Here is a 144,179-nt window from a genome sequence, read left to right as displayed (position 1 = left end):
TCTTGTATGCGCCCGTTTGTGCGACATCTCGTCACTCATCTTTACCCCTTAACATGGACACCAGATAGGAAAGGACACAAACATTGCTCATGGAAAGGTAGTGCCTCTTATCGCAACGACAGAGGAAATCGCGAACATAGACAAAAAAAGTTAACAGCAGTAAATTCTTATGCGAGAAACCGCAGCGTGCTAATAATTTAACAATCTTAATCTAATAATGCAACGATTATTGTTCCCCGAAGAAAGGTTCATATATTTGCCTATTCTACTATGTACATCACTTAAACTACTATTATTCCACGAACTTTTTTGTGTGAGAGATGTGGTGGAATCCTATGGACTAGCGCCAATCCCTTGTTAGACTCCCCCTCCTCTGACGTGCATTAGGATTTGCAGGTCTAATTTCAATCTCCTGGTTCTCCTGTTGTCCTTGATTTCGCTCTCTCCAATTACGGTCGCTTTGCCGTTCGTCATTCCTCCTGTCCCAGATTGCTTGTCTAGATTTACCCTGTCCCTGACGTTCTGGTTTCCGTGTCTCTGGTTTCCATAACCTTGAATAGCGTAACCTTGATTTCCGTAACCTTGGTTTCCTAACTTACCAGTGCGATTATGCGATCTGTTGTCGTCTTCCCTTGCTGGCCCGTGGTATTTGTTATTTTGCGCCTTCTTCCTGTCCTTTGCGTCTTGTTTATCGAAGACTACTTCGAGTTCGCGCATTACACTCTTGATTGCATCTATGTCAGATCCACACCTCCCGACAAGTGTCTGTTGATACCTAACTGGCAATTTGGAAAAGCAAAATTTAATGATTTCTCCGTTGCTATATGGACTATGTAAAAACTGATTCTTCTTGAGTAAATCATCAAAAAATTTGGTTGCGCTCCTATGACCGGACACTTCCAGTTCAGGACAAAATATTATTTCCGCTTTAATCCTATCTTGCGTTTCCTTTGACCAGTAGGTCCGCAGGAATGCACAACAAATTCCTGATAAGTCCGACACGTCGCTGCCATGCCCCGCATCTTTTCCGCGGCTTGGCCTTCGATGCGCCACACATGAATTCTAATTTTGCCTGAGTTGGCCATGACGACGGTAATGAATTTGTAAACTGCATCACCCAGCTTTTCGGATGCATCGACCCCCCATTATCTTTGAACTTCTGGAGTTTTAGTATCGACAGGAAGTGATTGTGATCAAAATCCTGTCCAATCCTCGCACTTCTGTTGTCACTCGTTTCCGATACTTGCACGTCTGCTGAGTGTCCTGATCTATCTTGCTGATAACTGTGATTTGCTACCTCTGTATCACAGTGGACGTGGCATTCAGCATTCACTCTTCTAAGTGGGCTGCAATTATTGGAGCTATTACTCTCTGTTTCTGCGTGTGTATTGTTAGTTCCGCACTCTGTCACTGGGCTAGAGCACGGCGGGCTTTTCCTCGGAGACACAATTCCGTGAACTCCATCATTGGTATCCGAACGCGCAGTGCTCGTGTGCCCGTTTCGCTCTAGTTTTGCTATCCGACTCTCTACTTCTTTCATTCGTTTCGTGATGTTCGTAACCACAATATTACCTTGAGTCTTTAAGACCGCTAGGGATTTTGAGTGTGCTTGTGTCGCACGTCGCAAGCGCCCTGCGAGTTGAGAAGTTACTTTTGCGATTTTCATTGCCCCTGTTGCTGCCGTTTTGGCTAGGCCTGCTGCTTTTTGTGCTACCATTGACATTTGTTTTGCTTCTCCACATTCTTTCTTTATTGTAAGTAATTCCCCACGAATTTCCCCTATACGCGAAATTATTGCCTCAGTGTCCTTCTTACGCTGTTCGTCAGCTTCTTCCTTCTCCCTCTTACGTTGTTTCTCATCTTCTTCCTTCTCCTTCTTACGTTGTTTCTCCTCTTCTTCCTTCTCCTTCTTACGTTGTTCGTCAGCTTCTTCCTTCTCCCTCTTACGTTGTTTCTCATCTTCTTCCTTCTCCTTCTTGCGTTGTTTCTCCTCTTCTTCCTTCTCCTTCTTGCGTTGTTTCTCCCCTTCTTCCTTCTCCTTCTTGCGTTGTTCGTCAGCTTCTTCTTTCATTGATCGTAGGACGCTCAGTATTGGGTTTACGTCATCTTTTTGATCCTCTTCAAACGTGGGAGATGTAACTCTGGACACCTGTTCGCTAGAGCTCTGACGTGACCGAACTAGCCCCTGTCTGCTCTCGTTCGTTTGATTATAAACTTCTGCTACCGTCTCGACCTGTTTGCCTGTCTCTGTTTCATCCTCTACTTCACTATCATAATCACGGCCGCAACGCTGCTCCGAGATCGCGTCCAAATCACCTTTCTCATCAAAGACCCTGGCGTCCTGTCCTGCTAAAAATGTGCCCATCTCATCTCCGAACCTATTCCCGTCAGTAAACTGCCCCTTATCCATTATGCTATCCTCTTTTGTTTTACCTTCGCTCGATAATAGTCGTGCCTTACTTCTCGTTATCATTCATGAAAAACAAATTTATCTAAAATGCACAATAAAATTAATCTACTCCATATATTTTTACACATAGACATAAAATTTCAACAACGCCTCTCCAACGCTGTAATTATACACACGATTTGTTGTGGTACAGAACCGCACACAAACCCGGCAAAGTGTGATGTGATACGGAGACACCATCAAAGGAAAACAAAAACAATGAACAAAAGAATATATACACTGAAAACAAAAACAGTAATCATGCGCTGCTACTTGAAACTAAATGCGGAACTACCAGAAAAAAACTTGGGTATTAATCAATAAAAAAAATTAAGCAAAAAAAATTCTGAGTGTCCCTACTACTAATAATACTTGCTTATCAGAAGATTCCAGGAAAGATCCGAGGCTAAGGGTCGCCATTTTATGCGAGGTGCCGGGGCTAGCAGTGTATTTAACACTCAATTCTTTTAGAATCTACATATGTACATGATGCTCTAAGCCCCCCCCCTATTCTAACTCCGACTTTTGCTGTTGCACAAGGATTAAAAAAATACACGAACTGACTCTAATCAACCCTGCCAGTGGAGTAGAAGAGAGTTTGGCACCTGCAATAATTTAATTTGATAAATAAGTTAAATAAACGAAGGTTTCATTAACATAGTGAGGAATGATGGGGTTGCTCTACCGATTAACAGAATGAAAGTTCTGTCCAAAATAACAATATGATTTATTAAGACTAAACACAAAATAATAAACAAAAACACATGAAACATTTACAATACACCAAATTGGCTCAAATTGGATACTCAAACAAACGCTGTGAATGTGAAGTTGTCCCTAAACTAGATTGTGAGGATTATGACGAAGTGGTATGTGCAGCCAATTCCTTGCAACTCAAATCTTAGAGAAAACACATAGCCAACCCAACATTAATTGCTGCTACCCAAGACAGAACAAAGTTAGAAAAAAGACGAACAGGTGCGCTCTGCTGAGCTCTGATTATCACCTAGGAAAATCCCTATCTGCCGGTGCTGCGGACATACATTACCAAACTGTCTTCTTGACTGCCAGGACACGATCTGGCGTACCAGAGCCGTTGGCTGGTTGCTTCGACGTCCTCGACCGAAAGGCGAGAGCTGACTGCCCACAAGAGCACCCGTACAAAACCGAACACAGAACATTCCGCCCCCACGACAGTGGCCGTGGTTAAACGTTCCAATCAGCAACTCGAAAACCGGCGGAAAATTCCACCCCATTGCCAGAACGCTACCATTCCACCAATGGAGATTCTTGGCGCCAATTTCTGCGCCGATCTTGCTACGTCACGGAGCTATGCCCTGAGCAAGCCAATCACAGTTACTATTTTGCAGAAAGCACGGGAATTTTCCCGCCACAGCTGCCTGGGTACACAAGTCATTCCCACGCCTCGCTGGTAGCCCGCCAGAAAGTGTTTTCGCTAAGTTTCTGCGAAGTAACGGAACCTCTAGCCCAGCCGCTACTTCAGGCCCTGCGGGCGTGCCTCTTGACAACGTCGGCGTCTGCAAAGCGTTCACTCGACTTCCTCACACCCGTCGGCTTAAAGCTTTCCAGATGAGCAGAGCCCGCCTGTCACCGGACCACCAGGGTGACGAGAGACGCTGCGTGGGAAGTCCGCGTGTGAAGGAATAGCAACTTTCCACCGCATGCAATTAGAGAGGAGAATCGTAAGATAGAAATATGAGAGGGGGCTCATGCCACCTCTCAAACTCATCTACATCTTAATGTCTCAGTTTCTGATCTAATTCCCACAACATCGCCTTATTTTATTCGACTGTATTCCATTTCTCTTGGTTTCCTTTTGTTAATGAACATCTTATGATTCTTCTCAAGAGAGTAACCCTTCCGTTCAACTGCTCTTCCAATTTCTTCGTGGTCTGTGTAAGAAGTACAGTGTCATTGTACAAATTCGAAGTTTTTATTTCTTCCCCGTGAACTTTAACTCCTTTTCCAAATTTCACTTTGATTCGCTTTACTGTTTGCTCAATGCACAGATTACATATCATCAGTGATAGGGCACAAACCTGTCTCTCTTCCTTCTCAAATACTGCTTCCCTTTCATGTCTTTCGACTCATGTAGCTGCAGTCTGTTTTCTGTAAACGTTGTAAATAACATTTTGCTTCCTGAATTTTATCACAGGTACCATTAAATTTGAAAGACTGAAGTCCACTCAACATAGTGAAAAGCTTTGTCCAAATCTACAAATGTTATACAAGTCATTCTTTTCCTTCTTTCCAACCCATCTTCTAAAATAAGACGTAAGATCAGTATTCTCTGGAACCTAAGCTGACGCTCCCCACAGTCAATTTCAGCAAGTTTCAACATCGTTCTGTAAACAATTCTTGTCACTATTTTGCAACCACCTTCTAAAACAGAGGTGACTAATTATTAATTTATGGTTACTACTTATTTATCTGATGTTGAGTCTTAGTCTGTTATCTTCAGTCTAAAACAGACAATATGCTGCAGGCAGAGCTGCAAGTATATCAAGTAGCAGTGTCCGTATTTATAGCGCACTGGAAATTTGTTGGCGTATTTCAGTATTATGTTGTTTTTTGAAAGGTAAACAAAATAGGTACAAGAAAAGAGTAAACGGTAGACAGAGAGAGAGGAAGTTATCATTTGTTTAAGAGAAAGTCTACCTCTCTAACTTGCTTCAAGCTATCACTGCCTGATATGCCGAGGCATTCTTCAGGGATCAACGTAACTTTGCCGTTGCCAAGCACCTACATCCTCCATTGGTCTTGCGAGGGTGTACAGATTGCAAGATCCCTTGATATGTGGGCAGAAGATTTTGACTGTCCTGGAAATTTTATATATTTGGACTTAGAACAAGCTCAAGAACTCTGCATAAAATTGACGTAAAGCGGATCCGATCTTTTATCCTACTATTACACGGGAGTCACATGCTGTTTTGGACAATTGCCAGGGACTGCGCTGGTCAAAATAAACGTAAACTACGTAAGGAGCCAATGCTTAAGAGTACTTTCTGCGACACCTAATTGAGATGCCATTTTTACCTACGGTGTATGTGTTTACGTCTCCATCAGTTGCTTTTTAACGCGGTTTTTTAGCTGCCTTTTAATTCCGCGGACGCCTGTGTGAATATCCTCCATACGGGAGTCTGTGAGACAGTCAGGCGATGGTATGCATGTACGATACTCTTGCGTGAATGACTTTTCAGTCACGAAATCAGAAATTTCAGCTTCCCTTTTTCTGTTTGTAGTCCGGTATACAAACAATATGAAAGGACATTCATCAGAACTTTTCTTTGTCATTTTCCAGATGGGACAGGTCAACTCTGCGAATATCCTCGAGTTTGCAGAACTCTTCCACCTCCGCTGATCGATGCGATCCCGGGTTTTCATCCATAAATACACTGTTGAAAAGACGCACTTAGTGTCGCACTAACACTGACCGGTGAATGTACCGTGTTCAAACACTTGGAGATCAATACAACAATGCAACATTACGCCTCCGCACACCATAACACCCGAACCATCAAGACAATCATGTTAGAAAGTGATCCTAGGTGCATTACGTTTTCCCACCTCTCGCCATATGATGGTACGTCCAGAATCACATCTGGGGCTGTACACATATGAGAAAATCTCATATGGAACCGCCGAAAATCGAGCCGCCGATTAGCGGGTGTCAACGGAACACAGTCTACTGGACCTAGGGACTACCCCATGCAGTTGCCGAGCCCTTGTGGTGATGGACGGTTACGAATCAAATGACGTGCCTGCAGTCCTGCTAAATGTGGTTGTAATTATACCCGTTGTTTAACGTGGGTCAATCTTGTCTGCTGCGCAGTATAACGGCCATGTGCTGTTGTTGACTTCTATCGATAACTTACCCACCTTCAGGCAGCAGCGCCTGTGGTTTTGAAATCCTCCTCATGCTCAAGAAACAATGCTATTAGCAATACCAAACTCGAAGGGTACACCCGTCATGCTTTGTCTCTCTTCTAGTTTCCCGATGAGTCTTCCCCGCTTGAAGTCATCCAGATGTTTCTCTGGCCATACTGTAATGAAGATCACCGCCACAGAGCACAGTAACTGCTCAGTTATCGACACAGACCGTCTTCTCCCTTTCCTTCAACGTCCTCGTGCTGCGGGGCCAACCCCATTTGGCGTTACAGTCACGATGACGTCACATCGTGTGACGTGTAATGTCTGTGCACGACAGGGAAGCCTCTGGCCAAATGCTCCTGCGGTTTTATTCATCTCCACCGAGTTGTTAATATACACATATCAAAAAAAGTTTTGCATCACATCAGTTACAAGAGTTCCGGAACCTGTACAGAAAAATGGAATAGATATCAAAATAAATATTATCTCCGCCCTTTTAATTTTTCAAGAAAACCACACATCACATGTTGTAACATCGTACAGCGAGAACTCCAGAAGTCGTGTTCCAGATTACTGTACACACCGGTACCTTTAATACCCAGTAGAACGTCCTCTTGCACTGTTGTCATGGCATAGTATCCACAAGATCGGGTTGACGGAGGAGATAGAGAAGATCCAAAGAAGAGCGGCGCGTTTCGTCACAGGGTTATTTGGTAACCGTGATAGCGTTACGGAGATGTTTAACAAACTCAAGTGGCAGACTCTGCAAGAGAGGCGCTCTGCATCGCGGTGTAGCTTGCTCGCCAGGTTTCGAGAGGGTGCGTTTCTGGATGAGGTATCGAATATATTGCTTCCCCCTACTTATACCTCCCGAGGAGATCACGAATGTAAAATTAGAGAGATTAGAGCGCGCACAGAGGCTTTCAGACAGTCGTTCTTCCCGCGAACCATACGCGACTGGAACAGGAAAGGGAGATAATGACAGTGGCACGTAAAGTGCCCTCCGCCACACACCGTTGGGTGGCTTGCGGAGTATAAATGTAGATGTAGATGTAGATGAAGTTCATCAAGGCACTGTTGGTCCAGATTGTCCCACTCCTCAACGGCGATTCCGCGTGGATCCCTCAGAGTGGTAGGTGAGTTATGTCGTCCATAAACTACCCTTTCCGATCCATCCCAGGCATGTTCGATAGGGTTCATGTTTGGTGACCATCTTTGCCGCTCTAGTCGAGCGATGTCGTTATCCTGAAGGAAGTCATTCACAAGTTGTGCACGATGGGGGCGCTAATAGTCGTCCATGAAGACGAATATCTCGCCAATAAGCTGCCGATATGGTTGCACTATCGGTCGGAGGATGGCATTTACATATCGCATAGTCGTTAAGGCGCCTTCATGACCACCAGCGCCGTACGTCGGACCCACATAATGCCTCCCCAAAACAGCAGTGAACCTCCACCTTGCTGCACTCGCTGGACAGTGTGTTTAAGGCGTTCAGCCTGACTTGGTTGCCTCGAAACCCGTCTCCGACGATTGTCTGGTTGAAGGCACATGCGACACTCGTCGGTGAAGAGCGGTCCATTCGGCATGTTGTTGGGCCCAAATGTACTGCACTGCATGGTGTCATGGTTGCAAAGATGGAACTGTCAATGGGCGTTGGGAGTGATGTTGCACATCATGACTCCTATCGCGCACAGTTTGAGTTGTAACACGGCGTCCTGTGGGTGCACGAAAAGCAACAATCAGCATGGTGGCGTTGCTGTCAGGCTTCCTCCGAGCCATAATCCTTAGGTAGCGGTCATCCACTACGGTAGCAGCTCTTTTGGGGTGGGGGCTGAGCGAGGCATGTCATCGACATTTCCTGTCTCTGTATCTCCTATATGTCTGAACAACATCCCTTGTGTTCACTCCGACACACCTGGACACTTCCCTTGTTGAGAGCCCTTCCTGGCACGAAGTATCAATGCGATCGAACCGTGGTACTGACCGTCTAGGTATAGTTGAACTACAGACAACACGAGCCGTGTACCTCCTTCCTCATGGAATGTCTGGAACTGATCGGCTGTCTGAACCCCTATGTCTAATAGGCGCTGCTCATGCATCTTGTTTACACCTATGGTCGGGTTTACTGACATCTCTGAACAGTCAAAGGGACTGTGTCTGTGATAGAATACCTACAGTCAACGTCTAGCTTCAGGAATTCTGGGAGCCGGGGTGATTCAAAACCTTCTTTGATGTGTATATTATGGTACTTTATCTACGCCACCTTAAAAATTTGCAGAGCAGTATACATGACTATCTTGGCTGACACAAGACTCCAGCGACCACTAGCAGTGAAGAGACAGCAATGCTCGCCGGTCCTCATTGGTGGCACCAGCGCTGCACTTTTTCTCTGGAGCGCCGCCCTCCCGCGCACACGGCGGCCACCCCACTCGGCGGCTCAGGCACGTAATCGGACGTCCCATCCTCCGCGACTCATCTCCGCCACGGCCCATTGTTCAGTTTCCCAATACGCTGCGTCCGCTCTCCTCGTTTTGCCTCGCTTGCAGTCTGCGCAACGCAGCCACTGTCGGAATTAACCGCTGTGGATTCTCGAGCGCCGCTCCAGGTACTAGATAGCCGAGTCACGCAGTATTTCTCCGTTACGCTTGTCTCTCGCGGCTTCGTTATCGATCGAACGGATTGGCTACCTAAAACACGATACTTCCGGTACTAAGCCATTAATTTTGTAGATGAAAGTGATACACTAATGTATTTATGCTTCCTCTTTAGCACACAAAGGAGCCTTAGAGAAAAAACTTGTCATGTGCATATTGTAAGAGATGTGTATAGTAAGTGCGTATAATAACAATAATAATAATAAATGTAGTACTGGGGTCTAGCGGTTCTGGCGCTGCAGTCCGGAACCGCGGGACTGCTACGGTCGCAGGTTCGAATCCTGCCTCGGGCATGGGTGTGTGTGATGTCCTTAGGTTAGTTAGGTTCAAGTAGTTCTTAAGTTCTAGGGGACTTATGACCTAAGATGTTGAGTCCCGTAGTGCTCAGAGCCATTTGAACCATTTTTTGTAGTACTAGGTATTGCTGTATCTACGTACGTATTGGGATATGTTTGTACACACAGAGTGTTATACAAACGTGTAAATTCTTACAGTCGGCTGTATCGCTGAAAACTAGAGGAAAAGTTCCCATTAAAATATATCGCGAAATCAACACTTCTTGAGGTATGGACCGGTTTGACCCCTCATTTCCATTCGCCTGTGACGTAGAAACTCTTCGTAACTGTACCGTGTGAACATGTTTTGTCTGTGTTGCGGCGGCACGGAGTCACGGCCTCTCCCGAAGCGGGGTATCTACACTACTGCCCATTAAAATTGCTACACCACGAAGATGACGTGCTACAGACGCGAAATTTAACCGACAGGAAGAAGATGCTGTGATATGGAAATCATTAGCTTTTCAGAGCATTCACACAAGGTTGGCGCCAGTGGCGACACCTACAACGTGCTGGCATTTGGAAAGTTTCCAAGCGATTTCTCATACACAAACAGCGGTTGACCGGCGTTGCCTGGTGAAACGTTGTTGTGATGCCTCGTGTAAGGAGGACAAATGCGTACCATCACGTTTCCTGCTTTGATAAAGATCGGATTGCAGCCTATCGCGATTGCAGTTTATCGTATCGCGACATTGATGCTCGCGTTGGTCCAGATCCAATGACTGTTAGCAGAATATGGAATCGGTGGGTTCAGGATGGTAATACGGAACGCTGTGCTGGATCCCAACAGCCTCATATCACTATCAGTCGAGATGACAGGCATCTTATCTGCATGGCTGTAACGGATCGTGCAGCGACGTGTAGATTCCTGAGTCAACAGATGGGGACGCTTGCAAGACAACAACCATCTTCACGAACAGTTCGACGACGTTTGCAGGAGCATGGACTATCAGCTAGGAGACCATGGCTGCGGTTACACCTGACACTGCATCACTGACAGGAGCGCCTGCGATCGTGTACTCAACGACGAATCTGGGTGCACGAATGGCAAAACGTCATTTTTTCGGATGAATCCAGGTTCTGTTTACAGCATCATGATGGTCACACCCATGTTTGGTAACATCGCGGTGACGTACATTGGAAGCGTGTATTCGTCATCGCTATAGTGGCGTATCACCCGGCGTGATGGTATGGGGTGCCAGTGGTTACACGTCTCGGTCACCTCTTGTTCGCACTGACGGCACTTTGAACAGTGGACGTTACATTTAAGATGTGTGACGACCCGTGGCTCTACCCTTCATTCCATCCCAGCGATACCCTACTTTTCAGCAGGATAATACACGACCGCATGTTGCAGGTCCTATACTGGCCTATCTGGATACAGAAATTGTTAGACTGCTGCCCTGGCCAGCGCATTCTCGGGTACTCTCACCAATTGAAAACGTCTGGTCAATGGTGGCCGAGCAACTGGCTCGTCACAATACGCCAGTCACTACTCTTGATGAACTGTGGTACTGTGTTGAAGCTGCATGGGCAGGTGTACCTGTTTACGCCATCCAAGCTTTGTTTGACTCAATGCCCAGGCGTATCAAGGCCGTTCTTACGGCCAGAGGTGGTTGTTCTGGGTACTGATTTCTCAGGATCTATGCACCAAAATTGCGTGAAAATGTAATCACATGTCAGTTCTAGTACAATATAGTTGTCCAATGAATAACCGTTTATCATCTGCGTTGCCGACCTCTGTGGCCGTGCGGCTCTAGGCGCTTCAGTCTGGATCCCCGTGACCGCTACGGTCGCAGGTTCGAATCCTGCCTCGGGCATGGATGTGTGTGATGTCCTTAGGCTAGTTAGGTTTAAGTAGTTCTCAGTTCTAGGGTCTTGATGACCACAGATGTTAAGTCTCATAGCGCTCCGAGCCATTTGAACCATCATCTGCATTTCTTCTTGGTGTAGCAATTTTAATGGCCAGTAGTGTACATCTATATCTACATCCATACTCCGCAAGCCACCTGACGGTGTGAGGCGTAGGGTACCTTGAGTACCTCTAACGGTTCTTCCTTCTATTCGAGTCTCGTATTGTTCGTGGAAAGAAAGACTGTCGGTATGCCTCTGTGTGAGCTCTAATCTCTCTGCTTTTCTCCTCATGGTCTCTTCGCGAGATATACGTAGCAGGGAGCAATATACTGCTTCACTTCTCGGTGAAGGTATGTTCTCGAAACTTCAACAAAAGCCCTTACCGAGCTTCTGAGCGTCTCTCTTGCAGAGTTTTCCACTGGAATTTGTCTATCATCTCCGAAACGTTTTCGCGATTTCTAAATAATCGTGTAACGAAGCGCACTGCTCTCCGTTGGGTTTTCTCTGTCTCTTCTATCAACCCTATCTGGTACGGATCCCACACCGGTGAGCAGTATTCTAGCAGTGGGCGAACAAGTGTAGTGTATCCAACTTCTTTTGTTTTCGGAATGCATTTCCTTAGGATTCTTCCAATAAATGTCAGTCTGGCATCTGCTTTACCGACGATTAATTTTATATGGTCCTTCCATTTTAAATCAATGCCAATGCCTACTCCCAGATAATTTATGGAATTAACTGCTTCCAGTTTGCTGACATGCTATATTGTAGCTTAATGATAAAGGCTCTTTCTCTCTATGTAATCGCAGCACTTTACACTTGTCTACATTGAGATTCAATTGCCATTCCCTGCACCATGCGTCTATTCGTTTCAAATCCTCCCGCATTTCAGTAAAATTTTCCATTGTTACAACCTCTCGATATACTACAGCATCATCCGCAAAAAACTTCAGTGAACTTCCAATGTTTTCCACAAGGTCATTAGCAACGGTCCTACAACACTCCCCTGCGGCACACCTGAAATAAATCTTACTTCAGAAAAATTCTCTCCATTGAAAATGACATGCTGCGTTATGTTATCTAGGAACTCTTCAATCCAATCACACAATTGGTCTGATAGTCCATATGCTCTTACTTTGTTCATTAAACGGCTGTGGGCAACTATATCAAACGCCTTGCGGAAGTCAAGAAACATATATACAGGTGTCTAAAATTAAAGCAAGGAATCACTAACTGTACTGTATCTAATTCAAGATTTTTTTTGGTCATCAGTCTACTGACTGGTTTGATGCGGCCCGCCACGAATTTCTTTCCTGTGCTAACCTCTTCATCTCCGAGTAGCACTTGCAACCTGTCCTCAATTGTTTGCTTGACGTATTCTAATCTCTGTCTTCCTCTACAGTTTTTGCCCTCTACAGCTCCCTCTAGTACCATGAAAGTCAATCCCTCATGTCTTAGCAGATGTCATATCATCCTGTCCCTTCTCCATACCAGTGTTTTCCACATATTCCTTTCCTCTCCGATTCTGCGTAGAACCTCCTCATTCCTTACCTTATTAGTCCACCTAATTTTCAACATTCGTCTATACCACCACATCTCAACTGCTTCGATTTTCTTCTGTTCCGGTTTTCCCACAATCCACGTTTCACTACCATACAATGCTGTACTCCAGACGTACATCCTCAGAAAATTCTTCCTCAAATTAAGGCCGGTATTTGATATTGGTAGACTTCTCTTGGCCAGAAATGCCTCTTTTGCCATAGCGAGTATCCTTTTGATGTCCTCCACGCTCCGTCCGTCATTGGTTATTTTACTGCCTAGGTAACAGAATTCCTTAACTTCATTGACTTCGTGACCATCAATCCTGATGTTAAGTTTCTCGCTGTTCTCATTTCTACTACTTCTCATTACCTTCGTCTTTCTCCGATTTACTCTCAAACCATACTGTGTACTCATTAGACTGTTCATTCCGTTCACCAGATCATTTAATTCATCTTCACTTTCACTCAGGATAGCAATGTCATGAGCGAATCGTATCATTGATATCCTTTCACCTTGTGTTTTAATTCCACTCCTGAACCTTTCTTTTATTTCCATCATTGCTTCCTCGATGTACAAATTGAAGAGTAGGGGCAAAAGGCTACAGCCTTGTCTTACATCCTTCTTAATACGAGCACTTCGTTCTTGATCGTCCACTCTTATTATTCCCTCTTGGTTGTTGTACATATTGTATATGACCCGTCTCTCCCCATACCTTACCCCTACTTTTTTCAGAATCTCGAACAGCTTGCACAATTTTTTATTGTCGAACGCTTTTTCCAGGTCGACAAATCCTATGAAAGTGTCTTGATTTTTCTTTAGCCTTGCTTCCATTATTAGCCGTAACGTCAGAAATGCCTCTCTCGTCCCTTTACTTTTCCTATAGCCAAACTGATCTTCACCTAGCGCATTCTCAATATTATTTTCCATTCTTCTGTATATTATTCTTGTAAGCAGCTTCGATTCATGAGCTGTTTAGCTGATTGTGCGATAATTCTCGCACTTGGCAGCTCTTGCCGTCTTCGGAATTGTGTGGATGATGTTTTTCCGAAAGTCAGATGGTATATCGCCTGACTCATATATTTTACACACCAACGTGAATAGTCGTTTTGTTGCCACTTCCCCCAATGATTTTAGAAATTCTGATGGAATGTTATCTATCCCTTCCGCCTTATTTGACCGTAAGTCCTCCAAAGCTCTTTTAAATTCCGATTCTAATACTGGATCCCCTATCTCTTCTAAATCGACTCCTGTTTCTTCCTCTATCATATCAGACAAATCTTCACCCTCATAGAGGCTTTCAATGTATTCTTTCCACCTATCTGCTCTCTCCTCTGCAGTTAACAGTGGAATTCCCGTTGCACTCTTAATGTTACCACCGTTGCTTTTAATGTCACCAAAGAAAGGTTGTTTTGACTTTCCTGTATGCTGAGTCTGTCCTTCCGACAATCATATTTTTTTCGATGTCTTCACATTTTTCCTGCAGCCATTTCGTCTTAGCTTCCCTGCACTTCCTATTTATTTCATTCTTCAGCGACTTGTATTTCTGTATTCCTCATTTTCCCGGAACATGTTTGTGCTTCCTCCTTTCATCAATCAACTGAAGTGTTTCTTCTGTTACCCATGGTTTCTTCGCAGTTACCTTCTTTGTACCTATGTTTTCCTTCCCAACTTCTGTGATGGCCCTTTTTAGAGATGTCCATTCCTCTTCAACTGTGCTGCCTACTGCGATATTCGGTGGTCTAGCGGTTCTAGGCGCTCAGTCCGGAACCGCGCGACTGCTGCGGTCGCAGGTTCGAATCCTGCCTCGGGCATGGCTGTGTGTGATGTCCTTAGGTTAGTTAGGTTTAAGTAGTTCTAAGTTCTAGGGGACATATGACCACAGATGTTGAGTCCCATAGTGTTCAGAGCCATTTGAACCATTTTTTACTGCGCTATTCCTTATTGCTGTATCTATAGCGTCAGAGAACTTCAAACGTATCTCGTCATTCCTTAGTACTTCCGTATCCCACTTCTTTGCGTATTGATTCTTCCTGACTAACGTCTTGAAATTCAGCCTACTCCTCATCACTACTATATTGTGATCTGAGTCTAAATCTGCTCCTGGGTACGCCTTACAATCAAGTATCTGATTTCGGTATTTCTGTCTGACCGTGATGTAATCTAGTTGAAATCTTCCCGTATCTCCCGCCCTTTTCCAAGTATACCTCCTCCTCTTGTGATTCTTGAACAGGGTATTCGCTATTACTAGCTGAAACTTGTTACAGAACTCAATTAGTCTTGCTCCTCTTTCATTCCTTGTCCCAAGCCCATATTCTACTGTAACCTTTTCTTCTACTCCTTCCCCTACAACTGCATTCCAGTCGCCCATGACTATTAGGTTTTCGTCCCCTTTACATACTGCATTACCCTTTCAATATACTCATACACTTTCTCTATCTCTTCATCTTCAGCTTGCGACGTCGGCATGTATACCTGAACTATCGTTGTCGGAGTTGGTCTGATGTCGATTCTGATTAGAACAACCCGGTCACTGAACTGTTCATAGTAACACACCCTCTGCACTACCTTCCTATTCATAACGAATGCTACACCTGTTATAACATTTTCTGCTGCTGTTGATATTACCCGATACTCATCTGACCAGAAATCCTTGTCTTTCTTCCACTTCACTTCCCTGACCCCTACTATATTCAAGATATAATCACACAAACTGTCAGAAGATATCCGTACGATCGTGTCCTGCACGGAAGATGGCATTCCGGTCAACGGGCAAGCGCGCCAATGATGTCGTAAGGGCACCTGTCAAACGGGATAGTGTTTTCTGGGTGCGCAATCGCTTTGTACGCTGTCACAGACGGTGCAGTATGGCACACAGAACTCGTATACCTGACTCTCTGAGGTGAAGGGTCACAGGAAGAATGAAAGGAGGGCAGCCGCTGATTTCTGTGGCCAGATGGCTTGATGTGAATCGTTCTGTTGTTTCTCGGATGTGGCGACAGTTTATAAGAGACCGAAGCTGTATCACGAAGACCGGGACAGGGCCGACCACGTGTGTCATCAGGAGAAAGAACTGTTATTTCGAGGATACCACGGTACCTGCCTCAGTACAGCACGTCCATTGGACATGCTGTACCGAGACAGACGGTGTACAGATGTCTTCGACAGAGTGGCATTTATTGTCGTAGACTAGCTGAATATGTACCTCTGGCGCCTCTCCACAGAGGACAACGTCTAGAATGGAGACTTCAATATGCCATCTGGACAGTCGAAGAGTGGGCTAATGTTATTTTCAGAGATGAGACGCGATTTGTTCTGGAAAGTTATTCTCGACATCTGGATGAAACGTGGAATACAGTATCGGGATCCAAGCATTGTGGAAAGAGACCGTTATCGACAAGGACCCTTAATGGTATGGGCAGGAATTATGTTGACATCTCGAACACCTCTTCGTGAAATCGGGACGGTTTAACTGCAGTCAGGTATCGTGACGAGATACTCGAAGCTCATGTGCGGTTGCTGCGAGGTGCTGTCGGTCCAAACTTCGTATTGACGATGCTCGACCTCATAGAGAACGGGCAGTTAATTTTTTCTAGGAAACGGAAGATATTGTACGCATGACGTGCCCTGCTCGCTCATGGAGCATGTCTAGGATGCACTAGGAAGACCTGTTGCATAACGTCAGCATCCAACAAGCACTGCCGGCTGGTGTGGCCGAGCGGTTCTAGGCGCTTCAGTCTGGAGCCGCGCGACCGTACGGTCGCAGGTTCGAATCCTGCCTCGGGCATGGATGTGAGTGATGTCCTTAGGTTAGTTAGGTTTAAGTAGTTCTAAGTTCTAGGGGACTGATGACCTCAGATGTTAAGTCCCATAGTGCTCAGAGCCTTTTGAACCATTTTTGAACGAACAAGCACTCTCCAAGCCTTTCGAGGATCTCTGCAGTAACAATGGACGTTATTGCCTTAACATGAGATTGATGGCATCACATACAGCTTGCCTCGTCGTTATTAGGCCTCTATTGCTTCCAGAGATAGTCACATTCCATACTGAGCCCATTAACGGGTGGCTTCAATGTACACTACTGGCCAGTAAAATTGCTACACCAAGAAGAAATGCAGAAGATAAACGGGTATTCATTGGACAAATATATAATACTAGAACTTACATGTGATTACATTTTCACGCAATTTTGGTGCATAGATCCTGAGAAATCAGTACCCAGAACAACCACCTCTGGCCGTAATAACGGCCTTGTTACGCCTGGGCATGTAGTCAAAAGAACTTGGATGGCGTAAACAGGTACAGCTGCCCATGCAGCTTCAAAACGATACCAGGGTTCATCAAGATTAGTGACTGGCGTATTGTGACGAACCAGTTGCTCAGCCACCATTGACCAGACGTTTTCAATTGGTGAGAGATCTGGAGAATGTGCTGGCCAGGGCAGCAGTCGAACAATTTCTGTATACAGAAGGGCCCGTACAGGACCTGCAACATGCGGTCGTGCATTATCCTGATGAAGCGTAGGGTGTCGCAGGGATCGAATGAAGGGTACAGCCACGGGTCGTAAAACATCTGAAATGTAACATCCAATGTTCAAAGTGCCGGCGCTGACAACAAGAGGTGACCGACATGTGTAACCAATGGCGCCCCATTCCGTCACGCCGTGTGATACGCCAGTATGGCGATGACGAATACACGCTCCAATGTGCGTTCATCACGATGTCGCCAAACACGGATGCGACCATCATGATACTGTAAACAGAACCTGGATTCATCCGAAAAAATGACGTTTTGCCATTCGTGCACCCAGATTCGTCGCTGAGTACACCATTGCTGGCGCTCCTGTCTGTGATGCAGCGTCAAGGGTAACCGTAGCCATGGTCTCCGAGCTGATAGTCCATGCTGCTGCAAACGTCGTCGAACTGTTCGTGCAGATGGTTGTTGTCTTGAAAACGTCCCCATCCGTTGACTCAGAAATCTAGACGACGCTGCACGATCCGTTACAGCCATGCAGATAAGATGCCTGTCATCTCGACTGCTAGTGATACGAGGCCGTTGGGATCCAGCATGGCGTTGCGTATGACTCTCCTGAACCCACCGATTCCATATTCTGCTAACAGTCAACCAACGCGAGCAGCAAAGTTGCTATACTGTAAACCGCGATCACGACAGGCTACAATACGATCTTTATCAAAGCCGGAAACGTGATGGTACGCATTTGTCCTCCTTACACGAGGCATCACAACAACGTTTCACCAGGCAACGCCGGTCAACTGCTGTTTGTGTATGAGAAATCGGTGGAAAACTTTCCTTATGTCAGCACGTTGTAGGTGACGCCACCGGCGCCAGCCTTGAGTAAATGCTCTGAAAATCTAATCATTTGCATATCACACCATCTTCTTCCTGTCGGTTAAATTTCGCGCCTGTAGCACGTCATCTTCATGGTGTAGCAATTTTAATGGCCAGTAGTGTATGTGCAAATTCGTTAATTTGGAATAAAAACGGAAAAAAAATTTGTGGGCCGTTATGTATGTTGCAGTTGTTTACGTTCTGAATTCCATAAGTTGTTCCTACTTTACTGTCAATTGTTTATATCGTTTTGTGGCAAAATAAACGCATCATTCCAAAATTTATTCTAGTTTCTTTAAAATTGGACACCAGTGTAATTATTGGAACTTTTCTTCTAGTTTTGTCCAAACTGTCTCTTGTAACAATATGTATTACTTTTTTTCAAAAACCGTGTATTCTATATGCATAGATGATCACACGCTCCTGTAACGTATAGATTCCCCGTCGTAAGTAAACCACAGGCGTTCTCTTTCTACTAGGTTAATGGACACCATAAAACGAAAACTTATCCTTTGTCAGACACAAGGAAGAATCAGTTACACATGATGGTTGTACTTAAACTTCCGCTGTTTGAGCAAGTGCAGACGGAAAGCTATTTACCATGTTTACTTTTCCTTTACGGGAATCATGTTCAGACTGTGTGCTGAAGGATTTACGTTGTTAGTAGTGTTAGTGTCATGATTTGCCGTTAGGCGCCGGTCTTGATACTCGGACGCAGGGTTGACACTCGAACATCACAGTTGCAGGCAGTCAACATCGGTCTGTACAAGGTGAGTAGGGCTTTACTCGTAAGGTCGTTTTATCAATACAACAGCAACAGTGCTGCTGATCTTCGTGAGCAACGAAGCATTAAAGGGATGCGGAGGGGTCTTCTTGCCGCACGGAGGTTGAAGAACGCGATTCAGAAGTTCGAAGTAACTGGCGATTTGCGAATTGCTCCTGGGAGAGGCCGACGGCCAGTTGCGCCACAAACTGTTGTGAAAGTTACTGTTGCCAAGGCGCAGAATGCTGGACGCAATGCGCGATTTTCCAGCTCTGCAGAGGCTTTATCACGACAGTTGAACATTGTATGGCCCACCGTTCGAAAAGCGCTGCGAGGAATTAGTGTCACACGGTATCTCTAGTGCGGTTCCTGACTGTCGTGGATGCAAGTTGACGTCACACAGAGCAAAGTTCGTAGCCTCCAGCGTAAACACCGTACGCGGTGAACAAATGCTACGCATGCGGAAAGTAAAATGTGTTTCCTTCTGTGATTTATTCGTTACTTCTCTTCTGCGTGTCCTTACACCTAACAGTTTACACAGCGTATCATTGTTCTACAATCACGCGTCTTTCATGGAGGCCCTCTCAGGAAGCGAAGGTTTAATTTTATTCACACTTTATATTGAGACGGAACTTCCACCCACGATAATACACTCCTGGAAATCGAAATAAGAACACCATGAATTCATTGTCCCAGGAAGGGGAAACTTTATTGACACATTCCTGGGGTCAGATACATCACATGATCACACTCACAGAACCACAGGCACATAGACACAGGCAACAGAGCATGCACAATGTCGGCACTAGCACAGTGTATATCCACCTTTCGCAGCAATGCAGGCTGCTATTCTCCCATGGAGACGATCGTAGAGATGCTGGATGTAGTCCTGTGGAACGGCTTGCCATGCCATTTCCACCTGGCGCCTCAGTTGGACCAGCGTTCGTGCTGGACGTGCAGACCGCGTGAGACGACGCTTCATCCAGTCCCAAACATGCTCAATGGGGGACAAATCCGGAGATCTTGCTGGCCAGGGTAGTTGACTTACACCTTCTAGAGCACGTTGGGTGGCACGGGATACATGCGGACGTGCATTGTCCTGTTGGAACAGCAAGTTCCCTTGCCGGTCTAGGAATGGTAGAACGATGGGTTCGATGACGGTTTGGATGTGCCGTGCACTATTCAGTGTCCCCTCGACGATCACCAGTGGTGTACGGCCAGTGTAGGAGATCGCTCCCCACACCATGATGCCGGGTGTTGGCCCTGTGTGCCTCGGTCGTATGCAGTCCTGATTGTGGCGCTCACCTGCACGGCGCCAAACACGCATACGACCATCATTGGCACCAAGGCAGAAGCGACTCTCATCGCTGAAGACGACACGTCTCCATTCGTCCCTCCATTCACACCTGTCGCGACACCACTGGAGGCGGGCTGCACGATGTTGGGGCGTGAGCGGAAGACGGCCTAACGGTGTGCGGGACCGTAGCCCAGCTTCATGGAGACGGTTGCGAATGGTCCTCGCCGATACCCCAGGAGCAACAGTGTCCCTAATTTGCTGGGAAGTGGCGGTGCGGTCCCCTACGGCACTGCGTAGGATCCTACGGTCTTGGCGTGCATCCGTGCGTCGCTGCGGTCCGGTCCCAGGTCGACGGGCACGTGCACCTTCCGCCGACCACTGGCGACAACATCGATGTGCTGTGGAGACCTCACGCCCCACGTGTTGAGCAATTCGGCGGTACGTCCACCCGGCCTCCCGCATGCCCACTATACGCCCTCGCTCAAAGTCCGTCAGCTCCTCATACGGTTCACGTCCACGCTGTCGCGGCATGCTACCAGTGTTAAAGACTGCGATGGAGCTCCGTATGCCACGGCAAACTGGCTGACACTGACGGCGGCGGTGCACAAATGCTGCGCAGCTAGCGCCATTCGACGGCCAACACCGCGGTTCCTGGTGTGTCCGCTGTGCCGTGCGTGTGATCATTGCTTGTACAGCCCTCTCGCAGTGTCCGGAGCAAGTATGGTGGGTCTGACACACCGGTGTCAATGTGTTCTTTTTTCCATTTCCAGGAGTGTATATGACGCTCCGTGCTCCTCTTCAATATAACGTGATTTAGGATGAAAAGCAGGTTACCAGGTAATTTCTTTCAGAGTCGTAAGATAAGACTAACCAAACAATACTCGCGGTCGAATATACTATAGATTTCGCAATACACCACCAAGCTGGAGACGGTATCAAGCATGGCTCGAACAATCATGTGACATCGATATCCACGACGAAAATGCTAGGAATAGACAAAAACTACGAATGATCCACAACATCATGCTTTCGTTAGGCATAAAATAGGATAATTTTGTGAAACACAGGAACTAACAAATTAAATTCTGTCACTGTACTAACTCCGATTAGATTCGAATAAATATGTAATAAAAGTTTCGGTACAAAATGTGTGCATGTATAAACATCTATGGTAACTTTTAATTAAACCCAACAGTCAAAGCCGAAAACATAGTCCATCAACAATATCTCATTCGGATATTAGAATTTGGATTGATTTACCTGGAGAGTTATAATAGTGAATATTCAGATCCCTATTCAAACTCTAGAATAACGTGTACGAAATTTACCAACACTTATTCAGTTTTTAATACAAGATACCGAGAGAGATGGCGTAGTGATTAGCACACTCGAATCGCATCCACGAAGACGACGGTTCACATCCTAGTCCGTTCATCTAGATTTAGGTTTACCGTGATCTCCCTAAAACGCTTTAGGCCAGTGCCGGGATTTTCTCTATAGAAAGGCACGGTGGATTTTCTTCCCCATCCTTTCGTGTTCGCAGCTTGATATTTGGTTACTTCCGATATGCTGTGTTGCCCCAGTCGCACAAAGCGTACGTTTGTTGTCACGCGAATCCTCATTGGTCAGCCAGTTTTCCCAACACAGATGTCGTCGCTTTATAACTAAACCACCTGTGTTCCAGCATTGTGGAGGGTATCTGTGAAATCCTTTATAGATTCCAAAAGTTCACCGATATAGCATCCCCCACACGTGATTATTTACCTACACGATCGCTGGCGCCTTTCATAACCTGGCGTTCCTGAAACAGAGTTATTCTCTTATTTCTTCTTCATCGATGAATTTTCTGTGCCTCAAACCACGTTGTTAACCTTGATTCACACATAATTTTGCGGCGAATGCTGAAAATAACTCGTAAATAGTTATCATGGCTTATCCGACAGCTCAATCTCTCAGTGTAGGTAGTGAGAGAGTTACGCTGAGTATAGATATATCTCAGTGTGAGTTAGTTTCGTGAAAAACTTGTATCCCAATCTACCGTTTGGGGTTTTGTGAACTTCTACTCGCAGGAAAGGAATCGTGTCATCACCCTCTATCTTTGCCGTTGACTGCATGTTTCGAAGTAAGCTTTCCGAGCGCAAGAGAAGTTTGTGTAACTACGCTTAGCCATACAGCAACTTGATGGATGAGTCGTTCACGTATCTCAGAGAACTGCGGCGTTACAGCTGAGCGGAATTTTAGGCTAATGAGGTCACAGCGTAGAGATAACGAATGAGTGAATTTATACTGAACCAGTACACCTACCGCCATGATAAAGTGAAAATAGCTGACAAGTAAGGAACTTTTTGACTTTTGTCTACGAGCATCAACCGTTGTTTTCAACAAGTCACACCTCCTCAGTAGTAGCTGCCACGCCACTCCCCGTCCCACTACCTATCTCTGGCATTATCTCTCTCTCTCTCTCTCTCTCTCTCTCTCTCTCTCTCACACACACACACACACACACATGAACAAACATTCCCTATTTCCATCTCTCTCTCTCTCGCTCGATCTCTCTCCCTCTCCCCCTCCTTACCCCCCCCCCACCACCCCTCACACACCATACATTCAAGAGCCTTTAATGTGGGGTACAGCACTTTGAACATTATACACACATCAAAAAATTTGTGCATCACTCCGGTTCCCAGAACTCCTGAAGACAGACGTTGACTATAGGTATTCTATCAGAGACACCTTCCCTTTGACTGTTCAGAGGCGTCAGTAAACCCGCTCAAAGATGTAAGCAACCACACGTGAGCAGCGCCTCTTAGGCAGAGGGGGCCCGACAGCCGATCAGTTCCAGTCACACCTCAAGGAAGGAGGTACACGGCTCGTGTTGTCTGTAGTTCAACAATGCCTAGACGGTCAATACCGCGGTTCGACCGGGTCCGCATTGTTACTTTGTGCCAGGAAGGGCTCTCAAGAAGGGAAGTGTCAAGGAGTCTCGGAGTGAACCAAAACGATGTTGCTCGGGCAAGGAGCACATAAAGAGAGACAGGAACTGTGGATGACATGTCTCGCTCAGGCCCCACATGGGCTACTTCTGGAGTGGATGGCCGCTAGTAAGGATTATGGCTCGGAGGAACCCTGACAGTAACGCCACCATGTTGAATGATGCTTTTCGTGCAGCAATAGGACGTCGTGTTACGACTCAAACTGTGCACAATCGGCTGCATGTTGCGTAACTTCACTCCCGACGCCAACGGCGAGGTCCAACTTTGCAACTACGACACCATGCAGCGCTATACAGATGGACCCAACAACATGCCGAATTTACCGCTGAGGATTGGCATCACGTTCTCTTCACCGATGAGTGTCGCATATGCCTCCAACCAGATAATCGTCGGACATGTGTTTGGAGGTAACCGGGTCAGCTGAACGCCTTAAACAAAGTGTACAATGATTGCAGCACTGTTGAGGTTGCAAGCTGTTTTGGGAAGGCATTATGTGGGGCCGACGTACGCCGCTGGTGCTCATGAAAGGCACCGTAACGGCTGTACGATACATGAATGCCATTTTGCGACCGATAGTACACCATATACGCAGCATTCATCTTCATGGACGACCATTGGCGCCTCCATCGTGCACATCTTGTGAATGACTTCCTTCAGGATAACGACATCGCTCAACTAGAGTGGCCAGCATGTTCTCCAGACATGAATCCTATCGAACCAACCACTCTGAGGAATCTACAGCGTGGGACAAACTGGACCAACAGTGCCTTGATGAACTTCTGGATAGTATGCCACGACGAATACAGGTATGCATCAATGCAAGAGGACGTGCACACACACATTGTAATGTTTCACTGGTTGCTTATAGACAATGAATGAATCATGTTTCAAGGTTTGATTCTCAGGTACCACGCTGTAATGAATTTCGATAATGGTTTGAGGACATTGACCAGTGGTAGACGAAGTCTGGAGATGATATGAGGAACGTATAATCCTACGGTCAGCGAACAACTAAGTGGTATGGCCATTGCACGTTTCTGTTGCTGACAGACGAACGAAGTTAACTTAAATGTCCTCTTCTTCTCATCAAATACAATGCGGCGAGTCTGTCCTACCACCGCGGTGGGAAGCACGGTTTGAAGCACTCATTACAGAATTTTTGGCATTTCACTGGTAATAAAAATTTTCGTTACACTATTTGTTTAATACACCAGGAGTGCAGGTATACACGCGTGTTCCCCAGTATAGCAATATCCTGTGCTAGCACCATATCTTCTTCATTCACGGTTCTGTCTCTTTCTTAACGTTTGCTGCACATTGGATTAAGAAATCAGAGTACGGGATTTTTCGTAGTATACAGGGTGTTACAAAAAGGTACGGCCAAACTTTCAGGAAACATTCCTCACACACAAATAAAGAAAATATTTCATGTGGACATGTCTCCGGAAACGCTTAATTTCCATGTTAGAGCTCATTTTAGTTTCGTCAGTATGTACTGTACTTCCTCGATTCACCGCCAGTTAGCCCAATTGAAGGAAGGTAATATTGACTTCGGTGCTTATGTTGACATGCGACTCATTGCTTAACAGTACTAGCATGAAAAACATCAGTACGTAGCATCAACAGTTTAGTGTTCATCACGAACGTGGTTTTGCAGTCAGTGCAATGTTTACAAATGCGGAGTTGGCAGATGCCCATTTGATGTATGGATAAGCACGGGGCAATAGCCGTGGCGCGGTACGTTTGTATCAAGACAGATTACCAGAACTAAGGTGTCCCGACAGGAAGACGTTCGAAGCAATTGATCGGCGTCTTAGGGAACACGGAACATTCCAGCCTATGACTCGCGACTGGGGAAGACCTAGAACGACGAGGACACCTGCAATGGACGAGGCAATTCTTCGTGCAGTTGACGATAACCCTAATGTCAGCGTCAGAGAAGTTGTTGCTGTACAAGGTAACGTTGACCACGTCACAGTATGGAGAGTGCTACGGGAGAGCCAGTTGTTTCCGTACCATGTACAGCGTGTGCAGGCGCTATCAGCAGCTGATTGGCCTCCACGGGTACACTTCTGCGAATGGTTCATCCAACAATGTGTCAATCCTCATTTCATTGCAAATGTTCTCTTTACGGATGAGGCTTCATTCCAACGTGATCAAATTGTAAATTTTCACAATTAGCATGTGTGGGCTGACGAGAATCCACACGCAATTGAGCAATCACGTCATCAACACAGATTTTCTGTGAACGTTTGGGCAGGCATTGTTGGTGATGTCTTGATTGGGCCCCATGTTCTTCCACCTGCGCTCAATGGAGCACGTTATCATGATTACATACGGGATACTCTACCTGTGCTGCTAGAACATGTGCCTTTACTAGTACGACACAACATGTGATTCATGTATGATGGAGCTCCTGCACATTTCAGTCGAAGTGTTCGTACGCTTCTCAACAACAGATTCGGTGACCGATGGATTGGTACAGGCGGACCAATTCCATGGCCTCCACGCTCTCCTGACCTCAACCCTCTTGACTTTCGTTTATGGGGGCATTTGAAAGCTCTTGTCTACGCAACCCCGGTACCAAATGTAGAGACGGCTGTGATACAATACGCCATTCTCCAGGGCTGCATCAGCGCATCAGGGATTCCATGCGACGGAGGGTGGATGCATGTATCCTCGCTAACGGAGGACATTTTGAACATTGCCTGTAACAAAGTGTTTGAAGTCACGCTGGTACATTCTGTTGCTGTGTGTTTCCATTCCATGATTAATTTGATTTGAAGAGAAGTAATAAAATGAGCTCTAACATGGAAAGTAAGCGTTTCCAGACACATGTCCACGTAACATATTTTCTTTCTTTGTGTGTGAGGAATGTTTCCTGAAAGTTTGGCCGTACCGTTTAGTAACACCCTGTAGATTGCCCATAGTAATTGCTTCTTTCGCTGACTTGTCAGCTATTTTATTGGCATCAAGTCCTGGCCTTTTACCAATATAGAAATAACTTTGCATTTCCTCTCCTATAATTACTCTGAGGGCGGTATTGTCTTATACACAGGGGGCGTTAAGGCTTTATTTGGGGTGGCTTTTCGCTGTCTGAAGTGCTGCTTGAGAGCCTGTTAGTAGAATAGTCTTCTGATCAGCGTTTTGCGAAAATTATTTCACTGCTGTCAAAACTTCTGCTATATCTTCCGTCAAAGTCGATGATTCTGAGGAAAAACTACATCAACTTGCGTCTACGGAGGCGGAACTTCCGTGCACGCAGCCAGTACTCGTGGAGTCTTCTCAACCGCTGTGGAAACCATATCATTAATTCCTAAGAGAGACTAGAGGACACCCGGCGTAGGTACCCTGCAAATCTCGACCACACCATAGACTTTTCTATGTATATACATAAATAAATTACACCTATCCATAGACTAGATTTAGGTGTATTGTGTCTGTGTCAGATTATCCCAAAATTAAAATAGTTTACATCTCCTCATGCAAGGTTTTCTTGAAGTTTCCCTTGGTTGAAATATTTAGCTGAAAAGCACTTGACACTCTAGTGTAAAATTACTGAAACAGTCCGCACTATGTCTAGGGTATACATATACACTTGTTCAGAAGAAAACTGAACACTTTGAACAACTAGAGATAGGACGTTAATATTGACAGGACGTGGCACATTAGTATGTTCTGTAGAAGCGGTTAGAATCTGAAGAATTGTGTCTGACCGAAGCTTCAAGATCAACATCGAAATCGTTTTGCAACACCAACCACTGGTAAAATGTGCATGCTGCTCACGGTGTCGCTATGAAACGAAGATAATGGATCATTGTTGTAAGTAGGCTGTTTAGGTTTTTATGTTGGTAACGCCACATAGTGTTCTGTATGAAAATCGCTGACTGTGCTGTGAGCAGTCTGTGACTGGTTGGACTCATTGTTGGAATATTCTCTTGTCTAGTGTTGGGCAGTTGGATGTGAACAGCGTAGCGTTGGGCAGTTTGAGGTGAGCTGCCAGCAGTGGTGGATGTGGGGAGAATGATGCCAGAGTTTGGAGAGGTTACTACGAGAGGACGATCTGGACGTTTGTCCGTCAGAAAAAGGAACATTGTTATATGATTTTTGAACACTATTAAGGTAAATACATCGTTTTTTCTCTGTCAAAATCTTTCATTTACTCAGCTGTTTCTGTATCAAATAACGTAGAAGTTTAGCAGCAAAAAGGAGAGGATACCTCGCTGACGTATGCGCGAACCGTACCGTCAAATAAAGAGGGCGCATAAATGGCATGAGAAAATGTGATCCTTCAATTCGGGATATTGCTGCTCGTCCACGACCACATGTTTCGGCAGTGCAAGTAGTATGTGTAGAATGGATCACAGAAGTTCTCAGAACACGACGAGATGGGTCAGGTCGCACCACCCAGAGCACTCCCTGGGAAGATCGACACATCATCCTAACGGCATTAGAGGGCAGATCTGCGTCTACTTCGGCTCAAGCGCAACAGTGGAACAGTGGAACACTTTGTACATTATCAGCGATTTATTACGGCATCTGTTACGTGCGCGTCGTGTACTTCTACCATTGACGAATGTTCAGAAACATGTTAGATAGCAATGGTGTGTGGAAGGACATCACTGTGGACGGGAATGGGATCAGACTAAACCAGGTTCTGTTTGTTTGAAAATGATAGCCGCATATGGCTCGCAGTAGACAGGGGGAGCGTCATCACAGTGACAGCTTTCTTACAAGACATACAGCGCCGACTCGAGGCCTTATGGTGTGGGGTGGTGTTGGGTACAACCACAAATCGCAGTGATGCGTGTCCGGGGCACTGTGACGATTGTGATCTACATGAATGAAATGTGGCGACCTGTGGCCATACCCTTTTTGCAGAACACCGCTGACGCCATTTTTCAGCAAGCCATTGCACGACCAAACACTGCTGTACGAACACGCGCCTTCTTGGTGTCACAGGATGTCAGCCTTTTGCCCTGGCACGCCAGATCACCAGACTTGTCGCCAATCGAAAATATGAGGGCAATAGTGAAACGACGGGTGCAGTGCCGCGACCCAAAGCCAATCACCACAGATTAGCCTTGGAACCAGGTGACTGCGGCATGGATGGCTGTACCACTGTAGGTCTTTCGTGCCTTATACGTTTCGATGCCACCAAGCTTGAACCAAGCCATCAGGGCCCATGGCTATCCCTGTGACTGCTAGGCAACAGGACACATGCTGAAACCACGTGAATGAAATGCTAATCACGATAAAGGATGACAGCCAAAAACAGTTGCAGGATAAAAATTTATGACCAAGATTTCCGTACATATAAATATACCTTCATCAGAAGTAAAAATCCTGAACAGGAAAACACTTTCATTAGAAAAGCCTTAGCATCGGAAGTGATTTTTTTTTCGTTTATTGTAATTTTAATCACCTCATACAGGCGGGCTGGCAGCAGCATATTACGCTGCTCTTCAGCCTTAAGTGGAACAATAACATGACATATAGGTGATACAGACAATACAGTAAAAACGGCGGGCAAAAAAAGGAGATACAAAAAACAATAAACAGGAAGCCGGTCACGCTGGACGCGAAAAAACAGTAACACTTGGTGACACGGCGCACAGAACGGAAGACGGCGACGGCACACGTGAACAGTGTTGGCATGACGGTGACAGAACACTAAACACAAATCGAGGCACACACACGATACACAGATGGCGATGATCTCCGGTAAGGAAGTGAGAAACACAAAAGCTTAAGTAATAGTGAAATTACCAGAGTAATACAGGCATAAAATCTTTAGTTACTTACTAAAATTACTTCATGCAATGGTGATTAATAAAGCAATTGTGCCAAAGGCGTTGTCAATAATTAAGACATCTTCTCCATTTGTGCAACATGACTACAGGCACAGGGTCAAAGCGAACAGTTTGGCACCATTACTTCGCCTATGAAATATCGAGACAAGAGTGTGAAAGCACTAGGGCAGATGGTTTCGCCGAGAGAGGGCACCTGTATGTGCCAGACACTCGCGCATATTAAAATCCATGAACACATACATAAGCGCATCAAAAATTATTAAAAGTTGTATTAATTCAAACTTTCTGTCTTAATAAATAAAACATATCCGACCATTTAAAAACATTTAGGTAAAATATAAAATATAGAAACAATTTACCTTTGTCCTAGTGCCAAACAGATAAAGGTTGCGCTATGGAACATCTAACGAGAGAGGGCACTAGTGTAATGCGCGAGAATCTCGCGTAAAGTAGGCGGTGAAACACATACTAGCGAAAACAACCAAAATGTTATAATAAAACGAAACCATCTGTCGTTGTGAATAAAAACATACTAGTCAATTAACCACACATACACATCGAAAATCACAAACAACAAACATCAAAAATAGATACGTAAAATCCCAACAAGACAGGAAAAGCGCATTTCACCAGCATCAACAAGCAAGAAAACTAACTTCTAGTCAGCCAGATTATATTATATTAAGGCTAGGAGGGGTTTGAAACTGTCTAAAAAAATTTTGTTTCTAAGCTGCACCTGTTCATTAAGAACAAAACCATCTTTTAGAGACAGATGCTAGAAAATCTCTAATTCTTCGAGCAAGTCCAGTTTGTAACCTTTATTATCTTCATGAAGCAACTCTACGTCGCCCAGTTCACGTGGCGTATGCTGTAAGAGCCATAGATGTTCGGCAAACGTGGAATTATGTACGTTTTCCCCATTTTCACCTAACATGTGTTCTTTATACCTAACCTTAATGGTTCTACCTGTCTGTCCAATGTAATAGTTTGGGCAGTCGTTACAAGTAATTTTGTATACACCGGCATTAGTGCCGAGTTCTTCCCGTGCTCCAATGGTATGAATTACTCTTTGTTTCGAGCTATTATTTACGGAAAATGCAACTCTGTAACCGTATTGTTTCTGTAAAAGTCTTCTTATCTTATATGAAACGTTCCCCAAAAATGGAATAGAAATAAAGTTATTACCCTCGTTCTTTTTCGCCCTGTTATCTCCTACAGTTGAACATTTTACAGCTGTTTTTTTTTTCTTAACAATTTGGTCAATTAATTTAGAATCGTATCCATTGTTAGTAGCCATTGACTTTAATAAAGATATTTCTTTTTCGAAACAATTCTATGCTAAAGGTGTGCTCACAGCACGATGAACTGCAGACTGAAAGAAGGCGAATTTGTGAGTTTGAGGATGACAAGAATCTACTGGAATAATATTATCAGAAAAAGTTTCTTTACGAAAAATGTCGAAGCTAATGGTGTTACCCGGTAACTTAAGTTTCAAGTCGAGAAATGGAGTTCTCTCTCATTGTTTTGTATCTCTTTTGTGAATTTCATTTTCTCTCGTGAAAACTGTTGAAAACTTGAAACAGTTGTTGTAGATCTTGGTCACTCCCTTGAAATATTATGAGTATATCATGGCATTTTTATCCTGCAACTGAAAACTTGAAACAGTTGTTGTAGATCTTGGTCACTCCCTTGAAATATTATGAGTATATCATGGCATTTTTATCCTGCAACTGAAAACTTGAAACAGTTGTTGTAGATCTTGGTCACTCCCTTGAAATATTATGAGTATATCATGGCATTTTTATCCTGCAACTGTTTTTGGCTGTCATCCTTTATCGTGAAGAATTTCAACAGTTGCTGTTGCAGCCATGTTTAAAATCTTGAAATGCTAATCATTTCTGCAGAATATACTAATGTGCTTGTCCTGTGAATGTGATCGGGTTATCTCTAGTCGTTCAACTCATTCTTTTCTTCTGAATAAGAGCGTATATATTCTTCGGGGTAATTTTTATCCGTACTTCACCAGGCACAGCTCTGAAATTGTTCCCTGTGCGAACGAAAGCAAATATCACCGATCCGGATAATGATGGAAGCAAATTTATTTTATTTCCACCACTGACCTCTGAACGTTTGATCATTTTAGCAATGACCATCTTCAGATCCGTTTTATAACTTGTCCTAATATAATGGAAGCTGTCAGTTCAGTCGATTAATGGAATACGATCGACTCATTCGGTTACACACAGTCGCATTAATGCGACCACCGCCTGTGGTCGGTGCAATAACCACTCACAGACGGCAGGAGTCAGCACTAGTACTGGAGAGTGTATAAAGCATGTCATGGGGTCGTGGAGAAACAGTGCAGTTGTGGTCGTAATGCGGATACTGAGCGATTTACCTCAATTCCTAAAGGGCACGATCATTGGCTTTTGAGCCAAGGGTGGAACCAATTCCAAACTAGCTAAGTTGGTAAACAGTTCGCGTGCTGCCGTGTTTGCAATATCCAGTGCATGGCAAAAGCCGGCAGCTGTGGCCGATCGGTTCTAGGCACTTCAGTCCTGCACCACGTAGCTGCTACGGTCGCAGGTTCGAATCCCGCCTCAGGCATGGATGTGTGTGATGTCCTCAGGTTAGTAAGGTTTACGTAGTTCTAAGTCTAGGGGACTGATGACCTCGGATGTTAAGTCCCATAGTGCTCAGAGCCATTTGAACCATTTGAAGCATGGCAAAATGGCGCCATCCAAAACTGGCGCCGAGGCAACTGTGGCGCACCGTAGGTCATATATGACAAGGGCTGCGATGTGTACGGCCAAACAGACTTTTACAGATGGACGAAGTCACCAACAGTGTTTCCTCAACGACCATTCAGCGAAGGTTGCTGTGTGTGGTTCTACGCCGCCTGGTTCATGCACCCATGCTCACTGCTGTTCATCGGCGACAAACGCTGGAAATAGGGAGCCAGTACGGCAGCCCGACGTCCACTGAGTGGCGACAGGTGGCCTTTTTAAATGAATCACTTCTTTGCTCCACTGGTCGGATGAATGGTGGCATGTACAGTGCGGAACACCTGAAAGCAAACAACCGGCACCATTCTTCGGAAATGTCCATGCTTGAGAGCATTCCCTGGGTGATCTTGCCCTGCTGGAAGGCACGATGGATCGACACAAGTATGCATTCATCCTTGGGGACCATGTCCGCCACTAAGTGCAGTTTGTTCCTCCTCAGCACAATGGCATCTTTGAGCAGGATGATGCAACGTATCACACAGCCCACAGTCTACGTGCGTGGTTCAAAGTGAACCATGGTAAGTTTACCATACTCTCATAACCCCTATACTCTCCGGATTCAAACCCAATCGCGAATCTGTGGGACCACCTCGACCGGGCTGTTCACGTGATGGACCCTTAACCGAGAAACTGGCGCCGCTGGAGATGGCACAGGAGTCGGCATGTCTCCACACCCCCGCCGGCACCTTCCAGATTCTCACTGACTCATACCGCACATCTCGCGCCAGTCCTCGTTGCAAAAGGGAGTTATTCAGGCTTTTGATAGATGGTCACTTATTTATTCATTCATTTGAGGGAAACCCGTCTGTAGGAGAACCCGACTGAAAGCGGCCGACTCATTCACATGTAGCTTTACGTATCGGCTGCATTATTCTTTCGATCTTTTTGACAAATTACAATATAGCAACAAAAATTACCTGGAGGCACTAGGAGCAGCAACAGTACACTCTCTTTCGGGGTTTGTAGAGGTACTGCAGCCGAAATCCAGCAAGACATGGGTTAATACGGCTGTTAGCCTCGTAAGAAAATAGCTGAGCGGATTGCTTTTCACTGAAAGAAACTGTCATATCTGTGCTTTGTCTGTTGCTGCGATTAGGAGCTGGGGATCCCCAAATCATGGCCTGCGTCTGTATAGGAGTGGGAACGGAAGAATAGTGAACGTCTTGCAGAAAGTGTAATGGGGCTCACAAGTGTGCAAGAAAAAATCCCTGTGACTACTGGAGTCAAAGGGCACATTTTTCCACTGTCCGTATTCGTTACACTTAACCAAGATACCAATGCCATTTAGGCTCCAAGGTTTCACCAAATTACACTCATGCTCATAAATTAAGCATAATTGTAGAATGTGGTGCCACACAACATGTCACTACACAAAATTGGCGCTAATAGCATAGGCACATAAAGAACACATACGACACACATCTTTAAGTTCATATTATTGGTGACAAGTTGAAGAAACCGTCCCGAAACACATGTGCTACAAAACGCCACTGTTTCCTGCGCATCTATCCTGACATCAGTATGAGATAGGATACCGTGCACACGTACACAAGCCGCACAACGGGTTGGCATACTCTGGATCAGGTGGTCGAGAAGCTGCTGCAGTATAGCCTCCCATTCTTGCACCAGTGCCTGTCGGAGCTCCTGAAGTGTCCTAGGGTGTGAAGACGTGCAGCGATACGTCGACCGAGAGCATCCCAGACGTGCTAGATGGTGTTTAGGTCTGGATAACTGGCAGGCCACTCCATTCACCTGATATATTCTGTTTCAAAGTACTCCTCCACGATGGCCGCTTGGTGGGGCCGTGCCTTATCATCCATCAGGAGAAAGGTGGGGCCCACTGCACCCCTGAAAAGGAGGACATACTGGTGTAAAATGACGTCCCGATACACTTTACCTGTTACAGTTCCTCTGTCAAAGATATCCAGGGGTGTACATGCACCAGCCATAATCCCACCCCACACCAACAAACAACGACCTGCATACAGTTACTTTTAAGGACGTTAAGGGGTTGTTATCCGGTGCCTGGTTCACGCCAGATGAAAATCCGGCGAGAATGACTGTTCAGACTACACCTGGATTCGTCTGTGAACATAACCTGGGACCACTGTTCCAATGACCATGTACTGTGTTCTTGACACCAGAGTTCTCGGGCTCTGCTGTGACCAGGGGTCAGTGGAATGCACCTTGCAGGTCTCCGAGCGAATAAACCATGTCTGTTCAGTCGTCTGTACACTATGAGTCTGGAGACAACTGTTCTAGTGGCTGCGGTAAGGTCCCGAGCAATGCTACCTGCAGTACTGCGTGGCCATATGCGGGCACAGATGGTGAGATATCGGTCTTCTTGTGGTGTTGTACAGTGTGGACGTCCCGTACTGTAGCGCCTGGACACGTTTCCTGTCTGCTGGAATCGTTGCTATAATTTTGAGATCACACTTTGTGGCACACGGAGGGCCCGTGATACGACCTGCCGTGCTTGACCAGCCTCCAGTCGCCCTAGCATTCTGCCCCTCATAGCGTCTTCAATATGTGTTCTTTGAACCCTTTTCAACACACAGTCACTAGTAGCACGTCTGAAAACGTCTGCACACTTAGTTTCGGCACCGTAGTCCGACATGCACCAACACACCATGTGGACTGCTGCCAGCGCCACCGTGCGACGACCGCAGGTCAAATGCACAGCGCTGTCATACTCCGAGGTGATTTAAACCCGCAAAACCGCCCACCAGAGCGTTGTTTGACCATGTATCAGCATTATCGTTAATTGATGAGCATGAGTGTACAAGAACAACTGAGTGTATTTTTGGGTAGGTTGTACACCTCAGCTAGTGCTTATTTAAAAATGTCATATCTAACAGCCAAGAGCTGTTAAAAATAGTTTTTCATTATAATCAGTTTCAGCCTTACATCATCAGATGTAATACGTTTAAAACAGCTTCCATGGCGATACAAAACCTGTGGCGCCAAGTAGCATAAAATCTGTAATAAGTTATCATCTTTGTGTAGTAAATTATATTACATTGTGAATAGTGGTAAATTTTATTATTTACAGTGTAATATACAGGATCCTTTTCCTCAATGGAGACTATTTACAGGAACGATGGCTGAGAAGATAAGGAGCGAAAGAGATCGTATGGATATCTGGCTGGAATTGTGTGCTGTCTACACTGCAAGGTATTTATTACATCATCACTTCAATCACAACTTTCTCTTCCGAATGCGAAAATATTTTGTTGACACCCACCTACATAGGGAGGAATGATCATCATAGTAAAATAAGAGAAATCAGAGCTCGAACGGAAAGATTTAGTTGTTAGTTGTTCGTTTTTCCCACGCGCCATTCGAGAGTGGAAGGGTAGAGAAGTAATATGAAAATGTTTCGATGAACCCTCTACCAGGCACTTAAGTGTGAATTGCAGAGTAACTATGTAGATGTAGATGTAGATAATTGGTGTACAATAAAATGCAGTACACCATATGATTGGTGAGGCCGCAGTTCAACGAGCTGTTCGAAGTGGCCTCCACTTGTGCCTTGAAGCACGTCACAGTTCCGCTTGACGCACGACGTCTAACGAGCCATCCTGCAACCGAACGGCATCACAGGTTGCGTGAGCGTTGTTTTAATGTCTTTACGTGTGAGACTGGCTCTACACACATGGCCTCTGGCAGATGGCCGCACAAGCACAAATCTAATAGGGTGGACCACGCGGCTGGATCATCTCATCCGATCTGTCAATGCAGTTACATGTTGTCGACATGACTCTGTGTTACGAAGTGGGTTGAAGCACAGGTACCTGGAGGGGCCACGTTACCCTTCGTAAAACCTAAGGCACATCTTCCAGCAGGGGAGGTCTCGTACCTCGACTGCGAGGCGTTGTGGGGAGGGATGATTGATACGACAATGCGTTCGCCAATAATTCCTGCGCACACATTGTGGCTGAAACAGTGCTGACGTGCGTTGCCACCTTTTCCGTAGCACACAGATGAAAGTTGTGAAGTCTAACGGTACCACCTCTCGTGAAGGTAGCCTTACAGTACTGCTCAAAAGTATTATGTAGAAGGCAGTTACATAAAGATAAATGTGAAACAGAAAAAAACAGTCATTGAATGATAGTGAAGTATGCAATTATAATCCATTCAGTGCAAAAAGACGTTAGTATCAACAAAGCCATCTTACCCCAAGGCAGAAATAACAATTCTTCCGACTACTGAGTAATTTGTAGTGTAAGTATGTAAAAATAAAGCAAATCTATTTTGAAGGCTGAAGAACAAATCAGTGTTTCGTTGCACATCCATGAGCTTTGATCACAGCAGCACCTCAAAGTGGCGCTGAATCCACAAGGTTTTGCTATCGGTCTAGTGGGAGTTTTGACCATTCGCTCAATACGACAGCAGCAAACTGATTCTTGTTCGAGTAGTTTCTACCACGAACACGTCCATCTAATTCATCCCAGAGGTGCAATTAGATTCGGATCCGGGCTGTGGCTGGCGACTTCAAATGTTTGATTTGTCCAGCTGTAATAACCAGTTATGTGACACATTATTTCTCCCATGCGGAACCATATTCTTTTTCTAAAATTTCATTGTAGAGGAAACAATCCATTTTGTATTCCACTTGGACTAGAGGACCAATCCCAAGTTTAGAGGAACATCAACACACCACGACGCTGCCACCACTGTGCTTTATGATCGGTACCTGGTAGTTTCTTTGGTTCTTTGGTCAACGTACATATAAGACACAAACGGAAGAAAATACATTAAATTTTCTTTCATCACTCCATAAAACGTTAGACTAACGTATATTATTCCTTGTTTCATATACTTTTTTTGAATTTATGAATGGTTTACATCACAATCGTCTACGAAACTTTCTGGCAGATTAAAACTGTGTGTCAGACCGAGACTCGAACTCGGGACCTTTGCCTTTCGCGGGCTAATTTACCAAGTTGCCCGTGAAAGGCAAAGGTCCCGAGTTCGAGTCTCGGTCCGGCACACAGTTTTAATCTGCCAGAAAGTTTCATATCAGCGCACACTCCGCTGCAGAGTGAAAATCTCATTCTGGAAACAATCGTCTACCATTCAAAACACCTAATTCTAGGCAAAGATGTACTATAGAGAGATGTTGGTTCAATCCATGATGCTACTCCAGGTAATCCCTAATTTGTCAAGACAATTTCCTTGAATCATCAGCCGACTGGTTGTAAATGATTCTGTTTTCGCTCCTTGTTATTTTTCGAATATGACATGATCTTGGCTTATTGGCTGCTGTTTCTTTCTGTTTTTGCCGTCTACCCCACACTCCTATTAGTTGTTCTGATTTCCCATAGTCTCGAGCAACGCTACACTGCAACTTTCCATTCCGCAAAGCATGAAGAACAGCTTCTCATACATCAAGGGTATTCTTTGTGTTTTGACATGCTTCTGGTTATCTCTACAAATAATCAAATAATTAAATACTGTCTAAATTCCTGACTGACAACAGTTAATGACTACCATAACATCAAAGCAAATTACAAATACGTTTAAGCTAAAGGAAAAAATACTTAAATTGCCATATGAAAGTGGTGCGACTCAGTTATGTGCGTTGCTCTGTTGTGACTGCATACAAACATGACAGAAAACATAACAGCACAGCTACCAAATGCTTTTGAGCTCTACTGTATTTGTGAAAAGGATGGAAGACAAAAATCTAAGCAAAATATAGGGCTTTTTGACGAACCAGCGACAAAAGCGTCGCCTTGAAGGCAGGTCCATTGGTAATAAGACCAGCACACATTGTAAGTGATACAGAAAGTGCCAATTGAGATGGAGAATGTTCCACATAGTCGTTTGGTTTACCCCATGCTGACGGACCATCTGCCTGGTGCTGATACTTTGTCCATATTACACAGTGTTCAACACCTGTTCTTGAGCACACCGACCTTCCTTGGATATCCATTCTGGAAAACATGCCTGGCTTAAACAAACGACCGGACACCATTGGAAACAATTTATGGTACAGTTGCTTTTGGTGGAGATGCTTTTCTCAGTACAGTAGTGATGTCACTTGCTCGTTATAGGAGTCCAGTCCCAGATTCCTACAGTCCTCAGCAGAGAGCCAGCGGGACACGGTGGTGAGTACCTAGTTACGATCTGGAGCACCAAGAAAACATTATTGACAATAACACATTTATTAGTCAGTAATACAGGACTGTCTTCCGAACGCCAAACCATGGATGGGCCGGTCCAGCAGTGCCACGTCAGCAGCAGAATGCCAGCATGGGCTAAACTCGCAGTACCGCCAGGCCAGTGAAGCGTCTGGTGGTGGCTGTTACATCAGAGGATGGCCATCGAGCCGTGGGCTCCAGCTCTACGAACCGATCTCCAAAGTACTGTCGTTGATGTCGAAGATTTTCACTCAGTTCATCGCAGGTCCACTTGAAGTAGTCACTGGCTTGCAGGTGGCGGCTCTCAGCCCCTTTTTAAGAGACAAGAGCCAGCAGCATCAGTATCTGTCACAAGAACGAGATGAGCAGCAGCAGTGCCTGCTCTCTCGAAGGCAGATGATGGGCATCTTCCACGTTATGCATGTCAAACCTCTAGCAGGTCTGCAGGGTATTCCCGGCCTCCACACCCCATCAGTGTTGCCTGAGAAGATGGCAGCACAGGCAGCGGCAGCCTCCTTCCAGCCCAACTTGTGGTTACGTGGTCGGTCGAAAACAGCTAGGTGTGCCAAAGGTCGACTTCCATAACCTCTGCTCTCACTGTATAGCTACAACTGACACGAGGACTGTGTCAGTCACTGGGCAGTCGGAAATCAGCACTCAGCAACTCAGGAGGGTGGGGTGCTAATGTTGGCGCTTCCAGTGCGCTTTGCGGCGGTGTGAACGGCTATGACATTATGTGTCCTTCTTTTCCGTCGCTGCTAGCTCTCCTAGTGATTTCAGTCTTTCGCAACTTTGCCTTTTAGAGGCTCTTTTCTCCTTGCTTGGCACTAGAATATTTAAACCTTGTACGTAGCCTTCCTTACAAAACCATCCCTCTGCTTCCATAATGTCATTATGTTAGGCTTATAGACTTGCAGGTTTGGTCATTCCCTCCCCCCCTACTGGCCCCAACTCGCTCCGCATTTCCATCTATCAGGCAGTCTAATGGTCATCGACACAGACGGTTCGGCCTCAGGAACTGCCAAGATTGAATTTTTAGTGTCTGTCAGGACTGCTTTCCTGGGCCATAACACAGTTGTCATTTGGCTGTCCCTATGTAAAGACCATGTCGATCTGCTCCTGGTTCATACAGCGAGTTACCACTTCTGTCAGCTGCACTGCCCCACACTCGTCTGCACCAGTCTTAATCGGCATTAGCAGTGAAGTCGATGCTCCCCAGTACCGATGTGTGAGGACGCTGCCTTCATGGGTAACGATACTGACCTCTTACGTTTGTAGCTACACCAGTAGTATAGACAGAACATAACCACTTTCCTCGTGTTCCTCATGTATGCCTTTAATCACTGAGCTGTACACTGTCAAATATCTTACATCTCTACTTCCACATTGGTGTACCCCACTCAAGAAGGTTTCTCGCCTTATGCGAATAAGACGTTTTCGGCTCCTCATCCTCACAGACATCGTTTGCTTCAGTTTTTTTTCCGTTTAGTAAACCTTCCTGTACTTTACTACATGACACCAGTGAGATATGATGCATTTGCTATTTGGAACCATACACAGTTGTCATTTGGCTAATGATCGCTTGAAGAATAAACTGACTGTAATAAAGAAATATCTATAGTAGCTGCTGGCGGGTAACTGTAACGTTTTTTTAAATAAAATGTGCCCCTAGGAACTCTTTACCTCATGATTTGGGTGCTAATGATCTCAGCTTTCTTACGGCTTAAACCCGTACGAAACAACGTCAACGCAGACTAGCAGCATAACAATAAAAGGATTTGGTCCACATATTAAGCCAGTGTGTAGTTTTAGTCGTATTAGTATACTGTGGGCTTTCGGCAGGATGGTTAGTGGGTGAGGATTTCCATCTGCCTGTACGAAACCGCTGCGCTAGCGGGCTCTGAATTCTGCAGTCGTCTGATTTTCCCGCCCTAAGTCGACGACGGACGATCGGGTTTATAAAAGCATAAACCAGCTTTCGCATTAGTCTGGTAAAACGCCACTCGCAACCGCTTTCTGTCTCCAACCCTCGGAGCAGCTGTACGCAGATACACAGACGTCATCCGCAGTTCTCCGCCGCCCCCGCCAGCGCGCGCTCCTCGCTTCACCTCAAGAGGCCACCGGGCAGCCCAGACAGAGCGGAGTTGGCGCTGAGAGCTCCGCTAAATGTCCGCGCCGGCTGATTCACCGTGCAGTCGCGAGCAGCAGCAGCCAGCCAGCCCGCCCACGGTATTTCTTCCGTCCCGCCGCGCCGCGCCGCGCAGACAACACTCGAGAGGGAAGCGCCGCGCCACGCCGCGCCGAAAGCCCGAGGCGGGAGAGGAAAAAGAAATAAGCAGCAGGAAACAACGGCTGAGACGTATTTCATATTTCCATCAGCGGCCGTAGCCGGCGGCGCATCGCCCCGGGATCCCATTTCGCCCGAGTCTCGGAAACTTTACAGCATCCTGCCGCTCCGGAATGAGAGAGGAAGTGACGCACAATGCGTCTGCGAGGCGGCAGTCAGCGGACGCACAAATGGAGACTCGGCAGGTGTCTGGTGGCCGTCTTTCAGCTGCAGCGGCGGGGACGAAACGAGGAAGCAACAGAGGCGCACACTCACCTACTTACAGCTCTTCGAAACACTACCCTGCCAGACGTAACACATTTCTTAAACTACTGAACCAATTTCTCTTCAACTTCATTAACCCATAATCAATAACGTTAATCGCTTTGGCTGCAAAGGTCAGTTTGAAACGACCCCTTTGAAAAATTATATAAGACTGTGCTTAACCTGACACACAATATTTTTAGCGCTACGCAATCTGACTTTCAAAAATCCCTACAAAGGAATGGCCCTGACCAACATTAACCTATACCTTTCACAAATCACTTACCTCACAAAAATCTTCATTACTCGAACTACTGCAATACAGCGAGCGCCACTACTGACAGCTAAATAACAGATTCAAACTACGGAAGGCACTAATTACTGATAGGCATAGTTAGCAAATGAAAGATTTTAATAGAGAACAAGCAACGAATTTACCTTAATAATCATAATATATATAGCAGTTCATGACAAATTTCAAAACTCCGCCATCTCTCTCTAATGAAAGATTTTAATAGAGAACAAGCAATGAATTTACCTTAATAGTCATAATATATATAGCAGTTCATGACAAATTTCAAAACTCCGCCATCTCTCTCCCCACATCCACCACTGCTGGCGGCTCACCTCCAACTGCGCAACGCTACGCGCTGTTAACATCCAGCTGCCCAACACTACAATGGCACACAACAATGCAAACTAGCCACAGACTGCACACAGCACAGCCAGTGATTTTCATACAGAGCGCCACGTGGCGTTACCAATAATAAAACCTAAACAGCCTACTTACAAGTTACATATCGGATTGCAGTGGTCGGAAAAGAAAAATTGATGAATAGACAAAACTACCTCTTCTGGTAAATATTGTTGAAGTTTGTTCGTTGAGAATTATCCCAAGTGCTCGATCATCGGACCAATATTGTTACCTCCTACTGACGGCTGCTCAGGGAAGTTACATAAGGGGTTCCAGTCGCCGAAGTGGCGTCAACTAAAAAGGACTTGCAATACGGCGGCCGAACTTCCCCGCATAGGGCCTCCCGGCCAACAGTGCGATACGATCATTTCATTTCATTTCAATGGTTAGAAAATGAACTTTACAAAGAGAGAAAGATGTTTCTTCTGGTGAACATTTTGGAAGCTGTTTTTCTCAGGAGTAGGCCATGGTTCGATCTTCGGACCAGTATTGTTATCCGATGTCAGTGCCATCTACCCTGCTGCTTTCAGTTGTGCACGTATTCTTCATCACCACCACCATCACTCTTTTGACGTTTATTGCTGGCTAAAGTGAGTTCCAACACTTCTCTGTACACTACAGTCTTCAGCTGTTTCCACCCATCTTGCTTCTAAACGTTTACTGAAGGCATCCGCCCTTCTGACATTACGTCGTTGCTTCCGTCTTTCTTTCATCTTAGAATCAACCAAAGAATTTCCTTGGTCCATCTGCCATCCATCGTCTGGCTACATACCTGCATTCCATTTTTACTACAGGCATAATCATGTTGGCAGACGCTTGTTAAGCAACATTTTAAATTTATTTACGGTTCAGTTTTCTTTAGATCGTGAAACAGTTTTAACACACTTTTCGTATAGATGTCCTATAATCGGTAACCGATAGATAGTAGCAGCTCTGTGCCTTATTTCTCTGTAAGGTACCACTGTAGCTAGATAGCTCACTTCTGAATGCGAATGAGAGGAGCAAGCGAGGAAACTGGAGCAGTTCGGAGGTGACAGCTGACGTTTTTGAGATATTTAATGAGATAATTTCATTTACCTGCCATGGAGCTTAATAAATTTCAGTCGAGAAATATTCACACACTTCGTTTGCTAGAATTTCGTGTGCTGAACTGGTGATGATTTGCGAACATCATCTGGTATTTATTGTTCACATCTACATCTGTATGAACGCCTACTTCTACATAGCTACTTGCAGTTCACAATTAAGTGCCTGGCAGAGGATTCATCGGAAGACCTTCAGACAATTTCGTTATCGTTCCATTCTCGAAAGGCACGTTGGAAAATCTAGCACTTCACATATTGTAATGATCATTTTCTCTATGCAGTTTGTCACCAATAAAATATTTTGCATTGGAGGAGAAAATTTGTCAGATTGTGTTATAAAATCGATTATTTGGTCATAAATATTAACACAACAAGACATAGCCCTCGTATGCCGGTCCGTGAGAAACAGCGTGTGGTAATCGAGTTTTGAATTCCAAGAATTCGTCGACTCTCGCTCAGTAAGACAATGGCAGATCACACATGAGAGCTGCAACATCTGCAACAATACAACACCTTGGGTTCTCTGTCATCGCTCTTCCTCTATAAAATCACGATTTGGCTTTCTCCGATTTTCATCTGTTTCCGAAACTTAAAAAACATCTTTGAGGACTTGACAATTATTGTGATGAATCGGTGATAGCAAAGGCGAGGTTGTTTCTCATTCAACGATGTAAAACGTTATATGGTGGCGATATCAACAAGCAGATTTCTCGTTAAAAAAAAAAATGTTTTCGTTGCCAGGGTCACCATGTTGAGAAATAAATATGTAGGCATGAAGAATAAAGATGTAGAATGCTAGTAACGTTTGTTTTATTTAAAAAGATTTGACGGTTATCGTAATAAACAATTGGAAGGCATTACTTTTCAGCACGCCCTCGTAAAATTTATGAGACTGGAGATAGACCATCAGACATTTGGAGAAAAACCATCCTCACATTCCTGAAGATATTGAAGCCAGATAAGTGTGAGAAATAACGGACAGTCAGCTAATGCGTCCAAATGGTTGACAAGAATAATGCACAGAAGAGCGGAAAAAATGGAGAATCTTTGAGGATCAGTGTGGTTTTGGGAAAGGTAAAGGAACCAGACAGTCAGTTGTGATGTTGCATTTGATAAAAGAAACAAGACCGAAGAAAAAGAAATCACGTTCATAGAATTTATCAATCTGAAAATAGCTATCGACAATATAAAATGGTGGAAGATATTCGAAATTGTAATAAAAATAGTACTGAGCTATAGGGAAAGTCGCGTAATATGCAGTATGTGCTAAAACCACGAAGGAATTGTATAAATGGAAGAAAACAAAGTTCTCTGATAGTAATGTGTGTAAGAGAAGCAAGTAGTTCTTAGTCCTTGTTGTTCAAATTATACATCAGCGATAATAGAATTAAAAGAAAGGTACAGTAGTAAGATTAAAATTTAGAGTGAAAGAATATCAACGATAAGATTCGCCGTGATATTGGTGTAGCTGAAAGTGAGTTACAGCCTGTATTGTATGGAATGAAGTCTAATGGCAAGAGAATATGGATCTAAAGTAAACCAAAGAAAGTTGAAAGTAATGAGGAGTTGTAAAAAATAGTCTTACGATAAATTTAACATCGAACTGGGGACCGCGAGCTAAGGAATTCTGCCACCTTTGAATCAAAATTAAATATAACGGATGAAGCAAGTAGAAGGCAAAGAGGGTATTCATGGCCAAAAGATGTCTGACAGTGTGAAGAATCTGTCTTTATCTGAGGAATAAATTTCTAAGTACCTAGCTTGTGCTTGTATGTGATGTAGATACTTAATATATATAATGTCATCTCTCTTGGACGCCTATGTGCTACAGTTTTGTAAGGCCTGCGTTTTATAGGCAACTATTAATATCACCATTGTTTACCTTGATGTTGTAAACTGTATGTATCATAAGATCCGATGATGGCGGCTCTAGTTTCGACGAAACCGGTTGTCCATTCAGGCTGACTGAATCGCAGTGGTAAAACTCAAACATGACGCAAGGAATGACTTTACTGATCACATCAAGCGTATCGGAATATATCGAGGACTGATTACTGCAGGTAAATATGGCGTTTCAGGTTGCACATGAAACAAAATTTCGCGCTCTACTCTGCAGTGCAGTAATCGCACCTGGATAACTGATGATGGATAAATTTCGAAAAACGCCACACGACCAGTAAAGCCATTCCTTGAGTGGTGTTTGACAGTTACCATAGCAATCCAGTCAGCCTCAGTGCAGAACTGCAACTTGTTTTAATTTGAATTTTGACATAATGTAACAAATGACAAAAGATATATTTCTTTTGTGTGATAAAATAACAAACTGACAATTTTCGGATTTTTTCTTTACTTGTTTAATGGAAACCTAGCGTCTTATCGAATTTCATGACATAGGTTTTGATGAGTGAGTTTGCGAGTATCAAAATAAGTGACATAAATGCTTTGGCTTACAGGGAGAGGTACCCAGCGGTGGCATCGAATTTTTGAAACAATCTATACGGCGATATAGGTTAACGTCCAAGGAATCATACCCTGCAGCCTTTCTCCCTGGTTGGCCCTCGTTTGAGGATAATGTAAGAAAAAATATTTCGTAATTTCGCGTATTTCTCTACCGGTTTAAAAATTTTGAGAATTTATAGAATGGTTGTATAGTGTAATGGTGTAGGTACTGACCTCACATGTAGAATGTTAGCAGTTCGAATTCCATCTGGTATGCTTAATTTTTGGTTTTTATTTTTATATTGTTGTCAACATGACTTTGATCAGTATTTTTTTCAGTTACTTGGCACAAATGATGTTTTTTCTTATCCACTTGTCACGTCATACCAGTCTTAGTATGAAATACTGTACATCATTTGCTCCCGTTTTTCTTCCTACGAGCCTTTCTCCACATGGTATACTTGTTCATGTGATTTTGTTTATTGTTATGTATTAACATTATTCAGCTGCTTCCATTCTGTCATCTGACATTTTCGTCCATGTTATTGCATTCAATATATTTATTTCTCATTTTTCTTATATACCATTTTACTTACAATTCTTGCTTTCGTTTAAATCGTCATCCATATTGCTTTGTCCATAGTGTAATAAGCATTTAGGTTTTAAATATTTGTAAGACGATTGTCATCCAAAGAGAGGTACATCTTGTAACAAAATGTACATTCTGGACACCATTGCACGTCATATAAATAGATTATTGGTCTTTTGTTTTTCTAACAGACAGATCGACGTATTCAAATGCTTAAACATTACCACAGATAAATAATAATAATGAGATTCCCATGTAGAAAGATTCCAAGTGGCAGAAGAACGATAGGAAGAATAAATAAGAGCACCCAAGGAAGCTAAAATGTTAATTAAAATGATGTGACAAATGAACAGAAGAAATTACATTTAAAGCATTTAATTGAATAATAATTTTTAACAACGTCATTTCGATAAAGATTTAAAAATAAGAAAAATTTCAAGCTACCTGACGAAATCCGAACCAACAAGTTTCTACATGCAAAGTCAGTACCTTTCCCACTACGCTACGCAAACTGTTAGTTTGATATTACCATTTTTAAAGGCATAACATCACACGAAATTTCAAAATATTTATCGTCCATTACTTGCAAAACGGGGCCCACCAGGGCAAATGGTTGCAGTGAGTGATTTCTTGGACCTATACCACCTCAGAGACTGTTTCAAAAAGTCGATTCCGCCGCTGGAAACCCCTCATTTTTAGAATATTCAATATTTACACCACCAAGGGAACACAGACCTCAGTATGTTACCTAAATATCAACTTCATACTTCATACTTGCCTAAGAAAAATGGTTTTTGGCATTCGGATGGACATACAAACGGACAACGAAGTGATCCTATGAAGGTTTCGTTTTTATGGAGTGAGGTTCGGAAACCTAAAAAAGTGGGTCGAAAAGCAGATTATTAGCTTTTGTAGCAGCCCTTTTTTTGTTTTCGCTTTTTCGTCTAATAGGTGAAAGTTTAATTTTATTTTTTACACATTGACTGTCATTGAAGGGTTTTACTTTTATTTAATATTGTCCCCTCTAAGTATCAGTTTCATTACTTTTAAAACCCAACGTTAAACGTGGGTCACTACACGTATAGTCTTCCAACTCTGAGAGAAAAAATCTTTGGTAGCTTTGCTACCAATGTTTACAGACGACGATACTATAACCTTTCGTTCAATTGTCTTAGCTACGAATCGCTAGTTTGTACTTGGCATAGATCACGTAATCTTAACGTTTATTAATCTAAGTTAAATTAATGCCCAAAACTTGTATTATGTTTCAAATTAACAACGTCAGTTTATTGACAAGAATTATTAATAAATAGGTTCACTCATACGATCTCATTCAAATAAGTTGTTTAATTAGATGTCTAAGTAGGATTCCCGCTAGCATCAGAGATGTTAGATAATATCCTGTCACTTTTGATAAATAAGTTATTTCTATTTAATATCCGCAAACTGTCATTAACTATGATCACTAGTTGCGTGAAGTTAAAGTTTCCCACCATCACAATTCAAAGTCAGAGTCCGGTTAAAATTGTCAATTCAGTAAAGCGTTTAAATATTCACACGAATGGACATTAAAGCCAAAGAGATTACTATTCGCCTTCCCGTTTATCTAATCTGATAAATGTCCAAATTAAAGTCTAGAATTGACAATCCTCAAAAACAATCTCGTCACGATTTGTTCTTGATCCCCGTTTAATAAAGTCCCAATTGTTGCTCTCTAAAGCTGTCCGTCTTAAACAACTTCCGAACTAGAACAGGCTAGAGACTGGAGTATCGTAATTACAACGTATGGCTATTTATATATCTTTGGTGTCCCAAACCTACGTTCTATGACTATAATATTGATTTTCTTACGTATTGGAATAACTAATATTTTAATATTTTCTACTGTTTTTCAATCTCCCAATGTTTTTAAAATTTCTAATTAAATATTCTTTTTCTTTTCTTCTGCTTTCTACACTAGATATTTCCCTATATTTGTTTTTTATTTATTTTTCGTAATTACTACTTGTGGAGGGACTTGGGTCATTTTGTGAAGAGCTAAAAAGTTAAGCAAATCCCAGTGTTACATTGTTGATTTTCTTTATTTAAATTTACGACTTGTCACCTGAATATGTTTTTTTATATTTCATTTTATCTCTTTCTAATATCGTGTTATAATTTCATGTATTGACTCGTTCCATGACCATGGAGACTTCTCCTTAATTTGGTCTCACGGAACAATAAATAAATAAATAAATAAGGACATGGGAGCTAAATTGGAAGCTATTTTTGTTTCTTCAACACCGAATGCGCTGTAGGTGTTACACTTTCCAAACTCAAATATAAAATTTTTCTACCAAGAATCCATATGTGTGGTGTAGTTTCTTTAGCTTTAAGAACGATCGTAATTGGCTTGCGCGATCTCTAATATTAAGTCGTTAAAATTAATAGGGGAAATCCTACCAATGTGGTCACATAGTGTTATTTAAGTGTGATGATCAAATTCGGCATAATTTGGGGGTACACTCAGTATTTAACGTAACACGTAACGTAAAGGCAAACAGGCTGTTGATGATATGACTACAGAATATCACCTGAAGCACCCTTTTCAGCAAGTGGAGCATCATCCGACGTTTGGCGATAGGCAGCCGTGCGGGGCCAGGTAGGGCGAGCGGCGCATCCGCCGGCGTGTACTGCCGCCGCCGCCACCGCAGCCGTCCATTACACGGCCAGACCGCAGCACAGCGCCGTGTTAACCGGGCGTATGTGTTCGCTCCACGTATTACGGCTCTCAGCGCGACTCAGATGGAAGCCGGGAATGGACATCAAATGTTTACGGCCGCGTCACGGCGGCCGCGCTTCGGCGGATAGCGCGAGTAGCGTATACATCGCCACAGGCAGCGGCCGGTGAGTTATCAGCCATTACAGGGCGGTCCGTGCTACCGGAACGCGTCGATGGACCTTCACCCGTGCTTCCCAAATCTCTGTTTACTGCGTCGCCCTAGTCGGCTCAGGATTAGTATTAATGTGTCTCTTTCAGGCGTTATAAACGAGTGTCACGGAAAGACCTCTCCGCACCTTTCAGCTTTTACTATCATTCCAATTTTTGTGATATAAATACACTGAAAACGCAACTCCAAGAAAGATCGCATGCGGCAAACTTCAACAGTGTACATGTTTCGATACGAAAATGATTATCTTTCAGAGGATACGCACTAACAAGGGAACCTCCCCATCGCACCCCCCCTCAGGTTTAGTTATAAGTTGGCACAGTGGATAGGCCTTGAAAAACTGAACACAGATCAATCGAGAAAACAGGAAGAAGTTGTGTGGAACTATGAAAAAAATTAGTAAAATATACAAACTGAGTAGTCCATGCTAAGATAGGCAACATCAAGGACAATGGGAGTCAAGGAGGACTGTGGTCCCGTGGTTAGCGAGAACAGCTACGGAACGAGAGGTCGTAGGTTCAAGTCCTCTCTCGAGTGAAAAGTTTAATTTTTTATTTTCAGTTCATGTGACAAACTCTTATGGTTTCATCACTTTTTGGGAGTGATTATCACACCCACAAGGAAACCTAAATCGGGCAAGGTAGAAGAATCTTTTTACCCATTCGCTAAGTGTACAAGTTAGGTGGGTCGACAACATATTCCTGTCATGTGACGCACATACCGTCACCAGTGTCGTATAGAATATATCAGACGTGTTTTCCTGTGGAGGAATCGGTTGACCTATGACCTTGCGATCAAATGTTCTCGGTTCCCATTGGAGAGGCACGTCCTTTCGTCTACTAATTGCACGGTTTTGCGGTGCGGTCGCAAAACACAGACACCAAATTTATTACAGTGAACAGAGACGTCAATGAACGAACGGACAGATCATAACTTTGCGAAAATAAAGAAAGTAAAATCTTCAGTCAAGGGAAGACTCGAACGAAGGACCTCTTGTTTCGCAACTACTTACGCTAACCACGAGACCACGGCACTCCTTGATGTTGTCTATCTCGCGCATGGACTACTCAGTTAGTATATTTTATTAATTTTTTTCATAGTTCCACACAACTTCTTCCTGTTTTATCGATTGATCTGTGTTCAGTTTTTCAAGGCCTATCCACTGTGCCAACTTATAAATAAATCTGAAGGGGGTGCGATGGGGAGATTCCCTTGTAAGAAAAATTTTTCTGTCCGATCTCACTAAAAATACTAAGAGGTTCTGGTGTTACGTAAAATCAGTAAGGCTATCGAAATAATCTGTTCAGTGACTCAAGGACCATACTGGCACAGAAAGGGAAGATGATACAGAGAAGGCTGAATTACTGGATTTGGTCTTTCGTAATTGTTTCATCGCGTACGATATTAATATGGTCCCTCCTTTCGATCGTGGCAGAAACATCGAACTTCAGATACTGAGGTAAGTGACGGCGGAATAGGATAGGAACTACAGGACCATAAGATTCTGCAGATATTATAGGAGAAAGAACTTGCTCGCCTTCTAACAGAGGTTTATCGTAGATCGCGTGAACGGAGGGGACCTAGCGACTGGAAAAGAAACCAGGTCATTCCCGTTCTCACGAAGGACAAAGGCACATAATTATAGGGTTGTGTTGCTGACGTCAATCTGTTGAAGAGTTATGAAAAATGTATTACGCTCACATATTGGGACATTTATGTAGAACGAACATCTCCCTATTAAAAATCAACATGCATTCCTATGTCAAACTCAGCTCACTCTCTCCCTCCATGAGATCCAAAGTGCTGTAGATATCAGGTCTCGGGTTGCTGCCATGTTCCTTGACTTCAGGGTGGCATTTAACATCGTTTTGCAACGATGTTTAGGGGAAAGTTACGAACTTCGCTACAGTCGCAGGTTCGAATCCTGCCTCAGGTATGGATGTGTGTGATGTCGATGTTAAGTCCAATAGTGCTCAGAGACATTTGAACGATTTTTGTTACGAGCTTACAGTCTATCATACCAGATTTGTGAGTAGATTCGATACTACCTTCCAGAGACTACTCAACACGTTGCTCCTAAAGGAACAAGGTCTATAGATGCAAAAGCAGTTTCAGGAGTACCTGAGGGAAGTGTGATATAGTACTGTTTACCATTTTTTATACAGGGTGTAAATTTAAGTTGAGAAACCAGGATAGTTCGAATAATAAGTTTCATATGAAAAAATATGTAGAATCCAAAGCTGATTATTTTCGAGGGAGACATCTGCTGGTGCTAAAACTTGCCCGCCACCCCAGCCCCGGCGGGGCAGGAAGCCACTTTAAAATTGGGTCAACATTTCTAAAACTGTAATTCCTCTCTCTCTCAAACCCCACCCTATGGGGAGAGAGGGAGCGTTTTAGTTTTACCGAATCAAAATTTACGAAGTATACAAGTATTTTTTATTTATCCGTAACCATTTTCCACGCAAAAATGAGAACATGGATTTCCGTGACTTACAGCGCCAACTACCAAGAATCAAAACAAATGTTTAACACAAAATGTAAGTAGCTTTTTATGTAGAATCTGATTCTGCAATAGAAAATGGGGGTTCCCATTTGAAATTTTTAAGTCGCCTCCCGCCCCACCCACAGGGGACTGGGGTGGTGGACTAATTTAGCACCAGCAAATGTCTCCATCGGAAATAATCAACTTTGGATTCTACACATTTTTTTCGTGTAAAGCTTATTTTTCGAGTTATTCTGGTTTGTCAACTTAAAATGTAGTCGATTGATAGGACCGGGCCACATATCTCACGAAATAAGCATCAAACGAAAAAACTACAAAGAACGAAACTCGTCTAGCTTGAAGGGGGAAACCAGATGGCACTATGGTTCGCCCGCTAGATGGCGCTAATATAGGTCAAACGGATATCAACTGCGTTTTTTTAAAGTAGGAACCCCCATTTTGTATTACACATTCGTGTTGTACGTAAAGAGAAATGAATGTTTTAGTTCGACCACTTTTTTCGCTTTGTAATAGATGACGCTGTAACAGTCAGAAACGTGTAAGTACGTGGTATCACGTAATATTTTGTCAGTGCGGACGGTATTTGCATCGTGATACGTTACCCGTGTTAAAATGGACCGTTTACCAATTGCGGATAAGGTCGATATCGTGTTGATGTATGGCTATTGTGATCAAACTGCCCAACGGGCGTGTGGTATGTATGCTGCTCGATATCCTGGACGACATCATCCAAGCGTCCAGACCGTTCGCCGGATATTTACGTTATTTAAGGAAAGAGGAAGTGTTCAGCCACATGTGAAACGTCAGCCACGACCTGCCACAAATGATGATGCCCAAGTAGGTGTTTTAGCTGCTGTCGCGGCTAGTCTGCGCATCAGTAGCAGACAAATTGTTCGAGAATCGGGAATCTCAAAAAAGTCTGTGCTGAGACAGCTACATCAAAATCGATTGCACCCGTACCATATTTCTATGCGCCAGGAATTGCATGGCGACGACTTTGAATGTCGTCTATAGTTCTGCCACTGGGCACAAGAGAAATTACGGGACGATGACAGATTTTTTGCACACGTTCTATTTAGCGACGGAGCGTCATTCACCAACAGCGGTAACATAAACCGGCATAATACGCACTATTGGGCAACGGAAAATCCACGATGGCTGCGACGAGTGGAACATCAGCGACCTTGGCGGGTTAATGTGTGGTGTGGCATTATGAGAGGAAGGATAGTTGGCCCCCATTTTATCGATGGCAATCTAAATGGTGCAATGTATGCTGATTTCCTACGTAATGTTCTAGCGATATTACTACAAGATGTTTCACTGCATGACAGAATGGAGATGTACTTCCAACATGATGGATGTCCGGCACATAGCTCTCGTGCGGTTGAAGCGGTATTGAATAGCATATTTCATGACAGATGGATTGATCGTCGAATCACCATATCATGGCCCGCACGTTCAGCGGATTTGACGTACGAGGATATCTTTCTGTGGGGAATGTTAAAGGATATTTGCTATCGTGATGCACCGACAACGCCGGACAACATGCGTCAGCGCATTGTCAATGCATGTGCGAACATTGCGTAAGGCGAACTACTCGCTGTTGAGAGGAATGTCGTTACACGTATTGCCAAATGCATTGAGGTTGACGCACATCATTTTGACCATTTATTGCATTAATGTGGTGTTTACAGGTAATCACGCTGTAACAGTTCGATTCCCGGCGGGGTCAGGGATTTTCTCTGCCTCGTGATGACTGCGTGTTGTGTGATGTCCTTAGGTTAGTTAGGTTTAAGTAGTTCTAAGTTCTAGGGGACTGATGACCCATAGTGCTCAGAGCCATTTGAACGCTGTAACAGCATGCGTTCTCAGAAATGATAAGTTCCCAAAGGTACATTTATCACGTTGGAACAACCGAAATAAAATGTTCAAACGTACCTACGTTCTGTATTTTAATTTAAAAAAGCTACCTGTTACCAAGTGTCCGTCTAAAATTGTGAGCCATATGTTTGTGACTATTACAGCGCCATCTATTTTTTCTTGAGATATTTGGCCCGGTGACGATCAATGGACCACCCTATATATATTCATTTTAACTGAAAACTTTAAAGCACTTCGAAAACTACACATCGTATAAATAAAGTTATCATTCCAATGTTTTTGTCTTTGAGGGCGGACATCCAACTATACCTCACCTGACACTTCACCTCGCCCTTTGAGTGGGTGACGGGAGCAATTTTCACATCTTCAGTAATAACACCCGTTTCCTATTGCAGATTACGATTCTGCAGCATAATCTACATACGTTTCGTATGAAGCATTTTCATCGTTTCGCGACAGATGGCAATGTAATCGGAGGAATGGTAATCGGTACACAGTCATAATTTTCGGCAAACTACTCAGTGGCCGTTGAATACCCAAGTACCCGTGAGGCCCCACCTCCATGCTGCGAGGGTAGGAAAGACCAGTATTCCCTACCTTACACTTGGGAACCCCATTCGCAACGTTGTATTCTTCCGACATATCGAAGAGCGTCTACTCGACGCGCCACTTTGGCTGAGTAGTGAACTTTGACGCATCATAACGGGCAGTAATCTGCGGCCGGAGCCACCTTATCGTGCAGACGTAGAACAAACAGCGCCTCTAAACATTAGCATACTCGTGAAGTCTTTATTGCCTGCACTCTTGCCTATCATTTGGAGAACAGATGTGCATGTCGACAATGAACCGTTGCAACCACAGAAAACTGGAATGATCCTGATTTACGGAATATGTTGGACAAATGATGAGGCTGCTACTGCCTTGAACGCCGAACATTTTCCAGAGAGCACTCGCTCTCGTTCGTCCTCTTACAGGGTTGTGAACGCCTTTATGTCTGATGGCAGCTTACAGACCGGCAAAAAGAGTCGGAATACTGCGACGTCATTGATATCATCCATACCGTATGTCACTGCATCAAGGACTTCGTGGGACCGACTTCCATAACTGGGTACCATTGTGTGAATGAGCAAGTCAACTAATGCAAACGGCTCTCACGTTCTTTGTCTGGGTACTATTTTCCGAAGTGTCTACATTCATAAACCATGGTAGTGTTAAGCGGCATAACATGCATTACAGGAGTGTAGATAATCCCAACTGATTACGGCAAGTTGACCATCAACATCCTTGGTTGGTTAATGTATGATATGACGTCATAGGGAACAAATTGATTGGTCCGTATTTTACCGACGGCACGTTGAATGGACGCAAATCTCGAACGGATTTGGAACATTAACTACTGGTATTACTGCAGGATATTTCCCTAGACGACTAAAGCGTGTGTGGTTTCAGCATGATGGTTGCCTAGCTCATTACGCAATTGAAGCACGAGATGTACTCGCCCGTGTATACTCTGGTAGGTGGATCAGCAGAGATGGCCCTATTAGTTGGCCTCCTAGGTCGCTGGATTTGATGTCGGCGGATTTCTTTCTGTGGGGATATTTAAAAGATAAGATGTACCAGCAAGTGTCAACAGGCACAAGAAACCCCTGTACTGACATTCCCGAAGATATTCTGCTGTCACGTGTAAGCGGACCACTAATTGTATTGAAGTTGGTGGTACTACGTTTTAACACTTACTCTAATTGGAACAGTAGATTAGCGTTCGCCTCGAGCCAATGCCACGTGGCGTGTCGAATAGTACCTTGTTCGGTATGTCGGAGGAATACAACATTGCGAATGGGGTTTCCAATTACAAGTTATGAAATATTGGACTATCATACTCTCACAGCGTGGAGGGTGGGGTCCCATGTGCCAGAGGATGTTTAAGGGACAATGAGTAGCATGTTTACTGTTGTTTACCTAGTTCTATTCTTCCGAAAACAGCGGCATCTCTGTCAAAACAAAGAAAATGCTTGAGACAGCATGTAGATTTTGCCATAGAACTACAATAAAAATCGGGGTTCCCACTTCTAAGGTGAGTGGATTTTACGGACCTTAAATGAGCTTGATCCATAACGACAGTACGATATAGTATGGGATCCTCAGAAAATAATAATTATATGATATCAACAAAACGCAATTGCAGTTACCTCATGTACTGAGAACTAACACAACAGTATCTACCAATATATGGACAGGAGCATGAATAAACATGTTAGAGTGAAATGGATTTTGGAGACGAACCGAGCAGGTGCTTAATGGCATTGGGAAACCCCACTTGACAAGAGAACAGCGAGCTTCAGCACAGAATGGGATAAGGCTTCAACAATACATTATTCCTTCTAACGTAAATATGGCCGGTACCAAGGGTAAGTGGCTGGATGGCTTTAGCAGGGCTAGGCTTTGACCCGGTAAGAATTATAAAATTCAGCTCTAACGAGACAGCGACTGGCTGAAGCCATACTGGGCGATGCAGACGCGACACGGTGGGTGGATCCCATTATATAAAAGCATTTGAGATGGTTCAAATGGCTCTGAGCACTATGGGACTTAACATCCTAGGTCATCAGTCCCCTAGAACTTAGAACTACTTAAACCTAACTAACCTAAGGACATCACACACACACACATGCCCGAGGCAGGATTCGAACCTGCGACCGTAGCAGTCCCGCGGTTCCGGACTGCAGCGCCTAGAACCGCACGGCTACCGCGGCCGGCAAAAGCATTTGAGAACAATAAATGCTAGATATCTCTCACATATCACGGCAGACTGCACGAGTGTGTGGAAAATAGTGAGGGCATCGAGAGCTTTGCTTTCTGCAAAGTGTGGGCGATACGCGTCACATATCGTGGCGACAGATAGCAAAGAGGTATTTAATTATGCCTGTGGGAATTTCTGCAGGCAAAGAAATTGTGCACATCGCTCCAACCCTTAACGAGTTTGCAATTGCCATTATTTCAACCAGGGAAACTTAACATTTTATGGAATGCAGGAAAGCTGAGACTTAGTGACTCTAGTCAAGGCCAGAGTAGGGAAATAGCATTTCAGATCCATCATGGAGACAATGCCATTGCAGATGCCACTTGGGAAAGTACCATCACGTATTAGGCCACAGTAAATGTTGAGTCGAGATTTTGTTCACTCCAACTTGCGTACACTTTGACCATTGAATATCAAAAGCTAGGATACTAACTTAACTGCATATTGAGTATATGAGAATTTTTTCATTGGTTCAAAAAGTAAATTTATTCTCCACCAACTCTGTGCATTGACCAGCTATGACATCGTAGAGATAATGAAGATTTTAATTATTATTTATTGTGATAAAAGTTTTTACATATTTAATAATAACGATTTTAATAATCAGCAATTCAGTATGTCCAAGAGTTAAATATTTTGTTATTGAGTGTCACAAGTAATTGAAAATGATTTTTGTGTATCACTTGACCCCAGAAAGCAAAGCTGAAAAATTATATATAGAAAAAAAAGGGAATAGCTGTTTTGTATTTCTAGAATAGATCCAAAAATTTCACTTTAATAACTCATGCATTCTACTAGTTATGTGACAGCAGCATTGCTAATGAATTTGGTTATGATTTGCACCTGATATTAGCTGCCTTACAGGTTCATATTTGTATAGAATATCTGTTTAACATCCTTGGCTTGAGAAGACAGTTTAGATGGCCTTTTTTCCGTTCACACGCTAAGTGGTAAGTTAAGTTTGCACACATTAGTCCACTCACTGTGCAGATGCAATGTGCGGGCAGTCTCACACACTTAAGATTTCCAAGTTTCGCTCACCTCCCAAGCATAAGCTGAGCTAAATTTGTAATTGAAGTTGTAATTCATGTACTTTTTCGTCGAGGGGGAAATCCAATGATGCCACAAGTGACCATGTGTGGTATCATTAGAGTCCCCCTCAACGAAAAAGAACAGGAATTACAACTTTTTTTATCCGATGTATAGTTTTCGAGATATTTCAGTGTCTTCAGTTAAAATGAACACTCTGTTATATATATAAAATCTAACAAAAAATACCAGATGCTCCTTAAGGGCAGCCGGCTGCAAGATGGTAGCATGCCAGAAGACTGTAAATACCTGAACATGGAGCTGCCGAGGATTAACGAATGGTACAGGCACTGGCATTTGACACTGAACGTAATAAATATAGCATATTGCAAGTAAATAGAAGAAGAAATCCACTACTCTACAACTCCACCATTAACGACAAATTTCTGAAACAGTATGTACTGGAAAATGTCTTGCAGTAACCCTCAGCAACCACAGTACCTGTGATGACCACATAAAACAAATAGTATGAAAATCAGATGCTACACAGATTCGCAGGAAGAATATTGATGAAATGTAACTAAATCACCAAACACTTGGTCGATTAATTCGTGGCTGTTGGTCATCAGACTAGGACTAATAGATGAGATGCCCACCCAGCTAGCCACACAGTCTAACGCGCTGCTTCGTGAGTGGTCCCCAGCATGAATCTGCCTGCCGGGTTAGTGTCAAGGACCGGTGTGCCGGCCAGCAGGTGGATGGTTTATAAGGCAGTTTTCCATCTGCCTCGGCAAATGTGGGCTGGTTTCCCTTGTTCTGCCTCAGTTACAGTATGTTGGCGATTGATGCACAAACACATTCTCCACATATGCACACACCACAATTACTCTACCACACAAACATATGGGGTTACACTCGTCTGATATAAGAAGTTACTGGGGGGGAGGGGGGGAGTCCATTGGGGGCTGAACCACACAATAACCCTGGGTTCGATATGGGGTGGCAGTGGGGTGGGTGGACTGCTGTGGCCTATTGTGGGGTTGTGAATCACTGAGAACTATGGTGGGACAAAGCCTCTCCATTGTATCTAGGTCCCTGGTTCAATACACAATAGACGAGATGGCGAAGATCCAGCGACCATCAGTGTGTTTCATGACGAAGTGGTTTAGTCGGCTGAGAGTGTAACAGAGACAGTCACCAAATTCCAGTGGCAAATGGTACAAGAAAGGCGTTGTGCGTCATGGAGTCATTTACTGTTGAGATTTCGGGAGAGAACGTTCCGGGAAGATACAGATGACGTATTACACCCCCCACATATGTTTCGTGAAATGACCGCGACGAGCAAATTCGAAAAATTTGAGCCATTACACATATTTACCAACAATGAATCTTCACATGCATCTCCGTGAAAGGAACAAGAAATAGGGGATCAGATATTGGTAGCAGAGGTATGTTCCGCCACACACCAAAAGGTGGCCTGCGGAGTATTGGTGTAGATGTAGAAGTAGATGAGAGTAGTGCCGTCCACCTTTTTTCTCATTCAGAAATCGCAAGTAGGTTATTTATGAGAAGCTAGTGTTGCACCATTTATAAAATGAAGAAACATTTGTCAACACTAGGCGCAATTCGATTGTAGCAGGATCGTGGCCTATCGTGATAGCTTTCCATCGCTCCGCGATAGTGCTGCAGGTGCAGCTCGAGATCTCACGAACTGTGCGTATGTGGAATCGATGGGCTCTGGAGAGCCCACTAAAAGCCATACTGGACCTCCGTATCCCGACACGTCTAGTGCCTGAGAGGACAGACATATTGTCCACTTGGCCGTTCAAGATCATATAGCCAAATCCCTTTCTTTGAGTCACGAAATGAGCTTGTTTGCAGCTAGACAAGTATCCACGAAGAGATGCCACTATTGTCATGTGGATGCAGAATGTATGGTTTCTAGAAGGCCGTACTCAAAACCGTAACAAAAAAATGGTTCAAATGGCTCTGAGCACTATGAGACTCAACTGCTGAGGTCATTAGTCCCCTAGAACTTAGAACTAGTTAAACCTAACTAACCTAAGGACATCACAAACATCCATGCCCGAGGCAGGATTCGAACCTGCGACCGTAGCGGTCTTGCGGTTCCAGACTGCAGCGCCTTTAACCGCACGGCCACTTCAGCCGGCTAAAACCGTAACAGAACTCAGTGTCCCACGCGAATAATGCTTGAGAGTACACACAGTGTTCGTTCAGCTATTCAGGATGACATTGTGAAGTCACTTATCTTGAGTAACGAAATGGTTTTTTATGCAGTGAGACAAGTGTCTATACAGAGTTCTCACGGTTGTCATCTGAATATGAAAACGACGGGTTCAGAAGGGTCATACTCAAAGCCATGCTGGACATTAGATGCCCCACGCAGATAGTGCCTGAGAGGACAGACATTTTGTCCGCTCGACCGTTCAGGATCATACAGCGAAGTCACTTACCTTGAATCACGAAATGGGCTTCTTTGCAGCAAGACAAGTATCCACACGGAGATCCCACAACTGCCTTATGAAAGTGCAATCGATGGATTCAGGAGGGCCGTATTCAAAGCCATAATGGATCTCGGTGACCCCACGCCATTCGTGCCTGAGAGTACATGTACACTGTTCTCTCAGCCGGTCAAGGTCATGCAGTGAGGTCATTTGCCTTGGGTCACGAAATAGGCTTGTTTACAGTAAGACAAGATCCACAGGGACTGTGTGATGATGTCTGTAACACCAAAGTTGACAATATTGTTCTATCTTCCCTTGATGCAGCTGCAGAGACAGGCTCGCAGACAGTTGCGCAACCAGTAACAACAATGGAAACATGAGTGGCACTTCATTGTTGTTCAGACGAAACTCGGTTTTACATACAGTGTCACGAAGGATTTTTGCCTTTGTGGATACTTCGGGGAGAATGAACGATACCAGACTGCATTCGTCATCTTAATACAGGCTCAGCATCTGGCATGGTGATATGAAGTGCCACAAAGCACATAACACGATCACCTATGGTTCGCAAATCAGATACTTAGGGCAGCAGTCAGTTCTTTTTCTGACATCTTAAGGTCGGTGGCTGTGTCCTTTTCTCTAGGTCTCCGTGAGGTATACTTTGAGCAGGGTAACATAAGACCGCATGCTGTCGATGCTACCGTTCTCTGTGTCGATACGGAGGGTGTTCGACCGTTGACCTGGTCAACACGTTCTCCATAGCTCTCAACCACATCGACTCAAGGGGGCAGAGAAGCTGGTATTCCATCACTCGCCAGCAACTACGACAGATGAATTCTTCTAGAGATCTGAAGTAGCATACAATAGTTTAACCGTATCTGTCATTTAAGATTAGTTCAAATCAATTCCAAGCCGAGTTAGAACCACTGTAGCTGCCAGAGTTCGCAGTTTTTTCACTGTGCACTAAATTATGTTCGTTTATTTAAAAATTACTACGGATTCAATGATGTAGTTTTCCCACTTCTCTGTATATCGTCAAAAGTAAAATTTCTTTATTTTTATCGTTATCGGTGTTATAATTTTATTGGTCGGTGTTAGTGAAAAACTGCATCTCAGATATCTTCCTGTAGTTTTTAATAACCTGTAAATGCAACTCCAGCAGTGCAGTAAATAACAGAATAAGATGCGTATTGCAGTGTCCAGTTTTGTCATCAAATACACCTCTCAGGTCCCAAAGACAGTTACCTCTTCTCAGCAGAAGCCAATGCGGTAGTTAAGAATTATCAGCACAAACTCAGAAATGTAAAGGGATACAACGTTCAAATAATAAACTTTTGTTTCCGTTATGTTGATAAATGTTTTGCAGTTACGGATGTATAGCTCTAACTTTGTCTGCAGTATTATTTTATAAAGGTTGTTTGTTCAAGTAGTCGTACTGTAAGCGTCTCGACTGATTTCATGAAATGCACAGATCGTGCCATAAAAAAAGACCCTCGTTTTACATGTCTTCTTTCGCTACTGGAAATTCGACAATGTTTGGTAAACGTTGGCAAAGAGTGTGTTCCCTCATTTTCAGTGGTTAAGGAATGGGCAGCTGCTTTTAGATGTAGTCGATCTGCCCTTGAAGACGACATACGTGAAGGAGGCCGGAAAACCTAACCCCCGCAAAATAAAGCGCCGAGAAAGTACACACTATGATACTGGATGAATGGTGATTATAAGTATGTCAAATTGATGACATCATTGGCGTATCACGAGAATAGAGGAGTCAGGTTATATTTGAAGAAATGACGATAAGACATCTTTATTTGTGTTGAAGGTGATATTTATTAATTCCATCGTAAGAGAAAGTAACCAAACACTCCCGGGAAGGTTGAGCCAACTTCACAAGTGATTTAATCGAACACGGATCGTATAGCCGATCTGTTACCATACGTAGGACACCCACTTCACACAGAAATAAATCAGCAGTCAGATTGGTAGGTGGAAGTTGGTGAGTGTAACGAAATGCAGTAGATCGAGTTTATTACTGAAGAATGTCGTGCATACGGTACGCAGTAGGTAATAGAAATTGTCGATGTAGGCGTTCATGAACTGTTGAAATGTGATAGATACAGAATAAATGAGATCTGAAATTCAACTTTTGTTTAGTTATAATCAATCAAATGGTTCAAATGGCTCTGAGCACTATGGGACTCAACTGCTGTGGTCATAAGTCCCCTAGAACTTAGAACTACTTAAACCTAACTAACCTAAGGACAGCACACACATCCATGCCCGAGGCAGGATTCGAACCTGCGACCGTAGCGGTCGTGCGGTTCCAGACTGTAGCGCCTTTAACCGCTCGGCCACTCCGGCCGGCCTATAATCAATCATTTCGAAGCATAAACCACATGAATAGCTTATGCACCAAGAAGTGAACCTCCGTAATGTGAATGTAGGTAAATGTTCTCTTGGTCATGAGCCTTTAATGAGTCACATTTCATGTTTTTGCGTTAAATCATTGAGTTACTAATTTCTTACTTTTTACACTAAAATCCAGAATGTGAAAGATGATGTGAAGTGAGCGATTCAGATCAAACAGTTTACGAAAGCATTACGTTGAAATCAGGGCCAAGAAAATCCAGTAGAAAAGACAGGAAGTAATCCATTCATAATTAATTTGTTAAAAAATAATAACAAAATTGTATTGAGAGTGAGTATCTTTTGTAGATCAGCTTTACAGCTAAATTTTGAACTGTATTCGTTTTCTGTGTTTCAGTGGCAACATTATCGAGGCAACTGTCTGTGCAATGGACTTCAGTGTAAAAGAATAAAAGATCTAAAGCAGGACTCAAGGATAATATTGTGAGAATTAGTATCATGGAACTAGTCAATAGAAAGGCTTTTTAAACTTACGTAAGTGAAATTTTTCTGCTACATACATTAGATAGGAGGCTTTTGAGGGTGCATTTCTATATGCATTACGTGAATGAAAACAGAAAATTTTAATATTACGTGTATAAAATTTGAACCGTATAACGTGATGTATTGATTGAAGGAACATCTAGAATGCTGCAGACAAAAAGAGATACACTGTCTGATTAGAAGAACCTGGAAAGATTTGTGTAATGCCGAAGTGACCACTAGATGTCACGAGGGGTAGACCTACCAGTATAATTGGAGGCAGGAGGTATTGTATTGCCAATAGCAGCAGTAAAAAATGAATGGGGCGACCGGAAGAGCTCAGTGACTTTGAATGTGGACTATCCGTTAGATGACTCCTCGTAACACACCCATCAGGGACGCTTCATCCCTTCTAAGGTTGCGCAAGCCAGCTGTTGGTGATGTGACTGTGGGGCGGAAACGAGAAGGAACAAGTGCATGTAAATCAAGATTAGGCAGATCTCATGTACCGAAGAGACGGACAGGGGCCGTCGAGCCCTGCGGAACGTGGTCTTAAAAAATCGTATAATTTAATTTAACCCATTGTTTACAGTGTTTTTTCCGTGACTGTATTGACCTTGTAATAAGAAAAAAAATTAAATGATCAAGGCATTGTTGGCCGACGCCACAGTGGGCGACCTGCAGCCGATGATAAGGATGAAATGATGGTGAGAACAACACAACACCCAGACCCAGTCCCTCAGCGGAGGACCGGCCGAGATTCGAACTCGGGTCCAGTGCATTGGAGGCAAGCACGTTACCACCCAGCTAAGCGGGCGGACTGCTCTTGTAATAGTAAAGAACAACCGCCTTCAGCCACAAATCGTGATTTTAATAAAACGCACGTTGTTTCTAGAGCCCTGTGGACTCATCTTCAGATTCTTTGATATAGACTTTACGCTTCTTGTAATTCTGGGATGTTTCTAGTAGTAGCTGTATGGATGAGGAGAATGTTTATTTACAAATACACACTTTCTGTTGAAAAACACGTTTGCAGAAACATTTTCACACAAAATATTTTCGAACACAATTCTAAACAAGTTATGTTACGATGTAGGATGTTTTTCGTGATTGGTCTGTGGTTCACCTATTGCGCCAAAGAGAAGGATATGAATACATTTGACAGCATTCTCTGCTGAGTAAAGTAGAAGAAATGTTCAGAGAGGTTGACTGTGTTAACATGACACTGCATCCTGCCATAAAGCAGCCTCTTTTATGCAATGGTTTGCGGACAACAACATTCATGAAATGGCTTGCCGAGACTCCCAACCTGAACCCAACAGCACACCTTTGGGTGGAGTTAGAATGTTGGCTTCGCCTCAGACCCAACAGTCTTTTCTACACTACTGGCCATTAAAATTGCTACACCAACATGAAATGCAGATGATAAACGGGTATTCATTGGACTAATATACTAGAACTAACCTGTGATTACATTTTCACGCAATTTGGGTGCATAGATCATGAGAAATCAATATCTCTGGCCGTAATAACGGCCTTGTTACGCCTGGACATTGAGTCAAACAGAGCTTGGATGGCGTGTACACGTACAGCTGCCCATGCAGCTTCAACACAATACCACAGTTCATCAAGAGTAGAGACTGGCGTGTTGTGACGAGTCAGTTGCTCGGCCACCATTGACCAGACGTTTTCAGTTGGTTAGAGATCTGGAGAATGTGCTGGCCAGGGCAGCAGTCGAACATTTTCTGTATCCAGAAAGGCCCGTACAGGACCTGCAACATGTGGTCGTGCATTATCCTGCTGAAATGTACAGTTTCGCAGGGATCGAATGAAAGGGTAGAGCCACGGGTCGTAACACATCTGAAATGTAACGTCCACTGTTCAAAGTGCCGTCAATGCGAACAAGAGGTGACCGAGACGTGTAACCAATGGCACCCTATACCATCACGCCGGGTGATACGTCAGTATGGTGATGACGAATACACGCTTCCAATGTGCGTTCACCGCGATGTCGTCAAACACGGACGTGACCATTATGATGCTGCAAACAGAACCGGGATTCATCCAAAAAAATGATGTTTTGCCATTCGTGCACCCAGGTTCGTCGTTGAGTACACCATCGCAGGCGCTGCTGTCTGTGATGCAGCGTCAATGGTAGCCGCAGCCATAGTCTCCGAGCTGATAGTCCATGCTGCTACAAACGTCGTCGAACTGATCGTGCCGATGTTGTCTTGCAGACGTCCCCATCTGTTGACTCAGGGATGGAGACGTGGCTGCATGATCCGTTACAGAAATGCGGATAAGATGCCTATCATATCTACTGCTAATGATACGAGGCCGTTAGGATCCAGCACAGCGTTCCGTATTACCGTCCTGAACCCACAGATTCCATATTCTGCTAGCAGTCATTGGATCTCGACTAACGCGAGCAGCAATGTCGCGATACTATTCACCGCAATCGTGATAGGCTACAATCCGACCTTTATCAAAGTCGGAAACGTCATGGTACGCACTTCTCCTCCTTACAAGAGGCCTCACAACGACGTTTCACCAGGCAACTGCTGTTTGTGTATGAGAAATTGGTTGGAAACTTTGCCCATGTCAGCACGTTGTAGGTGTCACCACCGGCGCCAATCTTGTGTGAATGCTCTGAAAAGCTAATCATTTGCATATCACAGCATCTTCTTCCTGTCGGTTAAATTTCGCGCCTGTAGCACGTCGTCTTCGTGGTGTAGCACTTTTAATGGCCAGTAGTGATATTTTGACTCCTTAGGAAGAATAAGCCGCCACTCCAGACATTCAGACACCTAATACAGAGTGTTCCAGGAGGTATGGTCAGTATACAATGACAGGAATGACTACACGACAGAAAACGTCAGGTAAACATGCACTCTAAAACGCATACCTTAAAAGCTGTGAGCAGTTCTTGATCATCAATACTGTGATACAAATCTCTTGTTCTACCAGCTCTTGGTTTCCATATTTTTTGAAGTGGTGGTATGGACCAAAACAAGAGAAAATGTCCAGTAAACATGTAGTCTAAAATGCATACTTTAAGAGCTGTGCGCACTTATTCATCTTCACTACTTTGAAACACAACTCTTCTAACGAACAAGCGATCGTAACACTTAAGGGTTCCCGCATTAAATAACTGAAACTATAGACGAACTGTGCTTAGTTTTATAAATCATTATTGGCCTTGCTTGTCTTCTTTAAGTAGATGATCGGGGTGTAGTATTGCATCCTGCCATTATCGAATAATCCATTAAAACTACGGTAATAAGGTAATCCACAACATGTACACATCGAGCTGAAATATACTGACGAAGCATATAAACTGGTACACCTACCTAAAACCGTGTAGGGTCCCCCGAGCTCTCAGAAGTGCAGCAACACGACGTAGTATTGACTCGACTAACCTCTGAAGTAGGGCTGGAGAGAACTGACACCATGAATCCAGTAGTGCTGTCCATAAATCCGTAAGTGCACGAGGGGGTGGAGATCTTCTCTGAACAGCACGTTGCAAGGCATTCCAGATATCCTTAATTACGTTCTTGTATGGAGAGTTTGTTGGCCACCGGTAGTGTTTAAATTCAGAACAGTGTTGCTAGAGACACTCTGCAGCAATTCCGAGCATGTGGGTTGTTACATTGTCCTGCAGGAATTGCCCAAGTCCGCCAGAATGCACAACGGACCTGAATGGATGTAGGTGATCAGACAGGATGCTTACGTACCTGTGACCTGTCAGAGTCGTATCTAGACGTATTAAAGGTCCCATATCACTCCAACAGCACACGCCCAACGCCATTACAGAGCCTCCACCAGCGTGAACAGTTCCCTGGTAACATGCAGGGTCCATGGTTTCATGAGGTTGTTTCCATACCTGTACACGCAGATTCGCTCCATACAATTTAAAACATGAAACTGCAGGCAGGGTCCATGGTTTCATGAGGTTGATTCCATACCTGTACACGTCCATTCGCTCCGTACAGTTTAAAACATGAACTTACAATGAAATGAATACCCCTAGCTGCATAAACCAGTCGATATAAGTCAACGAGAACAGTTGAAAATATGTGCCCGGACCTGGACTGGAACCCTGATCTGCTGCTTACACGGCAGACGCTCAGCCACTGAGGACAGAGAGGATAGTGCGATTGCATAGACTTATCTCTGGCACGCCTCCTGTGAAACCCACATTCCCAACTTATTGTCCCGCACTATATTCATAGTGCCCCAGCCCATTATACTCATTAGTCGCGGCTTCTATATATATATATATATATATATATATGAAGATGGTATCTGTTCGTTCAGACATGTCCGAAAGAACAGATACCATCTTCATATTGAAAGAGGGACCGATGACTGTAGCAGTCTGGTCCCTTTAGTCCCACAAACCAACCAACCATATTGAAAGGGTCCTGTAGCCTCCTTTCATTAGTCCGGTAACCCATTTTCACTAGTATTTCTCTTTCTTTTCCTTGTTTCTCTTTTCTTATAGCTCTCATAGTCGTGTGATTGAATGAATATGGTTGTGTGTCACGTTGATAGACGGTCACGTAGTCTGCTGCAGAAAATTTGTTGGACTTATACAGATCCAGCAGCAGTTGTACAGAATAGTCAGCTGTCGTAGTGGTCATGTAGGCAAAGAGGTTTGCGTACTTGTGAGAAATCCACCTGCGTTAGGTTGATGACGGAAATAGCATCTTTGGGTTTTCCAGCCCACGCGGAGCGTGGAAGAGGCTGGAGAAGAAAAAGGGAGGCAGTCTGCCGCCGGTACGGGAAACGTCCACAGCTGTGCTCCTGTCGAAGAAGGGTGAGTTACATTGACCGCGTGGCGCGTTGTTACTTGGCGTGAAGAGAGCTGTTAGCTTTTGGTCTCCCTTTTCAACTCTGAAAGATTGCTTTGCCTTGTCGCAGCAAGGAATGCAAAACTTGGGCAGAATTTTCCTTTAGTAAATTTCTATAGCAGACTTGGATCCGCCGGAAGAGCGCCACACAAAGGTGTCGATAAGAAGTGAGCACTCGCTTCTGTATGAATGTCTGTTAGCCTTCAGTTGTGCCTGTATAAGCTTTTATTTTTCTAAATATTAATAGCTTTGCCTTCTCGTCAATTTTCCTTGCTTTATGTATCTTTCGTCCGTGGGGACCAAACACGTGGTTGAACCTCAGAGTTTGTTGGGCTACCGTCATCACTAACTGTCCGATCTCATGTTTGTTTTAAAGAATGATTGTGTGACGTGATATTGTTGCAACTTGGCCACGATACCTGGAAATTACGTCTCCATAAACCACGTGGGCGTGCGGGTGTACTTCGAAACGTGTACCGTTTCACGAGTTGTTGTTGTATCACTTATCAGGTAACAGCAGTTGTGTGAATGATTCACACAAATGATTTTAGGTGTACATTATAACGGTGAATGTATCGATGCTTTTCCTTAATGTTTTACGAATTAATGTTATAAGGAATTGTGTACATGCTTCACATCCATATCTTAGGAATAAATGATTTTATCCACTATTTTCTCTTGTATTTCGAAGTTACGTTTTTGCACTTAAGCCACTCACCTCGTAGCTTTCCCGTTAGCACATCCAACGCGTTTCCTTACGCATTGGTACAGTGATTAGTTTCCCCTTTTATTTTAAAACAAATGCTTTAGATTAAGTCTTATTTTCAGGTGTGTTGCTGGGAGTTGATCTTATGCACAGTGTTCATGCATTTTCTATTTTATTTTAAATGTTTGATTATCGTGAAGAGTGCACGGGCAATACTATTAATTACATCTCATTCCCTATGAACGACATCACAACGTATGCATTTTTATGAGTTGTTGGTCTGTGGTCATATTAATCTATTTTCCAACTCAGCCAAACCTTCAGTTAGTTGTATGGTTAGAGTTAGTGGCGACCCTAATCTTAACGTAATAACCCGTAGAAACAGGTTAGTTACAATATATATAAATTTAAAACATGACTCGTCCGAACAGGCAACATGTTTCCTGTCGTCAACAGTCCAATGTCGGTGTTTATGGGCCCAGGCGAGGCGTAAAAGCTTGTGTCGTACAGTCTTCAAAAGTACAAGAGGGGGCCTTCAGTTCCGAAAGCCCGCATCGATGATGATTTCTTGAATGGTTCGTATCCTGACATTTGTTGATAGCCCAGTATTGAAATCTGCAGCAGTTTGCGGGATGTTTTACCTTCTGTCTGGTTGAACGATTCTCACTGATGTTTTACGCAACTCCTGATATTCACGGTATAGTAGTTTATGATCGTAAGGGAAAATCCCCACTTCATCACTTCGTCGCATATTCTGTTCCCACCGCTCGTGCGTCGACTGTAACACCACGTTCAGACTCAAATAAATTTTGAAAACGTGTCATCGTAGCGGCAGTAACCGATCTAACTGCGCCAGACGCTTGTTGTCTTATATAGGCGTTGTTGACCACAGCGCCGTATTCTGCCTGTTTAAATATCTCTGTATTTGAATACTCATGCCTAAACCAGTTTCTTTGGCGCTTTAGCGTATATTGCTTTTGCGACAGTAATAAAAGTTTGCAACTTAATATTCTTAAGCATGCTGGAGCAAACACATAATTAGTGGCTTCTGGTGTAACATTTGTGAAATTCTCTTCGCCGGAACGGGACTGAGAGAAATCGGTGACGGTCCTCGGTGGTCGCCCCTTCCACTCCCACACTTTCAACTGAGCTGCTAGATCGCAAGGATGCTGTAGTCACACGCTGGTCGCCTTCCACCGTTGGCGAGTTGACACGGTCTAGGATGCTGTAGCAGGGTGACCACGACCCCCCTGAGGATTTCCTGTCAGTGATGCCAAACATGCAACGCTGAAATTGTGCAATGCACAGTGCGGACAAGCTCCAGAATCTAATCGTAATGACCATCAGCGTAGGTGCTGTAACGTATGTGTCTGAACCAATGAGTGGCGACACAGCATATACAGTTCATGGGCATATTGTAAATGGAAGTGGAGAATTTTTGTCATTTCAGTATGCTGAGAGCAATTCTCCATCGTCACTGTAGCGAAAGTACTGACTCATTCCCTTCAAGCTGTGATCTTCTGCGGAGCGGAGAAGGATGCGATGGAGTTCAGGGCTCGGTGAGCTGACAAGTGTCCTATAGGGCACATCAAGAGAGAGAGAGAGAGAGAGAGGTAAAGAGGGAGGAATAGAGAGTCATGGTCACAACCTGGCGCAGTTTTCGCTGATTCGGTCGAGTGAATGTCGCTTTTTAGCACTCCTACTGCTTTTTCCTGTGAGCAGCTCACAATTTGCGAGTGCAGTTCTGCATCTTATTTCGATGTTGGATCCGGTTTTAACTTGTGTTGCAAGCCGCACAGATTTTGGGAAGCCAGTCGTGGTTGCATAGCAATATTCTGTTCAACAAGATGGTTCCAACAGTTGTTCACAGAACGGTCGGACCCAAGTTGAGTTTTGCTCAAAAAATCATTTATTGTAATTTAGGGCACTACAACGTGCATCCCATTCTGGAATATAATTTGTTAGATTTCTGAGTTGTAACCGCTCATTCACTGAGCTTCGAGTAAGCAATCATTTTTTTTTTACCAAGTACGAATAAATATTCATTTTAATTGCGAAGCAATGAAGGAAAAACCAATTCGGTGTCTAAAAGAAAAGAATTTCAAATGTTTGTGTATTCTTAAGGGACCAAACTGCTGACGTCATCGGTCACTAGATTTACACCCTATTTAAACTAACTTAACCTAAGAACAACACACACACCCATGCACGAGGGAGGACTCGAACCTCCGGCGGGAGGGGACGCGCAGTCCGTGACATGGCTCCTCAAACCGCGGTGCCACTCCGTGCCGCTGTCTAAAAGAACTGATATCTTTTCTCCTCTACTGGTACCTTTTTTCATTGTCCTACAGCAGTTCACGTCAGGCGACCTTCAATAAACAACGAATATAACTGTTTGTAAACTTTCTCCGTGCAATCATGGTTAAAGTGTACCGTGCATGGCAAAAGGCGCTGTACAAAACCGACGCCGAAGTAATTGTGGTGCACTACAAGCCATAGAAGACAGGGATGAACTAAGACTGTGGAGATGTGTAGGGGTGAATAAACGTGCAACTGTTGAGTAACTCACCGACCAGACGAACCAAGGGTCTATCTACGGTGTCTCTTCAGCGGCCGTTCTGCGAACAATGCTGCCTATGGACAGCCTCAGTAGGCGTTTGGATCATGTGCCCATGCTGACTGCTGTTCATCAGGATGCTCTGGGGAATTCTGTGACCTGGCATTTCATGAGGTTTTGTCTCCAGTTATCCAGATACTTTTGAATTTTTTTCACGCATGTACAAAATTTTTAATTGTGTTCTAATAATTTGATTCCTAACCATGTCTCTTCTTGTGCAACCATTTTCTCTCTTAAGAACATCATCTCTGCTTTTTAAACTTTATTACCATCACTTCATTAAATTTCGTGATGGTCTTTTATTATACTCTATGGCACCGTGTTCTGCTAATGGTACCACATACAGCATGGAATTTGTACATGCCCATCCCTACATGCAGTTTGTTTGTCCTTAGCACTATATCATCTACCAATGGGATAATGCAATGTGTGACACAACTTACAGTGTACATGTGTTGTTCGAAGAGCACCAGACTGAGTTTGGCGTATTGACTTGGCGAAAATCAGGACTTATAGCATAGCCTAATTGAAAGGCTTGAGGGACTTGTTTCAAAGCTGAATTATCTAAATCAGTTTTTGGGCTGACTGAATGTTTTTGCTCCTAGCACTATGGGACTTAACTGCTGAGGTTATCAGTCCCCCAGAACGTAGAGCTACTTAAACGTCACTAACTTAAGGACATTACACACATCCATGCCCGAGGCAGGATTCGAACCTGCGACGTAGTGGTCGCGCGGTTCCAGATTGTAGCGCCTAGAACCGCTCGGCCACGCGGGCCGGCTGACTGAATGTTTTCCTCGGAATTCTAATATTTTCGTTTTATTATTAGGGACTTGTAACTTGTATTTCTTGCACATTTCATTCAGCTGGTGCACTGGTATTTGGAGGTCATCTTCGTCTTTTCGAATAACAACGATATCATCTGCAAACAAAAGCACATTCAGGTGTGCCTCATTCGCTGTCTTATTTCTTCTGTTCACTTCACAGTATTTTTCATCTTACACAGTGTTTTCACCTCGCTAAATTCTTACTCCAGTCATTTGACTCTAGGGCAGAGTAGTCTTTTTGTGCCCCAGTGGTGTGTCACGCCAGGATTTTAGTGGAATTTGCAGTGGTAGAAAGCCTTGATTGACGATGGAGTCTCGCCACCGGCAGATATGATGGGTCCAGCAGCAAAGAGGAACCATAGAAATTGACAATCGTCTACGCTCACGTGTGACTTGACGTCGGAAGTCGAGTGTTGACAGTCTGTTGATTAAGTAGAAAGTTGCATTCTCGCTAGATTCAGCGATGCCAAAGTTGCGTACGTAATCAGTGAGAACTTCCGTGGTTTAGTTAAGATGCTTTGGAAAATAGTATGAGTAGAGTAGTAAGGGAAGATGAGAGCACTTGTTAATTTTTCATAGGCTAACGCCAAGACGAAAGCTTTTAAAGAGTGTGTCAGAACTCTCCATTACATTGAGAGCAAGGTAGTCAACTCTATTCTTTGCATTGTGTAAGCACTCAGATATGCATGGTAACAATCTGAGGGCGAAACATGGGAGAACGATTCTAAGCATTGTTGTGAGACGAGGGCTGCCTGCGAGAGTGGAAGTAGTAGTGTCGGTGGAGAGCTCGGAGACAGAAGACGTGTCACGCTGCCCTCACATCTTACCACACTTAAGGCCTGATTTCATTTATATAGTCGGAAGAGATTTAAATGGCTTAACTACGCTTGGAGATGGAATTCAAGGTAAAATTCACAAGCATAGCGCAAAAGCAATTGCAGGGATAGGCTTGAGATTGTTAGTCTGAGTTTGCAACAATCCCATGTTTTGCTTGGCAGTTAAAGAAGTCTCCTTACCCTCCAAATAATAATAATTATTCACCACATCTAAAGAATATGCTGTGGTTACTGAATGTTAATGTAACTTTGAAATTGAAATAACCTGTTAATCTGGCACTCACCCATTGTTGACTCATACGTCAATGTCATTGTCATTATTAATACTTGTTCAAGATTATTCTGAAGTTTTAAATAGACTTAATTTGTGAAATTCCTCTTCACAATTTATTTAGTAGTTAACAGGACCAAAGAAATTTATTTTTATTAAATTCATTCTTAGTAACAGTAAGCTTTAGCCGCTGCTGCTGCATGCTGCTGCGAATTGATATAAACCACATGGAAAACCGCAGTCATCTAAAGAGCTGACTGCAAAACTTAGGGCCACAACAGAGACACTGACACACCACAATGTGTCATGTACCCTAATCCAGTAAATTTCGTTTTACAAGTTCTGTATGACTTTTAAATTCTTGTTCGAAAACGCAGTCAGATAGCTTACGCATTTATTGTTACAGGTTCATTTTTTCCTGTAGTTTTTCATATTCAAATATGCAGTCAGATAGCTTATCCAAATGTTAGTTTTAAGTTTATTATGTAACGATATGTTGAGGGCTTAAATGACAGTGAAACTGACACTCATACAACACGCACACAATGTTATGCAAGTTAGATTTCGTTTACTGATAGCTCAGGTTGCTTATCGAGTCCAGTTTCACTGACGAACATAGGCTTTATTTGTTGTATCTACGTAATATATTGGTTGCATATACGTTACAAGCTCTCTTTCGCTGCTAATACACTGTCTAGTTACATTAATGTGACAACCTATCAAAAGCCTGAATATCCAACTTTTGAAGTGCGAACCGCTGTGAAACGCGCAGGAAGTCAGTCAGTAGGGTTCTGGAAGGCACCGATGGGGTACCTTCCAGAAAAACGAGATCACCGATCTAATGTTAAGAAAACGTTCTCCAGATCGTAACACTCACTCGATTTCTGGAGGGTGTTCCCATTCAGTCTGATGGAGCGTAGGACATGATTCATCGGTGAAGGCGAACTGTCGCCACTCAGTGGTGTCCAGTCGTAGTATTGGCGGGCAAATTCCAGCCCTCGTCGTCGATGAACAGCAGGGTACATGAACCAGACGCCTCCTGCGGATGTCCATAGGTAGCAGCGTTCACAGAACGGTAGTTGAGGAGACGCCGTAGATAGACCCTTGGTTCGTCTGGGCGGTCAGTTACTCAATAGCTGCACGTTTATTCACCCCTACACATCTCTGCATCCATAGTTCATCCCTATCGTCTATGGCCTGTGGTGCACCACAGTTATCAGGGAACCGGTTTTTTACAGCGCCTTTTTGCAATGCACGGTACACTTTAACCATGGCTGCACACGAACAGTTTACAAACTTAGCCATTACGGAAACACTTCCACCATTGTCCCCAAAGCCAATCATCATGCCCTTTCGGACGTCAGATAAAACGCTTCGTTTGTGCATTACGACAACTACTGAACTGTTTTTCCGCATCCCACCGACATTCTTGAATACGTTGCACTGCTAGTGCTACCACCATCTGCCTGTCAGTATTTACCGCACATTGAACCGATCATAGGCATTGGTCACATTAGTGCGAGCTGTCCATTTATACGGCGTCGATCTACACTACGTGACCAAAAGTATCCGGATACCCTCAACAACACACGTTTTTCATATTAGGTGCATTGTGCTGCTACCTACTGCCAGGTAATCCATATCAGCGACCTCAGTAGTCATTAGACATCTTGAGAGAGCAGAATGGGGCGCTCCGCGGAAGTCCCGGACTTTGAACGTGGTCAGGTGATTGGGTGCCACTTGTGTCATATGTCTGTACGCGAGATTTCCACAATCCTAAACGTCCCTAGATCCACCGTTTCCGATGTGATAGTGAAGTGGAAACGTGAAGGGACACGTACAGCACAAAAGCGTACCGGCCGACCTCGTCTGTTGACTAACAGAGACGGCCGACAGTTGAAGAGTCTCGTAATGTGTAATAGGCAGACATCTATCCAAATCACGAATTCCAAACTGCATCAGGATCCACTGCAAGTACTATGACAGTTAGGCGGGAGGTGAGAATACTTGGATTTCATGGTCGAGCGGCTGCTCATAAGCCACACATCACGCCGGTAAATGCCAAACGACACCGCGCTTGGTGTAAGGAGCGTAAACATTGAACGACTGAACGGTGGAAAAACGTTGTGTGGAGTGACAAATCATGGTAACTAATGTAGCAATCCGATGGGAGGGTAAGGGTATAGCGATTGCCCGATGAACGTCATCTGCCAGCGTGTGTAGTGCCAACAATAAAATTCGGAGGCGGTGGTGTTATGGTGTGTTCGTGTTTTTCAAGGAGTGGGCTTGCAGCCCTTGTTGTTTTGCGTGGCACTAATACAGCACAGGCCTACATTGCTGCTTTAAGCACCTTCTTGCTTCACACTGTTGAACAACAATTCGGGGATTGCGATTGCACCTTTGAGCACGATCGAGCACCTGTTCATACTGCACGGCATGTGGCGGAGTGATTATACGACAATAACATCCGTGTAATGGACTGGCCTGCACAATGTTGTGACTTGAATCATATAGAAGATCTTTTGGATTTTTTTAGAACACCGACTTCATGCCAAGCTTCACCCACAGATATCGATATTTTCGCCAGTGCAGCACTCCGTGAAGAATGGGCTGCCATTCCCGAAGAAACCTTCCAGCACCTGATTGAACGTATGCCTGCGAGAGTGGAAGCTTTCATCAAGGCTAAGGGTGGGTCAACACCATGTTGAATTCCAGCATTACCGATGGAGGGCGTCACGAACTTGTAAGTCATTTTCAGCCAGGTGTCCGGATACTTTTGGTCACATAGTGTATGTGAGGCTCATAAGGTGAGAGGACGGGAGTCACATGGAAAATTTTCTCTCTTTGGATAGGTCAAAAAATAAGCACGAGCCCCTATTGGCTGACGTGGGCTTGGCGGGATTCTGTTTGGCGAGACTGCAGCGTTGGAGAAACGGAAAGTGCGGAGACCATTCGGTGTTGGAGGTTGGTGGAGAGAACATTCAGTGTCGGCAGATAGCAGTGGAAAGAGCATGCTGTTTCGGACAGTGGTGGAGGACAGGGGCTTTCTGATTGTGAGAGTGACAGAGAGCAGAATGTGTTCGTTCGAGATGCCAGACGGAGGCCGGAATGGTAACATTTACCGTCGCGGTGTTAAGACGTAACTGAGATCGGCACTGTCTGCAGTTTAACAACGTTAAGTTCAAGTTATATTAGTTCTACACCAATAGTCATGTTTTTTTTTAATTTTATCATTTCATGTCTGTCATGGTTCAGTACCAAAAGTTTGTTACGGGAACCTAGAGTTTGCACTAACTATCCCGGTGCACGTATTCAACTGTTCCATGTTTCGTCTCACTGTAATAAAATGGGTAGCGTACTTGTTTGTCATTTTAAGTCGATTCAGTCACGATATCAGGAAGTAATGCCCCTTTTATACAGTGTTTCTCAATACCTTGTACAACAACGATACGCATATCCCTGGAAACTAAGACAGCATAATACTTCATGTGTTTCTTGTTATTTTAAACGAAGACTTTCGTCATATTTAGCTTTTCCCATGTGTGTAGACTTTAGTGAAATAAATGCGCAGTAACAGAATTTGTATTGATAACATTTTGGCATCTAGTCAACCTCATCTCACTTTAAAGTAGATTAACCAAGGCCATCAGCCATACTTGTATGAGAAGGACTTCGTTTCTTGTGACAGTTCCATGGTGCAAATCTGTCTTAGAATTATTTCTCTCCGATGTATTTCTTTCGGGAGGGTCTTTAACTGATGTCGCTTAATCTCTAGGCAGTCCGCTCTCTTAAGGTAGCAACTAGAAGTGCCTCATCACGTCAGTGCAATTGTGTGACGTCACATCTCATTGAGACTTTTTTTGAAAATTAACATTTTTCATTTTTTGTTTTATTGTGGTCCTACAGTTAAAGCTGTGAACCGTACGTCGAGATATTTCACTGTTTTTCTTTATTGGGTTAGGTATTCATGTAAGATGATTCCAGTGAACATATGAGACTAACATCCACTGCGTGCAGGTTAACGGCAACTTAATGTGTGGCGGCATGTGGATCACGATGTGTTCAATAAAATTCCAGTTATTTGTAAATAGGCAGCTTCCGATAGCCTACAGGTGTCAGCATATATACCTTTATTTTCGTATTAATTACTGATGTTCAGCGGTCTTGTGACCCTTGTATTAGGTCATTAGATGAAACATCAGCTTACATAATTCCTCCTCGCTTAGTGATAATATCTATTTTAATTTTACATTTCCATTTAGGAACAATGAAGTCAATGAAAATATTGAAAAGGTTAGATGATAGTCCACACCTTCGTTAATAACTATATCTTGCAACTGATTCCCAACTATGTTTATTACAGTGGGAGTATGTTTCCAAAGACCCCTCACTACCACTATTAGGTAATAGGGATATCCACATTTGGTCACAATGTTTCATAGGATATCATGCTTACAAAGCTGATAAAGGCCATACCGCTTTCTAAAATAATTTGTGTATTTTTCTATATTGTTCTTGATTTCAGACACATTGTCATGAGCGATCTGATATAAATCTGGGTTGTTGCTCAGAAATAACAGATGCAGCGATACACTTCATGCAGTTACTGAATATCTTTGTGCATATAAGACTGTGCAGCCTTCCACATTGATAACACCGGCTCTCGTCGGATCACCGAAGTTAAGCGCTGTTGGGCTTGGCTAGCACTTGGATGGGTCAACCGACCACTGTTGGCAAGCCGACCGCTGTGATCGAGCGATTTTAGGCGCTTCAGTCCGGAACCACACGGCTGCTACGGTCGCAGGTTCGAATCCTGCCTCGGGCATGGATGTGTGTGACGTCCTTAGGTTAGTTAGGTTTAAATAGTTCTAAGTCTAGGGGACTGATGATCTCAGATTTTAAGTCCCATACTGCTTAGAGACATTTGAACCATTTTTGAACTGTTGGCAAGTGGTGTGCAGTCAGCCCTTGTGAGGCTAGTTGAGAAGTAAGAGCTCTGGTCACGAGAGCTGACAACAGCCGAGGGAGCAGGATGCTCATCACATACCCCTGCATATCCACATACAGTGACGCCTGACGGCTGAGGATGACACGGCAGTCGGTCGGTACCGCTGAGCATTCTGAGGCCTCTTATCTCGGAGTTTGTAGATGACTGATGCCACGACAGTTTCTACTGTCACTGCGTTTCTCTTGCTTGATGAGAGAGAAAACTTCTGCCATATGTCAAGCGTCTGGAATCTAGCAGCTGGTCCAGCGTTCATTTCTTATTGCAAATGTCTCTTCTCAAGTGTTTAGCCTCCATATTCAGTTAGCAAGGATTTAAATCTATCTATTCCGGTAGCTTCTCTGTTCTTCATGTCTTTCATAACCTCGCATCGGAGTCAACTTTACGGTCGCAGGTTCGAATCCTGCCTCGGGCACGGATGTGTGTGATGTCCTTAGGTTAGTTAGGTTTAAGTAGTTCTAAGTTCTAGGGGACTGATGACCTCAGATGTTAAGTCCCATAGTGCTCAGAGCAATTTGAACCAATCGGAGTCAACTGTCATGTTAATATGTTCTGTTGCCATAACTACGTACAGGAAGAAGGACTTTCCAGTAAATATCACTGGTTTGAAGGCCATAGCTCGGAAACCAAGAATTTTCAAACACTTGCTGCACTGAGCTATTTGTATTATCTACATATGTGGATGATATACCTTAAATTGAGCTTCCTTATTTTTGAAGCACTGTGTTTTATGTTATTATTCAATTTATTACCATTAAATTAAATTGTTTATTGTATCTTATTGTTTTAGTATTAAAATCATATAGATCTTTGGCATGTTAAAACTAGGCAGCCAGGAGGTTGTGTTTCGCAGGGAGGAAGTTGGGAGACAGACACAATAACAATCTGAGACATTTCACCTGCCTATCGCCACCGAAATAGTACAGAACCCGGAATCAGCACTTGCAATATCGAGTAACTTTGTACTCGTGTAGCTGCTGTGTACGATGCTAACGGCAGTAAATCTGCACGCTAACTCGACAAGCACACACATTAAAATAACCCGCCAGTGTATATGAAAGCCGACTAGAACACTGAAGGTGAGATTGTGTTCCCACTGCAGCTGGAAACTTGAAAATGAGCCAGCGCTCTACTTGAACCCTGCGTCTTGCCGATGGGGGAGCTTAATCCGCTTAAATGCCCTCCGTGAACGTGTTCGATATCTCGCTTGTAAAGCGACGAAGCGACGTGGATATACGCCGGCGAGAGGGCAGAAACGCCGCCCTGCAGCAGAAATCACTGTGCGCGCGGGTCGGCGAGACGGCTGCACTTGGGGAGTTAGTTTGCCGGGCAGCCGCTTCTGGCAGGGCAGAGGCTGCTCGTAAAGCCGACGCGACCTTTACGAGCGGCCGATGGGCAGGTAGCGACCGGGTAAGAGTGGCGCCGGCCCCCGGGGGTGGCGGACCTTTACTGCATATTGTGCGCGCCGGGACTGCAGGGAGGGCGGGGGTGGGCGGCGGTATTGTGCGCTCGCGACTCACCTGTCTGGACGGCCAGACAGAAGGCGAGGGGGCGGTGACACCCACGCGGAGTCGGCGCAGGCCACAGAAGAGGTGGGCCGGACTGTTATTTCGGAGTATCAGTTGTCGTGGTTACGGTTACTTATTTATACCAGTTACATTTTACAGTTACTTATAACTGCCATTTCTTTGTACTTTGGAATTCATCAGCCGGAAGTACAGTGAACTTCAAGTTCCCGCAAAATGTGAACTCCTGAATTTCTCTCGGCTTTGGAATAATTTCATTCCATTGTATTTCTTATGGAGGGACATCTGTCGCTTAATCTCAAGGCAGTCCGGTCTCTTAAGGTAGCCAGTTAGCAGTTCTTCGTCGCACCAAACCAGTTGCGTGATGTCACAGCTCATTTGGAAACTTTTTGTTAATTAATATTTTTCACATTGTTTCTTTGTATGTTTTATTGTGGTCCTATATTTAAATATGTGAAACGTGCGTTACGATAGTTAACCTTTCTTGTTTCTTTTGGTAGCTACAGAAACCTAACTTATACTCGTCTGCTTTATTACGTAGTCTGCTATATTACGTAGTTACGTGGCACGAAGCCGAAGTTCATATTTCAATAAACAGATGATGCGCAGTCCGAGACTTATTTCCATGAACTACGGAATGTCTCATAAACAGTTAGTCCCTCTGATCCATTTATTTATCCGTGATCGGATCGATATTTCTTAATCTTCTTCTTGCGTTACGGCCTCTGTAGGATCACGGGTAGCCCCTTCGTGGACTGCATTTTCCTCTTCTTTTCCCAGAACCTCTTCATTCCTTCTCTTCTTCTCTCCCGCTCTTCTTCCGAGATTTTCTCCTGTCAGCTCCACTGGTGACACTCTAATCTTTTCCTGTATTCTTCTCTGCCATTGATCTCCGGCATATTGGTCGGTGTATATTTGTTCCTCCAATTTTCCTTTCCTTCGACCTTGATCCCCAATTCCAACCAGTCCTTCCAAATTTCAACAAACCACTTAGTTCCTGTCTTTCCCCTTGTCCTCCCGGTTGTTTCCCACACTCTCTTCGTCATTCTGTCCATACTCATCCTAACTACATGTCCGGCAAACCTTGCCCTTTTGAATCTGATTTCCCCGGATATTGTTCTCATGTTCCGGTACAATTCTTCCCTAAGTCTTCGCACCCACCTCTCTCCACCTCTTTTGGGACCTAGTATTTTTCTCAGTATTTTTCTCTCTTCTTTCTCTAGTTGTTCTGCCACATTTCTTCCTAGTGTCATCGTCTCAGCAGCATATTATACTGCATTCCTCACCGTTACCTTGTAGTGGCGTATCTTTGCCTCTGTGGATATATTCTTTTTATTGTATATGTCTCTCGACATGAAAAAGGATGACCTCATCTTCTTTATCCTCTCCGTTATTCCCTCCTTGCCCCTGTTCCTTCCTGTTCTAAATTCTCCCAGATATTTAAATCTGTCCACCATTTGCACAGTGCCTTCCGGTGTTTCCCAGTCTGCAGTGGTATTTAATGTCTTTGTCTTGTTACAGGCGATCCTCCGTCCCACCTTTCTGGCTACCTTACTTAAATTGCCGAGTTGTGTCTTTGCGTCTTCTTCCGTCTCACTTACTATTGCTATGTCGTCTTCAAAGGCTAGGCAATCCACTTGATCGGATCGATACGAAAGTATAGTATGCACTTCGTTAAAGAGACGGCGCTACGCATTATTGTTACAAGCAGTTATTACAATAGCTGCTAGTAAGAGATGCGCGGTTATTTTAGTAACTGGAACTCCTCAGTAGTTGGTCATTTCTATTAGTTCTTTTTCGACACCTCTGCAATCCAGACGGCAGCAGCAATGTGTTGCAATAAACTGGAAAACTTCATAGTCGAACCTATAACAGATTCTTGCTTGAGCTCTTGCTACTGTTTCGACCGGCTACTTTCGACGGAATGGGAAAAAAAGGTCATCACGTACACGAAAACATCACCAACTTGATTTCCTAAATTAAGGAGAAAAAAGCGCACCAGAAAGATATCAGTCCCAGAAATCGATCCCCAGCGAAAATTTGGGCCGTAATTCTGATCTTATGAATGTACAGATTTTGAACTTCGAACGTGTCGGTTCTTTCGCATTCTTGCTGCTCCACTGAAGCCGTCTATTGCCCGAGCAAGAAAGTACCTGCACAACGGTGTGAGTAAGAGGTTCGTGTTCATAAAGACGATGAACCAACAACCAATAGTGTTTTGTACGTCATGTGAAGAAGTGTGGCTTATACCCTGTGGTTGGTGCCAGAGGTCGCTTTGCAATGAATACTTTTATGCTGGAGTTCAAAAACGCAGTGTTAATTAATGAAATAATTGAATGCGTCATTAAAGAAGTAGCATAGAGTTTCTTAATTTTTAACATAGCTATTGTGCGCATTTTTGCAGGAAACACTGACACTGTAAAAGTGAAGTACACGTTATTCTTTAATGTGATTTGCATGTTGTTGTTGTGGTTTTCAGTCCAGAGACTGGTTTGATGCAGCTCTCCATGCTACTAAATCCTGTTCAAGCCTATTCATCTCCAAGTAAGTACTGCAACCTACATACTTCTGAATCTGCTTGGTGTATTCATCTCTTGGTCTCCCTCTACGATGTTTACCCTCCACGCTGTCTCCAATACTTAATTGGTGATCCCTTGATGCCTCAGAACGTGTCCTACCAACCGATCCCGTCTTCTATTCAGGTTATGCCACAAAGCCCTCTTCTCCCCAATTCTATTCAGCACCTCCTCATTAGTTGCGTGATCTACCCATCTAATCTTCAGCATTCTTCTGTAGCAACACATTTCGAAAACTTCTATTCTCTTCCCATCTAAACTATTCATCGACCACGTTCCACTTCCATACATTGCTACACTCCATACTAATACTTTCAGACTTCCTGACACATTAATCTATACCCAATGGTAACAAGTTTCTCTTCTTCATAAACGCTTTCCTGGCCATTTCCAGCCTACATTTTATGTCCTCTGTACTTCGACCATCATCAGTAATTTTGCTCCCCAAATAGCAAAACTCATTTACTACTCTTAAGTGTCTTATTTCCTTATCAAATTCCCTCACAATTACTTGATTCAATTCGGCTACATTCCATTATCCCCGTTTTGCTTTTGGTGATGTTCATCTTTCTTATATCCTCCTTTCGAGACACTGTCAATTCCGTTCAATTGACAGAATTACAATGTGATCGGCAAACCTTGAAGTTTTTATTTCTTCTCCATGGGTTTTAATTCCTACTCCGAATTTTTCTTTTGTTTCCTTTACTGCTTGCTCAATAAACAGATTGAATAACATCGGGGATAGGCTACAACCCTGTCTCACTCCCTTCACAACCACTGCTTCCTTTTCATGGCCCTCGACTATTATAACTGCTTTGCGATTTCTGTACAAACTGTAAATAGCCTTTCGCTCCCTGTATTTGACCCCTACCACCTTCAGAGTTTGAAGGAGAGTATTCCAGGCAAGATAGTCAAAAGCTTTCTCTAAGTCTACAAATGCTAGGTTTGCCTTTCCTTATTCTATCTTCTGAGATAAGTCGTAGCCTCAGTATTGCCTCACGCGTTCCAACATTTCTACGGAATCCAAACTGATTCTCCCCCAAGGTCGGCTTCTACCAATTTTCCATTCGTCTGCAAGGAATTCGAGTTAGTAGTTTGCAGCCGCGACTTATTAAACTCATAATTCTTCACGAAGTCTGACGGTATTTCGCCTGTCTCATACATCTTGCTCACCAGATGGTAGAGTTGTGTGAGGGTAGGCTCTCCCAAAGCTAACAGTAGTTCTAATAGAATGTTGTCTGCTCTCTGGGTCTTCTTTCGCGGTAGGTCTTTCAGTATTGTATCAAGTTTTTCACGCAGTATGATATCTCCCATTTCATCTTCCTCTACGTCCTCTTCCATCTCCATAAAATTCCCCTGAAGTTCATCACCCTTTAATAGACCCTCTATATACACCTTCCTCATTTCTGCTTTCCCTTCTTTGCTTAGAGCTGGTTTTCCATCAGAGCTCTAGATATTCATACAGGCAGTTCTCCTTCCTCCTAAGTGCTCTTTAATTTTCTTGTCGGCACTACCTATCTCAAACCTAGTGATATATGCCTCTACATCCTTACATCTGTTCTATAGCCATTCCTGCTTAGCCATTTTGCACTTTCTGTCGATCTCATATTTGAGACGCTTGTATTCATTTTTGCCTGCTTCATTTACTGCATTTTTATATTTTCTACTTTCAGCAATTGAATTCAATACCTCTTCTGTTACTCAAGGATTTCTACTAGCCCTCGTCTTTTTACCTACTTCATCCACTGCCGCCTTCTCTATTTCTTCTATCAAAGCCACCCATTCTTCTTCAACTATATTTCTTTTCCCGCATTCTTGTCAGTCGTTCCCTAATGCTCTCTTTGAAACTGTCTACAACCTCTGGTTCTTTCAGTTTATCCAGGTCCCATCTCATTAAATTCCCACATTTTTACAGTTTCTTCAGTTTTAACCTACAGTTGATAACCAATAGATTGTGGTCAAAATCCACATCTGCCCCAGGAAATGTCTTACAATTGAAGACCTGGTTGCTAAATCTCTGCCTCATCATCATATAATCTGAAACCTTCTAGTTTCTCCAGGCCACTTCCTTGTATACAACCTCCTTCTATGGTTTGAAACGTCCCCTTTGAACAATTTTTACATGTGAAACGTCCACTTAGAACAATTATACAAGCCTGTGCTTAACCTGACACACAATATTATTTAGCGCAACGCAATCTGACTTTCAATAACCCCTACAAAACAATGGCCCTGACTAACTTTAACCTATACCTTTTACAAATCACTTACCTCACAAAAATCTTCGCTACTCAAGCTACTGCAAAACAGCGAGCGCCACTACTGCCAGCTAAATAAAAGATTCAAACTACTGAAGGTACTAACTACTGATAGGGATAGTTAGCAAATGAAAGATATTAATAGAGAACAAACAATGTATTTACCTTAATATTCATAATTGACATTCAGTCTTACAGATTATCAAAACTCCGCCATCTCTCTCCCCACGTCCACCGCTGCTGGCGGCTCACCTCCAACTGCCCAACGCTATCTGCTGTTCACATCCAGCTATAGCAGTTCATGACAACAATGGCAGGCAACAATGCAAACTAGCCACATACTGCACACAGCACAGCCAGTGATTTTCATACAGAGAGCGCTACGTAACGTTGCCAATAAGAAAACATAAACAGCAAACTTACATAAAGAAAACATAAACAGCCTACTTACATAGCCCCCATGCTCCCCACAAAAAATTTTACAAAATATTTTTGGGCAGTGGCCAATAAAGATTTGATAAAATTTTTCATAATTACAATAACAAAGATATCAAATGCACACACTTATTGATACAATGTTGGTCAACAGCTAAAATTGTTTTCACAGTCAATAAAGACAGTCCAGATTGTTCATCATAATAGTAATTACAGTTTTTTTTTCACAAAGTCTCATTAGTTAAAAAAAATTGCACATAGAAGTAGTGGATTTCCATGCAGTCTTGAAGAAGTAGTGTTGTCCTTCCAACGGAAAGACAGTGCTGACTCTTGAAATGCTGACAGGTAATGGGCCACAATGGAGCAAACCCACAGCAGAGTCATTCGAAGTTCTGATGAATATTGGTAGGTAGGTCATCACTGAGCAGACCCACTGCAGTCCTGGTAGAGAGTATTGGTGGGCCACCAGAGATGCAGACCCACTGTAGTCCTTGTAGAAGTTGTGGACAGGCCCACTGTAGTCCTTGTAGAGATGGCCAGCAGCCATCTGCTGCGACTGTGCAGGTGCCCAATCACCATCGAAGAGGCTTGCAGAGAAGATAGCAAGTCCATATACCACCACTTGTACATTCACAAAGTTTTTGGGAATTGTCCTTAGAACCAGCAATGCTGTTATCCAGTCCCTTGCTGAATTATTAACACACGTGCAAACACTATCAGTCCCTACTTCTCACATATTGTCCATATACTATGACCAACAGAAATGTGTGCAGTGAAATGGAACTTCCAAGTTACTTGATTAGATGAACTGGTGTCAATCACAATATTATAACATAAGAATACCATTACAAAGATACAAAATACATCATTAAAAACATAACAATACAGATAACATTTGTAGTAATAGGGGCTTTACAAAAGAATAGAAATAAACATATACATCAGTGTTACAGGAATGATGACATGAGTACAAAAATAAAAGATCAGAATCACTTTTGAAACGTCAACTTCACACATGAGCATTAAAACAAAACAGAATAAATAAAGTCTAAGCATCTTTACAAAGAAAATAACAGAGTATTAGAAAAATTCTACAACATAGCTCTCATCAGCTAAACACATAAAGACAGTAAAACACTAATACACAAGGGTACACAAACACATAGTGGGATAACACCAAAAGGAAAGGACAACACACAATTACATATTGGGAAAAAGCAGCAAAGAGGAAAGGACAGGGTTTGTTTTACTGCAGTATTTTGCTTGGAGATCTCCCTTCATTCCATAGATCGTTCGTCTTATTTCAACCTCTGCTTCCACCAAAAAAATCCTATCTAAGCATGCTTTCTGTATTTATATGTTCACGCATTGCTTACCTCATCATTTATTTCCAAGAAAATCCTACCTATACCTCCTTCCTGTATTCTATTCATATTTCTTTCAAAATGATTATTTCTGATTGTACAACACTCATTTGGGCCCAAATCTTTTTCATGTAACCTTGCAATGCATACTTTACCTATTCTCCATAGTCAGTTTCTTATATAGTCTACCCCCTCTTAAGCTAACTTAAATCTACTGAGCTCAGATATATATACCAAGGGACGAGGCAATGCAGCATCACAAAACACAGTTAATATAAACAGCAATGAAAAAAAACGCAGATTTGCAAAGCAAGCAGCATTAAGAAATTAGCAAAAGTCAAATTCAATAACACTATGCCTGGCAAACAGCAGCAACTTATACCTAAACATGACATAGCGCAAGCAGAAAAAATATTACACTAAAATGGCCATGTCTAATACCTATGTCACATCTTAACATTAGAGTGATGCATCACAAAAACTTACGCTAGTAGATAAGTTACCAAATCATAAAAAAATAATTTATGCAATTCCTGTGAAGGGAAATATCTTTTTTGTGCTCCCTCATTTTTTTTTGGATAGATCATAAAATTATTTACTGGATCTGTAGGCATAAAATATTTATATTAGTACATATATTAAATTTTATTTTAACCAATGCTGCAGTGCAGCTAGAAACTTGATATTAAACAAAATATGTAAATAAATACATAAAGCAAGCCATATGGCATTTTTCTCAACTAGCAAGACAATAGCTGTGAAATGTTTCGCATCGTTTCATTAGGCATTTCAGTAAATATCATAAATTACGAGCTCCACAGTATGCTTTCAGTAGCGCGGACAATGGCCTTCCCTTTCTGTTTTTTTCTACCTGTGCTTCTAACGAGGCACTCAAACTAATGGCTTGTTCTCCAGGTGTCTGACACAGCTGTGTGCCCACGACGCACATGCAGGTGGTCACTTAACATTCTTATGGAAATATTTACGACAGCAGTTTCCACTACAGTGACAGTCTCATATAAAAACATTTCACAGGTCAAGAATTTGCGTTACAAATCTGTAGAAACAAAATGCTATTGATATGACAGTGTCCAAAAAATTTTCGCTTGCATTGTGATACATTCACGCATTTACACACACATTTCATAACTCTCAAAGTACGATTCTTGGTTTCCAACATCCTTTTTCACAAGTCAAGAGTCCCTAACTTCTATTCATTATTCATATACATATAAACACGTAATCACATTCCTCATATATGGTAGCATCATCTTATTGACATAAACATACCTCAACAGCATAATACACATCGTCGTCGTAAAAATAACATCATAACACCTCAGTCAAATGTCAAAAACGTCGTAGCTTCCTCCAATGATTTCAAAACCTAAAGAAAATTCTCTGCTCATTTCAGTAGTGTCATCTACCTCAAACGTACTTTAAAAATCATGATCTCATACCAAATACATCATTCAAAGCTCTCATAGTATCACAATGGTTCCAAAAAAATATGAACAGTTCACAAAGTATAGACAAAGTACAATTTCTTAAGTGTGAAGTAATCCAACTCTGTAATTGCGTAAACATGTGTCACTGACGTAGTAAAAGGATGTTTGTTTCTCTGTTAAATGATCAGATAGGTGTGTAATTTATGTGTTAGAGAAATATGGTACCGATGTGTAAAGTTGTATAAGCAAATACCATATTAGCTAGGGCTCCTTGTGCTTGCCAAACACATGGTACACAAAGTATGCGTGTACCCCCCTGAGGTTTGTTGTAATTATACCCTCAGGTGTTACAGATTACAGCAATGGAATGAAATGTATCACGAAAAACTTTCTTTGTAATTCAAAAATCTTTAAAAATAAATGTTTTAAGTACAAAATTAATCACTCAAATACGTGTCCAGTAGCGCTAAATATGCGTCTTGCTGTAAGATAATCTCTGGGAAGTGTCGTAGTTATTGTCCTCCGAAAGCTAAGTTCTGCGGAAATCAATGTACTTACCTCATGATACACAAAAGTGAAATGCTTTGCGTATAGATAACTTAGTTATTACGCTTATTGCCGTGATGAGGAAAGTACTGTGCTGTAACGTATTGTTGTCCTACGGAAAAGGCTGTCTCCTTGTAGCAATAGCACAAACGTCACCACTAAAACATGTCTCACTTTATAGAAGAATTCAGAAAAAACTGTGCAGATATAAAACAGATACGCCGCAAAAGCAACATTGTAAATTGTCACGCATTAGCAGCGTCGTGATAAAATCGTGTAGCTGTCACATAAACTAACCACTGTGTCATCTGGCATTTCACAGAAAGCACCTCAAATCCTGAATCCACTCTCAAGCAAACCAAAATGTTGCATGAAAATTTCATTAGCAGTGCTGGTATATGTTCTAAGTATGTAAGCCGTATATTCGTTATGTAATCGTGCAACTAACAAGGAGGAATGTGTCGTCTGTTCGCAATAATAATGCATTCGCAATTACTTGTCTAAGTTACCTATGTTCTTGACTGGATGGTTAGTTAGCTTTAAAACATAGTTGCATGTTAACAGTTTCTCAGTGTGACAAATTGTACAAGTGGTGTGAAGTGAAAATTGCAAAGACTAAGTTAAAAAGCAGATTATCTGTCAATAAATGGTTTTACATGTGAAATGTGGTGTAAACCTTTTGCTCTTCTCAGTACGCAGAGTTTCAACTTGAATGCAATTATCATGCGGTATTCGTCCGTAAAGAATACGGGAATTTTGCTCAAGGTTAGCGTCAATGTTATTTTTCTCGGAGCCAGCCGGCGCACGCGGCTGCCTGCGGTGTGACTCATTGTCTGTTTCTTTGTTGGCGCGCGCCGTTACTGGGATTAGGAGGCCTAACTTCCACAAATTCGCCTTGCCGAGAGGGCCCAGCTCTGTTTAAAACTCGCCAGTTCTGATGCAATTCAGGTCTGTCGTTACGATCATATCGCCTGTCGTCATGTCGGTAGTTTCGATAGTTTCTTTCTTGTCGGTCATGTGGTGGAGAATTTCTCCTTGAATCGTAACTACGCGCTGGACCGTTGTGTCTAAAGTTATTCTGTCTCCCTTGATAATAATTGTTTTGGTTCCCATATTGTCTGTTTCTCTGATTGTCTCTGTGATAGTCATTACCGCGGAAAGGTGATCTTTCCCTGTAATTATTACTCCTCTGCCAACGGTTGTCATACGGGTGGTGTCGATTTTGGTCACGATTTGTGTGGTGAGAATAGCCTTGTCGCGTCCAGTTATCGTTTCTGTCGTCACGGAATTGTGACAGATGTGACCTGTAATTGTTGTACTCCTGTTTTCGCGTTCCGCGATTGTCAGTGTCAATTTCCAGTTCTTGTAACAGTCCCTGAAAAGCTTCAATGTCGTCTTTGCAACGTCCTGCTAAAATAATATGTCGTAAATGTTCAGGCAGTTTGATTAAGCAAATGCGGATGAGTTCTGAGGGGCTGTATGGGTTTGACAGGTATTGATTCTTGTGCAACATGTCTTCAAAATATTTCACAAGACTGGAAAATTCAGATTGTTCAAAGTGTTTCATCATCATGATGCTATGTTTTACGCGGTCTTGTGTGGCTTGAGACCAATATGCTGAGAGGAAGGCATGGTAAAATTCTCCTTCACTGTGGCAATCGTGAATGACCGATCGCATTCTTACAGCTGGTTCATTCTCCAAATAGCCACACATAAATTCTAACCTGTGCTCCAATGACCAGTTGGGAGGGAAACAATGAGAGAATTGATGGAGCCATGCTTGTGGATGAATGTCGTTGCCAGAATTCTTAAATGTTTTGAATTTACGTGTAGTAATGAACAGCTTATAGTCAAAATCATCGCGTCGGCGAGTAGCATGTCGGTCATTGTCACGTCGTTTCGGCGGTTCCATCTCAAAATTCGGTGTACCTTGCCAATTTCTTTCATAATTACCGAAATGCCCTGTGCTATTATTTTGTGGCTTTTCCGTATTTCTAAGTTCCTCTTCCCGTGTTGGAGCGCGAGTATCCTCTGAAATATGTAATTCTTGTATTACCTGTGTCAGCTGATCTTGTAATTCCCGCATTCTCTTTTGTACTGTGTGTTGATTTGATTTTGATTTTGTTTGAATTTTCTAATTTGTTCATACTCTTCTGTGTCAGTGAAGGCTATGGGTCTTGTGTCATTCAGATCATCATCTACCTTTGTAGATAAATTAGTGACCTGATCCGAAAGTTCGGCTACTTTCTCTGATAATGAACTAATTTCCCCCATGTGTCTTTCTACTGTGTCCTTTAAGTTTTCCTGAGATTTTGCAAGTTGCGTAACCGAATCGGTAGATGCAACTGAGTCCATTTTAGCTTGCAAGGTCTCATGATTTTCATGAACAATAGTTTGCAGCTCTTTTATGGCTGCTTCGTGATTCTGTAATGCATTTTCATGCCGCGAAAAAATAGGCTGAAAATGCTCACAAATTTGTGTTTTTACGTCATTACAGACTTTTTGGCATTTCGATTCAATGTTATGTAACTCAGTAGTTAGATCTTCACGTGTTTGTTCAAGTGTGGTGTCTAACTTCCGAAGATTTTGTTCCATTGTGTCTAACTTTTGAAGATTTTGTTCCACTGTGTCTAACTTTTTAAGATTTTGTTCCATTGTGTCTAACTTTTGAAGATTTTGTCCCATCTGTCTCTGATTTTGTTCCATTTGTTGCATTAGTTGTAATAACAATGCATTAGTGTCTGGAATCTGTTCCTCTACTCTTTTCGGCAGTGCATTTGCGCCGGCAACATTCACATTTTGACAAGCTGAAAATGTGTCTTGACTTATTTGAGAAAACGGTGAGGACGCAAAACCTGAATCTACAGTATTTGCAATATTGTGTCCTATCATTTCGGATTCCTGAGGCGAGCTGTTGCCGACCGACCGATCGGTAATGCTTCCCTGTTCACTACCTGTTTGACTGTCTACGCCATTGTTTGACGTCCGCTCCATTTCCCTATGCACAGTTACCAAATTACTACTTTGAACATTAGTTAACTCATTACACAGTGGCGCTAACACATTGCTTTCGTCTTCACTGTCGTTTCTCAGTTTACTTTGGAGCCGAGTGTTACGTTTTTCACACGCCATTATTGTGACAATATTTCACACGATAACACAGAAAAACACAATTTGAAGAGCAAAAATAGGAGAACACATTAACATAGCACTGAAAATAATATCTAGTTAATTGCAGCTGCGAAATACTTGGTGCAAATCTACATGCATACCACAACTGTTTTACAGTACAACAATGAAAGACTGCAACTACAAAGGAGATTCTCTCTACAATTACGCACTAGCAATAAACAAAAGCTACACTAAATACACAAACTACAAGAACAAAATCAGAAGATTCCAGTGAGGTATCCTAGGCTAAGGGTCGACATATGAAACGTCCCCTTTGAACAATTTTTACATGTGAAACGTCCACTTAGAACAATTATACAAGCCTGTGCTTAACCTGACACACAATATTATTTAGCGCAACGCAATCTGACTTTCAATAACCCCTACAAAACAATGGCCCTGACTAACTTTAACCTATACCTTTTACAAATCACTTACCTCACAAAAATCTTCGCTACTCAAGCTACTGCAAAACAGCGAGCGCCACTACTGCCAGCTAAATAAAAGATTCAAACTACTGAAGGTACTAACTACTGATGGGGATAGTTAGCAAATGAAAGATATTAATAGAGAACAAACAATGTATTTACCTTAATATTCATAATTGACATTCAGTCTTACAGATTATCAAAACTCCGCCATCTCTCTCCCCACGTCCACCGCTGCTGGCGGCTCACCTCCAACTGCGCAACGCTATCTGCTGTTCACATCCAGCTATAGCAGTTCATGACAACAATGGCAGGCAACAATGCAAACTAGCCACATACTGCACACAGCACAGCCAGTGATTTTCATACAGAGAGCGCTATGTAACGTTGCCAATAAGAAAACATAAACAGCAAACTTACATAAAGAAAACATAAACAGCCTACTTACAGGTTCTTAAACCAAGTGTCAGCTATTATTAAATTATGCTCTGTGCAAAATTCCATCAGACGGGTTACTCTTTCATTCCTTACCCCCATTCCATATTCACCTACTAATTTTCCCTCTCTACCTTTTCCTACTATCGAATTCCAGTTGCCCATGACTATTAAATTTTCGTCTCCTTTCACGGTCTGAGTAATTTCTTTAACCTCATCATACATTCTTCAATCTCTTCGTAATCAGCGGAACTAGTTGGCATATAAACTTGTACTGTTGTGGTTGGAGTTGGCTTTGTGTCTACCTTGGCTACAATATTGCGTTCACTGTACTGTTCATGGTAACTTACCCGTGCTCCTATTATTTTTTTCATTATTAAGCCTAAGCCTATATTACCTATTTGATTTCGTATTTATAACTCTGTATTCACCTGACTAGAAGGCTTGTTCCACCTGCCACCGAACTTCACTAATTCTCACTATAACTTTAATCTACCCTTATCCCTTTTTAAATTTTAAAGGGATCTGACATTCCAAGCTCCGATCCGTGGAACGCCAGTTTTTTTCTCTCCTGGTAACGACGTCCTCCTATGTAGTCCCCGCCCGGAGACCCGAATGGGGGACTATTTTACTTCCGGAATATTTTCCCCAGGAGGAAGCCATCATCATTTAACCACACAGTAAAATTACATGCCTTCGGGCAAAATTACGGTTGTAGTTTCCCCTTGCTCTCATCCGTTTGCAGTACCAGCACAGCAAGGCCGTTTTGGTTGATGTTACACGGTCCAGATCAGTCAGTCACCCAGACTGTTGCCCTTGCAACTACTGAAAAGGCTGCTCCCCCTCTTCAGGAACCACACGTTTGTCTGTCTTTGCACGATTTCATTGTAAATCTAAACCATTAACTCCGTTTCAAAACCATAGGAAATATTCTCCTATCAAAGGACAAAAGCATTTTGGCGCTGGTTCCTTTCTTTTTTCCTGCTGCATCAGGACAAGTCACTCATATGAAAAGAATTTTAATAGGTCAGTAAAATTTTGTTTGTTTATTTATGTGAAACTGGTATAGCGCGAAAGTAATTTCACACCTCGCACTGAATACTACGCGCGAAGTTTAAGTGTTCAGGTAAGGAATCTCGGAAACGGATAAGACAGCAAGAAAATTGTCAAGTTGTTCGAAATCAGGATCTTAGGAATACATAAAAAGAAATCGCTTTAGGTAACAGAAAATCAAGTTTTTTGGGATGTTGCTACGTAACGTATAAATATTTTTGAAAACGGTGAGAGATTACTTCTAGATAAATGGCTAGAAAATATAACGTTAAAATTTGAGCAATTTGCAGCTCTTATTTATATTTCGCCTCAGACCGGATTTTGCTTGGGTATTTGACCGGTGCAATTAAGGTAACTCCGAACCTCTGCTATGAAATGTGTAAAGACACCAAGACAATTTTCAGCATTGTTAGAGAACGGAACCTCAGGAATTTATTTGTTAGATATCGGAATCTTAGGAATGTATCGTAAAAAAATCAGTCATTTGCTGTGCGTAGCGGTCTTTGAATCCGCGGCTCGGCTTTCGCAGGAAGAAATAGACAGACATAAGAGGCTGTAAAGATATTTAAAGTGGGTGGATAGATGTAAAGGAGAGCGGATCGAACTTTGTGACCAGATGCACTAGTGAGCGCATCATTAGTTAGTTCGGAGACGTGGAGCTGTGTGCATCGTGAGCATACCAGCCACTTACGTTGGAGATCGAGAGCGGTGTGGGCACGAATGGGGTCCACGGTTACTGCAATAATGGCGCGGCCCTCGTCCGCTACGACAGAAGCATCCACATGGCGGTGCCGTTTTGCACTGTTGTCAGTGAATGATTACGGTGCGCATAATTAGCAGCGTGGGCGTGACAGGTCATTTTCTTGTTCCACAGTTGTGGAAATCAGTGTGGTCAATAGTCTCAGGTCCAGCACTGCTGTGGTGAATGTATGAGATTTTTTTCTATTACTGTCTGGTCAACAGTAAATGTTTTTCGTTTGGAGCTAGCAAGATTCGAGAGTAAATCTCACACAGCCATTAGCGTTTCAGGAGCACTTTCCTGTTGGATCAAGTAATGCTGCAAATCAACATCCCTTAGTTAGAGGCTGCTGAAAGAATTTCTAACATATGTTAAATTGTGTTCATGATCACTGTGAATAATTATGCTTTTATTCAATAAATCACTGTGTTAATTTTAGGTTGTTTCTTTTAAACACCAATCTAAGACGAAGCGGGTGTCAGCGCATTTTGATAGAACATGTAGCCTGCATCAGGGGCAAATTGCGCTCAGAGGCAACCGTGTTGTTTTCCTTTGATTGACAGGTCGTTAACCTATTGTTCTGCTAAAAGGATCCTCCCTTTTGATTGACAGGCACTTAGCCTATTGTTCCCCAGCCCCCTCCCCCCCCCCCTCACCCCCTTCCCCTCAGAAAACCGCCACTCTCATTGCTTCAGGTACACTTTCAGGTCTGATTTATTGGAATAGCCCCTCTCACTCTTATGAATTTGAATGACTACTTAATTAAATTGATCAATTAATTAAGCTAACTGTCTCCCCTCCCCCTCCCTCCGTCGCCCTCACCCAGAAAATAGCGGGAAGTTCACATTCCATAAGGACAATGCAACCCACCATGGCTACCTCCACTAACCTAAGAGAAAGGTGACATTATAGGTCACTTGGGTTACCTCCGCTAACCTAAGTCATATGACCGCCATCTCTTCCTAGGAATTGGTGGGAAAAGGACTCAGACTGTGCTGGATATTATGAACATAGGTCTTTATTTTGCAGGCAGTCTTTATTTAAACAATTTAAGGCAGTACCGCCATCCAGTGTGTCCACCACGAGGTCCTGAGTCCAACTGACCTAGTACACAGAAACGCCACCAGAGGGCGCCATCATCCCACCTGTAATGTAATTCAAGATGGTGGTGTGGAGGGGGAAAAGTGGTGTGAAAGTGACTCAGCCTGTTCTGGGATGCTGGAGAGAGGAAGGAGTGTACTTTATTTATTTCCAAACAATATATTTACGGACGGATTTGACATAGTAGATTTATTACACTGACAGAAAACACTCACCCTGACGTGCTTGAGGTCGCAGTAAATAGTCTACAGACCTGCAGGCTACTTGTTAATAATGCAGTACACTAATGTGCAGGAACGTAGACAACTCTAGGGTAAACATGTTTCCTAACTCAATGTTCAGCACTGTACTGTGGGTGTCTTAACCTAATGTTTGGCCCTTTGCTGGCACTTAATCTATTGTTCTCTTAAGTGGTTTTCCATGTCATGCCCATTTCCATTAACCATTGTACTGCATTTGATACCAAACTAAGTAATTAGTTATGTCCTCCAACCATTTCCCAATGCACTTTTCGAATTTCACATGCTTTTGAAAGCCATTTCTGGCACATTCTTCTTTGTCACCCATACCCTTAGACTATTGTATTGTGTTTTACATAAAAATTACGCAAATTGACCCAGTGTTCTGCACTTAACCTGCTGTTCTGCTCCATCTCACCAACTCATTCACATCCTATGCACAACTATCGTACTGCTACCAACATGCTCATACAAAAAATCTATGCAAATTAATTACATCGATATTCTTCACGACTATGGGGTAGTAATTTTTTATAATTTGCAGCATCCTATTGGTCGGCGAAATCAATGGAATATAGTTTGAACAAAAGATCGCTAGCAAAAAACGCATCCCACCATCACCTGTGCACTGGACTGCAGAGGACTCTACCACAAGTGCTCCCAAGAGTTAGGATGCACCGGCGGCCCCGTGAAGTGATGGCGCGGCTGTCAGCTGCTGAAACATGTACAGGTATCAGTTCAGGGCCCCGAAGGATGAGGCAGCAGCATCCCTTTCATACTTGACACCCGAGAAATTCCTGACGATATAAATGTTCACCTAGGCACCGTTGCGGGTTCGATGATACAGATCTGCAGGTCCAGCGCTATAGAAACCTATTCCTATGCTTCCTAGAATTGCGCAGGGTGCATTGTTTCTAGCGGTCATAATGCCACATGCAAGCTGCGTGTAGCGATGCAAGCGTGCTTACCTGCATAGTGTCACTGACGCATTGCCGTGAAATGTTCATCCTACTATCAACATACATCTCAGAAATGTAAAACGTTCTCACCTCTTAAAGACTTCATGATATCTGTGCACGCTCATGAAACCACTGTTAATCATGAAAGCATTCTAGTTGTCTGGAAAGAGAGCACTGTCTAAGTACATATGGAGGGAATGAGAACAATCGCGCAAACAGAATTCGAAGTACTGTCCTACAGAATAGAAAAATGGCGGGAATTTTCGGTATCCTACAGCTACTAGTCTGGAGATGTCCTAATGCTGCAGTGGCAGCAACTTCTCCCTCTCTAGAATGCATCATCAGTCTACCATTTAATAGTACCTCATTATAGCTCCATCTCAATCGATCATCCTGTCCACTCTCTCTTATCCTTCAACGCAGATGCATGTAAGTTTAGAATTTGATGGTCCACTGTCCTCCTGGAAAGCGTCAAGTACAGTAGTCAACACATGTGTATCACTGTTACCTCAATAGACATTCAGTAAAATGCTGCCTCAATGGTAAAAAAGTGACTGCTTCCCTGGTTCCTTTCGCTTCCATGTCGACATTTTCTCAGTTTATTCTTGCTGTAGACCCAAGTTAGCATTTAAGTGTGGATTAGCTGCGCATTATATCTGGAGTGATGTTGGGAAGTGGATCCACAATATACCACATCCGAGTTAGCATTCTAGTATGGATCTGTTGCGCGCTATATTTCTGGACCGATTTTCGGAGGCAGATTCACCAAATGTCACATCTGGCATAGGGCTTGCAGGTAGACCAACGACACTTTACATCCAAATATGTGTTCTGTGTTCGAGGTTTGGTCCACCGGAGGGGGACTGGGTCCTGGGAAGGATTAGTGACACATGCATACTCACAGACATACAGAAAACAGAGCAAATGCTCTCCAGATGTGGATAATGTGGGGTGAAGGCGACTGAATAAAATCGAGTACTGTGCTGTACTATGCCACTCGATGAATGCATTTGGGCTAGGTATTGGCAGGCCATACTACCTTTACAAGCAATTACAGAAAACTGAAAGTGAGGTTATGTCATAATCACATGAGTTGAACTGACATAAAATTATAGAATTATGATAAATGACGAGAGAATATAATAAATTGAGGGAATATACACCGAAATACGGGGAAAATGAGGGAGTATTTGGGTATCTTCCCAGATTCTATGCAATAAACTATGGTATCAAACCATAAAAGCAAACAGCTACATCCTTACAACATTGGCTCTGTGTGATATGAGCACAATATAGCTTTCCAGAGATGTATAGCATCCACTGGTTTCATCTGATCATGGTTCAGAAATTATACTATGCCACATCAGTCCTTTACAAAATAATCGTTAATAATGGAGAATACCTCTTACAAGGAAACAGATGCATCAGCCATGCTGGGCAGGTAAGCATGCATGCACAGCTAGATGGAGCTCACATGTCCCATTATGATCGCCAGGAACAATGCACCCTATGCTACTCTGGGAATCATTAGAATTGGTTTCTATAGCTCTGCGTCGTCGTGCCAAAACGGTGCTTAGGTGAATATGTATTTTTAAACAGGAATTTCTCGGGTGTCAAAGTGATGCCACCACCTCATCCTTGCAGGACCTGAACTGATACCCGTGTGTTGTTCGGTAGCTCATGGCTGGGTTGTCACATTGTGGGGCTGCCAGTGCATCCAACCTCTTGGGAGCTTTTGGGGTAGCATCCTGTGTGGTTCAGTGGACAGGAGAGGATGGAATGTGTTTTTTGCTAGCAATCTTTTGTTTACACTATATTCCATTGATTTCACCGACCCATAGGATGCTGAGAATCAAAAAAAAAAAAAAAAAATCTATCACATACTTGTGAAGAATATCGATGTAATTAATTTGCATAAATTCGGTGAGTAGGTGAGATGGAGCAGAACAGCAGGTTAAGTGCAGAACACTAGGTTAATTTGCGTAATGTTTATGTATAATGCAATACAATAGTTTAAGAGTGTGGATGACAAAGAAGAATGCGCCAAAAATGGCGTTCAAAAGCGTGTGAAATTCGAAATGTGTATTGGATAATGGTGGGAGGACATAACTAATTACTTAATTTGGTATCAAGGTCGGTACAATAGTTCATGGAAATGGGTGTGACATGGAAAATTACTTAAGAGAACAATAGGTTTAGTGGCAGCGAAGGTCTGATCGGTCTGTAAATATATTGTTCGGAAATAAATAAAGTACACTCCTTTCTCTCTCCAGCATCCCAGAACAGGCTGAGTCAATTTCCCAGAATTTTCCCCCTTCAGGCCGCCTTCTTGGAATATGCCATGGGAGAGATGTTAATGCCCTCTAGTGGCAGTTCTGTGTACTTGGTCAGTTGGATTCCTAACCTCTTGTTAGACACTTTGGATGGTGGTACTGCCTCAAATTGTTTAAATAAAGACTGCCTCGAAAGTAAAGAATTATGTCAATCCTATCTAGCACAGACTGAGTTCCTTTCCCACCAATTACTAGGAAGAGGTGGCAGACAGCTGACTTGGGTTAGTGGAGATAGCCCAAGTGACCTATTTCCCCACTATTTTCTTAGGTTAGTGGAGGTAGCTGTGGTGGGTTGCATTCTGCTGTTGGAATTTGAACTTCCCTCTATTTTCTAGGGGAGGAGTGGAGAGGGGTAGGGGCGAAGGTTAGGTTAATTAAATGACCAATTTAATTAAGTAGTCAATCAAATTGATAAGAGTGAGAGGGGCGCCGGCCGTGGTGGTCTAGCGGTTCTGGCGCTGCAGTCCCGAACCGCGGGACTGCTACGGTCACAGGTTCGAATCCTGCCTCGGGCATGGGTGTGTGTGATGTCCTTAGGTTAGTTAGGTTTAAGTAGTTCTAAGTTCTAGGGGACTTATGACCTAAGATGTTGAGTCCCATAGTGCTCCGAGCCATTTGAACCATTTGAGAGGGGCTATTCGATTAACTCAGACCTGAAAGTGTACCTTTAGCAGTGAGGGGTTGAGGTTCTCTGAGGGGTGGGGGGAGGGGCTCTTGAATAATAGGTTAAGTCCCTGTCAATCAAAAGGAAGGATCCTTTTAGTAGAGCAATAGAATAAGGACCTGTCACTCAAAGGAGAAAAACAGGTTTGCCCCTGAGTGCATACTGGCTCCTAATGTAGGCAACCTGCACCAACAAAATGCTCTGACACACACTTTGTCCAACTACTAACACCTACCATTTATATTAAATAATTTACGTGTGCAAACCTCCAAATTAGGATCTATATTTAGGGTCTTTCATGACTTACACTCTCCATCAAAGTTTAGCGTACAAGTTTTTAGCTTATATCTTAAAAGTGGGTTTGGATCTTAATTTGTTGAATGCATCAGAGTAACATCACATCTCAGCGAGTTTCCCAACAATCATCATCATCATCATCATCATCATCATCATTTAGGACTGATTATGCCTTTCTGCATTGAGTCTGCAGCATAGTGCCCCTTATAAAATTCCTCCATGATCCCCTATTCAGTGCTAACATTAGTGCCTCTTCTATTGTTAAGCCTGTTACCTCAAAATCATTCTTAACCGAATCCTGGTACCTTCTCCTTGGTCTACCCCGACTCTTCCTACCCTCTACTGCTGAACCCATGAGTCTCTTGGGTAATCTTGCTTCTCCCATGCGTGTAACATGACCCAACCACCTAAGCCTGCCTCGCCCTGACAGCTACATCTACAGAGATCATTCCCAGTTTTTCTTTGATTTCCTCATTGTGGACACCCTCCTGCCATTGTTCCCATCTACTAGTATCTGCAATCACCCTAGCTACTTTCATATCTGTAACCTCAACCTTATTGATAAGGTAACTTGAATCCACCCAGCTTTCACTCCCATACAACAAAGTTGGTCGAAAGATAGAACGGTGCACAGATAACTTAGTCTTGGTACTGACTTCCTTCTTGCAGAAGAGAGTAGATAGTAGCTGAGCGCTCACTGCATTAGCTTTGCTACACCTCGCTTCCAGTTCTTTCACTATGTTGCCATCCTGTGAGAATATGCATCCTAAGTACTTGAAACCGTCCACCTGTTCTAACTTTGTTCCTCCGATTTGGCACTCAATCCGTTTATATTTCTTTCCCACTCACATTACTTTTGTTTTGGAGATGCTAATCTTCATACCATAGTCCTTACATTTCTGATCTAGCTCTGAAATATTACTTAGCTCTGAAATATTACTTTGCAAACTTTCAATCGAATCTGCCATCACAAATAAGTCATCACTTATGCGAGACTGCTTATTTTGTGTTCACATATCTTAATCTCACCTATCCAGTCTATTGTTTTCAACATATGATCCATAAATAATATGAACAACAGTGGAGACAGGTTGCAGCCTTGTCTTGCCCCTGAAACTACTCTGAACCATGAACTCAATTTATTGTCAACCCTAACTGCTACCTGACTTTCTATGTAAAGACCTTTAATTGCCTGCAAAAATTTGCCTTCTGTTCCATAATCTCGTAGAACAGACAATAATTTCCTCCTAGGAACCCGATCATATGCCTTTTCTAGATATATACAGCATAGATACAATTCCCTGTTCCACTCGTAACACTTCTCCATTACTTGCCCTAAGCTAAAGATCTGGTCCTGACAACCTCTAAGAGGCCTAAACCCACACTGATTTTCATCCAATTTGCCCTCAACTAATACTCACACTTTTCTTTCAACAATATCTGAGAAGATTTTAACCACATTGCTGATGAAAGAGATGCCTCTGTAGTTTTTAAAAACTTTTGTGTTTCCATGTTTAAAGATTGGTGTGATTACTGCTTTCGTCCAGTCTGATGGAACCTGTCCCGACTTCCACGCCATTTCAATTATCCTGTGTAGCCATTTAAGATCTGACATTCCTCTGTATTTGATGAGTTCCGACTTAATTTCATCCACCCCAGCCACTTTGTTGGACTACAATCTATTGACCAATCCCGACAAATAATAGTTAATTTTATCTTCCAAACAAACAGAACTGATGCAGTCAATGAACAGAAAGGATGCGTATATTACCACCATAGTCTATAATCAGAACCCGGTTTAAAAGTCTATATAAGGCAGGCAAATGTGCAATCCAATCAAAAGTAGTCGGACACACCTACTTAATGTGGGATTGACCACTAGACGTAGCGAGAGGCGGATCTGCCAGTATGAGAGGAGGCTTGGCCATTCTGTTGCCAGTAGAGGTTTAGTGGGGCACATTGGATCGTTCACGAGAGCTCAGTGATTCGAACATGGACTGGTCATTGAATGCCATTTGAGTAACAAACCAATTAGAGACATTTCTACCATTCTAATGCTTCCCAAGTCCACTGTTTGTCTTGTGAGTGAAAGTGTAACAACCAGAGCTAAACAAGTGCCAGATACTCTTCATGTTTTGACGGACAAAAGCTATCGACAATTACGGAGGACGGTTGTACGAAATAGAATGAAATAATCGGGAGCAGTTACTCGTGATTTCCGAAGTGCTACCCCAAACCATTTAGCGCGAACACAGCTCATAGGAAGTTAAAAAGAATGGGGAACATTGATCGAGCAGCATCTCAAAAGCTACACATTTCTATAGTCAGTGGTAAGCGACTCTTGAAGTGGTGTCAAGAATGACGCTGAACGACTTCAAACCAGTGATTTGGAGTCACGAATCATTCTACACTCATGCTCATAAATTAAGGACAATGCTTACACATGGTGAAACAACGCTGTGGTGGGCTGTTTGCGGGTTTAAATCACCTCGGGGTAATACCAAGCGGTGCATCTGACCTGCGGTCGTTGCACGGTGGCGCTGGGTGCTGACAGCAGTACACATACACAGAGGTGTGTTGGTGCATGTCTGAGTACGGGTCAGAGAGTTAATGTGCAGCCGTTTTCAGATGTGCTAATGGTGACTGCGTGTTGAAATCACTCAAAGAACACATATTCATGACGTTATGAGAGGTAGAATACTATGGCGACTGGAGGCTGGTCGAACACAGCAGCTCATAGCACGGGCGCTCTGTGTGCCACAAAGTGTGATCTGAAGATTATGGAAACAATTCCAGCAGACACGAAACGGCTCCAGGCGCTACAGTACAGGACATACACAGTGTAAAACACCACAAGAATATCGATATCTCACGATAAGTGCCCGCAGACTGCCACGGAGTACTGCAGGTAGCCTTGCTCGGGATATTACCGCAGCCACTGGAACAGTTGTCTCCAGACACACAATTTACAGACGACTAAACAGACATGGTTTATTCGCCTGGAGACCTGCAAGGTGCATTCCACTGAGCCCTGGTCACAGCAGAGCCCGTAAAGCCTGGTGTGAAGAACACAATACATGGTCATTGGAACAGTGGTCCCAGGTTATGTGCACGGATGAGTCCAGGTCTAGTCTGAATAGTGAATCTCGCTGGGTTTTCATCTGGCGTGAACCAGGAACCAGATACCAACCCATTAATGTCCGTGAAAGGGACTTGTATGCTGGTCGTAGTTTGATGGTGTGAGGTGGGAGTATGATTGGTGCACGTACACCCCTGCATGTCTTGTACAGAGGAACTGTTACAAGTCCGGTGTATCGGCACGTCATTTTGCACCAGTATGTCTGACTTTTCAGGGTGCAGTGGGTCCCACCTTCTTCCTGATGGATGACAACACACGGCCCTACCGAGCTGCCAATGTGGAGGAGTACCTTGAAACAGAAGATATTAGGCGAATGGAGTGGCCTGCCGCTTATCCAGGGCTATACCCCATCGAGCACGTCTTCAAACACTTAGGACACTCCCAGAGCTCCGACAGGCACTGGTGCTAGAATGGGAGGCTATACCCCAGCAGCTGCTGGATCACTTGATCCAGAGTATGCCAACCCGTTGTGCAGCCAGTGTACATGTGCATGGTGATCATATACCATATTGAAGTCGGGGTACATGCGCAGGAAACAGCGGCGTTTTGTAGCACATGTGTTTCATGACGGTTTCCTCAACTTATCACCAATACTGTGGACTTCAGATCTGTGTCGTGTGTGTTCCCTGTGTACCTGTGCAATTAGGGCCAGTTTTGTGTAGTGCCACGTTGTGTGGCACCACATTCTGCAAAATTTCCTTAATTTATGAGTATGAGTGTATAACCTGTGACAAAAAGGTGGAAGGGTTTGGATTTGGTAAATTTGTGGAGAACATTACCTGCTGTCATATGCAGTGCAGACAGTGGAGTATGGGGGTGGTGGCGTTATGGTATGAGTTAACTTTTCGTGGTTTAGCGTGTGGTCCTCTTACTGAGCTTAAGAAAATGCTAGAAGCGGAAGGACGTGAACACATTTTACAGTATTGTGTGCTGTATACAGCAGACGAACAGTTCGGAGGCAATTACTGTGTGCATCAGCATGATAATACAACCTGTCATAAAGCAGCGTCTTTGAGTCATTGGCTCGTGGTCAGTAACATTCCTGAAAGCAATTGGCCTGCGGAAAGTTCCGACCTGAACCCAAAGAAACAGTTTTTAATTGATTCGAACGTCTACTTTACCACACAAGAATAACTAGATTTCAAAGAGAAAAATAACCTTGAAAGATGTCTCTAACTTTATACCTAACTTCATTAGTTCACTTACGCATATCGTTATCGTGGTATTTTGAAATCGATGAAAGGCTTATGACGATGCAGCAGCTGGAAAATCCATAGCCAGAATGTTTCTTAACTTTGTGAAATGAAAAATAACATGTAGATATATTACATATCGATAAAATAATTTTTTTCAGAAATAAGAAAGAATGATGTGCACCATTTTGTTGTAATAGCCTACATATACAGGTGCATGCTTAAGAACATTTTTTCCCACAGTTGGAGACTAACTCGAACGACTTTATTTACCAATAGGATGGTGCAGCGCCACACTGGAATTTTTAAACGAAAGGATTACTGAATGATGGATCGATCACACTGGACCATATGAATCAGCCTTACGTTACTGGCCTCCAAGTTCCCAGACCTGACGGTATGTTAGTCTTTCCTGTGAGTGTTTATAAAAGAATCTGTTTATGTGCCTCGGTTACCAACAACAATGAATGAACTGAGACATCGCATAACAGCAGCTATGGTAGCAGCAACTCAAGACATGTCCGCTGCCGTGTGGGAACAATTTGAATACTGCATTGACATCTCTAGGGGGTATTTTGAACACCTATGAAAGGGTATGAAAAAAGCATTTAGTTTCCTGTTTAACAAAAAACAAAATTCATTATATATGTTTATTAATTTCAGCAATATGCACATATGAAAAAAAGTTTTGCATCACCTTGATTCCGAGAGTTCCAGAACCTGTACAGAAAACTGGAATAGAGTTCAACATAAACATAATTTTCGCCCTTCTTATTGCATGTTTTACCACCACACAGCGAGACCTTCAGAGGTGGTGGTCCAGACTGGTGTACACACCGGTACCTCTAATACCCAATAGCACGTCCTCTTACATTGATGCATGCCTGTATTCGTAGTGGCATACTATCCACAAGTTCATCAAGGCATTGTTGGTACAGATTACCCTCTCCTCAACGGCCATTCGGCGTAGATCCCTCAGAGTGGTTGGGTCACGTCGTCCATAAACAGCCCTTTTCTGTCCATCCCATGCATGATCATAGTGTTCATGTCTGGAGAACATGCTAGACACTCTATTCGAGCGAAGTCGTTATCCTGTAGGAAGTCATTCACAAGATGGGCACTATGGGGGCACGAATTGTCGTCCATGAAGACGAATACCTCGCCAATACGCTGCCGATATGGTTGCATTATCTGTCGGAGGATGGCATTCACGTATCTACAGCGGTTACGTCACTTTCCATGACCACCAACGGCGTACATCGGCCCCACGTAATCCTACCCCAAAACAGCAGTGAACCTCCACCTTGCTGCACTTGCTGGACAGTGTGTCCAAGGCCTTCTGCCTGAGTGGGTTGCCTCCAAACACTTTTCTGACTATTGTCTGGATATACGACATATACGACACTCATGGGTGAAGAGAACGCGATGCCAATCCTCAGCGGTCCATTGGGCATGTTGTAGGGCCCATCTGTAGCGCTCTGCATGGTGTCGTGATTGCAAAGATGGACCTCGTCATGGACGTCGGGAGTGAAGTAGCGCATCATGCAGGCTATTGCGCACAGTTCGAGCCGCAACACGATGTGCTGTTGCTGCGCGAAAAGCATTATACAACATGGTGGCGTAGCTGTCAGGGTTCCTCCGAGTCATAATCCGTGGGTAGCAGTCATCCACTGCAGTAGTAGCACTTGGGCGGCCTGAGCGATGCATGTCATCGGCAATTTCTGTCTCTCTGTATCTCTTCCATGTCTTAAAAACATCGCTTTGGTTCACTCCGAGATGCCTAGACACTTCCGTTGTTGAGAGCCCTTCCTGGCATAAAGCAACAATGCAACGCGATCGAACCGCGGAATTGACCACCCAGGTAGGCATGGTTGAACTACAGACAACACGAGCTATGTACCTCCTCCCTGGTGAAACGACTGGAACTGATCGGCTGTCGGAACCCCTCTGCCTAATAGGCGCTGCTCATGCATGGTTATTTACGTCCTCGGACGGGTTTAGTGAAATATGTGAACAGTCAAAGGGACTGTGTCTGTGATACAATATCCACAATCAACGTCTATCTTCAGTAGTTCAGGGAACCGGGGTGATGCAAAATTTTTTTTTATGTGTATAGATGCGCCAAATACGATGATTCTTTTCGATACACCGTGTATTTTCTGCAGTGTTTAGTCACTTACTAGGTACATAGGCACAATTTGTTAAGCCGAAAAACTGCGTAACCTGACTGATCAGGAATCAAATACAAATGATATATTTGGCACTAAAATTTAAGATTTCGTTCGGTTCCAGACCGTTAGGACTAGTGTGCATATATGCCAAACAGTTAGCTAACACATGCAGCATCATTCACGTTCTCCACTAAATTAATTCCCATAGGGCTGCAGTCCGGTTAAGAGAAAATTTTTAAGTGTTGCTCCTTTGTTTTACGCTTTACTTGTCTCAATGGCCGTAAAGTGGATCGTCGACAAGTTAGAGACGGGTGAGGGGGGGGGGGGGGTTGGTAGTAATTGCTTTTATTTTCAACGTATCTCTTACTCTCTCTTTAGGTATAAGACGAGTTAAACGAAATACCGTAGGTGACATGTTACTGTGAGAGCCTATATGCCCGCATGGTACCACTCTACTGGTTGATGCCAGAGCCAAAGTGTTGCTGCACCAGTAACCATCTCATCATCCACATACTGCTTCCCACGAAGTCCTTCTTTCATTGGGCCAAACAGATGGAAGGCAGAAGGTGCGAGATCCAGGTTGTAGGGTGGATAGATAAGGACACTCCAATGAAGTTTTGTGTGCTCCTCTCAGGTAGGCGGGAGGCGTTGCGTTTTCATGGAGAAGCTTCATTTGCATTTTTGTGGAGACGAACACGCAGAAGTCGTTTCCTCAGTTTCCTGACGGTAGCTCAGCACACTTCAGAGTTGATCGTTGCATCATGAGGGATGACATCAGAAGGAATAACCACTTCAGTGCCCTAGAAGGACGTCGCCAGACTTTACCAGCTGAGTGTGCGGGTTTGAACTTCCTTTACGGAGGAGTGGTGTGGTGCCATTCGATTGACTGCAATTTGGTTTCCCGTTCGAAGTTATGAACCGTTGTTTCATCACCTGTGACCATGTTTTACATAAAATAGTCAGGGTGAGCCTGGTAACGCGCAGGCAACTCTGCACAAATGGTCCTTCGTTGCTCTGTATGGTCTTCTGTTAGGCAGCACGGAAGCCAGCGGGCACATGCTTCTCAGTACCCCAACTGATGGAAAAGAAGTGTCAGCACCACCTTGAGAGACGTCCAGTTAGGCATCGATGTGTCTGACTGGGATTCGTCGATCACCTCGAATGAGAGTGACCGCGCGTTCCGACAATGCAGGAGTCACAGCTATCTGCGGCTGCCCGGCATGACAGGTTTACGCGACCTCGTTGCGATGGTATCAGACGCCTCGCCCAACGACTCACTGTGCTTTTCTCAGTGTCGGCTCTACTTAGACATTCTGCAAGAGCCCATGAATATCGGTGATGCTCTGGTTTTCCGCCATAAGAGACTCAGTGACAGCTGTCTGCTTCGAACACACCTCTGTTCAAAAAATGGATCAGATGGCTCTAAGCAGTAAGGGCCTTAAGGGGAGACAGAAGGCAATTTTTATCCCTATTCTGCCAATGATATTTTACCCTTTGAATTGGTACACTTTTGAAAAGAACTATAAGTGAGAAGACAATGAAATTGTTACTACATATATATAACATGTATGTCCCAATTTACAAGTAATATGAACATAATTACTGTTATGGTTTTGAAGGAAAAAATCTATTGTTTCACTAGTAAAATTTAACTTTTTTTGTACATTAATTATTATAAAACAGTTTCTGATTGTTTAGTGGCTCTCAATTTACTTGTAATAACTTATTACCATCTGCAGTACAAATTGACCAAATTTCATGTTTCTAACACCATTAGTTTATCAAATAATGGTACCTGAAATTTAAAAAAATGTAGTTTAGAGAAAAATCCATTTAAACTTTAATATTTCAATTCTAGTATAGTTATTGATGAGAATTACTTACCACTAATATTTTCCTGCACCAAACTGAGCATCATCTGAATCATAGTGATCTTTTCTTCTCTTGGTCCCTCGTCTTTTCTGTCTGGCTTCTTTCGTGCATTTTAAATTAGCAATATCTGCTTTTCAGATTCTCTCTTTATCCATTTGTACCAAGGATTTTGCAGTATTTCCACTAGATTTTATGCCCAATAATTCCAAAGCATCCTGTTTTCTAATTACACCATCATTGAGGCATAAAATAGCATCATAAACACCACATTTGAAGGTTGTAAGCTGAACAAATACAGTTTTCGGTAACCCGTTCCAAATGACAGAATTCACACATTCATTTAAACCTTGGGTTTTCCATGAAGAAATTTCTTCAGCAAGGTATATATACAAAAGTCTCTAAATATGGGTTTAGTTTCATTCATTACTGATCCAGGTAAAGAATGTTTGTGGTCATATCTGGCACTTCTCCTGTACTTGCACGCCGACCGCGGTGGCCGAGCGGTTCTAGACGCTTCAGTCCGGAACCGCACTGCTGCTACGGTCGCCGGTTCGAATCCTGCCTCGGGCATGGATGTGTGTGATGTCCTTAGGTTAGTTAGGTTTAAGTAGTTGTAAGTTCTAGGGGACTGATGACCTCAGATGTTAAGTTCCATAGTGCTCAGAGCCATTTGAACCATTTTTGTACTAGCACCAAATGTCAGGATAATTCGGGCAAAGACCGTGCACTGGATATTCAATTGTGGAAAGCTTATGGAAAAAGGTAGCCCATACATATATTTTCATGTTTTCTAAATTCTTTACATTTCTTCTTATGGGCAAGCCATAATAGTTCTGTAATATATTTCAACATTTGTCAGGCGACCTTTATCATTTATCTTGTTACCATCTTCCAGTACTAATTTTGACATTTCTTTCAATAATCTTCCGAAGTTGGACCCCATTCTCTCTAATTTAGAAATTGTGAGATTTGGACCATAGGGTTATTCTGCACATATCCGGTCATAAGCCGTGCTGTCACCGTCCACAGATTGCACAGAGCGTCAGGAAAACCATCATATCCCACGAAAAACTTGCCGTATTTATATTTAAAAAACTGTTTCACGCAGGAAAGATCAGGTATTTCAGATATGCTAAAACCTAAAAATCGAATTTTAGAAGTCCTCCTACCTTCCGTACCACTTACGTATCTGAGGTCATCAGTCCCCTAGACTTAGAACTACGTAATCCTAACTAACCTAGGGACATCAGACACATCCTTGCCCGAGGCAGGATTCGAACCTGCGACCGTAGCAGCCGCGTGGTTCCGGAGTGAAGCGTCTAGAACCGCTCGGTCACATCGGCCGGCACACCTCTGTTACAGATTCCACTTTGAATGCTATGGACAGAGCTGCCATCTATCGGAACTTAATGAAACTATCGGGGCTGAGGCAGAAAACTGCACGATATGTGATAAGGAATTCTGAATTTCTTCAACCGAAATTGAGTGAGGGGGAAAAAAAAATCTGTAGGTGTTGAGAGTCGCGTGTAATTTGGGATTTACCGAAAGAAGAGGAAAATGTAAACCATGCCGTCAGTCAGCCTCTAGGGACGTACTTCTTAACAACATACAGTCCTGCTCACTGGAGAACTGCTAATGAGCTGCCGCTTGGCCAACAGTTAGGGATGCGCAGGCAGTCGCGTGATGGCGGTGCGGCGTGAGCAGACGCCCCACTATGTATTCCGTTCCACGGCGTAAAATTAATTCGGCACCGCTTAGTGGACGTCCCTAGAGGAGTAGAGGTAATTGGTCTCGTAATTTGGTTAGCTCCTTGGCCTAACTGTTTAACGAAGAATTAACGACGCGGAACAGGCAGCGAGCACAACTGGAATTCACACCAGCGCCGGCCAGGAAAAGCGGCAGCAGGAATGTGGCTGAGGGAAATACGAAAAGCGTGGGAGAATTTCACATTGTTTCTTGGTGACAATGACCTTACAGCCTGAATTAATAGGTTTATAAAGATGTATCAGTTCCTATTTGCATACACTGTCAGAACAATATAACAACTTCATCCAGCTGAGAATCTTATTCTGCACGTTGTTACCGACTGCGATGACAATGCTCCGAGTGGCCCCAAGTTGAACTGATTGCTGACTACAACATCTGTTTATCAAGATCTGTATAGTGGTTTTTACAAATAGTAATGTGAGTAGCGAAAAATGTGAGTAACGCAGTAAATCGTACAAACAATATGCAGATGCTTTAGTGACAATAGTTATGTTCCGTAAGGACCATCGGAGGTCACCAGGTCTGAGAAACCTTATAGGAGGCAATGGTAAACTGTGATTACTTGTAGAAGATAGTATCCAAATAAGCGTCGCTAATAAAATGCGAAGAAAATAGTAACTCTTTAATACAGCAAGAAGCAAATTTTCTGTTCTAGGAAAATAACAAATTGGTTCAAATGGCTCTAAGCAGTATGGGACTTAACATCTGAGGTCATCAGTCCCCTAGATTTAGAGCTACTTAAACCTAACTAACCTAAGGACATCACACACATCCGTGCCCGAGACAGGATTCGAACCTGTGACCGTAGCAGCAGCGCGGTTCCGGACTGAAGCGCCTAGAACTGCTCGACCGCAGCGGCCGGCCTGCAAAATAGAGCGCAAACATTGATTATAATAGATACTTAAATCTTGCAGTAATAATCTGCTATTATTTGCACCTTTTCCTCTCTACATTGCTATTGCAAGTATAATCTCGTGTTAGCCTTATCATTCTTATCCAGTTATTGACCACGGCTCAAAAAAATGATTTCTTACTTGTATTTCTTTTGTCAATTTTTACTCTCTTATTATTGTGATTATACAGTGAGATGTTTGAGATTTACACTTCTTTCAGTCGCTTCATACCAACTCTAAACCATGGATATTTCTAGGGCGTCACGTGTGCAAAGGCACTAATAGACATTACGTCCTGGCCATACACAGAGAGAGTAATGATTCTATAAATTAATTTAAAATGCAATTGAAGTTTCAGTCAGAAGTTGAAATTAAATATCCAACGAATGCAATCATGGGTCCATTGCGTACATATTTAATGAGTACAAAATCATATGAGGTAGTTCAGTAGGTATGGTACATGGATTTCTTTTTAAAGCAGGTGGTTTTTTCTGGATTTCAATGTACCATATTGACCCCACTTTTATTGGCTACAGAACTCTGTTTTCCAAAATAGTCTCCGTTCGGTGCGACCACCCTACGCCACCTTACTAGGAGGTCCTGTACTCCTGCGTGGCGCCACTCTACTGCGCGACATCAAAGCAACGTCTTGTTGAATCAATAACCTCCCATAATTGAAGTTGATACTTTATTGGACCAAACAGATGGAAGTCGGAAGGTGCGAGATCCGTATGAGGAAGTACAGTCCATTGAAGATTTGTGAGTTCCTCTTTGTGCGCAGACTTGTTTGAGGCCTTGAGTTATCATCTACAAGCAGAAGTTCGTTTTCATTTTTGTGGAGACGAACACGCTGAAGTCCTTTCTTGAATTTGTTAAGGGTAGCTCAGTACACATCAGAGTGGGTCGTTGCACCATGAGGGAAGACATCAAGCAGAATAAGGATTTCAGAGTCCTAGAAGCCCAACGCCACATCTTTACCGGCTGAGGGTGTGGCTTTGAACCTTTTGTTCAAATGATAGGTGGTGTGGTGCCCCTTCACGGATTGCCGTTTTGTTTCCGATTCGAAGTGATGAATCCATGCTTAATCGGCTGTGACGATGTTCGACAAAAAACACAGGACATCAGCCTCATACTCAGCACCAAACACAACACCGCCACCGGCCACGATCGCGCTACCTACCACCATCTCAATCACTGCCCTCCCTCCTTCCAGACAGTCCTTGCCGCCCTCTACAACATAATCATTGCCACTGGCCTCTACCCCGACTTGTGGAAAGCCTCCCACATCCTGATGTTCTCCAAACCCAACAAGCCACCTTCTTATGCCTCTTCCTATCGCCTTATGTGTCTCACCTCTCAATCTCATGGAATCAATCCTTACCCAGTGCATCCATCACCACTTCGACTGACACCACCAACTCCCAAACACCCAGTGTGGATTTTGACCTCCTTTCGCTGCTGATGACCAACTCCTATCCCTCACACATCTCCTATCCCTCCGGCTTATCTCCTGTCATCCCGCCATTTTTGTCTCCCTAGACCTCAAAGAGGCTTACAACTGTGTATGGCATCCCAGTCTCCTGTTTAAACTCCAGACCTACGCCTTTCCTATCAACGATGTCCGACTGATTGCCTCCTTCCTCTCTCACCACCCCGCCTGTGTTACCATCCATAACGCCAATTCCTGCACCTTGTACCCCTCTGTGGGTGTGGCCCAGGGCTCTCTCCTCTCCCCTCTCCCCTCTCCTCTACCTCCTGTACACAGCTGATATGCCCCTATGCCCCTCCAGTCCACCTCCTGCAGTACTCTGATTACACCGCCTTCCTTGACCTCACTCCTACACTTCAATGGTCCCAAAGCCTTCTCCAGACTCAACCTTGACCTTTTAGCCACGTGGTGTAACCAGTGGCTTCTCAAAATCAATCCTTCGAAGACCCTGGTAATCATCATAGGTCGTACCAATCAGTCCTTCTGGCTCCTTGATTTTTCCCTTACCATCTGCGCCCATCTGGTCCGCCTCTCCCACACCCTCACCTTCCTTGAACTCACCACTGACCGTCATCTCACCTGGATCCCTCGTCTCTGCTCTATCCAATCCAAAGCCCAAAAGTACCTCTGTCTACTTAAACTCCTCTATGGCTGTACATGGGGTTTGAACCCCTCTACCATCCTTCACACCTACAAATCCTTAATTCATCCCATCCCCTATTATGCAGTCCTGCCTGGATATCCATCCCCTCCCCTCAAATTCTTTAAGTCCCTCCAGATCCCCGAGAGCTATGCACTCTCCCTTGCCTTCCATATATGTCTCCCATGCCCCATGTCGATCCTTTATGACCTGATTCCTTTCCCCCATCTTCTCCTTTTCCTCGAACATATCTGAGTCCTCTACACCCCCTGCCAACTTCATCCTCCCCCCTCATCTCCTAGTTACTGCTCTCCTTTCCAACCCTCCTATCAACTCTGATCCTCACCTCGCCCTCCCTCCCTCTGTCCTTTTCCCGGGCTCTCTCCTCCCATTCCATCCTGTTTCCTATTCGCTGCCTACCATCTCTTTGACTACTTTCTCTCCTCCGAGTCCTTTTGCTTTCCCCTCCACTGCCTTCCCCACTTGTTCTCAAGCCCGCGCTGCCTCTCCCCCTTTCCTGTGTCCTCTCCCTCCATCGGCTCCCCCATTTTTTTTTTTTTTGCTTTTCCTCTCCTCCTCCCCATTTTTCCACCTCATCTGTCCGAGTCCTCCCCCTTCCCCCATATGCATTTGTACTCTATAGTACAGTGTTTCTGTGAATGTTTAGTGATGTGTGTCCCCCTTTTTCACTGTTGCGAACAGCCACCATACTGTCGCTAGGTGTGTTTTTAGCTGTTGAGAACAGAAACCAGGCTGTCGCCGTGGTTTCTTTAAAATTGTGCTTGTCTGTTTAGTATGTGTTTTAATCAGCATCACCGACCCTTTGGTTTTATATTTTCTAAGCAACTTTATCGCCATGTTTCTGTTTTTAAAAGTCACCGTTTTACTGCCTGCTTTCATTGTTATCATATCTCCTAATTTTCTTTTTTAACTTTTCTGTACGCTGCGGAGGTGTCTATTATGCTGCTGCCAGCCCCCTCCCCTCTCTGGGCGGGGGGAGGGGGGGGGAGGGAGGAATCGAAATCCAATAAAGAAAAAAAAAAACATGTCTCTTCAGTTCTTCGTCTACTCACCTGAGGATGGCCGGACGTCTCTGGGCCGAAATATCGTGATCTAATGTTGACGGGATCCTGCTGCAAACCCGAAAATTACTGGAAGAACTTAAATTTGAACTATCGCGTGGGTAATGTTGGGTCTCGAACGAACTTGTTTATTATTTCTAGTATTTTTATTTATATAAATTGTTTTTCCCGCGGAGAACAGACCACCGGGACTGATAATGTTGTGGTTTGCAGGAGAGCCAACACCGTGTTACTAGAGGAAGCCGAAAGGCACGCGTTTTAGCTCACGCAGGCTGGCGTGAGGTCTGGAACAGGACAAGGAAATTAGAATTTAGAAAAAACGGACGTAGCTGTTGGAATACTTAACTTTAATCCATTAATTATGAACGTCGCTCTTGACGGTACATGATTCACAGTATCAATAGTAACTGGTAATGGCGCCCTGCTAGGTCGTAGCAAATGACGTAGCTGAAGGCTATGCTAACTATCGTCTCGGCAAATGGGAGCGTATTTTGTCAGTGAACCATCGCTAGCAAAGTCGGTCGTACAACTGGGGCGAGTGCTAGGAAGTCTCTCTAGACCTGCCGTGTGGCGGCGCTCGGTCTGCAATCACTGATAGTGGCGACACGCGGGTCCGACGTATACTAACGGACTAAATTGCAAAATGTTTTATCCAAGATATCTGTATGGTGCGAAACATAGCAACTGCCCATAAATAATAAAAAGTGTGATGCGAACCACATGAATACTAAAAGGAATTCGTTAAACTTCTGCTAATTCAACTAACTACGTAGGAATTAGAAGTACGAGCAACTATCGCATAGATAAAGTTTTGGGGAAGCCAAATTAATGGTTGTGATTTATTGACAGAACACTTACAGGATTCAACAGCCCTGTTAATGAGACTGCCTACACTACTCGTGTCCGTCCTCTTCTGGAGTACTGCTGTACGGTTGGCGATCTTACCAGATAGGATCGACGGTGGATATTGAAAGATAGGATTGACGGCAGATATCGAAAAAGTTCAAAGAAGGGAAACTCATTTTGTAACACCTCAAATTAGGAGAGAGAGTATCTAGAGGGACGTGGCAGTAATTAAAACAGAGGTATTTATCGTTGTGGCAAGATATTTTCACAAAATTTCCATTTCCAACGTTCTCCTCAGAATGCAAAAATATTTAGTCTACACCAACTTACTCAGGGATTCTAATCATTCTAATAAAATAAGAGCAATCAGAGGTCGCACGGAAAGATTTAAGTGTTCGTTCTTTCCGTGATCTGTGCGAGAGTGGAGCGGAGAGAAATAGAGTGAAAGTGGTTCGATGACCCTTCTGTGCATACTTAAGTGTGAATTTCAGACAGGTCATGTAGATGTATTGGGTTGTCGGGTGTTCTGCCGGATATCAGCGTCGTACTTGCACGATATTTCGGTCACGTAGCTCGTGGCCTTCATCAGGTGCGACCTGAGACTGTCTCAGGTCGCACCTGATGAAGGCCACGAGCTACGTGACCGAAATATCGTGCAAGTACGACGCTGATATCCGGCAGAACACCCGACAACCCAAGATGTCATTAGATCGCCGGGAATGCCTGAAGAGTTACATGTAGATGTAGTTGATCTGTCGGTTAGTACCGGTGGTTTTCTGACTCTGTGAGGGCTTCCTCGTATTTCTTTTTGTTTAATACAGGCAGTATAGAGAGCTTAATAGATTTTCCTCCTCTTTACTACTTGTCTGTAATCTTAAACGATGTCACTAATTTTTCAAACACTTTTCCGGCAGAAATACCTACAGCATATTTCATTTCCGATGCCACAAAGGCCAACGGACAGGAAGATCTTTCCAATTAAATAGGTATTTCTCTGAAGATAGAGGAAGAGGTGACAGTTAGAACGTCAGGTACAATTGTCACACTCATTAATGTATCACCGATGGGATCCCAAAATTTCTGTTAATACCAGTTTTACTGTTGAGTCTACAGAATTTGTGGGCAATTCATATACGTGAAGATATAGGCAGAGTTCACAAAAGATTTATGTTAACTCGATATATTTACTGGTGTGTAGAATTACAATAAAGAATTCTCAATTTTGATAGTAATTCTTGTTCCTGCATGTTACTTGGTAAACCAAACAGGTGTCATTACAGACCGTCCACGCGTATTACCCCGACGTCCAAAAGAACTGATCACTTCACAATTGTTTGGCGCTCATTCACTTGACACGGCACAATCCGAAGATATCTCCATTATTGAATCTAGTCTCGCAAGTGACGGGGGGAGGGGGAGAGGGAGATATCGATTTGGTCATGAAAGAAGTCTGTAGAAAATCCATACCAGAGAAAAGGACGGCTTAGTCAGATACTGCGACGACTGAAGCATCCAGGAGTATTTCACTAGGAGCACGAGGCAGCAATAGAGAGAAAATGAGCAGCGGCAGTCAAAATGTAGAACATACCAACGGGTTATAAGAGAACTTCGGTGTAACAGTGAAACCATTTGCTCAGTATAGGATGAGCTGCAAGACAGTTCCAGGTTAGTCTAAGATCTCTTGACGTAATAGAAAAATCAAATTATTTCTGTTTTTTTTTTTTTTCATTGCTAATATAGTTTAACTTTCTATGTTCTGCAAGCTTTTCTTCCCTCTTTTACAAGAATATGCCCAACTTCTGAGCACATACCGTGAATTTATACACGAGCTCAGTACCCCAGACGTGTCTGTTTTTCAGATAATACACACGCTAGAAGTACTAGATTTAGCGTGGATCAGAGTAGCTTAACTTGGCCAGAAAGCACTGTGCCGTGCCGTTAGGCACCGGATGCACCGTGAGGTAAGCCGGTAGAAGGGCGGAGCTGCGCTAAGTCAGACTCTGCTCCTTTGTTGCGGACTGTCTGCCCTACATTTCTCGTGAGCTGTCGTCTGCTGAAACAACTGCAGTGCAGAGCAGAGCAGAAGTTCCACAGGATGCCGTGAGGTGTCTGTCTGCAGCCACCAGCCACAGATCTGCAGATCTGTAGGCGCCCGTATCAGAACAGTGCAGCGACAGCCGAGTTTCATTTGTTGAAGGACTCACGCACAGCGCTGCATTTCCGCGAGCGGGGCGACTGCAGAGAATTGGCCGCATATCTGAGAGATGTTAGCACGACTGCGGTGGTGATGTCCGCTGGAGCAGTAGGAAGCTGCTCAGCGCCTGCACCCCTGACAGTAATTTTAACTCGCTCCTCTTGGCTTCGCACTGCAATGCAGATATTGCCGTACCGTGTTCAAAGAGTCATATCACTTGTGCACTAATTAGGTTAACGACACTGTTATGACATAACTGATAATACTGGGATAAGTTAAAAATTTCAATAAAATACTGAAGTATCTTCAATTATCGTCATCCCAATTACAGATTAAGTACTACTGCCTGTTCCAGTCTTCGTTTCAACGCTGTTCATGGTCATCCGACTCATTCAGATTGTTTCGCAAGAGCCAATTTTAACAGGTAGCGTCGTTCCACTTGTAAAGTGTTTTGATGTCACTATTGTGCACAGAATTGTGTTGATGTCACTATTGTCCACAGAATTAAGTGTTTGATTACATACATTTTGCTTTACATAATGTATTATTATTGATGAAGTCTAGGGAGGATAGCACTGTGGGCTCCAACATAGATAACGATATTTCTCAAGATCACTGATATGGATTTCCATTGTCAGTTTACACATTCGCGCGACTTGTAAAATAGCTCACCCAACACTCCCCTACCCCTGAGGAACCACCTGCAATTGATCATGGTCATACAGGGGAGCCCCAAACGCCTCACCTCCTCCCTTTCCCTCTCTTCCCTCTCCTCACACCTGGACCAATCAGAACGAAGCACTCCCGCCCTAGCTTCATCTTTTATAACTGGGGCACTTGACTGGGTGGGGATCACTCTGGAGCTGGACAGCATTGGGGAATGACAGACTGTGTTTATTTGTTAATAAAAAATTACATTAAGCCCTGTCATTAGATGTATATTTGTTAATAGTAATGCAATATTACATAAATCGAGGCACCAGCAGAGACCACATCCTGGCAGGTTTTTAATGCTTCGGAGACCATGCTCTTGTAAGAATATTGGACCTAGCAAACCGGCAATTTTTGCAGTTGCATGAAGCGTTGCGAGTACGCATGTAGTTGATGGATCTTAAAGAGTAATACATACTAAAAAGGGGACAAGCTTCCAGATTTACTATTCATATTTCATTTAGTTCTTAGTTAGATCGCAGTGAAAGAAAGTATGCGAGTCATGAGCGAATTTCTTGCTCTTGAGCTTCCGAAAGTACTTCCTGACTGAACAAACGTGACGTATTTGTAGAAGAATTACAGAGAATAGCGGAACGTATCGAGTACACGTAAAAAGTTACGTCAGGGATCATATTGACTCAGACATTAACGACAATAGCTGTTACGTCCACTGTTTCTTTAGAAATAATTCAAGAAATGGATAAAACGAGGCAGTACCAGTCAAGAGGCGGAATGCGAGACTTCCGTACGTTGTTTTTACATGAAATGAGTCCACTTTTAAAGCAACTGGTGCCTCGCGCGTCAACACAATCGCTGCCCGATCTCCACTCGGGCGTGGTCTTTGTAACACAGTTGCGGCCCGAGCTGTGTTCGGCTTGGTCTCTAAAGTGTAAATAGTCTCATTTTTCAACAATTTCAAATATTTTCCATATTTTCCACAATTTTTTTTATTTTACATAATTTTACATATTTTTTACAAAATTTTATCTACACTCCTGGAAATGAAAAAAAGAACACATTGACACCGGTGTGTCAGACCCACCATACTTGCTCCGGACACTGCGAGAGGGCTGTACAAGCAATGATCACACGCACGGCACAGCGGACACACCAGGAACCGCGGTGTTGGCCGTCGAATGGCGCTAGCTGCGCAGCATTTGTGCACCGCCACCGTCAGTGTCAGCCAGTTTGCCGTGGCATACGGAGCTCCATCGCAGTCTTTAACACTGGTAGCATGCCGCGACAGCGTGGACGTGAACCGTATGTGCAGTTGACGGACTTTGAGCGAGGGCGTATAGTGGGCATGCGGGAGGCCGGGTGGACGTACCGCCGAATTGCTCAACACGTGGGGCGTGAGGTCTCCACAGTACATCGATGTTGTCGCCAGTGGTCGGCGGAAGGTGCACGTGCCCGTCGACCTGGGACCGGACCGCAGCGACGCACGGATGCACGCCAAGACCGTAGGATCCTACGCAGTGCCGTAGGGGACCGCACCGCCACTTCCCAGCAAATTAGGGACACTGTTGCTCCTGGGGTATCGGCGAGGACCATTCACAACCGTCTCCATGAAGCTGGGCTACGGTCCCGCACACCGTTAGGCCGTCTTCCGCCCTCGCCCCTACATCGTGCAACCCGCCTCCAGTGGTGTCGCGACAGGCGTGAATGGAGGGACGAATGGAGACGTGTCGTCTTCAGCGATGAGAGTCGCTTCTGCCTTGGTGCCAATGATGGTCGTATGCGTGTTTGGCGCCGTGCAGGTGAGCGCCACAATCAGGACTGCATACGACCGAGGCACACTGGGCCAACACCCGGCATCATGGTGTGGGGAGCGATCTCCTACACTGGCCGTACACCACTGGTGATCGTCGAGGGGACACTGAATAGTGCACGGTACATCCAAACCGTCATCGAACCCATCGTTCGACCATTCCTAGACCGGCAAGGGAACTTGCTGTTCCAACAGGACAATGCACGTCCGCATGTATCCCGTGCCACCCAACGTGCTCTAGAAGGTGTAAGTCAACTACCCTGGCCAGCAAGATCTCCGGATCTGTCCCCCATTGAGCATGTTTGGGACTGGATGAAGCGTCGTCTCACGCGGTCTGCACGTCCAGCACGAACGCTGGTCCAACTGAGGCGCCAGGTGGAAATGGCATGGCAAGCCGTTCCACAGGACTACATCCAGCATCTCTACGATCGTCTCCATGGGAAAATAGCAGCTTGCATTGCTGCGAAAGGTGGATATACACTGTACTAGTGCCGACATTGTGCATGCTCTGTTGCCTGTGTCTATGTGCCTGTGGTTCTGTCAGTGTGATCATGTGATGTATCTGACCCCAGGAATGTGTCAATAAAGTTTCCCCTTCCTGGGACAATGAATTCACGGTGTCCTTATTTCAATTTCCAGGAGTGTATTTTATCAAATTACGGGAGACCCATTCCACTGTTCCCGACATCATATCAACGTCATTATGTTCTCAGCCAATCACAGTGCAGCACGTGCCTCGATTATCTAATGTCATTCATTATTTGTTTATATATATATACACACACACACACACACACACACACACACACACACACACACACACACACATATATATATATATATATATATATATATATATATATATATATATATATATCTGTGTGTGTGTGTGTGTGTGTGGTGTGTGTGCGTGTGTGTATGTGTGAAGTCAGAGTGTATGCATTAGAAGTGAACAATTTGGTAGAAATAGCTGTAGATATTAACATAATTTTAAGGCACTACATCATTTTGATGTGAGGTTACACTGATGACATCACGGCATATTATGCAAGTCGTAGTAAATATTAATATAAATTATGGTGTTGGACACTATAACATTGCAGTATGTGGTTAAATTAATGACATCACAGTAAGTTATGCAAAAATGGCTGAAAAATTTATCAACCAATTTAGAGACTAAAATATGTTTATTCCAAAACAAGACATTATTTCTAAATTTTAATCTTGACAGTTTTTATGTGTTTTGCAAAGTGTTAGTGTATCCACACATTTTGGTTAATTGTGTACATGCATCATCTTACTGAGGTTATCCAGATGGAAGCACCTAGCAGGAATACCGCAGCTCGAGATATCAACTCTTGCAAAGTTATCCTTACAGTGTTATTATGTATTACAACAAATTCATTCCCATATTTATATAAATAATGAGGTCACGGCATATTTCAGTAAAAATTAACAAAATATATGCCAATAATGTTTGATGTCATAGGAAAATTCTGTAAGCACCACAGTTTTACTAATTTCCAATACTGTCAGCCCAAAAAATTCATAAATACAGTATATGTAACAATTAGCGCACTGCTACAATTCACATCTAGTTTACAAGAAATTCCTCCTTCCATTTACTGGATAATGCACATTGAACGAATCATTCAACATGCCAACATGGTATGGAATTTCTCCAGCTGGCACAACCACTATTGAAACCCTAGCCATGAACGAGAGAGCTCAACATTACTGCCCAAAAGTACGTCAGACTATCTCAGCAGGAGTGGCAGAGAGATATGCGTTATTTAAACAAAACGCACTTTTAATAATATCCTACACGGCTGATCTAGTGGATATTATAAAAGGTGCTGCTATGAAAATCAGGTACTCAGGATGTGGCTATCCCACCACAGCAAACCAGTCGTAGTTCGAAGACGCCAATATATGTATGAACGGATATCTGTGGTGACTTTGCAGATAAGCATTGCCAAATATTTTAAGGGTCTAGCACTCCCCTTCCACCCCGTTTCTTCTGGATCAATGGCAAACAAGCCATCCCTCCTCCAAAAACCATGCCACATACAGGGCGGTCCATTGATCGTGACCGGCCCTAATATCTCACGAAATAAGCTTCAAACGAAAAAACTACAAAGAACGAAACTCATCTAGCTTGAAGGGGGGAAACCAGATGGCCCTATGGTTGGCCCGCTAGATGGCGCTGTCATAGGTCAAACGGATATCAACTGCGTTTTTTTAAATAGGAACCCCAATTTTTAATTACATACTCGTCTAATACGTAAAGAAATACGAATGTTTTAGTTGGACTACCTTTACCGCTTTGTGATAGATGGCACTGTAGTAGTCACAAACATATGGCTAACAATCTTAGACGAACAGTTGGTAACAGATTTTTTAAATTAAAATACAGAACGCAGATACGTTTGAACATTTTATTCCGGTTGTTCCAATGTAATACATGTACGTTTGTGAACTTATCATTTCTGAGAACGCATGCTGTTACAGCGTGATTACGTGAATATCCCACATTAATGCAATAAATTCTCAAAATTATGTACGTCAAACTCAATGCATTTAGCAATACGTGTAACGACATTCCTCTCAACAGCGAATGAGCCAGCGGTTGTATATGATTGCTAAGTAGGAAGCTATTGTATCAGCGTAATCTGAAAGGAACCTACTCGGTATACAGTCTGGACCTGAAGACTTGCCCGTATCAAGCGATTTGAGTTGCTTCGCAACCCCTAAGGTATCTACTTCTAAGAAACTCATGCTAGCAGCTGTTCGTGTTTCAAATTCTGGAATATTCCATTCCTCTTCCCTGGTGAAGGAATTTCGAAAAACTGCGTTCAATAACTCCGCTTTAGCGGCACAGTCGTCGGTAACAGTACCATCGGCACTGCGCAGCGAAGGTATTGACAGCGTCTTGCCTCTTGTGTACTTTACATACGACCAGAATTTCTTCGGATTTTCTACCATGTTCGCACATGCATTGACAATGCGCTGACGCATGTTGTCAGGCGTTGTCGGTGGATCACGATGGCAAATATCCTTCAACTTTACCCACAGATAGAAATCCGGGGACGTCAGATCGGGTGAACGTCCGGGCCATGGTATGCTGCTTCCATGACCAGTCAACCTGTCATGAAATATGCTATTCAATACCTTTCAACCGCACGCGAGCTATGTGCCGGACATCCATCATGCTGGAAGTGCATCGCCATTCTGTCATGCAGTGAAACATCTTGTAGTAACATCGGTAGAACATTACATAGGAAATCAGCATACATAGTACCATTTAGATTGCCATCGATAAAATGGGGGCCAATTATTCTTCCTCCCATATTGCCGCACCATACATTAACCCGCCAAGGTCGCTGATGTTCCACTTGTCGCAGCCATCGTGGATTTTCTGTTGCCCAATAGTGCATATTATGCCGGTTTACGTTACCGCTGTTTCTGAATGACGCTTCGTCGCTAAATAGAACGCGTGCAAAAAATCTGTCATCGTCCCGTAATTTATCTTGTGCCCAGTGGCAGAACTGTACACGACGTTCAAAGTCGTCGCCATGCAGTTCCTGGTGAATAGAAATATGGTACCAGTGAAATCGATGTTGTAACATTCTCAACACCGACGTTATTGAGATGCCCGATTCTCGCACAGTTTGCCTGCTACTGATGTGCGGATTAGCCGCGACAGCAGCTAAAACACCTTCCTGGGCATCACCATTTGTTGCAGGTCGTGGTTGACGTTTCACATGTGGCTGAACACTTCCTGTTTCCTTAAATAACGTAACTATCCGGTGAACGGTCCGGACACTTGGATGATGTCGTCCAGGATACCAAGCAGCATACATAGAACACACTCGTTGGGCATTTTGATCACAATAGTCATACATCAACACGATATCGACCTTTCCGCAATTGGTAAATTGTCCGTTTTAACACGGGTAATGTATCTCGAAGCAAATACCGTCCGCACTGGCAGAATGTTACGTGACACCACGTACATATACGTTTGTGACTATTAAAGCGCCATCTATCACAAAGCGAAAAAAGTGGTGCAACTAAAACGCAGTTGATATCCGTTTGAGCTATGGCAGCGCCATCTAGCGGGCCAACTATAGCGCCATCTGGTTTCCCCCTTCAAACTAGACGTGTTTCGTTCTTTGTAGTTTTTTCGTTTGATGCTTATTTCGTGAGATATTTTGCCCGGTGGTCACTATCAATGGACAACCCTGTATATTACTTGAGCCTATGTCTGCGTTGCATCTTTTTTGTTCCGTTCAACATAGAGACTAGATCATTATGAAACACTAGCAATAACGGAGAACAGTCAAAACTCCGACGTGTAATGAAGATACGAAACTCGAAATTAACTATTTTATTATTATTGGAGTGTGTGCCACTGCTAGAAGACACGTAAAAGATTCTGGTAGGAGAGCTACAAGTTCTTCTGTGCCCATCATCACACCCGGAAGATTAGTCTCGTGTTTCATTAAACGTGGGCAGGAGTGCCGAAGTGTAACCAAACTGCTTTATCGGCCGTCTTCCGCTGAGTCCATACTGGGCGACATCAGTCAGTGCTACAAGGCTGAAGAAAAAGACATGTAACTCACGCAACATGCGTGTGCGACATCATTCATTATAAGACTCGTAAGTAGGAACAGGTTATAACTGCACGTCCCTGCCACAAAAAAGTGAGACTTAGCATTATCATGGTGGAGCAAAAATAAACTATTTATGCATACGAAATCATTAACTCTCAGAGAACAAGACATCTCCTTCCCTTTATTATTTTAAGAAATAAAGTAATCAGCCACTTTTTTGTATATTCATTTAAACTAATACATTTTTTTGGTTTTCACCAATCTTCATTTAGCGTCAGAAACTTTTAAATCTTCAGTACGGTCATCATTAAAGCTGTTGTGATTCATAAATGATAATATATACTTGATGTATTTTAGCCGGGCGTGCACGTGTTGTGAATTAGTTTTTATGGATTATTCCGTAATGGCAGGATGCAGCAACATACCCTCAAATTCGGCTTAAAGAAGACAGTAAGGTCCTACAATGAGTTATAAAACTATGCAATGTTTGTCTACAGTTTCAGTTATTTAATGTGGAAGTTTATTAGAGATAGAGTGGTACTAACAACTGTAATGGCGGATTTCAGTGTTATTCTGTCAGGAGATTGAACTCACTGTGTCAGCCATATTACCGCCTGTAGAACCAAGTATGGGACCACTGTTTTGCTATGCAGTCACGTTTGTGAGTGGCTGAAACAAAGCCCACACTGATGTGTTACTGTTCCAGTGCTATGTCAGTGCGATGCTGTAAATTAGTGCCTGCGTTTAACCATAGAATCCGTTAGTATTAATTACGTGCATAACATGTTTAGTATGTTCGTGGTGTGTTACGAAAAAAACACGGGGTTTATTCGTCATTGTGAGATCCATACCAGGTTGGATTAATAGATGTGAGATATAAGTATTGGGCAACCCATCTTAAATGCATGTTCCCTAAAAAAAAGTACTTAGCTGAGCACTACGAGAAGATATCAGTACAAGTAAGGAATATGGGCATTTTACAAACGAATTGTAATTGTTACCGTCTAATAAGAGAACGGAAAAAACTACTTTCTGCAGCCTTATCCTCTCACTAGCACCAGATTCTGAATTTCACTCTGATATTAGCTGATTTGTGCTACATCATCAGAAATCTCCCCTTGAGATAAGCGTCAGACCACTGTCATCTGGCATAAAAACCCATGCAGTTCTACACGCAGAGAGCTAAACAAAGCAAAGACAAAGGCAGCTGTTCAACGCACTGTCCGCAAGTGCATCAGTTCCTATTGAGAGCAAATTTGCACTGGCATACAGGAGTGTTTCAATGCTGGCGATATTGATGGTGCGTACTCGGACATCAAACAGACCATAGGACGCATTCCAAAGAAGAGCGTACCACTCAACGAAATAGACGAAAAAGTCATCGCAGATCTAAATCATCAATTGCTCCGTTGGGTAGAACATTACTCCAGCCTCTACTCACATCCCCTCAACATTAGCCCAAACGCAATGAATGAAATTCCTCAGATGACACGATGACCTGGATGTCACGCCTACTATGGAGGAGCCTCAAAAACCAATTACACAGCTTAAATGTGGGAAGTGCCCTGGAAAAGACAACATTTCCACACAAATTGTAAAACTTAAGCCAGATTTTCCGCTGCTTTTCAACCACTTACTGAAATGTTGGGCTGAGAGTACTGTGCCTCAAGACATGCGCGATGCCAATATTATTACTTTATACAAAGGTAAACGTGATCGCGGTGATTGCAGCTGTCACCGTAGAATCTCACTTCTGAGCTTACCTGGAAAAACATTTGCCCGTGTGGTGCTGGGCAGACTTCAGAAGCTTGACGAGCGCATATACCCTGAGGAATAACGAGCGTTTCGTCCCCAACGATCTACAGTTTATATGATCTTCACACTCCGGCAAATTCCAGAAAAGTGCCGCGAGCAGAAAACCCCTGTGTTAATTGCCTTTATCGACCTAAACAAGGCTTTCGACACAGTTAGCACACAAGGACTGTATGCAGTACTTTTGAAGGTAGGGTGTCCTCCAAAGTTCCTATAGATGATCGTGACTTTTCACTAAGATATAGAAGGTGCCGTGATCTTCGACGGAATCACACCTGACCCATTTGCTGCGAAAAAAGTGGTTCGTCAAGGCTGCGTATTGGCTCCCACTCTGTTCAATATTTTTTGTCAGCACTCCTCAATATTGCTTTTGGTGAAACTAACCTGGGTATTCATCTGTATACCGGAGCTGATGGACAGCTCTACAACATTTCTCTACTCAGATCCAAGCGCTTCCAGTATGTCTTGCTTGTAAATAGCCTTTTATTTACTGATGATGCTGCATTTGTAGCGCATACTCAAGACGCTTGTGGATAAATTCTCTACTGCACGCAAGCTATTGTTCATGTCTATAAACGTAAAGAAGACGGATGTTATGGCACAAGGATACTCAGATCCCCCTGTCATTAAACTGGAGGCCTCCTTGTTAAAGGTAGTCGATAAATTCTGCTATCTTGGTTCAATAATGACAGAAAATCTCTCCCTGGATGACGAGATAAATGCACGAATAGGAAAGGCTGCCAGCACTTGCGGAAAGTTCCGCACACGAGCTTGAGACAACAAACACAAACATCGTTTTGTCGACAAAAATATTTGTATATCAAGCATGTGTGCTGAGTACTCTCCTGTATGGCGCTGAGGCTTGGACGTCGTATGCTAAAGCTCAACGCCTTTCACCTGCTGTGGTTACGGAGAATCTTGGGAATATTGTGGTGTCACCGCCAGACAGCACACTTGCTAGGTGGTAGCCTTTAAATCGGCAGCGGTTCGTTAGTATACGTCGGACCCGCGTGTCGCCACTATCAGTGATTGGAGACCGAGCGCCGCCACACGGCAGGTCTAGAGACACTTCCTAGCACTCGCCCCAGTTGTTCAACCGACTTTGCTAGCGATGGTTCACTGACAAAATACGCTCTCATTTGCCGAGACGATAGTTATCATAGCCTTCAGCTACGTCATTTGCTACAACCTAGCAAGGCGCCATTACCAGTTACTATTGATGCTGTAAAACATGTACCGTCAAGAGCGATGTTCACCATTTATCGATTAAAGTTAAGTATTTCACAGCTACGTCCTTTTTTGCTAGTCTCATTTCCTTGACCTGTTCCAGACCTCACGCCAGCCAGCGTGAGCTAAAACGCGTGCCTTTCGGCTTCCTCTCATAGTGGGTTGGCTGTCTTGCCAATCCACAACAAATATCATGGAAGGATTATGCGACAAATTATATGTTTCTGAAAACTGCTAAACAACAGAGTATGACTGCCAACCTCTAGCAACGTCGCCTGCGGTGATTAGGACATCTGCATCGTATGGACCATTCCCGTCTGCCCCAGCGCATATTACTCACTGAAACAGCAGGAGCAAAGAGACCTCGAGAAATACCGTCATTACTCTTTAGGGATTGCATGAAGCGTGATACGTGCGCATTTAATAGTGACAGTGACGAGTGGGAGTAACTTGCTGACGATTGCAGCAAATGGACGAAACTGACTGTAGATGGAGGCAAGATGCACGACCAAGTATGCGTTAACAACTTAGCAGCAAAACGATCACGCAGACATGAGCTTATGAGCAACCCTCCTGCTGGAGTGACTCATATTTGCCTCGCTTGTGGGCGCCAACTCGGCTCTCGCATCGGACTTCTGAGCCACCAGCGAAAATGTCTCCAGGATGCCAACTGAATCTTCCGACAGCAAGCACAAGGCCATTATATGTATTTATTACTCCACCCCATCGATACACAGTGACACATAAAACAGTCCTCATTTGCATGAGCACACTACCCACAAATGGAACATATTACAGGATAAACTTATCACAAGGCGCAAAGTATAAATCTTACAATACACCCATACTAAATACACTTCACTACAATTTCCCTTTAAATTCAGGTACATTCATGGGTTGACTAGGTCTTGCTAAAGCAAATCTTAACCCGCAGCGTCCTGTTATGAACATGAACACAATCAAAACATATTCATGTGAGCAACAAAACTGTTGAGTGACTCAACCCACAATTGTTGTAGCTGCTGATGTGGCTCCAGTACGAAACACCTCATACAGACGTCCGATGCCGATGCTGCATGCGCCAGGAACGCGACCACTTGCTGAGACCATTTTTTGTAACAGGGCGATTGTTGGGAGGATGGATATAGAGGTAGTTTCGTGTGAGGAGGCACTTTTCTAGTTCACTCCTAGCCAGTTTTCCTTAGATGGATTGTGGTGACCGAAAAAGGGGTACAGAATTAGTTATTAATTTTCGTAAGTTTATAACCTCCCAACAGTAAAATATAATTATGTATAGCATTCACATTCAGCGGAACACAGTTAAAAATACCTCCCAACAGTAAAAAATAATTATATCATTCACACGCAGCGTAACCTCCCAACAGTTTATTATTCCGTAACCTCGCAATAATAACGTGTGACTAATCTCCCAATAAAATTGTGGCTCGCTTATAACCTTTCAGTAGTTGACTGTGAATTTAAACTGGTACATTTTGGACGTCAGCAGTGCTGCGCCATGACCCAGAAAGATCATACTGAATAAATTGAAAATTCTTACCTCAATAAGGTCGCCGGATAACGCATATATATCTGCTCCTATAAGAAATTTTTCTGGCACAGCCCAGTGCAATACTGCCCGATAGAATTGTCATGTATAAAAAGAAGCAACTGATTTTTCTTTACAATAATCGGGATGACCATGGATTGGAGAAATTAGTAAATTCTTTAAATTGAGATGAATGATTGTCAAAAGTTAATTTTTGTAAAAAAGATTATTATTAAGAGATTTTCAAAAACATTTACATGGGACTTGACATAACGATAGTACATATGCGCGAGGCTGCTTTTACCTTATACTACATCGCTCAGGCACCACCATCGCTCTCCATGACCGGCCCAGCCAACTCCATACACACAACTGCTCGCTACTACTTACTCCTACTGACACTGCTCTTACTGCAGCCAACACTGCTCTCTGGTCTGAGATTCTCTTATAGCTTACATATCGCAGGCAGCGCGTGAGCAATCCATCGAAATTACATCTGCTCGAGAGCGCTAGCAATGAATTCCTTCGTCATGGACCTCTTACAAGTTACAATAAGTGTTTGCACTTGCTGTTGTCATTGGTGATCGATGCCCGTCGAGGGTTCGCGTGCGTTCTAAGCGGTCTTCAGCCCGCTCTGGGTAGTTGATACTGCACTGTCCGTTCCTGGCCGGCTGCTGCTATGGCGGTTCGCCGCCCGCGGTGGCTTCAGCACCGGTCGTACCTCGATGTCGCGGCAGTGGGTGAAGGAGGCGAGGGTGTTGCCCTTAAACACATCGATTTGAGACATGCCCTGTTACCTCTAGCCCACCACCATTCATCATCCGTTGAAGTATGGCGACATTTACCTTGTAGCCATGTGGTAGGACGACCTTTGCCTACCGTTCAGGGAGGTCCAGGTCAGTCAGCATAAGCACCATGAACGCTGCTATCCTGACTCAGGACTCTTACCCCGTGATCCATCCATCTGCGACAGCAGCAGCCTCAGGTGTTGAAATCTGTGACTGGTGATTTTTGTGAAGTACACATCTCTCCCTGTTGGTAGCTGTCGTGTAGGGAACCTACAAGAGACTTGTACCCGATGCCACTTAACAAAAACCGAGGAATCAAGTGCGAAAATTATATCAGTCCGTCTGACCTACTGCTTTATGAGCTAAAACGCTGGGATATTTATGGGGTGAAGTAGCGACTAATGTGTACCCGAGGTCACTTGTCTTGACCACATAGATCTTGCTATTCCAAAGGTATCAACGGCTTTCACTCTGCCGTGCTTCGTTAGTGACTTTGTTATGGTATATGACTGGTTCGCAAAAGCTCTTCTCGCGCAGTGTTGTGTTAGCAGTGGCGTTTCTTTCGTCACGAACGAAGTTGGCGTGATATTATCTCGCTGCCCTGCGCCACTATATTTCTGCTGAGGTCCCCTGTCTGTCTCGCCAGGCTATTCCGATTATGACTCTCGGTACTTCCTGATGTTTTCACTACCGAGGGATTTTTATTGTTGGATGCCTCTACGAACTCTGTGTTTTTATTTTTCGTTCTTCGATCGGTTCAAAATGGTTCAATTGGCTCTGAGCACTATGGGACTTAACTTCTGAGGTCACCAGTCCCCTAGAACTTAGAACTACTTAAACCTAACTAACCTAAGGACATCACACACATCCATGCCCGAGGCAGGATTCGAACCTGCGACCGTAGCGGTCGCTCGGCTCCAGACTGTAGCGCCCAGAACCGCACGGCCACTCCGGCCGGCCTTCGATTGGTAAAAATTACAATTATCCAAGACTCTTTCGCCTCCGCTTTATCTATTCATAGACTCTTAGGCATGAATTATTGGCTTCGATCTGGTTTTCGTTCATCTTTGACTGAATTTATAACTATGAACAAAAGAGAATCGCTTAGAAAATTTCGGGTAGTTCAAAATGGTTCACATGGCTCTGAGTACTATGGGACTTAACTTCTAAGATTATCAGTCCCCTAGAACTTAGAACAACTTAAACCTAACCAACCTAAGGACATCACACACATCCATGCCCGAGACAAGATTCGAACCTGCGACCGTAGCGGTGGCGCGGTTCCAGACTGTAGCGCCTAGAACAGCTCGGTGATAATTACGCCTTCCATTACAGTTTGTTTCCTGAACCATTTGTGACTCTCGTCTAGCAGTTCTCAACATGCGTATGTCAAACTGTTGCTAGGTGAATTGTAGCTCTTTTTCTAATTCATTGTCAAAATTAAAAACTGCTGGTAGTTATTCGCCTTGTTTTAGACTCATTGTAAGGTAAGGTTTTTAAAACAATACTTAGTTCATAAGTGGGGTATTTTGGTCTAAATACAAAAACCAGCTGGTTCAGTGTGTAGAAACTTCGAACAAATTAAGTACACATATGGCTTCCTATTATAGGCAAAAGTACTCTAGAATGAAACGTCTATACCCTCACTAGCGGTGGGGTTGCATGCGTGCAATAGATGTTTAAACGTAATCGACGTCGACTGCTTTCAGAGTTGAATCCTTGATTTTCGGGGTCACTAGACTGACAGTCCCTATGGCATAAGTACAAGAGATGGATCAAAATATGGAAACATCACGGGAAATGCACCGTCAGACGTAAATATACTGGCAAAGCGTGCGGGTTGTGCTGTCGCATTTGACCACGAATGGCACACATGCATTGTCCTCAACATATTGCAAGTTTCAACCGTGGCCAGAACTGTGTTCTATGCAGTTGTTCATTACGTCGAAGCTCAGTGCTCGTATGGTGGTTGCTTCCGTAACTGAGATAGCCGAAGCATCTGGTGTTTCAAGAGGTACCGTACAAGATATGTATACCCCATACAGGGGAAGCGGGGAAACATCATCCATCAAGTCACACCGTAGAAGAAAGTGTGTGTTGAGTGATCGTGACAGACGGTCGTTGAAGAAGATTCTGACGGTAAATGAGAGGACGACAGCTGCAAAAGTTGCTACAGAACTAAATGTCGCACCCGTGAACTACGTCGGCACCAAATACAACATAAATGGAGCTCCGTAATCTGGGAATTGCAGGACTAAATGGAATCCCAAAACCACTCATCAGTGATGAAAATGTCCACAGCTGGAAAATGTAGTGGTGAAGCCATGATATCTGGATTATGGAGCAATGGAAGATAGTTAATTGGTCGGGTGATTCTACACTCCTGGAAATGGAAAAAAGAACACATTGACACCGGTGTGTCAGACCCACCATACTTGCTCCGGACACTGCGAGAGGGCTGTACAAGCAATGATCACACGCACGGCACAGCGGACACACCAGGAACCGCGGTGTTGGCCGTCGAATGGCGCTAGCTGCGCAGCATTTGTGCACCGCCGCCGTCAGTGTCAGCCAGTTTGCCGTGGCATACGGAGCTCCATCGCAGTCTTTAACACTGGTAGCATGCCGCGACAGCGTGGACGTGAACCGTATGTGCAGTTGACGGACTTTGAGCGAGGGCGTATAGTGGGCATGCGGGAGGTCGGGTGGACGTGCCGCCGAATTGCTCAACACGTGGGGCGTGAGGTCTCCACAGTACATCGATGTTGTCGCCAGTGGTCGGCGGAAGGTGCACGTGCCCGTCGACCTGGGACCGGACCGCAGCGACGCACGGATGCACGCCAAGACCGTAGGATCCTACGCAGTGCCGTAGGGGACCGCACCGCCACTTCCCAGCAAATTAGGGACACTGTTGCTCCTGGGGTATCGGCGAGGACCATTCGCAACCGTCTCCATGAAGCTGGGCTACGGTCCCGCACACCGTTAGGCCGTCTTCCGCTCACGCCCCAACATCGTGCAGCCCGCCTCCAGTGGTGTCGCGACAGGAGTGAATGGAGGGACGAATGGAGACGTGTCGTCTTCAGCGATGAGAGTCGCTTCTGCCTTGGTGCCAATGATGGTCGTATGCGTGTTTGGCGCCGTGCAGGTGAGCGCCACAATCAGGACTGCATACGACCGAGGCACACAGGGCCAACACCCGGCATCATGGTGTGGGGAGCGATCTCCTACACTGGCCGTACACCACTGGTGATCGTCGAGGGGACACTGAATAGTGCACGGTACATCCAAACCGTCATCGAACCCATCGTTCTACCATTCCTAGACCAGCAAGGGAACTTGCTGTTCCAACAGGACAATGCACGTCCGCATGTATCCCGTGCCACCCAACGTGCTCTAGAAGGTGTAAGTCAACTACCCTGGCCAGCAAGATCTCCGGATCTGTCCCCCATTGAGCATGTTTGGGACTGGATGAAGCGTCGTCTCACGCGGTCTGCACGTCCAGCACGAACGCTGGTCCAACTGAGGCGCCAGGTGGAAATGGCATGGCAAGCCGTTCCACAGGACTACATCCAGCATCTCTACGATCGTCTCCATGGGAGAATAGCAGCCTGCATTGCTGCGAAAGGTGGATATACACTGTACTATTGCCGACATTGTGCATGCTCTGTTGCCTGTGTCTAAGTGCCTGTGGTTCTGTCAGTGTGATCATCTGATGTATCTGACCCCAGGAATGTGTCAATAAAGTTTCCCCTTCCTGGGACAATGAATTCACGGTGTTCTTATTTCAATTTCCAGGAGTGTATTTTCACACTCATTCCAATTTCTGGCCGAGTTTGCGTTCCAAAAGGGAAACACAGCGAGAGGTCGATGATTTGGAAAGACATATCGTGTTATCCCATGGGCGCCATTGTTATTCTGCAAGGTCACGTTACTGCCAACGATTATTACTCCATTTCGATTGATCAGGTCCATCCCATGTGGTACAGTGTTCGTCTACCAATAGTGAGTACCAAGGCCACAGAGGTCCTGATCGCACAGCTGATTTTGTAAGCACGACGATGAATAGTCGCGTCTTCCCTGGCCACTACAATCAGCATCTCTCAGTATTATCGAATATTTATGGTATAATTGGTATAGAAGGGTGTGTGGTCGCTACCCGCCTCCGTCATTGTCGCCTGAGATGACTATTTTGCAGGAATCATGGAATAATATTCTCTTGAAAGCCATAGAGTACCTGTATTTATCTATTTATGCCGAGACCACTGTAATCTGTCACTTATTGTGTTTTTCGTGTTTCCATGTTTTTTGTGCATCCATTGTATACGACCAACACCGTGTAATCTCCCAACATATCATAATTATACAGTGACATTCGGCACAAGGAGATAAATCTTCTTGGAGAACGACAAACTTCATAGTATACGCGTCTTGCTCATCATTGAGGTATGTCAATAATAGTAAATTCTTTGGATTTGTGTAGACACAGCAACTCGTTTATGGCAGTTTTCCATTACATACTGTTGATATCTTATGAAGCGTCGTACAGAACGCGTGAAGGTTGATTACCTATTAAAATACCCAGGCTGCCTCTGATTTCATGATGGAAATTTTAAACCATCACCACCACTACCGTCACCACCTTCTCCACCACCACCACCACCACCACCACCACCACCATCATCATCATCATCATCATCAACCATGATCATCCACGGCTGCATACAGGCGTCCTCAAGACTTCCTCATTCACTACGATCTCCAGGTTTCCGCGCCAAAGCTTGTCCTGTTTGTCTCATTATATTGTCATTCTATCTTCTATCAGGTCGTTTCCAGTTCTCATTTTCTTCACGGTGAATCCAATACAGTAAATCCTTAGTCGATCTTGAATCTTTTCCTCTCGCTATATGCTCAGCAGTCTATTTTCAGTTGCGTTAGAGTCACTAAATAGTCTTCATCTCCTGTTGTTCCTCTTTCCCATTTACCTTTCTATTCCTTCTGATAATGCCCAACATATATCTCTCCACTGATCGGTGAGCAACGCTTTTTTTTCTTTTTTTTTTTTTTACCAGCAGCTAAAGTAGCAATTTTTCTTATCTGTTTTGCACGTTTAGCGTCCCTGCTCACTTCCACAAGTAACTTCTGGCAGTGGAATCAGGTTATGGATTTTCCGTACAAGGCGTATCGAAAATTTACTTCCGAATGCAACATTCAGTTTCTTAAATAAAGTGCAAGCCGTTAATGCCCTAGAGTTTATTTCTTGTGTATTGTGATGGAATTTTTTACAGGATTAAAGTTCGTTTCAGTGATATGTATCCTTTGTGGTCTGTAATTAAGTTCGGACTGTACATTTCAATTCAGTTTTTTTTAGTTTCGTGGCGGGAGTTTTTGAACATCGTGAAATTGTATCCAAATTAAAATACTCAATACGCCCAGTGTGACGCGACGGAATGGTTGCCTCAAACCTTCGTGGTTAGGAACGTAAGGGGTCTCCTAGTTTCTGAATTCGCCATCTGCCTTCCCTCCCGGAATCTCCCCACCCCCACCGACCGCCACGCACCGACGCTCTGAAATTTCCACATGCCCTTATCGGCGTATGGCATCGTACCGCGCTATCGCTATACGTTCTCGTTCCACTGCGAGCAACGACTGTTATCGCACCGGCTGCTGAAAAAAGGACATTTCACCTCACCCGTCCTCTTCGCCGCCACTCAGGTACAGAACCGTAGGTCCTTCGTACAGAAATGTCCTTGGGTTACGTTTTAGAAATGGAAAGAGTGTGAATCATCATCATCATCATCATTTAAGACTGATTATGCCTTTCAGTGTTCAGTCTGGAGCATGCCCCCCTTATACAGTTCCTCCATGATCCCCTATTCAGTGCTAACATTGGTGCCTCTTCTGATGTTAAACCTATTACTTCAAAATCATTCTTAACCGAATCCAGGTACCTTCTCCTCGGTCTGCCCCGACTCCTCCTACCCTCTACTCCTGAATCCATGAGTCTCTTGGGTAACCTTGCTTCTCCCATGCGTGTAACATGACCCCACCATCTAAGCCTGTTCGCCCTGACTGCTACATCTATAGAGTTCATTCCCAGTTTTTCTTTGATTTCCTCATTGTGGACACCCTCCTGCCACTGTTCCCATCTACTAGTACCTGCAATCATCCTAGCTACTTTCATATCCGGAACCTCAACCTTGTTGATAAGGTAACCTGAATCCACCCAGCTTTCGCTCCCATACAACAAAGTTGGTCGAAAGGTTGAACGGTGCACAGATAACTTAGTCTTGGTACTGACTTCCTTCTTGCAGAACAGAGTAGATCGTAGCTGAGCGCTCACTGCATTAGCTTTGCTACACCTCGCTTCCAGTTCTTTCACTAAGTTGCCAACCTGTGAGAATATGCATCCTAAGTACTTGAAACCGTCCACCTGTTCTAACTTTGTTCCTCCTATTTGGCACTCAATCCGTTTATATTTCTTTCCCACTGACATTACTTTCGTTTTGGAGATGCTAATCCTCATACCATAGTCCTTACATTTCTGATCTAGCTCTGAAATATTACTTTGCAAACTTTCAATCGAATCTGCCATCACAACTAAGTCATCCGCATATGCAAGACTGCTTATTTTGTGTTCACATATCTTAATCTCATCTAGCCAGTCTATTGTTTTCAACATATGATCCATAAATAATATGAACAACAATGGAGACAGGTTGCAGCCTTGTCTTACCCCTGAAACTACTCTGAACCATGAACTCAATTTACCATCAACTCTAACTGCTGCCTGACTATCCATGTAAAGACCTTTAACTGCTTGCAAAAGTTTGCCTCCTATTCCATAATCTTGTAGAACAGACAATAACTTCCTCCTAGGAACCTGGTCATATGCCTTTTCTAGATCTATAAAGCATAGATACAACTCCCTGTTCCACTCATAACACTTCTCCATTATTTGCCGTAAGCTAAAGATCTGGTCCTGACAACCTCTAAGAGGCCTCAACCAACACTGATTTTCATCCAATTTGTCCTCAACTAATACTCGCACTTTCTTTCAACAATAACTGAGAAGATTTTACCCACAATGCTGATTAAAGAGATACCTATGTAGTTGTTACAAACTTTTCTGTTTCCCTGTTTAAAGATTGGTGTGATTACTGCTTTTGTCCAGTCTGATGGAACCTGTCCCGACTCCCAGGCCATTTCAATTATCCTGTGTAGCCATTTAAGACCTGACATTCCACTGTATTTGATGAGTTCCGACTTAATTTCATCCACCCCAGCCGCTTTATTGCACTGCAATCTATTGACCATTTTTTCCACTTCCTCAAATGTGATCCTATTTCCATCATCATTCCTATCCCATTCTACCTCGAAATCTGAAACATTACTGATCGCATTTTCACCTACATTGAGCAACTCTTCAAAATATTCCCTCCATCTGCCCAATGCATCCACAGGACTCACCAGCAGTTTTCCTGACCTATCCAAAATACTTGTCATTTCCTTCTTACGTCCCTTTCGAAGACTGCTAATTACACTCCAGAATGGTTTTCCAGCAGCTTGACCCATAGTCTCCAACCTGTTTCCAAAGTCTTCCCACGATTTCTTCTTGGATGCTGCAATTATCTTTCTTCAACATAACTTTCTCTGTCTACCTGGGTTCTGGTATGTAGCCATTTTTGATACGCCTTCTTTTTCCTTTTACAGGCTGCCTTGACTGTATCATTCCACCACGCTGTTTGCTTCTTCCTACTTTTACACACTACTGTTCCAAGACATTCTTTAGCCACTTTTAGTACTGTGTCCCTGTACCTTGTCCATTCCTTTTCCATTGACTGTAATTGACTAGATTCAACTAACTGGTACCTTTCTGAGATCGCTGTTATGTACTTGTGCCTGATTTCCTTATCCTGAAGTTTCTCTACTCTTATCCTCCTACATATGGACCTGACCTCCTGCACTTTCGGCCTCACAATCCCAATTTCACTGCAGATTAAATAATGATCAGTGTCATCAAAGAATCCCCTGAATACACGTGTGTCCCTCACAGCCCTCCTGAATTCCTGATCTGTTATTATATAGTCAATGACAGATCTGGTGTGAAGTCAGAAATATTAAAAAAGTAATTTTCGTTCTTAAGACGCCACATTTCACTTCTCCATTCAGCTCCGTCCCCATTCGAAATTAAGACTCCGTTGTTAAAAACTACATTTATAAGTTGAAACACCCCTGCTGCAGGCATTTACCGGGACGAGATAGCTGTTAATTCCTCGAAAACAGAATACCATTTGGAGCCTAATGCACAAACAATGAATTTAGCGATCAATTAGCTACAGAATATTTACTACCGTCATTAGTGAGAGCCTTCACATTTTGAAATACATTTTCCGAAACTTGAGATTTTCGTTCACACACTGCAGGAGTGTAATCTGACGGATTATGCACTGTTCTAGTCACGAAATAGGTTCAAAGTTCCTGAAGGGTTCATAAAAAGTGGGTTTTCAGTGATAATGTTCTAAGGATATGTTAAATTTAGTTGCCGAGAACGAGGTGACCCAAAATCCTTATAAGATATTGGTATCTCAAATTATTTTGCAGCAACCGAATGAAGCAAACAGTCTCTTCGAAATCCACAAGAGCAAAATCCATACTTACCCAAACCTGGAGACAATAGAAGATTTTATTTAGACTGTTAAACTAAATATTAGGACATGAAACCTTATTTCAAAGCACACGCAAATGTGTATTTGTCGGATATTTTCTCGGGACTACACTCGGTCTGAAATTCAAAAGGGCAACGAAAAAGAGAGAGCATTTAAGGAAATGTATTATTATCTTATTAAGAAACTATGATACACTACCGAAATGCTTGTGTTAACGTGCCACAGCAATGCCTCTGCGACGAGGTTGCTAACATCTTGGCTTGGAAGACATGGAGTATAGCTGAGACAACAGGACTCTTGGCTAAACAGCCTTATGGTACTCTTGTTCGAAGCATGCCATTTGTTTGGATTACTAGATGGAAGAAGAAGTTAAATGCTGATGAGTACCTCTTCATATGGGCGAAAGTCGGCAATGGCAATTGTAAAATAAAGATCAACGGTGATTGTATGATTTATTATAGACAATTAAGTGTGTTCTGTCATTTCCTTATCTCTATTCCTTATCTCCTTCCCTTTTTTTATTATAAAAATCTATTCACTTTTTGTTTTGGTGGCCATCCTGCTCTTGGTTGCACGCAAGGCGGGTGACCTTGAACGGGACTTAGCCTAGTTTTACTAGGCCCGTGTTGCTTTTAAATTGGTTTGCGGTTGCGCAACTCATTGCTAAGCACGTCGTGCCAAAAATTATTCGTTCACATGAGCCGTCACGCTAATACCATTGTGACACCGTCATAACCTTGATAATGAACTCAACTGGGAGAAGAAGACAGCAAATTTCTTCATAAGTGATACGTGTGGCTCAGCGAAGATAAGAACAAGTAGAGGTATCAAATTGTGGAAATGTAATTTGTTACGTTTCATCCGACGTTTCAAACAGATAGTTTTTCCAACTGATTGTCTTTTTCGTTAGGTGAGATTGACCTTTAACAGGCCAGTCAACGTGTCGATAAGAGGCCCGAGTGCTCGTTAAATCAGGAGTGTCTGATGCAGCCCTATGACTACTGTCATTTTGGAAGACAAGAGTGTTCTCAAGATACTGACTTGAAGATTTAGAGGCAAAGACAACGCTTGGTCTCCGATAATCCTGGTATAGGCGTGATCTTCTTTGTTCACTGCAATTTGAATGACGAGGCCAAAGTCATGGTACGCAAAACATGCCCCTAAAACATTACAGAACGACCTGCAAGCTCATCACTCACTGTTCCTTAAGCGCTTCGTTGAGCCATCGGTGCACTCCACGAATTCCATCATTTTACAAGGTGAAAAATCACGAGTTGCCCAACTCCAACTATCCACTGCATGCTGTTGTCTTTGCCTTGACCGCTTGGAAACTGCTTGAGATGGGCTCCCAGTCACTGACAGTACAAATTCCTGTAGGATTTTAAACGGAGTGTCACTGACACAACGAAACACTCATCTCGTGTACCTATCAGTTTGGGTATCTTTATTACTACTGTTCTTAGTGGCCACGAATGGACATCGTTCCTTGCAAACACGTAGATCGATCCGCGCTGTCAAACCATCGAAAAAAGACAACGTCTATCACCGTGAAAATGAGGATATCTGCAAGCAGTCAGTTTCCGAAATATTTGTGATTCTTCAGTTTCTCCCGGCGTATTTGTTGCTCGAACAGTCCAATGGTATACTGCCGGTTCATAGTGTCCAACGGGCACAATATTTCGGCGATCAGACATGTCACCATCGTCAGGTGCGCTGACGCACAGTTCGTCAGAGCACCTGACGATGGCGGCATGTCTGATCGCCGAAATATTGTGCCCGTTGGACACTATGAACCGGCAGTATACCCGTGGACTGTTCCTGCCGTGATTTCATACTTCCGCCTGTCATATACACGCCACTTAAATGCCGTCACTTACACTAGCCGACCGAAAGTAGCTGGGCACCCTAATGTAGTGCGGAATCAGCGTTAGATGACACGAGAGGCAGCCGTAGTAGTATCAAATGAATCAGCGCAAAAGCAATAACTGCAAATTGATTCGGTCAGAAGAGCTCAGCGACATCGAATGTGGACAAGTCACTGTATGTAACTTGAGTAACAAACCAGTCATGAACTTTGCAACCGATCTAAAACTGCCCATGTCGACTGTGGGTGACACGACTGTAAAGTGGAAAAGCAAAGAAACAACCACAACTGAATCTAGAACAGGCAGAATTCGCGTACTGATGGATCGGAAGAGTTGAGAATTGTGGAATACGCTTCTGAAAAATCGCACTGAATCAGCGGAGGGAACCACTCTTGTTAAGTCCTACTAACAAGGCATCTAGCACAGTAACTGTGCGTAGGCAGTTAAAAAGGTACAACAGTGGAAGAGCTCCGCGTAAACCGCAGTTACTGTAGTCAGTGCTACGCGATCCTTGAGCTGGTGTAAAGAGAGACGACATTGCACAATGCATCACAGAAGGCGTGTCATTTGAAGGGTTGACTCACGTTAAGCCGTGCGACAATATTATCAACGATTTTTGGCTTGACAAATGCCTAGAGAGTGTTACTGGCAGTGTTCAGTGACAGCAGTGAGATACGAGAGATGTGGTAATACTACGTGGGGTGTATTTCGCTGACACTTTGCAGTCCCTTCATTGCGTTTAAGGAAATGCTAAATGCAGAAGGATATAACGATATTTTACAGAACTGCGTACAGCGTGCAGTTGAGGTACAATTCGGAGACGGTGATTGTTTCAGCACGACAATGGGGCCAGTCAAATATGGTTCAAATGGCTCTGAGCACTATGGGACTCAACATCCGTGGTCATCAGTCCCCCAGAACTTAGAACTACTTAAACCTAACTAACCTATGGACATCACACACATCCGTGCCCGAGGCAGGACTCGAACCTGCGACCGTAGCAGTCGCGGGGCCAGTCATATAGCAACATCTGTGAGCCAATAGTCTGTGGATACTGGTTCGCCCAGAGTTCCAATGTGTGCAGATCTTGGTGTAACACCTCTGGGATGAGTTTGAAGGTCGACTTTGCTATGTTCAAAATGTTTCAAATGGTTCTGATCACTATGGGACTTAACATCTATGGTCATCAGTCCCCTGGAACTTAGAACTACTTAAAACTAACTAACCTAAGGACAGCACACAACACCCAGTCATCACGAGGCAGAGAAAATCCCTGACCCCGCCGGGAATCGAACCCGGGAACCCAGATGTGGGAAGCGAGAACGCTACCGCACAACCACGAGCTGCGACTTTGCTAGGGTCCAACACAATTACTTTCTGCGTTTTCGGCTCTTTAGGTAGAATGGGCTGCCCTCCTTCACAGACATTCAGATAGCTCATCGAAAATGTCCCCAGCAGAGGTTAAGTTGTAAGGGCGAAAGGCGGTCACACTCCATACTGATATCCACTAATACATCAGTCAGAAAAAACATGATGCACCACGAAGCAATCATCCGAATGGATCGAAAATCGATGGATGTGATGTACATGTATTGACAAACAAATGTTTACAATGTCACGACAAGTGGATTGTTTATTCAAGAGCAAGAGCTACACGAACTGTGTACGTCAGTACTGCGTTGCTCCACTTCTGGCCCTTACGCAAGCAGTTGCTCGGCTTGGCTTGATTGACAGGGTTGTTGGACGTCCTCCTGAGGAATATCGTGCCTGATTCTGTCCAGTTACTAAGTTATATCATCAAAATCCCTGGTTGGAGGACAGTACCCATAATTCTCGAAACGTTCTCATTTGCGGAGACATCCCGCTTACTTTCTGACCAAGGTAAGATTGGCAAGCACGAGGGCAAGTTGTAGGAACACTCGTTATGGCCGGCCGGAGTGGCCGAGCGGTTCTAGGCGCTACAGTCTGGAACCGCGCGACCGCTAAGGTCGCAGGGTCGAACCCTGCCTTGGGCATGGATGTGTGTGATGTCCTTAGGTTATTTAAGTTTAAGCAGTTCTAAGTTCTAGGGGACTGTTGACCTCAGAAGTTAAGTCCCATAGTGCTCAGAGCCATTTGAACCACTCGTTATGTGTGGGCAAGGACTACATTGTTGAAAAGTAAGCACAGGATGGCTTACAATGATGGGTACCAAAACGGGGCCTGGAATATCATCGACGTACATCTGTTCTGTAACGGAGCCCGGGATGAAAATCAAAGGAGTCCTTTTATGAAAAAAGTGGCATCTCAGACTATCATTCCCTGTATGCAGGGCGACTTTCAGGTTGGTATCCCACCACTACCCGTGGCGTCTCCAAACACGTCTTCGACGTGGAATCACATTCGCTGCAGTGCAGTTGTCTTCAGTGATGAGCCTCACATCGAAATGAGTCCTGATGACCAGCGAAATTGGAAATCTGTAAATTTGTGGTAAGGTCTTATGGGACCAGACTGCCCTAAGATAACGCAAAACTTAATCTAACTTAAACTAACTTCCGCGAAGGACAACACACGGTCATGCCCAAGAGAGGACTCGAATCTGCGACGGGTGGGTATAGGGGGTGGGCTGGGGGGGCGCGGACAGTGACAAAACGCCTCAGACCACGCGGATACCCCGTGCGGCGATGACCAGCAAAGACCTGTGAGGAGACGCCCCAGACAACAGTGGGACACAAATCTGATTGTCGCCCGTCATATGGCCCGGCAACCTGGAGTGATTGTCCATGGTGTCATTTCGTTTAATAGCAAGACCCCTCTGGTTCTCATCAGCGGCACCTTTACAGCGCATCGGAAAGTCGACGACGTTTTGCTGACCTTCAAGAAAATCGATCCCGGGATTACATTTCAGCAAGATAATGCCCGCCCGAACACGGCAGGTGTCTCTACGACTTGTCTCCGTGCTTTCCGACGTTAACTTGGCCAGCAAGGGCGACGAATCTCTCCGCAGTGGAGAACGCTTGAAGCGTTATGCGTAGGGTCCTCCAACGAGCTCGGGATTTTGACGATCTATCTCGTCAATTGGACAGAATTTGGCACTTTTTCCCCTTGGAGGACATCCAACAAGCTTTACACTGGTTCAAAGCCATCGGCGCGCTCTCTTAATGTTGTATCCACGGACCCAACCAACCAACCAACTCGCGCACGCGCGCCCTGACCGTGACATTGCTGGCCACAGTTCCTGTCGCGGCCGTTGGCGTCTCAGGGCGTTACCGCCTACGGAAGAGGTCGCGCCATGGCTGAGCTCGGGTTCGCAGCTCCCTCTGCCTTTTGCATATAAGGAGGAACGCTGGCCCCGAGACGGACAGTCTGTTGTCGATTGTCTATTGCTAGCCGTTCGTGGAGTTTATAGCGGAGCCATTGCAGGGTGATATTTGCTATTGCATTCGACTAGGCTCACAAAGGAACCTCCCCATCGCACCCCCCTCAGATTTAGTTATAAGTTGGCACAGTGGGTAGACCTTGAAAAACTGAACACAGATCAATCGAGAAAACAGGGCCGGCCGGTGTGGCCAAGCGGTTAAAGGCGCTACAGTCTGGAACCGCGTGACCGCTACGGTCGCAGGTTCGAATCCTGCCTCGGGCATGGATGTGTGTGCTGTCCTTAGGTTAGTTAGGTTTAAGTAGTTCTAAGTTCTAGGGGATTGATGACCTTAGAAGTTAAGTCCCATAGTGCTCAGAGCCATTTGAACCATTTTGAGAAAACAGGAAGAAGTTGTGTGGAACTATGAAAAAATAAGCAAAATATGCAAACTGAGTAGTCCATGCTCAAGATAGGCAACATCAAGGATAGTATGCGCTAAGGAGCGCTGTGGTACCGTGGTTAGCGTGAGCAGCTGCGGAACGAGAGGTCCTTGGTTCAAGTCTTTCCTCGAGTGAAAAGTTTACTTTTGTATTTTCGCAAACTTATGATCTGTCTGTTCGTTCATTGACATCTCTGTTCACTGTAATAAGCTTAGTGTGTGTGTTTTGCGACCGCACCGCAAAACCGTGCGATTAGTAGACGAAAGGACGTGCCTCTCCAATGGGAACCGAAAACATTTGATCGCAAGGTCATAGGTCAACCGATTCCTCCACAGGAAACCACGTCTGATGTATTCCGTACGACAATGGTGACGGCATGTGCGTCATATGACAGGAATATATTGTCGATCCACCTAACTTGTGCACTTGGCGAATGGGTAAAAAGATTCTTCTACCTTGCCCGATTGAGGTTTTCTTGTGGATGTGATAATCAGTCCCAAAAAAGTGATAAAAACATTAGAGTTTGTGGCATAAACTGCAACAAATGAATGCAACAGTTTCACAGTCGCACAGTTTTCCCTGTGCTGTGCCAAAACATGTTTTTAACGTTTTCAAATGTTTCCGTGTGTACACCGTCAAATCCTGCTTATGTCCAAGCAAATCTGAACATGTCCTGGAATTTTGGAGAGCGAAGTTGATTATGTGTGTGCCTGAACTTTGATAATTTTCTGAAGTAAAAAATTAAACTCATCACACGAGGGAGGACTTGAACCAAGGACCCCTCGTTCCACAGCTGCTCACGCTAACCACGGGACCACGGGGTTCCTGAGTTCACCTTCTCCTTGATGTGGCTTGTCTTGCCCATGGACTACTCAGTTTGTATATTTTGCTTATTTTTTTCATAGTTCCACACAACTTCTTCCTGTTTTCTCGATTGATCTGTGTTCAGTTTTTTCAAGGCCTATCCACTGTGCCAACTTATAACTAAATCCGAGGGGAGTGCGATGGGGAGGTTCCCTTGTGAGGAAGGCGCAGTCTCCTCGTCTGAGACGTGTTTTCCTGTGGAGGAATCGGTTGACCTATGGCCTTGCGATCAAATGTTTTCGGTTCCCATTGGAGAGTCACGTCCTTTCGTCTACTAATCGCACAGTTTTGCGGTGCGGTCGCAAAACACAGACACTAAACTTATTACAGTGAACAGAGACGTCAATGAACGAACGGACAGATCATAACTTTGCGAAAATGAACACAGTAAATCTTTCACTCGACGAAGACTTGAACCAAAGACCTCTGATTCCGCAGCTGCTCACGCTAACCACGGGACCACAGCGCTCCTGAGCTCAGACGGTCCTTGATGTTGCCCATCTTACGCATGGGCTACTCAGTTTGCATATTTTGCTTATTTTTTTCATAGTTCCACACAACTTCTTCCTTTTTTCTCGATTGATCTGTGTTCAGTTTTTCAAGGTCTATGCACTGTGCCAATTTATAACTAAATCTGAGGGGGGTTGCGATGGGGAGGTTCCCTTGTCAGTACACGGATTACTCTTGGATATTACTTGGACTTGTATTGCTGATGCACGTTTCGTCAGAAATAGAGATAAGTTATCTCTTCATTCTAGCTGGCGCAATTCTTGTCATTAATTATTTTTCGGCCAACAGACATA

The sequence above is a fragment of the Schistocerca cancellata genome, chromosome 9, assembly GCF_023864275.1.
Source record: "Schistocerca cancellata isolate TAMUIC-IGC-003103 chromosome 9, iqSchCanc2.1, whole genome shotgun sequence".
NCBI classification, from domain to species: Eukaryota; Metazoa; Arthropoda; class Insecta; order Orthoptera; family Acrididae; genus Schistocerca; species Schistocerca cancellata.
Note: the sequence above shows the minus strand (reverse complement) of the source record.